This window comes from Ictalurus punctatus, chromosome 10 (assembly GCF_001660625.3).
Source record: "Ictalurus punctatus breed USDA103 chromosome 10, Coco_2.0, whole genome shotgun sequence".
NCBI classification, from domain to species: Eukaryota; Metazoa; Chordata; class Actinopteri; order Siluriformes; family Ictaluridae; genus Ictalurus; species Ictalurus punctatus.
Genome location: NC_030425.2, coordinates 5,350,340 through 5,494,518, shown reverse-complemented (window position 1 = coordinate 5,494,518; position 144,179 = coordinate 5,350,340). Strand labels below are relative to the sequence as shown.

At 40.4% G+C, this 144,179-nt stretch overlaps 7 protein-coding genes across 17 annotated transcripts in view; 4 read left to right on the top strand and 3 right to left on the bottom strand.

The window, feature by feature from the left end:
- Nucleotides 1-747: 747 nt before the first annotated feature.
- Nucleotides 748-16,475, top strand: mknk1 (MAPK interacting serine/threonine kinase 1). Of its 3 annotated transcripts, none has more exons than XM_017477714.3 (14): nt 748-846; nt 4,081-4,143; nt 5,838-5,925; nt 6,042-6,143; nt 6,338-6,435; nt 6,583-6,662; nt 6,779-6,852; nt 6,974-7,078; nt 9,291-9,346; nt 11,446-11,541; nt 11,636-11,830; nt 14,288-14,452; nt 14,592-14,635; nt 15,310-16,475. In XM_017477714.3, exons 2-14 carry the CDS (start codon nt 4,090-4,092, stop codon nt 15,527-15,529), a joined length of 1,377 nt encoding a protein of 458 aa, XP_017333203.1. In that variant the 5' UTR covers nt 748-846; nt 4,081-4,089; the 3' UTR covers nt 15,530-16,475. The 3 variants fall into 3 exon arrangements, with proteins under 3 accessions (XP_017333203.1, XP_017333201.1, XP_017333202.1); XM_017477712.3 differs by having other exon boundaries at nt 6,039-6,143; XM_017477713.2 differs by having other exon boundaries at nt 801-846; nt 4,049-4,143; nt 6,039-6,143.
- Nucleotides 16,476-26,823: 10,348 nt separating this feature from the next.
- atp5f1b (ATP synthase F1 subunit beta) lies at nt 26,824-31,608 on the top strand. The gene is made up of 10 exons (XM_017477702.3): nt 26,824-26,982; nt 27,654-27,827; nt 29,310-29,484; nt 29,570-29,691; nt 29,928-30,112; nt 30,209-30,367; nt 30,443-30,565; nt 30,664-30,876; nt 31,022-31,223; nt 31,334-31,608. Exons 1-10 carry the CDS (start codon nt 26,877-26,879, stop codon nt 31,429-31,431), a joined length of 1,557 nt encoding a protein of 518 aa, XP_017333191.1. The 5' UTR covers nt 26,824-26,876; the 3' UTR covers nt 31,432-31,608.
- Nucleotides 31,609-38,254: 6,646 nt separating this feature from the next.
- On the bottom strand, nt 38,255-43,569 carry LOC108270822 (retinol dehydrogenase 7). The gene is made up of 5 exons (XM_017477771.2): nt 43,482-43,569; nt 41,486-41,800; nt 40,461-40,719; nt 40,151-40,314; nt 38,255-38,641 (listed from the first exon to the last, which is right to left on the bottom strand). Exons 2-5 carry the CDS (start codon nt 41,796-41,798, stop codon nt 38,418-38,420), a joined length of 960 nt encoding a protein of 319 aa, XP_017333260.1. The 5' UTR covers nt 41,799-41,800; nt 43,482-43,569; the 3' UTR covers nt 38,255-38,417.
- A 571-nt stretch (nt 43,570-44,140) lies between these two features.
- rsph3 (radial spoke head 3) lies at nt 44,141-58,136 on the top strand. Its single transcript, XM_017477769.3, has 8 exons — nt 44,141-44,358; nt 44,546-44,633; nt 46,750-46,879; nt 49,116-49,261; nt 50,518-50,721; nt 56,170-56,332; nt 57,414-57,500; nt 57,984-58,136. Exons 1-8 carry the CDS (start codon nt 44,246-44,248, stop codon nt 58,037-58,039), a joined length of 987 nt encoding a protein of 328 aa, XP_017333258.1. The 5' UTR covers nt 44,141-44,245; the 3' UTR covers nt 58,040-58,136.
- Nucleotides 58,137-65,179: 7,043 nt separating this feature from the next.
- abcb11b (ATP-binding cassette, sub-family B (MDR/TAP), member 11b) lies at nt 65,180-86,087 on the top strand. 2 transcript variants are annotated; one of them, XM_017477615.3, is made up of 28 exons: nt 65,181-65,462; nt 65,598-65,616; nt 66,607-66,636; nt 66,725-66,782; nt 67,802-68,046; nt 68,151-68,238; nt 68,604-68,737; nt 68,826-68,997; nt 71,473-71,597; nt 72,685-72,859; nt 72,995-73,108; nt 73,578-73,688; nt 75,141-75,266; nt 75,445-75,648; nt 76,624-76,794; nt 76,937-77,138; nt 77,245-77,323; nt 78,891-79,017; nt 79,251-79,418; nt 79,528-79,632; nt 80,273-80,434; nt 80,544-80,747; nt 81,635-81,876; nt 82,050-82,206; nt 82,336-82,533; nt 82,714-82,920; nt 85,350-85,496; nt 85,595-86,087. In XM_017477615.3, exons 1-28 carry the CDS (start codon nt 65,387-65,389, stop codon nt 85,793-85,795), a joined length of 4,047 nt encoding a protein of 1,348 aa, XP_017333104.1. In that variant the 5' UTR covers nt 65,181-65,386; the 3' UTR covers nt 85,796-86,087. The 2 variants fall into 2 exon arrangements, with proteins under 2 accessions (XP_053539236.1, XP_017333104.1); XM_053683261.1 differs by lacking the exons at nt 82,050-82,206; nt 82,336-82,533; nt 82,714-82,920; nt 85,350-85,496; nt 85,595-86,087 and having other exon boundaries at nt 65,180-65,462; nt 81,614-81,751.
- A 14,031-nt stretch (nt 86,088-100,118) lies between these two features.
- On the bottom strand, nt 100,119-111,325 carry LOC108270745 (uncharacterized). Of its 3 annotated transcripts, XM_047158215.2 has the most exons (13): nt 107,555-111,324; nt 107,272-107,458; nt 106,488-106,553; nt 106,173-106,296; nt 105,929-106,059; nt 104,675-104,801; nt 104,434-104,564; nt 103,698-103,815; nt 102,803-103,588; nt 102,103-102,636; nt 101,427-101,894; nt 100,646-101,218; nt 100,119-100,420 (listed from the first exon to the last, which is right to left on the bottom strand). In XM_047158215.2, the coding sequence occupies exons 3-13, from the start codon at nt 106,518-106,520 to the stop codon at nt 100,329-100,331; spliced, it is 3,117 nt and encodes a 1,038-aa protein (XP_047014171.2). In that variant the 5' UTR covers nt 106,521-106,553; nt 107,272-107,458; nt 107,555-111,324; the 3' UTR covers nt 100,119-100,328. The 3 variants fall into 3 exon arrangements, with proteins under 3 accessions (XP_047014171.2, XP_047014175.2, XP_053539049.1); XM_047158219.2 differs by having other exon boundaries at nt 105,956-106,059; nt 107,272-111,325; XM_053683074.1 differs by having other exon boundaries at nt 104,461-104,564; nt 107,272-111,321.
- Nucleotides 111,326-137,542: 26,217 nt separating this feature from the next.
- The window catches only part of mast3b (microtubule associated serine/threonine kinase 3b), a 35,727-nt gene continuing 29,090 nt past the window's right edge, over nt 137,543-144,179 (bottom strand). For all 6 annotated transcript variants that reach the window (XM_017477610.3, XM_017477611.3, XM_017477612.3 and 3 more), the window contains 5 exons: nt 143,971-144,179; nt 142,996-143,118; nt 142,511-142,647; nt 141,842-142,023; nt 137,543-140,919 (listed from right to left, as the gene is read on the bottom strand). The exon at nt 143,971-144,179 is cut by the window's right edge and continues 18 nt beyond it. In XM_017477610.3, coding sequence (XP_017333099.1) covers nt 139,925-140,919; nt 141,842-142,023; nt 142,511-142,647; nt 142,996-143,118; nt 143,971-144,179 — 1,646 coding nt within the window. In that variant the 3' untranslated portion in view covers nt 137,543-139,924. The remainder of the gene's footprint in view (nt 140,920-141,841; nt 142,024-142,510; nt 142,648-142,995; nt 143,119-143,970) is intronic.

The window sequence follows — 144,179 nt, the reverse complement described above, 5'->3', positions numbered from 1 at the left end:
TAACTGAGAGGGATCTGAGTTACCTTTGCCTGTCAGTAATAAATGGGTCAATCCATTGCTACGATTGTTACATGATAGGGACGAGATGAGTATTATATAAAAGAAAAAAAGAAAAAAAAATTATCCAAGTCTGTCAGAGAGAAGGATCTATTGCCTTTATGATCCGCCAAAAGCGGTGATACCTGATGTTTGCATAGCCATTAGTGCCCGGTTGGGTGCCTCAGGAAGAGAATATCAACCTGATTTTTTTTTTTATCACAACATAATTCCCATAGTTCCATTTGTGTTATGGCAAAATAATAAAAATTAAGAATGTGTGCCTAAACTTTTGTAGTGTATGTAGCGTATACTTGTATTGTTTTGTTTGTTTGTTTGTTTTCCACTCTCTATTTCATCCACAGCCAAATGATGGCATCATGTAAAACAGCCATTTTGGATGACTTTTTTTTCTTTCTCAGTGTTATACAGGGTTTGAAATATGAAAAACACCTCCTCAAGAGCTCATAAACTGGTAACATGTCCACAAACAGAACTGAGTCCACTTCACAGTCTGAGGTCATTTGCACCTACTTCCCTTTTCGGGTCCATGACTTAAAGTGGTTCATTTCAAAATAAATCGATCAATAAATCAACCAGTAAATAAAAGAACTGAGTCACTGGGTGAAACTTCCGCCCGTTTGCGTCATCACGCTCCTACCGCAATAGACCAATGGGAGGCAGGCTAAAAAACCGTGTGGTGGGCGTGGCCTGGCAGTGTTGTCTTTCCTCCTTGTCTTCCCTCCTCTCGCGCGCATACCGGAGAGACACAGCGAGGCGTAGATAGACATATTTGGGCGCAGTTTCCAGGTTTGAATGATGCTCTGTTTAATAGATTTTATCCTCTTTATTATACTCAGTATGTTAAATGTACATCCTTTTTAACTGCTCGATAGTTTTCCATTTGTTGCGTGTATTTTGTAACAGTATTTGCTAATAACTATCTGCAGCAGCCTGTGTTACATAAGCAGACATTCAGCTTTACATGAACTGTTTATTTTTCATTTAGCAATGAGAAATGACAGATAATCTTCACAGTTTAAAGGTATGGGGTGGTGTAGTTCATTATATTGCCCTGTTTTTATGTCCAAGTGAGACTGTAATGTTAGCTCCTTTGTAAGTAACAGGCGGCTGTTGTATTAGAAGATGCTGTGTTAGAATATAACAGTGCTGCTGATGTGTTTCTTTAGGAGAATAAATAACCAGGTATCCACGTGCGGTTCGGGTGTGTTTATAATGAAAGAGTTTACAGTATCATTACTAACACGGGTTTATTTTAGCTTCCAAGCCCCCGTGACAGAAAGATAACACTTGTGTGAACCCTGCCCTAATTCATTTACGTTGTATAATCACCAATGATGTGGCAGGAGTTTCCCTCGCCAAGGTAAATCAGCTGGGTGAAATGTTCAAGTATGCTCTTTAAGCAAGTAATGCTTCCTGGTCGCGAGCGCGTTATTAACTGCCAATCACCGCGGCCCTGAAGCCGGTTTATTCTGGTCAAGGCCAGAAAATGGAGGGAAGAGCATTTCAGACATTTTACTACAATATATACCCCCTAAATACCCCCTCCATAACTTTGCTAGAAATATCATTCAGTGGACTGACAAAGAAAACACATTCAAAGCTATTTAAGAAAAAAAAGAAAGTATTTCTAGTTGAATTATAAGTTGTTGTTATATTTACAGACTGGCCAAGCTTCATGCATATCCATGTTTTAAAAGGAATCCCGACTATGAAGACTTGTATGGTTTATTAGGTTAACGCTGACGTCCGCTATACAAAAACACTCCAGACGTCGGTTTTAAAAAATAAAATAAAAATCCTTGCACTCGTAGGTCGCCATTGCTGTTTACGTCGCAATACGTTCTGGGTAGTGACGTCAAATGGTTGCACCCATCTTGACTCTCCAGCGTACTTACAGTGGTTTAAACATGCCTCCAGCCTTTTGTATTTGAACCCCGAGCGTAACATAAGCGAGGAGGCTAATATAGAAGAAATGGCACAAAATGCACATCTAAATGAAGACGAGCAGAGAGGTGAGGAGGCGAGAGCAGGGCAAAATCCATGGTGTCTGTGTAGCAACTGCACGTCTATGCCAACCCGAGAGTGTTTGTTGTTCAAGGTAAGAATAGGGACTATCGTTTTATGATTAAACGTATTCTAATATCAATCGTTTTTAGAGATTATCAGCCATCTCGCCGTCGTATACGTTATCCTGTTAAAATGCCACCATCGTCATTTTACGAGCAAATCTATGCTATCTACACAGCTGCTGTGTGTATGAAGGTACTTGTATCTTTGGAAAGCTAAGATTCTTGTGATTCGATTGATCTATACCGTTTTGAGATACAATCTCAACAGCAGCTACAATCAATGCCTCTGTCAGACCACCGACATACAAACAAACATTTACGAAACTGAGGCAACTCACCTACGAAGCCTCATAATAGTCCACTGATCCATAACATCCTGACAAAAACAGTCTTGTTACACTGGCAACGGTTCAATCAATCCAATTATGTAAAAATATTTAGTCCACATTTAAAAAGCGACCAAACCCATGCATGTACTCCAAATGATTCAAGAACAGCTTTAATTTCACATTGGGTATGCCTTGGATAGGCGTCTTAAGCTAATTTTACAGGAGCTTTACGTTATGAGAATACACAGAAAAAGGCGCTAACAACATGCTTATGGGTTCGATTATATTTTCAGATATCCCCTGTATCACAGCACATAAGAACTAGAAAACTACAGCCAAAAGCAGCACTGTGGCACTGCGTTGCGCATGTCACGTAATGGTATCCTCCGTACGTTAAAATGTGTGTTAAATATTAAGGACTTTTAAAGTAATTAACCTATTTCATGTGTTTCTAACAGCGTATTTTAGTAGGAGAGGGCAATTACTGCATGTTAAGGCCAACAAGTCGTCATAGTCGGGATTCCTTTTAACATTGGAGTACGCTGTTCATCGACATGTGGACGTGTGGTGACTGGCCGTTTGGGTCCAATTGGTCCGTTACGGCTTTTGAGTTCGTTCATTTGAAACAAACTCTGTCGATGTACCAAAAAGTATGGCCAAAAGTAATAGGACACCCGACCGCCACACCAATATGAGCTTGTTGGACATCCCATTTCAAAGCCATGGGCATTAATATGGACTTTCGTTATTAATATAATTTTCGCCATATAATGTATGTTTGACTTCGCTATATTAGACAAGTAGGAACGCCCCTGAAATTTCCTAAACATATATACCTAAAAAAATTCTGCTGTAATCATAAAACCCTGATGCTGGTACTGACCATCCTTTCGACACACTCGCTACTATTTGACTGTATAGTATGCTGTTGTGTAAAGATTAGTGATTTATAATCCCGTTGTCCGGTGTCACCCGGAAGAGGATCGATTCCCTTTTGAGTGTAGTTCCTCTTAAGGTTTCTACCTATTGTTGTCTCAGGGAGTTTTTCCTTGCCAGTATCAGTTCTGACTTGCTCATTATGACTCTAAATATATACCTGGATTTCTATAAAGCAGCTTTGTGACAGTGTCTACAGTGTATGTAAAAACTTTTCTCGTGTCTGCCGCTTGACTGAAAGATACGGGGCAGCTTTATTTTCCCATTAAGCGTCTGGTGCTTACCATTTAAACCTCATCTGGATGCACACTACAGTTTCTACCTTAGACAAGAGATTTGTTAAAGTATGACGATCATTTCAATGACTTAAGGCGACTGAATGATGAAACGTTTCTTACATAGACCGATGCAGATCAATCCGCGAATGCGTGTACTTTCTGCTATATTAAATAGGCGAGCAGATTAAAAACGACAACCGGTTAATTATTTAGCGTTTATGGTTTTCCGATGCACTGCATCGTTCAGTGCTCCATGCTTGCGAGTACCTATTTGTTGAGGCTTGTGCTGTCTTTTACAGAACCACAGTTGCATATATAACTAATACTGTACGCTAATTGAAACTGTGCATGAATTTTCCTGTTCTAATTAATACAGTGATGTGAGGAAGCCACTATTTTTCCTTCCAGTTCGCAGACATGGTGAGGAAGAGCGAGCGCTCGGATCTGCAGACGCTTCACTGCACGCGCCAGGTGATTTGACAGCACTGCAGTGACAAAAAAAACAAACAAACCATGATGCAGCTCTTTGTAAATTTAAATGCCTCAATGTTGCTTTACCAGAGTCCTCTAAGTCAAATGCTGTTCTTCTTTAAGAAATATTTAAAACGCAGTACAACTCAAAAAGCATATCCTGCAATTGGAAATTATCGAGAGCCCTTCACTTGCTCAATCTGTGCCTCTAAAATTGACAAAATGAATGTTATTTTATTAATCTCATTGCTCCATAATGTGAAAGCATTAAAAGTTGATCAGACAGCTGGGAAACTGAAATACCACATCTGCGTTAGTATTCGGACCCCTTGCTATTACACTTGAGCTGAGCTCAGTCTGATCCCATTTACAGTGATTTATCCTTGAAATATTCCAGTTTGTAATTTAAGTGCAATTACAAAACTTTGTGCACTTTTTTTTTTTATGGATGTTGAGCCAAATTTCTCTCAGAAATCTCATAGAATCCATTTTGGAGTAAGGCTGTAATGTAAAAAAAAAAAAATAAGGGAAAAATATTAAGGGTCAGTCTGAATGCTTTCTTCATGCACCTTATGGGTGAATATGTACTGTATGATCGCTATAATTTAGTCTTTTTTTATTTGGTTATTCGGGCCTCCCTGACAGTGAGAAGTTTCATAATGTCGAGAGTGATCTTATATTTAATGATTTAGATACGGTCATGATTTCAGTTATATACTTGTTCCATTTCTGAGAAGAGGTCCGGTTTAAAGTTATTTATAGATGCTATTTATACTCCTATTGATTGCTGAAGCGTCACGACTGTTTTCAGTTGGCCATAATTATTATTATTATTATTATTATTTTTGGATGTAGTAAGATACGTTCCAGTCATTCTAGGTCGCAGTTTGGGTTTCCTGTAAATGTCATTCACCCTGTGTCCTCTTTTCACTTACCTGGCAAGCTGCCTTTGTGGACACGCACATAAAGGAGACTCTGTAATTACACAACCCTCTCTCTATATTTATCCCCAAGTCAGAACGATGCCAAACTCTCATCTGGAACATAAGAGATTGGTCAGGACTGTCACAACATTCAGTGGTAAACAACCGCAGGGGTGGACAATCACAAAGTCATTAACTTGCCCACCAGGCAAGTGAAGGTTTCCGTGTGGTTGCCCAGTCTCATGCTTTGGTTGCCTAGAAATCTAACGTAACCCCAAAGTATGACGCTGTGTAACCATAGTCCTTTTATTCTACTGAGTAGAAGAAAACTAGTGACACGTGAAAGTCGGCCGTTGCATCATCATGAAATCTATTAACCAAATGGAGCATACTGGGTTTAAACGAATATGAAAAAGAACTCTTTGCAAAAGTTAATCAAGGGTTTTTGTGTCTGGTTGTGCCTGCGTATAATGTAATGCATTTATATTTGTAGATTTTGTTTAGTAGATGTTATATCTTAATATATGTCCAGTATTTGTCAGTGGAGCTGCCATAAGAGTTTCAATGCCCAGTTTTCCATGCGTCATCTGTGCAAATGACAAAAGTCTTTGACTATAATTACTGGGAAGGTTAGTACCCTGATGATAACTGCCAAAAGATGTGTTGTGCAATACAAACCAGACCATAGCTGGCTCCTAGTTCAATTGGAACATTACTGTCGTTATTGCAAGGCTTTTCACTCTGATTTATGTGTGATTTTCTGTTTCTCAGGTGACCAGTAACTCTTTGGTGTCTGGACCATCAGCTAGTGATGTGGCGCCTCCTGCTCCTTCCTGCTGTGCTGCCCAGAACCCTTCAGGTACAGGGATCCAAATTCACTTCAATTTCCAAGATTAGGCTCAGTTGTATAAACAGCGAACGACAAAGAAATGCCAGCACATCTGTGTTTTAACTGCATTCTTCGGGCTTTAGTAGTGACGGAGAGCAGTCAGCCAGTGGACATTAATGACTCAGGCATGCGAAGGAAGAAGAAACGCAGGACTCGGGCAGTAGACAGCTCCATGGGAACATTCAAAGGTAATTCCTCTTAACCAGAGGAGAAATCGAGACCATCCGTTTTGAATTTGCCACCATGTTACCTTCATTTACTACCATCAGAGAATCTATTAGACCAGATAGCATGGAAGAATTACTCTTGTTATTTTAAAAATGTTGTATTGTATATTTTGTATCAGATCGGGAGGTTAAACTGAATGATTCCTGTATTGCAGATCTGTACAGGCTGACTGACGAGGTGCTGGGGCAGGGGGCTTACGCTAAAGTTCAAGGATGTGTGAGCCTGCAAAATGGCAAGGAGTACGCTGTAAAGGTGAGAGGTCACATAACACATAATTAAAAAAACATCCATGTTTAATGCTTGAGATGAACTGATGTGCCATGTCATAGACACATAATAATAATAGTAATAATAATAATAATAATAATAATAAAATACTGTTACTGTGTATGAACTCAGATTATTGAGAAGATTGCCGGCCACAGTCGGAGCAGGGTATTTAGAGAGGTGGAGACATTATATCAATGCCAAGGGAATAAGTAAGCATTTAACTATTATCCTATGTTCCTCGCAGTTATAGCTAATCTACTAAACATTTCAGGGTTGTGTTAAGGAACTGACACGCTTGGTAAAGCCTCTTTGTATTTCACAACAGGAACATTCTCGAGCTCATTGAGTTTTTTGAGGATGACAGCTGCTTTTATTTGGTGTTTGAGAAGCTCTGTGGAGGTACAGATCTCTAATCCAGACTACAACCAGATCAATTTTAAAACCTGCTGAAAGAACTGATTCAGTAATCATTACTCGTTTTATATTTCTCCTTTCCATCTGTACCTGCTTGCCTTTTTAGGCTCCATTCTAACACACATCCAAAGGAGGAAGCACTTTGATGAAAGGGAAGCCAGTCGCGTTGTGAAGGATATTGCTCAAGCTCTGCACTTCTTACACACTAAAGGTAGCGTTTCCTCATTTGGCTGACTTCAATAATAACGAACCTGTACTGAAACCATATACTGTACACTGGGGCTGTGAGATTCCTCTAAAACTGAGTTTGGTTGTAATAATTGAGAAAATGTAGTATTCAAATAAGTGGAATATTCATTAAACCTGTAAATTCGGATGGTCTAAAATCGGCTAAAATTAGCAGTGCACTACACTATGGCTGCGTCCAAAATCACGTACTGTGACAGTACCTACGGCCATTGAAACAGTACATACAGTGGGGCAAATAAGTATTGGACGCGTCAACAATTTTCTCAGTAAATATATTACCAATGAGGATATTCACATGAAATTTTCACCAGACTTTGGTATTAACTCAAGAAATCCGGAAATATAAAGAATTCACAACAAATAAAGTTGTGTAGTAAAGAGGAATGACGCAATGTTTTTAGGGTGATGTGCAGTGCCATTTCCTTCTCCAAACATTGAGTGCAAACACTCAATAGAGTGGAGCGCGTTGCCTATTGTTTTCTCTGTGACGATGGCACCTGCTGCCTCCAAGTGTTTCTGGCGCACTTTCCGAGTGGTCCTTGGCTCTTGGGCTACTCTTCTGAATGTTCTTCTGACTTCCTGGTCAGAAATCTTGCGAGGAGCTCCTGCGCGTGGCCGGTTGATGACGGAGTGATGTTGCTTCCACTTGCGGATAATGACCCTAATGGTGCTTACTTGAGGATTCAGAAGTTTTGAAATATGCCTGTATCTGATTCCATCGATATGTTTCTCAACGATAAGGTTGTGAAGGTCTTGGGAGAGCTCTTTGCTTTTACCCATCATGAGATGGTTCTTGTGTGACACCTTTTGATTGTGTGATTTCTTGAGTTAATACCAAGGTCTTGTGAAAATTTCATGTGACTAGCCTCATTGGAAATATATTTTCTGAAAAAAATATACTTACGCGTTCAATACTTATTTCCCCCACTGTACTAATCAGTATATGTGTGTAGTATGAATACAATCCCGGACATACTACATCCGCCAGGTTGGCATTGTCATGTGACCTTTAACGTCATCATAAACACACAAATCTTAAAGGGACCGCCAGGTTAAAGCAACCCCACTAACGGCAAAATGCACATCAGGAAAGTTAGCTGAATTAGCAGTTTAATGTGGGCGGGGTTAACAGGCTATGGTAAATTCGTTAACGTTAGCTTGGCCGCCTAAGGCATGATGGAGAGCACAAAAAAGGTTTCAAATGCTGTGACAACCATTTTCTTGTTTAAACCTTCAACGAGTTAACAATTTATTCAGGTACTGTTGAACAAGTCCTGTTCAACCAAGGGTTAATACGTAAAAAGAGACGTCACGCTGTCTTCCCATTGCATTATGGGATTTTTGACTCACGTAGTGTCCATCGGCCGTGCACTGCAAAATCTCGCCGGAAGCAGTATGACATAAGGGTATTTCTCGCCTGCTGAGAATTCGGACATACTACCCCTCTGGCGTACTTCTTCTCACCCACTGTGTAGTAGGGTAGTACGCCATTTCGGACGCAGCCTACGTGTCTTTATTGTGTAAACCATGAAAAGTGAAAATCGAACCGAGTTTTCTTATAAGCAAACAAAATGTTTTAGTGTTTTAAATATGTTTAATAATTTATTTATTTTTATCCACAATTATGATTTTTTTTTTCTTTTTCTTTTTTTTGGTTGCTGATATTTATCTACATTGTACGCTTCTCATGATAGCAGGGATATAACAAAGTTAGCTAAATCCCAAATGGATTATTACAGAATATACTTATTTCAATAATATAGTACCTATCTAATGCACTATTTTTGAGATTTCGCCCCAGAAATGGTGTGACTCACTCAATATCACTTTTAGGATGCACACTTTTGTTCATATATATTGTTGTTCTATTTAATTGATACAAGTTTGAAAAAGTCAAAAAATAAATAAAAATACAATAAATGCTCCTTTCCCCTACAAATAACACAGGGCTCATTTGGTCAAAAATAATTATGAAAGGTTTAGGGTTGTGTTAGGTATGTAAAAGTAGAGCAAAGGCTTATAATTGGTAAGATATATATATATATATATATATATATATATATATATATATATATATATATATATATATATATATATATATATATATTCGCCTTTTAACTACATGAAAATTCAGAGTTCTAATATTATGAATCTTACTCTGTTCTGTCTTATAGGAATTGCTCACCGGGATCTGAAACCTGAAAATATCCTGTGCGAATATGTTGACACGGTATTTAATTTTCCTACTGGTTCCTCACACTAGTAATGGATGTTTTGATGTACAACCCCAATTCTGAAAAAGTTGGGACAGTGTGGAAAATACTAATAAAAACTAAGAGGAGTGATTTGTAAATGTATTTTGACTTGTATTTAAACAAAAAACGTATAAAGATGAGGTATTTGATGTTTTTATCTAATCAACTGTTTTTTTTTTTTTTGTTTTGTTTTTTTTTTTTTTTTTTTTTGAAGATAAACGTTTATTTTGCGATTGATGCATGCAACAGGTTCCAAAAAAGTATGGACGGGGCAATTTAGGACCAATAGCGATGTGACGAGTTGAAATAAGAAGGTGATGTGAAAGAGGTGAGGCAGTCGTCTAATCGTAGTATATAAGGAGCCTCCAAAAAAGGCCTAGTCCTTCAAGAGCAAGGATGGGTTGAGACTCGCCAATCTGCCAACAGATGCATCAGGGAATAATCCAACACTTTGAGAACGACATTCCCCAAAGACAAATCGGTAGGATTTTAGTCATTTCACCTTCTACAGTGCACAATATCATTAAAGATTCAAGGAATCCGGTCAAATCTCTGTGCGTAAAGGGCAAGGCTGAAAACCACTTCTGAATGCGCGTGATCTCCGATCCCTCAGACGTCACTGTCTTTAAAAACCGTCATGAATCTATAATGGATATCCTGACATGGGCTCGGGAATACTTTGGTAAACCTGTTAGTCAGCACCATTCGCCGCTGCATCTACAGATGCAAGTTAAGGCTTTACTGTGCAGAGCAGAATCCGTACATCAACACTGTCCAGGAGCTCCGCCCACTTCTCTGGGCTCGGTCTCATCTGAGATGGACAGTAGCACAGTGGAATCGTGTTTTTTGGTCCGATGAGTCGACATTTCAAATAGTTTTTGGATAAAACAGCCGTCGTGTTCTCCGGGCCAAAGAGGAAAAAAACCATCCGAGCTGTTATCAGCGTCAGGTCCAAAGGCCATCGTCTGTCATGGTATGGGTAACTTGGACATCTGTGAGGACATGATTAATGCAGAAAGATACGTGCACAATTTGGAGCAACATATGCTGCCATCCAGAGCAGGACAACGCCAAACCACGTTCTGCCCGGATTACAAGCGCATGGTTGCGTAAGCAGAGAGTGCGGGTGTTAGCATGGCCTGCTGCAGTCCTGACCTGTCTCCCATTGAGAATGTGTGGCGCATTATGAAGCGCAAAATAAGGCAACGAAGGCCCTGTACAGTTGCACAGCTGAAGAAATGCATAATGGATGAATGGGGGACAATTCCGCATGCTAAACTTAACCGACTGGTGTCTTCACTTAGTGTGCGCTTAATAAGTGTTATTAAAGAAAAGGTGATGTTACACAGGGGTAAACAGTCGAAAGTCCCAATGGGACCATCCCATTGTAGTGTGTTGCAGTCATCAGATTTGAATTGAGTGTATGTTTTCAAAAATATATTAAATTCACAAAGTAAAACATCAAATAATGTGTTAAAAATGTGTTTTCAATATAGCACAGAGTGAACTGAATTTTCAAATGACTCTTTTTGTTTGTTTTTTGCATTTCCCAACTTTTTAGGAATTGGGGTTGTAATTGATACCAAGAAAGAAAAAGAAAAAACCCCAAACTGTTAACATTTGTATTTACAGTGTAAAATATAGAGGGGTTCTTGCTAAGAGACTAATCTTACCCTGCATATGAGTCACCGGAAGAGCTTTCGCACCTTTGTATTTAAATGTTTTTAACATATCGCACTAATACCAGCGCGTCGTAGTCACTGATTGTTTGCTTTTGACGGCAATAACAATAATAACGAACCCTCTTTCAACTTTTACACTTTTTAAATTTGTCACCCAATTCAATATTTTGAGAATTTTGTTTTCTGTAGATTCCTTACTTACAATTCCAGTTAAATCATTTTCACTTCCAGGTAGTAACAATATTTGGGAAAGTACAGGGGTGGGGTTGGGTGGGGTGACTGCCTCCCCAAGCTAATATTTTCATCATGACCGGTTTAAAAACATCAGTATTTCTATTGTACTCAAGGACATATTGTGTCAGTAATATCTGTACATGTGTTTGTGTTTGCAGGTGTCTCCTGTGAAGATCTGTGATTTTGACTTGGGAAGTGGTGTGAAGTTGAACAGTGCCTGTACCCCCATAACTACACCTGAGCTTACTACACCGGTAAACACACATTTTAAAAACGTCCTTTAACACGAAAGTGATGAAAGTCATTTAAATTCTGCATTTCAAACATGACCGTGTTTGTTCGCTTTAGTGCGGTTCAGCTGAGTACATGGCTCCAGAGGTGGTGGAAGTATTTACAGATGAAGCATCATTCTACGATAAGCGCTGTGATCTTTGGAGCCTAGGGGTGATCCTGTACATCCTGCTTTGTGGGAGTCCACCTTTTACTGGCCACTGTGGAGCTAACTGTGGCTGGGAACAAGGTGAAACCTGCCGTGCCTGCCAGGTAAGAGCCAGTATGTAAGTGTATCTACACACAACATTAATCATATAACTACATGCATATGCCAATAAGTAGAGATGGACCAATAGTGGATTTTACCGATAGCTAAGCTGGGTGGTACCTGCCGATAACCGATTAAAGTTTTCAAAATTGATACTGAATGAAAACATCACACTCAAAGTAAAATATTGCTGAAATTTATTGCAAAAATAAACAGCACTGACTGCACCATGAAAATACTGCACATTAAATAAATATGAAATATATATATATATATATATTAACTATTAACAAATATTAAAGTAAATAAGATATACATCCACAATGAACCAAAAAGTAACACTCCAAATAACAAATAAAAAATAGTGACATTTCAAAATGAATGAAAACACTTCAAATAACACAACATAACTTGTTGGTGATAGTTTTTATTTCGCCTCTAGAGGCCGCTCTCGTACTGTGTAAAGACAGCGGACCCTTCTTAGCCGCTCCCCCAACTGACCCAACAGCAGCTCATTTGCGTTTAAAGAGACGCACACGAAAACAGCGTTTTTGCTTCCACCCAACAGGGGCATTTACAGCATGGTATAATAAATAAACGATCCATGGGGTATTTTGAGCTGAAACTTCAGACACGTTCTGGGGACACCCGAGACTTATATTGCATCTTGTTTAAAAAATGGGGGGGGGGGGGGGGTCATAATAGGTCTCCTTTAAATTCTGCACATTGGCACTCCTTTTTGGTCAAAAAATGTGGTCAGTGTCCTGATGAGACAGATGCATGTGTAGTTTTAAGTTATATTTTGTGCATAAATTAAGACATTTCAGCTGTTTTATAGTCAAATAAGGAAAAGAAAGCACCTGCAGGGATGAACATGACAACGAGGCTAGCCACCTTGAGAAAATCCGCAATCCATCGTACTAGAATAACGTTACCACAATGGTGAAAGACCAAGTAGACTTTTGTTCTTGAAACTAATGTTTTTCGCCTGTATCACTGTATAATTATAATTACATATAATCCAATAGACCTCATACTCTGGATATAAGATAAACTGGGAGAATGATCTTCCTCCAAATGAACTGGCTATAAGGATTTCTTTGTCTGAACTCATACCCTTGCAACGGCATTTGTCAGAATTTGTAGGTTTATGGGTGAATGTATTACTCTTCGCTTCTCACAGCTCTGCTACAAAAATGCCATATATCAAGCGCAAGAATAATCTGCAGTCAGATCGGTAGGGCTGGTCATCTTTTAAAGCGGTCACTACAAGGTAGAATATAGCAGTAATTAAAATGAATGTTCGGAGCCATCTTTGTTGTTGTTGCTTCCTATTTCTTCCCTAAAATATGACTTCAGGGAACGTCAAGACAATAATCTCTCAATTTAATTGGAACGATAAGAATCCATGCATCTTAATTTTAAGATATCTTAAGTAAAAGGTGGATAAATCGTTGGAAATTGTGCGAGCATGAAACCTTCCAACGTCACACTGTGGGTGTATGATGATAATCTAATCATTATGATGACGACACTGTGTTGAACTGCGTACACTCAGCTGTTCTAGGTAGCGAACAGAGCATACTATATTGGATATCGCAACCGTAGGCTTAACCACACCTCTTAATAATGTACGTATTTCAACTCGAGCCCTTTTTACAAGCACACCGCTCTGTCCCATGTTACCTCCTGCGGCATTGAGCTCGAATATACTGATAACGCACAAAGCTGGAATCTCGGGCCTTGTTTTTGCATCATGCTCACATCAATAGAGCCTGTAGTACTTAAATACTTTTAAATATTAAGGAGTGTATAATTTTACACTGCTACGGAGCTACAGGAGTTTGTTTAAGCTTTGATACTTGATAGCGCAATGATGCGTTTCTTAGGTGACCCAAGATTAATGTAAATATCTACCATCTTCAAGAATCAAGCGGAGAAACACACTCCGATTGCTTTGTATTGAATACATGCTGTATGATCACTGCATAGAGTATGACATCACAGCGCACTGTATGTCTAGTAGTATTCCAGAGATTCAGAAAACCTGATGCCAGTTTGTGACTCGTGGAAATTACAACTAATAACTTTTAGGGTATGTACAGTGGGGGAAATGAGTATTGAACGCATCAACATTTTTTTTCAGTAAATGTATTTCCAATGAGGCTATGATCAGTATTAACTCAAGAAATTCAGACATATAAAAAAAAAATCACAACATTAAAGTTCATAAATAAAGTTATGTGTAATAAAGAGGAATGAGACGGGAAAAAAGTACTGAACACACTAACTGAAATGTATTTAATACTTAATGGAGAAGCCTTTGTTTGTAATGACGCTTCAACACACTTCCTGTATGAAGAAATTAATGTTCACACAGTAAAATTGATTGTGACGGTCATGTTGCCTTTATGCTTGTCCTTGTGGGACTGAAAGTGCTCGCGTGTCCCTGTGTGCAGAACAGCCTATTTGAGCGGATCCAAGAGGGGAAATACGAGTTTGGGGATCGGGACTGGTCTCACATCTCAGATGGAGCCAAAGACTTGATCTCCCGGCTGCTGGTGCGAGACGCCACACTGAGGCTGAGTGCGGCTCAGGTCTTACAACACCCTTGGGTCCAGGGGGTACGGCTGCTTCTCCTCCTTTTTCTCCATCTTACTTTTAAGACAAGACGACGCTTTGTTGATCCCGTGGGGATATTAGAGAAATGTATTTCTTACCATGGCGTTCATGTTTTAAACGTTTGTGCATTCTTCTTTACAGAACGCTCCTGAAAGAGGTCTTCCAACTCCACATGTCTTACAAAGGTATTCAGGTTCATTCTGGTTTGTAGGCTTGTTATGGATTAATGGGAAAATTTGTCATAAAGTAGGTCTCTGGTTTCCTATAGGGTGGGGTAATATATTATTTGCAAAAGAGCAGTTTGACAAAGCAGTCCATCCAGGAATTTTGTAATTTGTAGCAATTAACGCAAAATCAAGCGAACGCTGTACTATCTGGAGGAGCTTGCAATTTTTCCAAATTACTGCAGATTCGGGCCAAGACGCGTCATGTGATGTCATCACGATGCGCCGTGTGACATTGTCACAGCACACATTCGCCCTCTTTGATTCACGTGCGTAGAACATGAGTACAACAGAGAGGTCTAATTAACTAACAAACATCACTGCGGAAGACAATTTTGTGAAATTGCGGTTTTGCCAATTCAAATAATTTTCCACAAAAATCTCAGCAAGCTGCATCGCGAATTTTGGAAAAAAAGCTGCAGCACAATCGAGCGTTTTTGGCCGCAATAATAAAAAAAATTTTTTAAAGCTCCACGAAATCCTGTATGGACTGACAAATTACACATGGATTGTGAGAATCTCAGTGGTTCCAGATATGCTCCTAAATATAATCTGTCTGCTGTTTTGTCCAGATAGTGTCTGGACTTGCTTTCATTATTGTCTAGCTTGTAACTTGTCATCTGTCTTGCTTCCAGGAAGTGCAGCACTAAGGACCTGACCCAGTTTGCGGCGGAGGCTATAGCCTTTAACAGGCAGCTGTCGCAGCAGGATGAAGAGCAGGACGATGACAGCACCATCATGTGCTCCATGAGACTCTCGCCCCCTTCCAACTCCAGACTGGCGAGACGCAGAGCACAGGCTCACGCCCTCCGCAGCACCAGCCAATACCTGAACACTACTCAGGTTCCAGAGTGACTCGCACACCACCACGCGTAGCAAGTCGGACATTTTTGTGCCTGAGCTATGCTCTGTACCACTTATGATCACACAGCAGTGAACATCATGTTAAGACGTGTAAACACACGTTACACTTACAGTATTGTATACTATAACGGCATTAAGGGATTATGCTTTGCAGCAGAGCTACAAGAGGTACACTTTCTGAAATATGCATCCTTAGGTGGGTGTCCTAATCCCATCATGGACCACATATCCAATGTTTAGCATGCTAAAAGTATGAAGCTGTGAGAGATTTCTGAATATTTACATATTTATGGCTGATATTTTTTTTTCCCCCCTCCAAATTAAGGGTGCTTAAAAATAAGGTGGGAGCGTTTACTAACGGTTCACACCTTGCTTGTATTGTTTTTGTTTTTGTTGTTTGTTTTTTTTTTTTAAATCACCCTATCTTGTGTATTTGAGGAGATTATTCTACTTTATGCACTTGGCATTTTTTACATATTTGTAATTTTTGTGTGTGTGATTTTTGCAGTGAATGGTTTTGTGAAGGCATTTGAAATTTTATGCCATTTTTATTTAAATTTTTATAGAAAAACTGTTCAGAAGTGATCGATAGGCATCTAATTATATGCGTTATTGAATTCACAATATGTTTTTACCTCAGACCCAATTTGCACATTTTATCAGGCGTAGGGCTCTGCAATTTTACAGGTCATGCCAGCAGGTAGCGTGCACTTTGGCACTTTGTACAGTACTGGAAGACTAAAAGTGAAGTGTTATCCCCCCAGATCCACTCGTACTGTATGTCTATTATGTCATAGATTTTTCTCTCCCTCTCTCATCATTGTCAGCATGTGGTGTTCTACATCTGGCTCTTTCCCTGTTTTTATGTTACAATATATTATTTTTAATTTGTATTTTTACAAATATTCTGTAATACTGAATTAATTTCTTAATGAAAGGAATTCTCTTTGTCCTTATTCTAAAAATACTGTGCAGCAGGTAACATAACCGCCTCACAGCTCCAGGTTACTGGGTTTGATTCTGACCTCAGGTTACTCTCCGAGTTTCCTCAGGGTTCTCCGGTTTCCTCTGGCCGGTGTTCCTGCACATAGACATGGTTACATAAGTAACCTTCTGTTCTACGTCTTGTGTTTTGGACCATCATCTGCATGTCAAAACCGTCATGTAGATTTATAACAGGCTGATTCGTGCACCCTTCAGATGATGATGATGGACAGACGTGAGTGAAAACTGTCCACTCTCTTGAAAATACTTGTCCTTATGCACACCTCTGTCGCAAATACACTATAGCCGCGTTTCCACCGCAGGAACTTTCTCCAGGAACTAGGGACTTGTGGAGGTACTTGGTATGTTTCCATCACAGGGACCAGGGTCTAAATTAAGTTCCGGGTGAAATATTTCCTGATCAGAAAGTACCCTTTTCAGGAACTTTGCGGGGGGGTTTGGGTGCTGAACATGCCGATTGGTTGAGTGCATGTAGCATTTTATTTCAGCCACTGTCTGTTGTGGTGTGTCTAGATTCGAATCAACACAATGGAGTTTCTTAAAAAATACGACCTATGATGAGGTTCAGGACTTAAGTATTTAGGCCAAGGACAAAATTCAGTGGGAACTGGAAACGGTGACCTGCAATGAAAAAGTATACTTAAAAATATGAGGTCGGTTAAACGAGCTGGGCTTTGTTTACACAGGAGATCAGTGCAAAGAGAAGCTTAAGAAATTAAAACAGGACTAGAAGAAAGTTAAGGCTCACAGTAACAGGAGTCACCAGACTAATTTGCCTAATCATCGCGGTTTAAAAGTACCGTGAAGGAAACGCAGACAACAAAGGTATGGAGGAACCAAATGGTCCCTTGAAAAAAGTTCCTGGGACTCACTGTTCCGGAAATGCAGCTTGTGTGGCCAAAAGTATGTGGACACATGGCCGTGACACCCAGATGTGCTTGTTGAACCTCCTATTCTAAAGGCATGACATGAATATACTATAACAGCCTCCACTCCTTTGGGAAGTCTTTCCACTAGATTTTGTAAAGTTGCTTGGTGATTTATGCCTTGCGGTCGGTGTTCCAGTTCATCCCAAAGGTCTTCAGTGGGGTTGAGGTCAGGGCTCTGTGCAGGAAACTCGAGTTCTTCCACTCCAACCTTCTCAAACCATGTCTTCATGGACCTCACTTTGTACACAGGAACATGGTCATGCTGGAACATGGTTTGGGCCTCTTAGTTCCAGCTAAGGGAAATTGTAATGCTACAGCAAAGAAAGACGTTCTAGACAAACATGTGCCTCCAACTTTGTGGCAAAAGTTTGGGAAGAGCCACATATGAGAGTCATGGTTAGGCATCCACAGACTTTTTGCTATATAGTGTATCCAAAAATGGCACACCTCTGTTGAATGGCGTTTACAAAAGAAGGCGCCTGTACAATCACCATTAGATCACCCTCACGCTTCAGGTTAACAGGCTAACCTGTCTTGAGACAGCAGAACCCCTTTGTGCCACAGTGACCAGTCACAGGACTGGTCTGATGAGTAGTAAGCATGAACATTAACAACTGGTGGAAGAATGGTTTGTTCACACAGAATGGAGCCATTAACAACAGTGGTTACATTGAATCATCCATAGTAGGTGCTATTACCAATCCTCCTGCCAGGTTCACACACATCACCATTGATCATTTCTGAAATACAGAATGGTGACAAATAAGAACGTGTCTATTGGGCCACCAATGCCATTGTAACAAACTCCATGGCATAGATTCTACATGTATCTGGAATCGTACTGTACACCATTCTTCCAAAAGATATTCCCTCAGTTGGTGTTTTGTTAATGGTGGTGGAGAGCGTTGTCTAATACATTGGTCCAAAATCTCCTATATGTGTTCAATTGGGTTGAAATTTGGAGGCTGAAGGCCATGGAATCTGATTTATATCATTCTCATACTCATCAATCATTTAGTAAGCCCTCGTGCCTTGTAGATGTGGACATTTCCAGAGAACACTACAATACAATACAATACAAGCAGTGCTACAATACAAGATCTTTCTAGAAGTTCTAGAGAAGCAAAGTGCACAGAGTAGATGTGTAAGTTTAGCCAGTGTAGATGAGGTTGGAAGTTCATTCCACCACTGAGGGATGGTTAGTGTGCAGGTTCTGGAAAGGATCCTCGAGCCACACTGAGTAGGCACATTAATTCCAGACAAGGTCTTGTACGTGAGCAGGGTTTTGAATTTGTTGCAGGCGGCTACAGGAAGCCAGTGGAGGGAGATGAAGAGGGGTGTGACATGGGTTCTTTTGGGCCGGTTGAAGACAAGGTGTGCTGCTGCATTCTCAATCATCTGAAGGGGTTTGATGGAGCTGGCTGGAGACCTGATAGTAGTGCATTGCAGTAGTCCAGTTTTGATATGACGAGATCCTGGACTAGTATCTGTGTAGCCTGTTCAGTCAGATAGGGTCTGATTTTCTTGATGTTGTACAGAATGAACCTACAGGACCGTGTAGTTGTTGAGATGTGGTCTATAAAGGTCAAGCTGTGACTCTTCTCTCTAAGGGGACGAGATGACCCGAACGGCTGCAGCATTTTATTAAATAGACTACAGCTCAGTTTTCCTGTCATATATGGCTATTTTAATTAGAGAGATCCACCATTGTTGACACTCAGTTCCCAGTGTACCTGGTCCACCTTATACCATCTGTTGCTACATGCAATTTGTCGACCCTGCTCTACCTCAGATAATCCAAAAGATGCTTGGAGAAAGGCCGTGAGAAACAAAGATCCAATAATAAAAAAAAGATACATTTTTAACATTAACATACAATACTTGACACTTTTTTTTTCTTCTTTTGAAATGTTGTTACGCTCCTTATGAAACGTAATAAATGAAATGTGTTCAAATTTCTTTGTCTCTGTCATTTTGTCCTAACGCTTCGCAGACCTTTTGTACACAACTGTAGAATTGCATTCAACACATACTTTTTCACAGATAATATAAATATGAAAACCACAACAGAGAGTATTAAAGTCCACACGATATAATGGAAAAGGGCATGGCACCTCTTTATTCTGGAGTGCAGATGGTGGTGGGCGTGGAATGAGGTGTTCTCAGCTGGATCTTTCTCTATAAATCAGCCTGAAGAGAACTCGGTGCTCACATGGCTGGAGCACAGCTGGACGACTCTCTGGTTAAACCCAGTGGCGCTTTCAGATTTCAGAGCAACTCAATGCGCTTTCACGCATGAGAACATATTACGCATACACACAGAGGATCTGCTTTCTAAAGCTGGAAATGTAAAGCTTGTAACTCTTTGGTAAGTCTGAAATCTATTCCAGACTTAAGATTATATATAATCTCATATATAGTATAAACAATATGCTGTTAAATGTAATAGTCTAATGGACATGTGATTTTGTTTGTAAGTTGGCATAAAGTTGCAAAGAAATGTGTGTGGACTTTTTTTTTTTTAATGCAACAAAAGTTGCAATAACACAAAAACATGCGATGATGTATATCCTTATTATATCAGACTTTGAAGTTTGAAGTTATTTGAATCTTGTGTTGAGTTTTCTTATTCTTCTACAGATCCATTTTCATTATCCAAGACAGTTGTTTCACGTTCTGTTATTTTTTTATTTCTCCTTGGTATGTTTTACTAACAGTATCGGAAGCCAGACGTTCTGATTTTGCCTATTTCCTTTCCTCGGGCAGTGTGCGCACTGTGAAATAAACGCATGTCCATAGAGAAATGCATGGCGTACTCCTGGTTAATGTCTCACACAGACATTTACAGCACCAAAGCCTGTCCAAAAGACCTTTTCACAGACATACCAATAATAAAGTTATATGGCGCAGTAATTTGAGCCATTTACACAGCTTCTCATCACTGCAGTCATCTGGACTTGGCTGCACTAATTGAATTGCCCCTCCCAAGAGTTCCCTCTGAAATGACACACAGCCGGACGGATATTAGCACGACAGCAAATGTTATTCTGCTCCCCTGCTGCATTCATTAATCATCACTGTCTTTTTCCCCCATCCCTTTCTCTGTCTTACCAGATACCTTGAACAGGAAGTGCTGAGAAAGTGAGGATAGTCCACAGGGAGGATGATTTGCTCTGAACAAGACCCACATCCTGCTGCAGTGAAGAAGAAGCGACCCATGCGTCCAGGCAGCTACCCATCCCCAGCTCTGTGCTGCATCTGTGGGCTTTGCATCATGCTTGCTGGGCTCAACATCACTCTTGTGGGTGCTTTCGGCTTTGCTAATATGATGCCCGCAAACAACCCGCCCATCATCATCGGGCCCCTCCTCCTGCTGGTGGCGCTGTTGTCTTTTGGACTGTGTTGCATGTTTAGTCGCAGGCCTTCCACCCAGTCTTCTCATGCCAACACAAGACCGGACCACTGGGGATTAATGAGGATGAGTGGAACCGCATTTGAGATAGAGAGCAGCGAGCACACACTGCAGGACACCACAGTCATTCAGATCAGCCCGACTAACTCTCTATGCTCTTCCCACCACTCTAGTCCCACCCACCTACCTGCTGTCATGCTCCACCTATCAGAGATTGGCAACCTTCCAAATGGAAGTCATTCATCCTATCAATTGTCACCAAGAGAAGACGATATGATTCCGCTTAGCTTATATGATGAGAGAGATACATAACCTTGGCTCATTTATGTGATATTGAATCATCTAGTCTGCACGAAGCGACGCTTTTTGCACCATCCTTCAAAAGTCTTGACAGCTTAACGCTCTACACACAGAGACCTGCTTCGACCGGGCATGTCAGATCGGTGTCACTGTGGACATTACTGCAATGACAGAAGCTCATGCGTTCATCTGACACTGTGGAAAGGAAGACAAGACTTCTACCTCATCCTGCTGATTCTCAGACATTTGTCGTCTACAGACGTAAATAAGTGTTCCTATTCAGACATGCCAAATAATCATCTTCTCTCTGTTTATCACTCTCTTTGTTTCTTTCATCCAAAGGGGTCTGTCCTAACTGAAAATAAGTTTTGTAGACATAAATAGCTCTTAGGAGTCTGAATAATAGAGGTTACATTGTAGAGAAAATTGGAGACATTATTTCATCTGTTTTAACACAGGCCTTATCAGTGTTTAATCCTAAACCAGTGCAATATTCAATCGAGATATCCAAAATTTGGCTCTGCATACTGTAACAAGACAACAATCCAAAATGATATCACTTTTGGGTCATTATCTTGCTGCATGATGAAGTTCCTCCCAATTAGATCGGGATGCATTTCTCTATAAATTGGCAGACCAAAGTGCTGTAGACTTCTGAATTCATTCTGCTGCTACCATCATGAGTTACATCATCAGCAAAGATTAGTGATCCTGTTCCAGAAGCAGTCATGCAAGCCCAAGCCATGACACTACCTCCATCATGTTTCACAGATGAGCTTGTATGTTTTGGATCATTTGGGTCACTTTGGCCTTTCCATCACTTTGGTTCATCTTGGTTCCAGAACTTTTGTGGCTCATCTCTGTATTTCTTTGTGAATTCCAATCTGGCTTTCTGATTGTTACTGCTGATGAGTGGTTTGCTTGTTGTGGTATGGCCTCTACATTTCTCTTATTCCTTCATTTGCTCTAAAAGTTATAGTTTGAAAATCCTACTGCATTGCTGGGTTTCGCCAATGTCCCACCCCTTTTTTCCATCACTCCATCCATATCAGCGTAGCTCATTCATTTATGACCGTGAAAAATAGCATTAACTAATTAGCAAATGAAACTTGCGAAAATAGAGCCCGAAATATCTTGTTAGGTAAATTACCATTTGTTTAACTCCTTTAGTTATAGTATATTCAAAATTTCATATTGTGTGCTACAGGTTATAAACATATGCTAAATATAAATACATTTTAGACACGGATAAAAGATTATGTACTAGTATTTTATACTTTATTCTACATTAACTAATGCCTATGGGGAAAATAAACTGCATCTAAAACAAAGTAAGCACACCATATTTGAAAAGACATTAGAGATAAGGTGGTTATCAGTAGAACTAAACCCTTATTATGCAAAATGAAAAATCCTGTCTTATCATGCAGGTGCCAGTGCATCCAGGACAAACATCCAAACACAGCAGCTAATGTTGTTAACTCTGCAGTCATGTTTGCACATGGTCACAGCAGCAGCACCATCTGTGCATTACAGCTCATTTACAGCTGCTTCAAAGCAGAGCAAATCAGCCTCTAATGTCTGAAAACACATCAGGACTGGCAAACAACATTCCCTCTAATCATTAAAATATTAAATTATTAATGTAATTGTTATATGAAAAGTGAAACACGCTGTTCTGGGCTTCTGGACAATGCTCTTAAAAATTTATCCAGTAAAGAAAGGTGTGTAAAGGTTCTATAGAGGGCTAGTGCTTAAAAATAAATAAATAAAATAACTTTAATCCAGTAGTTAATTTGTTTTGGGACTTCCAGACCCTTCCAAAAAACTACAGAGGGCTAATTTCCAATTATGTAACTGTAATAGTTGATCATAGTTGTAGTGTAATATTGTAATTTATCAAATACACATTGTACTGCATATGGTCTTGTGTCAGTTGTGTTAGCTAACACAGAGTTTTTTTTTTTTTTTTTTTTTTTTAATTTATCATGATTTGCTGTAGAAGCATGCAGGGAAGTACACAAGAAATGTGAGTACACAAGAAATTCGTATCAACTGAGACATGTATGATATTTTCATATTCATACAGCATGTCTGGTCCTGCTAAACTGTTCTACTGACAAAATCCATTCCCTTTCCTTAGTGTAATTACTGTAAAATACAATCATGTTTGTAGTTACACTCAGTCTCCATGAGAGACTAATGTTGATTGAGCTTGCCCTGTTGGAAGCTTTGAGTTGAGTATCAGACAATTGGAAAGGAAAATAGGATGCACAACTGTGATACCTTTGTATGTTGAAGTGCTTTCAAGCATAGATGTTTTTATCTACAAGCCCATTTAACTGAGAAACTGAGAATGTAGTGAGGATATAGATTAATTTAAAAGTCTACATTGATATAAATCCCTATGTAAACAGTCAGTCATATAAATAGCCCTTAAAGTGCACCTATTATGCTTTTTCAGACATTACCTTTCATGTAGTAAGTTATCGAGCTGTTTGTGAATGTAAAAAGTCTGCAAAGTTTCAAAAATCAAAGCGCACGACAAACGGCGTTATCGACTCCCAAAAGAAGGAATCGATTCTGAACAGCTGAAACGAGTCGTTAGTGATTCCAGACTCACTTCCTGTACTAACCTACATAGGTTTGTAAAAAAAAAAAAAGCCCCGCCTCTGGTCTTCATCGGCCGCTCGCTGACAGCGATAGACCGATCACAACAAACTGGGACATCTGACCAATCAGAGCAGAGTATGCGCTCTGAAAGGAGGAGTTTAGAGTGAATCATTTAGAACGGATCATTTAACGAGTTGTTTTAGACACTGGGGCGATAAGGTAATGCTGCAGTTTAAATTATGAGCACATTAAAGTGTTTTTCTAACCTTGGATGCGTGTAAATCTATTGTATGATAGATTGATGACCTTTAAAACAAAATTAGGCACATTTCAAAACCATGATAGGTGCGCTTTAAAACAGTCAGCAACAGTATTCTATTCAATTCTGTTCTGTGTGTTTATTGTCCTGTTTATTGCCATATCATGGCCGACCCTGCGCTCTGACCGCAACCTCCTAACATGCTAGGTATGCAAAGAAAGGGATTTCACTGCGCTGTAATGTACATGTGACCAGTAAAGAGTCATTATCATTATTTATTGTGCATTTTTGCCTTCATGTCACACTATCATGTATTTACACTTTATGTATTTTTGTGTACTGTGATACTGCATTATTATGTGTTGTACCATGGCTCTGAAGAAACAACATTTCATTCCAGTATACACAAGTTAATATAGAGGAATGACAATTAAAACCCACCTGACTTGAACTTGAAAATAGAACTCGAATAGTTAATACTTCTAGCTTAACAGGGACTTGCTGTTTATGTTCACGGGCTTGTCTGTAATAAAGTAAAGTGTTGGAATAACATACCAAGGGTCTAATGTGTTTTTTCATACTTCTGAAATCATTGTTCTCGATGAGACAATAAGGCACATGTCACTGCAGGTGAATGGAGTCACTGACACATGTACAAAGCCTATTTTAAAATATTTTTGATCTGGGTTCTGCATGTACTAGACTTTAGATATGCGTTTCATCCAAGTCACCTGGACTTTAATCTTCAGCATATCAATGAAAAATCATGTAAGGGCTCAGACATCAGGTATAAAAACAAAAAAGCCAAACAAATAATTTATTCTTCTTTAGTAACCTCTTTATGTTGGTCAGGGTTGCAGTGGACCCAGAGCCTATCCCTGTAACCGTGGGCATGAGAGGAAATAAACTCCATACCCTAGGCCACTATGAACACACATTCATACACTCATTAACACCTAGGAGAAAATCAGAGTAGACTATTCACTGGAATGTTTTGGGAGGTAGGAGGAAACCAGAGATCGTGGAGGAAATCCACATGGACACGTGGAGCCATACGAAGCTGTAATTCAGAATAAGTTAACTCTAACTGATGAAGCAATGGTACAACCCTACTGACAAGTTAGATACAGCTGGTTATAGAACTAATTGATACAGTACAAGTCACTTAACTTGGTTTACTTCTCAACTATGCTATAAATGTATTATGATCATGTTATTATTATGCAATTTTGTCCATTGTAAAATCAGTGCAAACTTTTCTTGTACAGTTTGTAGACAACTCCAAGTCAGATGTGTGTTCTAGTGGGTTAGATAATTACACACTTTTTTTTTTTTTTAAACAATTCTCTTATTGTCTTGGGAGTAGATTCATATTTTAAGAACCACAGAAATAGGGGTGGTAATTAGGGTGACAAACGCTGTTCTCTGCCACCTGGTAAATTACAAGTTACATTCACAGAGAAATCACAAACCAGAACAATGTTGTTAACCAGGCAGTAGTCACAGTACTAGTATCATGTCAGAGGAAAATCTGAACCTTGCTAACACAGGGAACTTACATAGAGCCAGAAACCAATAAGGGAAATAAGAAACACATGAGTATGGATACACAGAAAATAAAGGGAGACAACAGAGGAAGAAGTTCTACACAGGGAACATTGGTGCCCTCTAGTGGTCTAAGATGCAACTACCCCTGGGAGACCATGACGAGTAGACGTTCTCTAAAGATTTCATTTAACAGTAACCTTTCTGGCCCATTAAAGAACTATTGATGGCTCAACATCACAAAACATTTACTTATATGGTTAAAAGTACAGCAGTGAGCAGGCAAATAAGCCACAAGTACATTAAAAGAAATAAAAACGTCAGAACAAAGTCAGATAAAAACATTACAAATACCGAACATGAAATTAAAAAGTTATTCATGTTATTTTTGACCTCCTAGCATACATCTTATAGACGGTAATATTACGGTCACAAACATATACTGGCTTAATTTATTGTCAATTAGTAGACGTAGATGCCTAGGATCTGTGCTGTATCCGCTTACATTAGTATCATTTTTTTCCACAAAGTCTTGTTATGTAGGGATGAAAGGATGTATGGATGGACTGATTAATTGATGAATAATGAATCGATCAATACATGGTTGAAACTTTCCTTACTGTTGTATTATTATCTTTAAAATAACTTGTCTATTATGGATCATTCATCTTCAGTAACCGCTTTATCCTGGTCGCAGTGGATCAAGTCAAGGCCTTTACCCGGGAATAATCATTGACACGTAGGGGCAATTTAGCATAGACAGTGCATCTACAAGCATGTTTTTGGGAAGTAGGAGAAACTGGAAAACCGTGAGAAAATCCACACAAACATGGAAGAACATGCGTATCAGACTGATGGACAATTGCCATTCATACTTTCATACTTCAATAACTATCATCCCCATGCTTTATGACATCTCTGTTCAAGGGAATCAGAGTATTAGGAGATACGTCTTCTTTCCATACTGTTTATACAGATAGAGAGTCTAAAAGTCGGTGAGGATTACACCCTGTATCTCTAGTTAAATGTTTCCCGGTGATATGCCAGACTAATTGTACATGAAGCCACAAAGAAGTCAAGAGCATTGAGATTAAAATAGACACCAAGAATACATGTTTCCCCATTGACTCTTGTCTGCCATTGCTGTCCTTCAGAAAAGGACGCATGCGCATTGGGGACACCGCCATGCTCCGCGCATGCGCAGTCTGGACACACCCCAGTTGTATATAAGCTGATCCGAGGCGCCGTCCCGTTCCACCTTCAGCCATTTTGAAGATGTTGGGAGCTGTGGGACGCTGCTGTACCGGGGCTTTGCAGGCTCTGAAGCCCGGGGTTACCCCCCTAAAGGCTTTCACCGGAGCTCCAGCGGCGCTGTTTTCTCGTAAGCTATGCGTTCATTTGACACCTTTTGAGAATTTTATGTTGCTTTGCTTTCTTTCTTTTTTTGCACGGTCTTCTTAAATCAATGACTCCGCCATAACGAGGCCGACCAGACGGCAGCATGCGGGCAGGCCGCAAACTCTTACCGCCGACGTTTTATATTAGAGTTGTGTAATATAAACGATATAGTAGTTCATTGGGCAAAAATGACGCGGCGTCTTATCACGAAACAAACTGGAAAATAGCAGTAATGGTGGTTGACTTGAAACCGTAATGACCTTTGTGTGTCATGGTGGAAGTGACATGAAGGCTAAGTCAGCTTAGCTAGTTCACGCGCTAGATGCTAATGTGGCGAGTTAAGCGTCGTGCACTAAAGACCGAGGTGTTTTTTTTATTTATTATTGTTTTTTTGTGTAGTTTAAGGCTTGTCTGCGTGTTTATTTGACCTCAACGGTAGTCGTTCACAATCTGTAAACTAACCTGTGTAATGTGCTAACTAGCACCGGTAGCTAATGTTTTGACCTCGAGCCGCAGACAACGCAGGACGGAAGTCGCGTCATAAACGCTTTAAGAAAAATACCTTTTTCTGCTTTTATACCTGCTGCAGGAAGTGGTGATGAATGTATTTTCATTGACGGTGTGTGTGTTTTGTTTCCTCTCTGTGTACCACAGGCAGGGATTATGTGGCCCCCGCTGCTGCAGCCGCCACCGCCAGCGGTCGTATCGTGGCAGTCATCGGCGCCGTCGTGGACGTGCAGTTTGACGAAGGTCTGCCACCCATCCTGAACGCCCTGGAGGTGGCCGGTCGTGATACCAGACTCGTCTTGGAGGTGGCACAGCACCTGGGTAAATGTTCCGGAGAGTCTACTTAACCAGCAGTGTTTGTTCGGAGGTGGTATTTGATTAGCATTTAAATGGTGACAAATGATGCCGGATGAAGTTGAACGTCAGTCAGTACGTTTACATGATCAACAATAATCTGATATTAACCCGGTTAAGAAACTAGCATGTAAACAGCTAGTTTATTATTATTATTATTATTATTATTATTATTATTAAGTAAACACAAATCATATTGAGACGTGTGGAATATTCCTGTTTTAGTCGCATTACAGACATGTACACATCTTACACACTATTAAAGTCGTGTGGGAGTTTTCACCGCATTGTCTGACAGGACACGTACGTTCACACACACACACGGCAGTGCTCAACCATTTGACGGCAAACAAGAGCATGGCTGCATCTGAACCATGTACTTAATACACATATATCTCGGCTACTATACAGTAGGTAAGTATGTGGACGCAGCCCATGGTTTCAATCAGTTGTCTATTTGCACGTACAGCATGACAAATAATTAACTGTGCTTGAAACACCCAAAATTGTAAACAGTACCATAACAAAGACTGACTGTATGTAGATATGGGAAATTCTGGCAGAACGGCGTGGCTTGGGGACGTAATGACGTGTGCCGTTAATTGATCCATGTTCTCTAACATGTAAAACATGAAAGGAGTATTCTAAAAGTGACTCATGTAAACGCCTTAATCAGAATAATTTCAATATTTAGATTATTGCTGTCCATGTAAACGTAGTCAGTGACCGAGATTCAATGAATGGAGTTTGTGTGAAGACAGAATCTGCAGATGAATGCTTCTTATAGTAGGGTTGTTTGACCAGATTAGTGATGTTGAAGCAAACATGATTTTGTGCCTGTACAACCCACAAAGAAATGCTTGCATGTGTTTGTTGCACAACTGAACAAATTGAGGTTATTTGGAGTATTTAGACAGGACCTTGGTTACGTTGGACTGTCCAGAAAATGTTCTGTTCATCTTGGTGTTCAACACGTACAGTAAATCTAGTTAGAGATGTAGTTGTGAGATGGTCTGAACCCATTGGTGAGTCCAGGGGTTGAGTAGTTAAGCCCTACCAATAGGTGGGCAAAATGCTTGACCGTTATTTACAGTTGGTAAAATGTAAAGCCCACGTAGTTAATCATCCCAATTAGTTCACTGTCCACTCATATGCCATTAAGGTAAAAGTTTACTGTTGTAAGAGTAAAGTACTCACTGTTAACATAACTCTTAACAAATAGAATTGAAGTTATGTATGCTTTAATATACTGAAATCCTTATGCCAGTAGTTGTGTAGATGGGTGAAGGAGACGAATCATAATGACTTCATTCACTAGAGATGAAGTGGATGTACTGTGCCTTGGGGAGACAGGGTTGGGTGTTTGTCAATGTCAAAGTTGGGGATTTGGTTGAGTATTGCATGTAAAAATAAATAAAATGGATCAAAAAAAATTTTCTTTCCCAACAGGGGAGAGCACTGTACGCACCATCGCTATGGACGGTACTGAGGGTCTGGTCCGTGGTCAGAAGGTTTTGGATACTGGTGCACCTATCAGAATCCCTGTGGGACCTGAGACGCTGGGCAGGATCATGAATGTCATTGGCGAGCCCATTGACGAGCGAGGACCAATCACCACAAAAGCGTAAGACAACTTGTTTATAGCGCAGCATTTCATGGAATTTTGTCCCACAGTGTTATTGGTAGGCATTAAAGTGTTTTGTCTTTAGGACTGCTCCCATCCATGCTGAGGCCCCAGAGTTTACAGACATGAGTGTGGAACAGGAGATTCTGGTCACAGGAATCAAGGTGGTCGACCTTCTGGCCCCCTATGCCAAGGGTGGAAAGATCGGTATGATTCAGACTCTTCCAGAACTTGATCTTTACATGTTGGTTGATCTTCCAGCTCCTGCAGTGCATTCACATGTTTTTCCTGCAACTAGTTCCTTTTGGGAGGAGTGTGTTAAGAGATGTACAGCTCAGTAGTTTAGTAAAATTAAGCCATTATTCCATGTTTGTATAAACTGAGTTTCACATTTGTAAGTTGAAATTTTCTTCTTCTCCCCCCTCTATTCAACACTTGTGTAGGTTTGTTTGGTGGTGCTGGTGTCGGAAAGACTGTGTTAATTATGGAGCTGATCAACAATGTGGCTAAAGCCCATGGTGGTTATTCGGTGTTTGCTGGTGTCGGGGAGAGGACCCGTGAAGGAAACGATCTGTACCATGAGATGATTGAGTCTGGTGTCATCAACCTGAAGGATACCACCTCCAAGGTAATTCAGGATTATTCCGTCTTTGAGTTTATTTCAGGGCAGCTGCTGCCTTAGAGCAGAAATTGACCTGACATGAACATGTTTTCTGCCCTGCAGGTCGCGCTGGTGTACGGACAGATGAACGAGCCCCCAGGCGCCCGTGCCCGTGTGGCTCTGACTGGTCTTACCGTTGCTGAATATTTCCGTGATCAGGAGGGACAGGACGTGCTGCTTTTCATTGACAACATTTTCCGCTTCACCCAGGCTGGATCAGAGGTCATTACTGATGCATGTCTGACTCTTCATAATGCATAATGTTAGCAGCCAGATTCACATCTTGTTCTTTTTCAGGTGTCTGCCCTGCTGGGTCGTATCCCCTCTGCTGTGGGGTATCAGCCAACCCTGGCTACTGACATGGGTACCATGCAAGAGAGAATCACCACCACAAAGAAAGGCTCAATCACATCTGTACAGGTTTGTACTTGGATTTAAAAATGACTTATTTAATTTTGAATACTTTCTTTTTTTTTTTTTAATTGGATTTTAAAACTTTACTTTTTGATGTTCTTCAGGCCATCTATGTGCCTGCTGATGACTTGACTGACCCTGCCCCTGCCACCACCTTTGCCCACTTGGACGCCACCACTGTGCTGTCCCGTGCCATTGCTGAGTTGGGTATCTACCCTGCTGTGGACCCTCTGGACTCCACCTCCCGTATCATGGACCCCAACATTGTGGGAGCTGAGCACTACGATGTGGCCCGTGGTGTACAGAAGATCCTTCAGGTATGTGGCATGTAGTACAACTCCAGGCAGCTTGAATGTTTGTGCTAGCTAACTCTTCAGTGTTCTTAGATGGAATCCACTTCACATTAGAATCCTAATAATGTAATGGTTAATGTTACATTCGTGATCATGTACGTCTCTGCAGGACTACAAGTCTCTGCAGGATATTATTGCTATCCTGGGTATGGATGAATTGTCTGAGGAGGATAAGCTGACTGTAGCTCGTGCCCGTAAGATCCAGAGATTCCTGTCCCAGCCCTTCCAGGTGGCTGAGGTCTTCACTGGCCACTTGGGCAAGTTGGTGCCCCTTAAGGAAACCATCAAAGGATTCCAGAGCATTCTTGCAGGTATGCATCTTCCCCTCTAGTTCCATTTAATTTTAACAGGTAATCTGAGCCCATTTAAATATAAAGGGCCTCTAGTGCAATCTTACTGAAGCACCTTTTATCTCGAACAGGAGAGTATGATGCATTGCCTGAGCAGGCATTCTACATGGTGGGTCCCATCGAGGAGGTTGTCCAGAAGGCAGAGAAACTGGCCGAAGAACATTCGTAGAGGGGGAAAAAAAAAAAAAAGTATTTGGGTGGGATTTAAAAGAAAAATTGCAGTGGATGAGAGGAGCACTTGGTTTGTAAAGTCACATTCAACAATTGTACTTGTACTGTCAGGCATTCTGAAGTTATATTTAATGTTTCCAATAACAAAGATGGAAATAAATCTGTCTTACCATGATCTGTCCAGTTTCTTTTGTACCTGGAAATGTGCTTTTGGTTAACTAAAAGCTTAGTGTTCTCATTGTGTCACTCTGCAGTGATGTACAGGTAGCACTGATCTTGCTAGTGCAGAACAATATTGACTAAAATGCAATGTGATTGTTGGACATTATGATGCGGAATCCAATAAATTAAGAGAATGTCTTGACTGGATGGAAAGGAAAAATGCAGAACTTTTTTTTTTTTTTTTCCCCCCCTTCCAGTTTATTGGATGGAATGGTTGCTTTTCTCTCCCAAACAATTTAATATAAATGTTCATATTCAGACTTGAACAATAAGTGTAGAGCTGCAACAACTAATCGATAATAGATTATGAAAATCCTTGTCAACGAATGTCATTATCGATTAGTTCTGCGCGCGGTACATTTGCTCATTACGTTACTCCTATTCCGAAAATACGCTTCGGAGAGTAAGGAAGTTGTCCCAAATGACGTACAATACACTTCCACAATGCACTCCGCAGTGTTTCTGCGCACCCCTAGTGGTCAGTGGTGTAATTGCAGGGTCCGTAGGAAAGTTTTAAAAAGTTTAAATTATATAAGTATGTACATGTTAAATGTATCAAACTATAATCAAGTGAGCTGTTTTAAAATGAACCAATTTGATTATTTGCATGCAATCACAATCATTCATTAATGGATTTATTTTACATTTATTTACAAATGAAATAATTTGCAAAAACCTATGAATGGTGGACAAGTTCAAATGTCGCATTGATGGATAAAATAAAAGATCATTCAGAGAATCAAACTTAAATGTCACACCAACAATAAAATGTAATTTCTCTGGTATTTGAACCAATGCCTGGGGAGTGACAGGTTCTACCAATCAACCAGGGATTGCTAGGACTGTAGAATTCAGTGCTTTTTGTGCATCCATAAAAAGTAATGCATAAACACACGTGTGTGTGTGTGTGTATTACTTTTTATAGATGCAAACAAAAGTACAGAATTGAACTACAGTCCTAAATGAATTTTATATATATGTTTTTTTTTATTTCCCAGTCTTATATAATTGGACAAATAGTTGTGTAAAGTTTTAGTCTTAAGTTAATATTTGTAACACTCAGTGTGTGGATTTTATTTTAAATTTAAAAAATGGTACTAGAAGTTTGCCCCACCCATCTGATTAATCAAAAAAAAATAATCAGCGAACTAATTAATTATGAAAATGGTTAGTTGCAGCCCTTAATATAAGTGATTAACCTTACATTAAAGTTGCGCTGTGTTAGTATTGAGGTGTTCGTTCTGCTACGAGGCAATTAGTACTTGGTAATATGAACACTTGAATATTAATGCACATCAGTTTTGTATTGCAAAGTTAATCCATTTATTGTTCAGGTCTGAACATGAACTATAAACGTTGTATTTAATCTGGTTTCTCAAACATATTAGGCCCAGGAGACTGTATTTTGAAGATAATTTTGTAAAATCCAAAGAAGCTTTACAGATCTTTATTGGAAAGAGTTTAAATGATGTTTTTCATGCTTGTTCAGTGAACTATAAACAATTATTGCAAATGCACCTGTCAAACAGACCTTAAAACACTAATAGTTTACAGGTGCTAGGCAATTATGGTCAGTTTCAATAACTTAGGACACTAAAGATACCTTTCTACTGACTCTGAAAAACACCATAAGAAAGACGTCCAGGGTTCCTGCTCACCTGCGTGAACATGCAATAGACCTGCTGCAGGGAGGCGTGAGGACTGCAGGTGTGTTCAGAGCAATAAACTGCAATGTCTGTAATGTAAGACGTCTAAGACAGTGGTACAGGGAGACAGGAAGGACAGCTGACCATCCTTGCAGTGGAAAATTACACGTAACCATGTGTCCCCAAAGGACATGATCGAGAACTTGTAAATGCCTTGGTGGAAGAGTGGAGGAACATCTCACAGCAAGAACTGACCAATCTGGTGCAGTCCATGAGGATGAGATGCACTGTCGTACTTAAAGCAGCTGGAGGCCACCACATACTGACTGTTACTTTTAATATTGACCCCCCCTTTGTTCAAGGACTCATTATTCAATTTCTGTTCCTCAAACGTGTGTGAAAATTGTCCAGTTTATGTCTCAGTTGTTGAATGTTTTGATGTTAAAACACATATTTACACATGTTAAGAAATGTGCTGGAAACAAAAGCAGTGGAATGTGAGAGGAAGTTTCTTTTTTCACTGAGTATATTAGTAATCAAGTGAACAGCTAGTTCACGAAGTTGATGCAAGAAAAATCGGCAAGTGTAAGAATCTGAGTAACTTTGATACGGACCAAATTATGATTGCTAGATGACTGGGTCTTGTGGGGAGCTACTGGCATGCAGTGGTTAGTTCCTACCATAAGTGGTCCAAGGAAGGACAACCTGTGATGGGGTCTCGGGTGCTCAAGGTTCATTGATGTGTGTAACTGTACCACATATGTTGCCTTGGTTATGTAATTTACAGTAATAATGTAGATTGTTGTTTTGATTGAGAATCAAACAACAAATTATCATTTTACAATGAACATTTTAATAGGCCTTTAAAAATACATGGACAGTGGTGAATTTTCCATTGTTTCTTGAGATTTCGTAATAATTCCACTCTGGTGATGACATGAGTGCTAAAGTTTAACGTCAACATGTGTTTTATGTCCTCACATGTTTTACGCCATCAAATTTTGATCGATTCATGAGATCTGCCAAATTTAGAGACTATCGATCGAGTCATAGAATGTGATTATTGGCCGATGCACATTGGCAGCATCCCTATTTTGTCACATTACAACCTGGAACTGAAAAGGAATTATATAGCCCATAATATTGAAGTGTGTGGGGAAACAAGCACATAAGTTGTAATGGTATACATATTCACTCCTGTTGCTGTGAAAGCCCTAAATTAGTTGTGATGCAAACAGTTGACATCAGACGTAACATAATTAGTTGAATGGCAATCTAAATAATATAAATACACCTGTTCCTGTAAAGCCCAAGAGATTGGTGGAGAACATAATAATGATAATGAGTCTTTAGTGATCACATATACAATATAGCACAATTAAATTCTTTTCTTTGCATACCCCAGCATGTCAGGAAGTTGGGGTCAGCCATGATACAGCACCCCTGGAGCAGAGAGGGTTAAGGGCCTTGCTCAAGGGCCCAACAGTGACACCTTGACAGTGCTGGGGCTTGACCCAGTAACCCAGAGCTTTAACCAAGCCAAGCCACCACTGCCCCTTACATACCTGAATAAACATCATGTAGATTAGGCCCTACTCCTGACAAGTTCTAAAAAATTTCAGTCAGGGTTTGGCTGTAAATACATCTCAAACTTTGGACATCCTGTGGAGAAAACATAAACAACCACAAGCCTGTGTAAAGGAAGCCATCCAGCAAAACTCAGTGGCAGGGTAAGTGATTGATTAATCTGATTATGAATCTGTGGCACGATCTTAAAATCACTGTTCACCAGTGGTCTTTATCCAATCTGACAGAACGTGAGCAATTATGCCAAATTGGGCAAAAATATCAGGATTACAGATATGCAATGCTGATCGAGACACATCCCAGAAGATCTGCAGCTAAATGTGGCTGTAGCAGGTGTTGGCGGGGGGTGAATGCTTATCCAACTAGCAAATGTCTGCTTGTTGTTTAATTAACCTTTTTTTTCACCTTCAAACCTTAAGCTATTGTTTAAATCAAATGGTAATCAAGTCCAGGTTGTAATGCTACAAAATGTGGAAATATTTAAGGGGTGAATATTTATGCAAACATGTTATGTTTGTCCACAAAGTGGCGCTCTTCTCTCGAGAATCTATGGTAGGCATGTTGATGACCTGGTTCCTCTCCTCTGCCTGTATAGCAATACCTGGTTAGTTTATGCAATATATATTTTGGTAGGATGCCAGCAGTAGAGATTTCAAAATGCTCTGTAGAACACAATGTTAGATACTGGGTGATTTATTTATTTATTTATTACAGAACATTCTGAGAGCAGAACCTGCTTTTTTTTTTTGTTTTTTTTTGTGGTATTCCAGTGGAGAGAAAATTTGGGTCTTATAATATAGTAGGGCTGTATTTATAAACCCCTCATAACAAAGACGAATGCATTTAAGCATTTGAGGTCAGACGAATTCATACAATGACGGTATTCTGACCGTTCACCTTTATCCTATGATGAAACTTTTCTGTCGTGATGGGAGAGGCCTCTTCCTGGATAACATTAAAAGGACACAAGGGTTCACTGAATGTTTTGATGGATGTGAAAATTATAAATTGCATGTTATGGCGTTCACAGTTGACAGATTTAATTGAACACATGGAAGGTTCTGGACCAATTGAGGGAATATCTTTTGGAAGAATGGTGTTTCATTTCTCCAATACAGTTCTAGAGACATTTAGAATCTGTGAAACCGTTTTGGCTGCACGTTAGCCCAACACTTCACATAACACTTTTTTTCCCCCACATATGGATATTATATACATCTACCATTGTTATTGGTTTTCTGACTGTATTCTTCATATAGAGTCAAGAGTTTATGGGGAAACTACCACATTCTCCTTTACATTCTTGACTCAAGACTGTAAAGGAGAATGTGGTAGTTTCCCCAGATTCAGAAAGCATTTAAATGGTCATAAATTGTGCTATTATCATTTTTTTTTATTATCTGTGCCTACATCGCTGTAGATCTTAGTTCCAAAGTCAAAGCGAGCAATATTACACAATCTGTTAAAAAAAAAAAACACAACAGTAAAACTACATTCTAACAATCCCTAATAAACGTCCTTCTCTTTTAGATAAGGGTTAAAAATGCTGTGCCTTACAAGAACTTTCATATCAACAAGTCAAGGCCATTCGTGACTGAAACGTGATCTTGCTGGATAATCCAACCCATGATGTTTTGAATGACTAAACTAAATGTAACCAAAAACATCGCTTATGGGACGATATTATTGTGCTGAAAGGATGATCGATTATATTTCTACTCTTGTGTGATTATGGAATATACTTAATAGATTTGAAATGCAATCCACTAGTAGGCTTCATGACCGGAAACACCAAATGCATGTAAAAGGAATGTTAAGTTCTGTGAAAAAGGCTTATAGGCAGATGAAATCTAGAGAGCATTTACTAGATCAAAATCCCAGCACTCAACCTCCTCTGTGAAACATGGTCACGTGGGCAGTCCTGCCAGGTCCAGGGGCCAGATTCATGAACATTATTTAAGATAAATTCTTAAAAAGTTCACAAATATTTTCTTAGAAACATCTGATTTTTTTTCTTCTTAAAATAAAATCATTAGTATAATAGCTACAACAAATTCAATGCTGCCAAATGTTAAATGTATCAATTCATTATCCTGGTTTAAAATAAATAAATAAATAAATAAATAAAAATCACCTCCTGATCATTTATTCAAATTTAAAGGGCATGAGATGTTTTTTTTAAACAACATTAACCCACATTAAAAGTCATAGGAGATGGTTTACTTGCTGGAAAGTGGAAACCAGTAAGTCAAGTATATGTTAGATTATGTACATAAAACATTGTAGTAGCTATACAGTATTTATTATATGTTGCAAGTTTTATATTTGCAATGTTTAATATTTGAAACTCCTCAATAAATTCATTAAAAATCTTACCCTTTGCACATCTATTACAAGTCGGCAGTTATCCTAACATTAAGAGGTTATTTACGATGATTAAGAGCATTTCATTTGAATTTTTCTCTTTTTTTTTCCCCTTTTCATTTTGACTTAGGAATAATCTTAAGGGGGGAAACAAAGAACACTAGTTTTCATTTCAAGAAGAATTATTAGGCATAAAAAAAAATATATTCTTAACTTTTTTTCTTAAAAGTTAGAAAATGTCAGTTAAGAATTTGATTCTTAAGAATGTTTAATGAATCCGGCCCTGAACACGAATCCTTGTGTTTATTGATGATATAACAGCAAACAGCACAAATGATCATTTCTGTAATATATACACAAGCATATCATTTAGTATAAAGTGGAATATATATATCAGGGAGGACATCAAACACTGTGCAGGCTGTAGTTTGCTTAAGAAAGCAGTCAGTCAATCATAACTATAGAAATCTATAGTTCAGTTTTATTTAAGATGGTCATGTGTGATATATTATGTCCATGTTCCCTGAAATAGTGGAACTACATATAAAATAACTGATTCCTACAGGTAGGGGTGGATAAATAATTTCATACCCAGAAACCAGACTAGGTATAAACATAACATAAAACATATGGTGAGCTAGTTAGCAACTGTAGCACATTAATCGAAGTTAGTTTTTAAATTATATATATATATATATATCCATATATCCACATTATTTTTTTTATGCTCCCCTAACAAAGTTAATAGTCTAGCTAGCATCTTTATTTCCTCTCCATGTTTTAACTATGTGAATACAGGTTGTGCTGGCAGGAGAGGTACATGACCGCTTCGAACTGGACTTTTTCCCCTGCTCAGGTTCACCAGGGTTGCAGTCACCTAGTGAAAATCAGATCATTGGTCATGTTGTGCAACAGGCAGTAAGTTTCAGTACTGAGGTATGTTGCATTGCATCACTGCAAACATATCAACAGATCAAATGAAAACTCAATAGGAAGAAGGAATTGTTTTCACTAGGAAGTATGTTTATTTATCTTATTCTGGTTGTTAAACACACTTGCCCCCCCAGATAATGACAAAAAAAAAATAAATAAAAAAAAACAAAACTAAGTGATAAAGAAATATAGATTTTTCCAAACATCAGACTGTACAGTTCACTGCATCTGTCTAATCCACCATTTTGGCAGGTTTGATGATGTCTTTAAGTAGCAAGTAGTCAGAAATACAGGTTGGGGCATAAGAAAGTGGCAGCCAGAAAAATTTTGCATCCCAGCCTGGGGAGTAACGGGTGCGAGGGTGCACGGCTGAGATGGCATGCTCCATACAGCTCACAACCTTCATCAAGTCACCGTCGGACATCTTGCTCAACTTCTTATTCAACATTGTTTCCACTGGACAGCACAGAAAAACAAACAAACAAACAAACAAACAAGCAAACAAAACACAGTTAAAAGTAGAAACATGTTTAATTACACATGGTTTAAAATGGTCTCCTAGCAACAGAGGATATAAAAAGTCTACATATCCCTGCTAAAATGGCAGGTTTTTGTAATGTAATTTTTTTTTACCTAAATAAATCATAGCAGAACTTTTGCCACCTTCAATGTGAAGTTACAATGTATAAAATTAAGTGAAAAAACATAAAAGAGAAAACGTTACAATAACCTGGTTGCATAAATGTGCACACCCTTTTATAATTGGAGATGTGGCTGTATTCAGAATGAACCAATCACATTCAATCTCATGTTCAACCGTAATTATCATACAGCTATCAGCAATGAAATTATTCTGATTAACCCCAAATAAAGACCAGACCATCTGTTTCTGTAGGATTTTCTTTACATCTTCTTGGTTTCATCTGACCGCTGAAGCCATGGTCCACAAAGAGCTTACAAATCATGAATTGTCTCGCTTGTTGAAAAGTATAGATCAGGAGAAGGGTATAAAAGAATTTCCAAAACATTAGATGCACCATGGAACATTAGATGCACCCCCCCCCCCACACCCCCACACACACACACACACACACAAAACAACCCAGGGAGGCTGCCAAGAGATCTAAATGCATCTACAATGGGGTAGGGTGGTTCGACGGAAGCACTTTCTCACACCAAAATAAATTAAAAAAAATAAAAAATAAAAAAAAATATCCAAGCCCAACTAAATCACCCCAAATGTTATGGTCTGAGGAGATCAATTCCAAAAGTTTTGTTTGGTACAAAAAAAAAAAAAAAAAAAAAAAAAAAAAAAAAAAGGAGGACATCACTAAAAGAACACCATACCCACGGTGAAGAACTTGGGCTTTTACCAAGGTGGAGGGAATCATGAACAGCTACAAATCCCAGCTGTTTTTTAGTGCAAAACATTCAGGTGTCTGCTAATAAGCTGAAGATGAAAAGGAATTTCACCTTTCAGCATGACAATGACCCAAAGCATACATCCAAATCAGAAGAATGAATTTTCCAAAAGAAGATCAAAGTTTCAGAATGATTTAGCCAGAGCACAGACCTGAATCCAACTGTGGATCTGTGGAGTGTCCTGAAGAGGGCTGTACGCAGGACATGCGCTTACAATTTGAGGGAGGAATGTTTTTGCAAGAAAGAGTGGGAAAATATTGCCAAGTCAAGATAGACCCAAAAAGACCCAAAAAGACTGAGTGGTGTAATAAAATCAAAAAGGTGCTTTTTACCCCGCCCCCCCCAAAAAGTTACTGTTTCCCCCTTAATTTTTAATATGTTGTAATAACGAAATTACGAGGTGGAAAAAGTTCTGAAGATTTATCTTTGTTAAATTTTTTTACATCACAAAAACCTGCCATTTTAACAGGGGTGTATAGATTATTATTATTTTTTTAAAATATCCATCGTATTTAATACTGAACTTGTCATATTCAAATATACCTTTGCTTAAGTAATCATCTCCATAGTCGTCTTTTGTCTCCTTCGGCAATCTTTCCCAAAGCATTTTAATATTTCGGAGTATCAAATCGGTGTCCGTCACACCGGTCTTAAAGAAACCTGGCTCAATACACAGGACTTTTACTCCGAATGGGTGCATAGATATCCTGAATCACAGAAAAATGATTTGCTTTCAGGAAAGAGGTCAGGGTATCTCTTTATAATAAATGTTATTCAAAGCTCGTTGTAACAAGAACTATTTTTCATACATTTGAAAAGGCTGAGAAAATTACCAATGTCACACTGTCACTACCTGAGGCTGTCATTAAATGATTCCACACCATGTTTGGACACACAATAGGGTCCTCCAACTGGACTGATCCTGCCAAACACACTGGCGACGTTAACCACACGTCCCCTGGCTTTCTTAATGAGAGGAATGACACTCAGGGTCACACCGATGACTCCATCCAGGTTGACAGTCAGCATGGACTTGTAGTCTTCCAGGGACAACCAGTCACAGGGAGCCGAGGGAAGGGAGACCCCCGCGTTATTGACCACAGCCCATAGACCTGCCAAACACGGGAAAAGTTTTAGTATAGGCTTGCTGCGATAGTAGGTGTTGCACGGTGTACGGCCGCACACTGATTACATCACTTGCCCACCGCGGCACCACGCCACTGTCGTTTTAGTGGCAGTGATTCTACAAGTCTCTGGAACTGTACTGGAAGGATGAACACCATTCTGATAATCCCCTATAGGTGTTCAATTGGTTTTAGATCTGGATGAGTATGAAAAGAATAAAGTACGTGTCATCGCACTCACATGCAACAAACCATTCACGAACAATGTTCACATCTGACTTCAAAACGGGGTGAAAACTTTTTTTTTTAAAAACTATTCGTGTAAACGCTAGTGTGTGAAAATCAGAAGTTTCTGAAATACTTAAACCAGCCCATCTGGCACCTACAACCATTTTATAGCTAAAGTCACAGATCAAACTTTCTTCATTCTGATGTTTGATGTGTACATAAACTGAAGCTCTTGACCAATATCTGCATGATTTTATGCATCATGCTGCTGCCACATGATTGGCTGATTGAATAACTGCATAAATGCACAGGTGTTCCCATTAAAGTGGACAGAGTGTACATTGCGTGACAAAAGCTTTTTTGGTTTGAGTTAAATAGGTATAAGTGAACTGAGGAAAATGTAGGTCTTACTGGAAAACTGGAATAAATAAAAAAACAAAAAAAAAAACATCACTTAAGTACATAAAAATAGTACAAAGTTTTATGCAAAGATAACGTCTCCATAGGTTGTGTGTTGTTTCCCCACCTTTCTGCCCCACTAGCTCCTTGATAAAGGCTGTAGCCTTGTCAATGCTTTCCTGCTTTCTGACATCCAGATGGATTGTAGACATTCTGCTTGAGCAGGATTTTCTCAGCTCCTCTTCCCCCTTCTCTGTAAAACATGCTGCCACCACACAGAATCCACACTTGTCCAGATGGCGCGCTAGAAGGTTCCCGAAGCCGGAGTCGCAGCCAGTGATGTACACGTACTTACTCCCTCTGTCTTGAACCCTCTCCAGCTCACGAAACCAGCGCACCACATAGTACAGGACCACCAAAGCCAATACGTACATCCACATGGCTGCACAGAACAGAGCAGTTAACACAGTTGTGTTATAAGTGACCACACAACATCCTGATAAGAGTTTCATAACACTGTGTGCAACTCTGTATGACCGTTACCTCCCAGCATTGTCCTACAGATCCTCAAGCACATTGTGTTCACAAGATTTGTATGCGACTCATCACAAATAAATCTGTCATGATCATGAAATTTTGGCTTACGACCAATTCGGAATTGAATTTGTCCTCACATACACAGCCAATAGTGAACATGAAACAGATACAGGTATGTTAATTATGTTTCTCTTTGCATTTTTGACTGTACAAACACCAACCTGAAAGAAATCTACACAGAGGTTACAAATCAATAATATGCTTCATGTATCTAACGTAATGAATAGTAAAACCAGGCCAGAGCACTGTCCTCTACAAGTTTAATCAATTGCGCTTAAGTTTCAAATAAATATACTGATAAAATATACTTCAAATTATAAATGTATTTGACTGACACTAGTCACTGAAATATATAGTCATAGCAGTAACTGAATTTCATTATGATGTTGAACTTACCAAGAGTACAGTGTGTATTAAGATAAGACTTCATTAAATCACCAGATGGAGATGGAAAATAAGGGAAAGTGTTGGCCAAAGTGTTCTGCTTGACTACATGTTTTATGACTGTGAAATCAAACTATTTAATCATAAATCATCACAAATTAGGACAATACATAGTCACCATGACCGGCATAATCACTAAATGCATATGAGATTGTAAATGTTTAGCTCATTACAAGCAAATTATGTGGAAAATGATTATTTGTTTTGCCGGTTCATAGCAGTCTGAACGATAAGTGACTGAACTACATTAGATCAAGTTGAGCACGCACACACGCCCAGGGCCCAAAGCTCAACAGATGTGAACTCTTGAACCTTGGTTTAGAAACAAAAAAAACAAACAACCCCCCCCAAAAGGTACATTTAAAACCAGTGCCGGGGGGACCACATAACTTGGCTAGATGTCAAATGTAAACTTATTTTCATCTGCTGTTGTTTATTCTGAAGGTGTATTTCATTGAGATGCTTGTTCTGTACTGCACTTTTCAACATTATTAAAAAGGAACATCCAGATTGATTGAGTTTGTTAGTTTTAACAGCAGGTCAGCAACCAGGCTATTCACAAGGCAAACAAATATCAAGAAATAAATAAATAAGGAACATCCAGAAAACAGATGTAAGCTGACACCATGGGGTCCTCTTAAAAAGCAGGCCAAAGAGCAGAAAACTCCAGCAGGTAAAGGCCAATATACAGGAACTTATCTGGGTGTGGACATTACAGGGCACGGTACAAAGTCTCTTGCTTTAGAAACTACAGAGAGCACTTTCAGGGAAGAAAAAAAAAAAGCGTTTTACACTGAAACTCTCGTTCGTGCATCTTGATTATGAGGATTATATGGATGGAGATGATCCACACAAAAACTAAGGGGTGAAGAAATACACCCATGACGCATTCCAACCTCATGCTGAACTAGTATAAATGCATCTTTCTATCATGGCAAAAACAACAACAACAACAGATCATTACAGAAGCAGCCAACTTTTCTGTGCGTGACTTTAGTCACGTTCCGGCTCACACAGTGCTGATTAAAATAATATTAAACTCAATACAATAATAATAATAATAATACAACTCAATCACGTACCTGCTTTATCTTCAGACACAAGTGAAACCTTCCCTTTCACAGTGGGATATACATTCAAGTAGAGGAAGAGTTTGTCTGAACAGTAGGCGGAGTCGAATATCACACAGCCAATCAGCCTGGAGCTACTTGACACGTGATAGGGTGGTCGGCTAGTTTATATCAGCTGATTTATATTACCGATAAAATAAGCTATGCATGAGAGCTAATTATATTTGTATAAATTAGTATGGGTCTCTCATTGAGTTCCTTCAACAATACAGCTGTAATAGTTTAATAAAAACATTACACTTCTCTCTCTCTCTCTCTCTCTCTCTCTCTCTCTCTCTCTCTCTCTCTCTCTCTCTCTCTCTCTCTATATATATATATATATATATATATATATATATATATATATATATGCTTAAGTAAGACTAATGGATTGGAATGTAAACTTAAAGAATAAGGATAAAGTTGGTTTGCAATGTTAAACCTTTTGTTTATGAATAAAAATGTAGCATATAAATAATAAAAAATAATAACAACATATTCTAGGCGCTGATTGCCATCATTATTATAATTTTAGAGTATATCTTTGAGATGGAAGGGTTAGTTAAGTCGCGCGAGCGTGCCGCACGGAAACGTCATAGTTACGTCATACGTCATGCTTAGTTACTGTTGCTAGGGCAACGTTCATAAACAGTAACAGAGGTTACTCACGTTTTAGCACGCGGCAGCTTCTCGGTTTTACAGCATAGTTTAAATTTTTTTTTAAAAATAAAATTATAATGTCTTCGGCGTTACAGTCTAAAAGAGGGCCTTCGAATGGATCTTATACATTTTCCAGTCGTCCACATGTCGCTTCCAACCGCCTCAGATACACGGATCCTGAGATGATGGAGTAAGCCCACCTGAGTTATCTATAGCTACATGTACTAAGTGTTTGTGTATGTCATTTGGCGCATCTGTATAGAGCTGTATAGCACGAACTGAGTTCGAATGCACATTTCTAAGTGATAGAGCATATTGTCTAATTGATGTATGTTTGTTTAAACTCATGGCTAGTGTTTATTTTTCACGTGATACAGAAACGATGGACGACCGGTCTATGGAAACATTATGTATGATCGACGTGTCGTTAGAGGAAACACCTATGCACAACACATCCTGCCAGTCGTGAGTATTTATACACACAGCAAGCGTACATAACACAAGTGCAAGAAATGTTACTATAGAACCACATTACTGCCATGCAAGAAAATAAATCCCCATCAGCATCTCCTTATCATGAGAAAAGCATCTTGTTACTCAGTGTTGTGGACTTGAGTCACATGACTTGGACTCAACTTGGACTTGGGTTACATGACTTGGATTTGGGTCACATGTCATGGACTTGACTTGGATTTGGGACACATGACATGGACTCGACTTGAATTTGGTTCACATGACTTGGACATGGGTCACATAACATGGACTCAACTTGAATTTTGGTCACATGACCCATCTTGTTACTCAGTGTTGTGGACTTGAGTCACATGACATGGACTCGACTTGGATTTGGGTTACATGACTTGGATTTGGGTCACATGAATTGGATTCTGTTTGGGTTTGGGTCACATGACATGGACTCGACTTGGATTTGGGTCACATGACTTGGATTTGGTCACATGACATGGACTTGATGGATATGGGTCAAATAACATGGACTCAACTTGGATTTGGGTCACATGACCTATCTTATTACTCAGTGTTGTGGACTTGAGTCACATGACTTGGACTCAACTTGGACTTGGGTTACATGACTTGGATTTGGGTCACATGACATGGACTTGATTTGGATTTGGGTCACATGACTTGTAATCGCTTGAACTTGGGTCACAAATTTGATGACTTTCGACTTGACTCGACATAATCCAAGAAGACTTTGACTTTGACATCAGTGACTTGTGACTTCACCCAGACTCGGGCCCTTTGATTGGAAGGACTTGATACAGTACATTATTAAAACCAAAGATTAAAAAAATCAACTGTTCTTTTCCCCCAACAAACAATTACTTTTCAACCAATCAGCTTCAATCTTCATTTCCAAGGTCAACATTCAACCAGTTAGACAGCCAATCACCTTGCACTAGACAATGACAAAGTTCAAAGAGCACTCATTCCCAGACAGCAGATGCACTTTGCGGTAGCCATGCTCACAAAGATAATAGCCTTCACCTACAAAGATTGTGTTGTTTTGCAACAACAATAGTGCTGAAACATGTCGGACCTCTTGTTCAAGAATATCAGTGGCAAAATCAACAACTTCAAATTTTGTTCGGCATTTGAAGTTACATGAAGCAAATCCCAAAGCAAAGCCAAAGTGAACTGAGATAGGATACTAAGGGTATCCAAGTAAAAACAGTCCACACCTCATCTCATGTGAAATTGAACCGAAATATTCAGTTTTTATAGTCATAGTTGGGGGCATGGTGGCCTAGCGTGTTTGCCTCACACAAGTATTTCTCTTTCCCCACTACCCTACTAAGTTTAAATGTTATAATTGTATTGTGGCAGTCATATACAGTGTTTTACTATAGCTTCAGTTGTGCTCTCTATTTATTTTTGCACCCATGTTATTGTGGAGAGGTGTGAATTGTTTGCCCCTAGCAGGGGGCTCACACCCCTCTCCCTTTCCCATCGCCCTGCTCACTAGCAGCTAAACCCACGATACGCTACACACAGAAACCCACAAGTGTCCTGAAAAATTTTATAACAGACTTAAATGAATTCATTTGTTTACACTGATTGAAAATGTCCACCGGTGGAATGGGACGACAGTGTACTGTGAGAAAGGGTTAAATGATTTCAGTCTGGGTATGTCGTTCTGAAAAATACTGTCAGGCTTTTATTTTAAAATGTTGGACTCGTGAAGTTGAGCTGAGACAGAGGAATCACTCTTGACACAGGATGTACTTTATTACATATGTGGCTCTAGCAATCGTAATCAACAAAAAAGGTGTCTGACCTTTTTTTTAGCATTTGTATGAATGCTGGGATTTGGGAATACATCCTTTATTTATGTTGTGTTTTTAATATCTTATTTATCTCACAATAAGGACGTTTTCTAATAAAGATAAATATAGATAAATAAAGATGTTTTCTTGTAGCACCAAGATGTTTCTCATAATAATGCGATGCTGATGGGTTTTTTGTTCTTGCATGGTAGCAATATGCTTCTGTAGTTTCCAGTCCGATGACAGCAGTTAACATGGTACTTACTATAATGCATTGTGCTGTATGTGATTAACAGACATCTCAGCCTGACCCAGTCGAGATCCAACAGCAGGAACAAGCAATGCGACGAGCCACAGCAAGAAAGAGGGCAAAAGACAGAAGTCCAGGCACACTTGAGAACAGAAAGCACGTAGATGTTCAGACAGGTAGCTATTCATGAATAATTTTAGAAACCTTTCCAATGGTTTTATGCTTGTAAATATTAATTTTAATCAAAGTATGTCAATCTAACACAGTGATAGTACGTTAATGCTGCTTTATAATCATTCAGTCTCTTCATCACCACTGTCTCTTGTCTTCTCCTTTGCACTAATTCCTTTCTGGATGCTTTCTTTATCACTGTACACTACATTCCCTGTTTGGCATTGTAAGCAATGATGGAAACAAACTTCTGGTTCATTGGAAGCCCTCTCTGCCATTGCTTCCACGAGCTAAAGCAATAAATCCACTGTAGTCTTAAGAGTTTCTCTTATTCCTTCAAGCTAGAACTCAATGGTCTCAAACATTTTGCACTACGATGACCAGTCAATTAAGCTAATAGCTATAAAAACCTCACTAAAAATATCAACTTAATATAATAGTGGGGTGTGATTTCCACCACTGTAACAAAATGAAAACATGCAGAACGCCTAGCTATTCTTTATGAACCCCACACCGTGTGCTTCTGTGTGTGATTCTGTAAAACATAATATGTTTATGTCAGACATGCTTGTATTGTGCATCCAATTAGGAATGACACCTGTATTCACAAGACATATCTGTTTACACAGTGATTCATGCAGTTTTTAATTCTGTTCATCTACTGTGTACTTGGAGTTTAAATTTGGCAGCCTCATAGGTTTGCCCCTAGGATGTTGGACATGGATATAAGTGTAATTTGAGATGCAAATAATAATATGAAGTCTTTATTTGAATGAAAATGACAGAACGTTAAAATGGCAGTGTTTTGTAATTTAGCGTGATTGGGAGCCGTTGTCTGAAGGATGTAGTTGTATTGTAGCGTGCGCTGTAGTTTTTCATCTATAGATTCTGTTCATTATATTCTTGTCACTTGTGTCAAGTAGTGAGAGTAAATTCAGGGACAGTTTTACGATATACAGGAAAGTCTTAACAGAATCGTCCCGATCGTTTTCAGTAGCAGGCTTATCTTATGCAGGAAGTGACAGCATTAGTGAAAGCTATTTTATTGTGAAGTTGATTGAAACTTTTACACTAGCCAAAGTATAAATAGTGTATTATGCATGTGACGTCTAGAGAGAAATACTATACATTACAACATTCATGATAAATTGCGCAGTGTAGGTCAATAAACTAAACAGTACACACTTGCAGCGATGCACATTCATACATTGTTAAAACCATGGATCGTGGCAGCGAAAATCTTGTTAGATTAACAAACTTTATTGACTCATGTTCAGTGGTAATGTACAGTCCTCATTCAAGGAATTCAAGCCAACAAATATGGCAGAATGATAAAATCTGGACCAAGTGCTTAACAGCGTCTATTGTGACTTTATTCTGGATTTTTGTTTTTCAAAGATCCACTGCAAAAACTAATATTTTACTATTATTAAAAAAACAAGTTTTTTTCAATAACATTTCAATAGCAATAATTTTGTTTAGGTCCACAGGCAACTCAAAAACAAACTAATATACAACAAACAATATATGCAGCTCTTTCACTTTGAGTTTTCACCTGAGCAGCATGAAACCTCTTCAACATCCAAGATTCAAGTAGCTTTATTGGCATGGTAAAAGGCTTTACATTGCCAAAGCATTGGTAACATTAAATTACAGACATACATGTTTACGCACATTCACGTGCACTTGGCGAGCCACATGCTTTTTGTCAAAGAGCCAATGTATAGCTGATCCAGATTACACTCCATGGTTTGTAGCGCATATGTGGGTTCGCAAGGAGTTAGGGCTGAACAAAATAAACCTTTAATATGTGTTGGTCAAAAATCAGAAAAAGTTGATTTGTTGAGCGGACATGGGGTCACATGGGGTGACCTTTAAGGTATGTTTGCCAAAATGTAGAGAAATTCTGAAATAAAGCAAACATTTCTGAAGATTCTGAATTCTAGTAGCTGCCGTAAATGTCTCATTTTAGGCTGCTTATACAACAATACAACAGAAGCTAATCAATCCTCTGGACAGTATTTTGAAACTGTAGGGAGAACTACTCTTATATCCATGTTTCTGAGCAAATATTGAAAATATATTAAGTTTGACATGGCTAAGTTCCAGCCACATTTGTCAGTCAGTAGGCATAAATTGTAGGTTAGCATACTCAGGGATCAAACCAGTTTCTTAGCTCAGGTGTTTTTCAATAAGCATATGGTAATCCATGCACAAGGCTAAGTATGTTTTGTATCCTAGAATTATACTTGGAGGAGCTGAGTGATCATATTGAGGATTCCAGTGTGGAATGCCAGACAGATGCATTTCTAGACAAGCCAGCCACACCTCTCTTTATCCCTGCCAAATCTGGCAAAGATGCAACAACACAGATAGAAGAAGGAGAGGTAACTTTTTTATTCATCAGCATGGTTTATGGTTTTCAGCTTAATAGTTATGGCAACTTTTAAACAGTTTTGTGTATCGCCACATTCATTCTAAGAAGAGAATTAAAAGCTGTGCTGTTATCTACAAAGACTCATTACCAGGGTCTGATTATGAGCGGGTGGATGTGGATATGGTAGTCAAGCAGACCTTAAATTCTGAATAAGACAGCATATACAGTGTGGAAGTATTTTACAGTAGTTACAGTGCTGCTTGAAATTTTGTGAACCCTTCAGAAGTTTCTATATTCCTGCATAAATATGACTTAAAACATCATCAGATTTTCACACAAATCCTAAAAGTAGTTAAAGAGAAGCCAATTAAACATGCGAGACAAAAATATTACACTTGGCCATTTATTTATTGAGGAAAATAATCCAATATTACACATGTGTGAGTGGCAAAAGTATGTGAATGTTTGCTTTCGGTATCTGGTGTGACCCCCTTCTGTAGTAATAACTGCAACTAAACGTTTGGGGTAAGTGTTGATCAGTCCTGCACATCGGCTTGGAAGAATTTTAGCCCATTCCTCAGTACAGAACAGCTTCAACTCTGGGATGTTGGTGGGTTTCCTCACATGAACTGCTTGCTTCAGGTCCTTCCACAACATTTCTATTGGAGTAAGGTCAGGACTTTGGCTTGGCCATTCCAGAACATTAACTTTATTCTTCTGCTCATATTCTTGAGAAAATCTGATGATATTTTAGGTCATATTTATGCAGAAAATATTAAATGATATGAACTATATATACACAAAACAATTAACATTATAATTAATACATTCTTAGTTGTGTATGTCTAAATGTGACACACCTAATACTGGACAAGGCTTTGAGTGCAACATGAGTGAAAAACAAATAAAAAGTGCAGGGTAACTTACAAAAATGCTTCAGAAATGCATATGGTTTGAATTGTCCTTAACACTCATAGGAAAATCTGTTCCTAGTCATTTGTCCACCACAGGGAAGTCTTCAGGACAGACGACTTTGTACTTTGTGATTTCTTAGATAGATACTCAATAGATACAATTAAATGTAAAAAAAACAACACCACAAAATACAGTCATTACAAGTGTCCCTGCAACATGTAGGTATTTCCATTCAAATTGTGAGAATATCAGTCTAATTGTGGACCGTTTTAAGCCCATTTTTGTAGTGATTCACAACAAATTCAACTTAATTATTGTTAGTCTAATAAAGTTTTTCTTTTTTGGTTACAGCTGTTTAACTTTGATCTGGAGGTGCAACCAGTGTTGCAGGTGTTGGTGGGAAAGACAATGGAGCAAGCTTTGCTAGAAGTACTGGAGGAGGAAGAGCTGGCTGGGTTGATGGCTCAGCAATGTGCTTTCCAGGAGTTGCGTAATGCTGAATTGGTGGAAGTTCAACGACTGGAGGAGGAGGAGAGACGCCACCGTGAAGAGAAGGTATTGCGTCATGTTCAGCTACAATTCTCATTTTGTCCATTTCCTGTTCCTAGAAATTATACGATTGATCTTCAGTAGTTTTAGATAGGTAATAATTAATGATCTGAATTTACATCAATTAATTTATCTAGTACCCTCCATTGGCTCATACACTCCATTGGATCATAACCTTGTAATGGTGGAAGGGCTTGTGTGATCCTGTGAACCTTGGAGCTAGCTGTTGTCTGGAGGCTAGTACTCCTGGAAGGGTTTCCCTTGGCAAAACAGTCTGAGGCAAGGATCCAGACGATTAATGATCCACCTAAAGACCCCCATAATCTTCACTATTAAGACCAAGAGAACCTCGCTTGTAACAGGGATACCCAGACCCACCCCTGGAGCCAGACCATGGGGGTGGTGTTCGTCTGCAAGCACCTGGTGGCCAGGAGACCTATGTAACCCGGTCGGGCTCAGCCTGAAATGGCTGCATAGAACCGCCTTGTGGGCCCAAGGTGAAGGGTGTGGGTCGGGTGCGATGCCAGATTGGCAGCGGAAGGGATAGAACTAGACGGACTGGACCTTGGTGATGGAGACCGGCTTGTGGGACGTGGAATGTTACATCACTGGTGGGGAAAGAGTCGGAGCTTGTGGAGGAGGTGGAAAGGTACCGACTAGAGATAGTCGGTCTCACCTCCACTCATAGCATTGGCTCTGGAACCAAACTTCTTGATCAGGAGTGGTCTCTCTCCTACTCCAGAGTGGAACTATGTGAGTGGCCCCAGGCAAGTGTGGGGATACTCACAAGTCCCAAGCTGGGTGCCGCACAGTTGGAGTTTGTCCCTGTAGACGAGAGGGTCACCTCAATGAGGCTTCATGTCTCAGAGATTGTTATCTGTGCGTATGTGCCGAACAGAAGTTCAGAGTATCTGGCCTTCATGGAGAAGATGGGTATGGTGCTCGATAGGGTGCAGCCTACCGACTCTGTAGTCTTATTAGGAGACTTCAACATGCACGTAGGGAACGATGGAGATACTTGGAGGGGGTAATTGGGAGGAACAGCCTCTCTGATGTGAACCTGAGTGTTATTGGACTTCTGTGCTAGTCATGGATTGTCCATAATAAACACCATGTTCAAGCATAAGGATGCTCATAAGTGTACTTGGTTCCAGAGCACCTTGGGCCAAAGGTCGATTGTTGACTTTATAGCTGTATCATTGGACCTAAGGCCGTATGTTTTGGACACTCGAGTGAAGAGGGGGGCAGACCTGTCAACTGATCACCACTTGTTGAGCTGGTGAGTTGGACCAGACGAATGGGACACCGGCCAGATAGACCCGGGAGACGCAAACGAGCATTGAAGGTCTGCTGGGAACGTCTAATGACGCTGAGAGGACTAACTCCCACCTCTGGACTAATTTATCCTGTATCCCGAGTGAGGCCAAGGACATTGAGTCTGAATGGACCTTGTTCAAGACCTCAATTGTGGAGGCAGCCTCAACAAGCTGTGGCATGAAGGTGGTTGGTGCCTGTCAAGGTGGCAACCCCAGGACCCATTGATGGACACCGGTGGTGAAGGAAGCTGTCAAGTCTAAGAAGGTGCCTTCCGAGCAATGCTCACGTATAGGTCTCTGGAGTCGATTGAAGGGTACTGGCTGGACAAGAGGGTGCAGCATGGGAAGTCACCAAAGCAAAAGCTCGGGTATGGGAGGAGTTTAGAGGGGCCATGTAGAATTACTATTGGATGGCTTCAAATTTGTTCTGGCAAACCATTTGGTGCCTTAGGAGGGGACAGCAGGACGGCACTCAAGATGTTTTCAGCAAGGGCGGGGAAACACTGTCCACTACTGGGGAGATTGTTAAGAGGTGGAAGGAACACTTTGAGGAACTCCTCAATCCAGTGGACACATGCCCTCCGTGCAGGAGGCAGTGCTGGATAGCTCTGGCGAGATTGGATCTATAGCTGTAGCGTGTGCTGCGGACACAGGAAATACAGGACCAGTAGGGGGCAGTCATGTTTCATTTGAATAGACACGGCTTGCTAGAAGATACAATAGTTCTGCCTGGACATATACTGTATACACATACATTCTTTTACCAACCAAATGGTGCTGTTTCTTGTACTGAAGTCCATGATCTGCTTGTGCTTGGCCTGTGGATCTGTGAACCTCTCTCAGAACTGTTTTGCAACAAGCAGCAGAACACATTAAATGTTGTCGAGCCTCAAAAAAATGGAATGTGTGGTTGGTTAGATTTAAGAAAAATTATTACGTGTGGTTACATAGTATAGGTAAATATATTAATGTATGTATTAAGGTATGTGTGTTTGTGTAGCATAGTGCTAACATGGAGGTTTAGCATACCTGAGATTGGGGTTCGAGTCACAGCTCAGTGTTTTTAAATGAGTGGGGGTTTTTTCACTGTAGAAAGTTCCTGAAGGTAACGCTGAATGAATTCCATCTTCTCCTTTATAGTCAATGGAAACTTTTGTTCTTTTATAGATGAAAAGTTATTTAAAAGCTTGTTTAAAGTGAACACAGAAGTCCACAAGCTGAAAAAAAAGCTCATCGGTTCCACATGATTGAATTAACTTGTACTGTACTGTGTGAATCGATCAAAATTAAACCAAATATTCAAACATTTTATGTATTAATTTAAACACATGGCATCATTTATCAAATGTTTTGTTACAGAAAGAGCATATTCACAAGGTGATTTACACATCCTGATTATTACAGATACTCAGAGGTGGCTAGTAATATACTTCATTACATTTACTTCAGTAACTTTTATAAAAATAATAAAAAAGACATTTAATAGTTAACTGGCCATACTTATACTCTTACTCAAGTTCATTTTAAAATGTAAATAAAAAGATAAAGGCAATAAAAAAAAAATATATATATAAATAATAATACATGACCACTTAGGGCATTCTTTGTTTTTGAAGAGGATGGGATTCTTCAACTTTTTCACCACTTACTTATTGTCGTTTGGACTCCCCCCCAAACTATTATCACCTCTCAGCAGTGCTTCTCTTTGAATTAAATTTTCCTCCACTGTGATGTCATAGACTGCAAATACGTACAAATTACTTGACCTGGATAGAATTTCTATTAAATGAAAATTATTTAAAGAAGTTTTATGCTTCTGCTCCTCCCCTTCAATTTGATGAGCCAAAAGATAAGACGATAATTGCTTATTAATCACCCAGTACATTTGCATGTATGCATATAAATGTTGTGTCCATACTTAATTTGTGTACAACTTTTAAAAAAAGAAGAAAAAAAAAGCACACATATTTTGCATAATTATTGTTTAGTATTTGTACATATTTTTACTGATTTGTACTTTCATATTTCTTTGCTTAAAGACTTCTAAGGCCTCTGTGGCTTCTCCAGTTTGCTCCCACCTCTTGAAAACATGCCACTCAATAGTTTAACTAAAAGTCTGACTTCTGAGACGACCCTGATCCTGACCAGGACAAATGTGTAAATGATTGAATGACTTGTTTCAGTATGATTCTGATGCTCAAATTGACATATAAGGAACAGTAAACATTTAAGGTTTGACAAATGATCCTAACCAATAACTAGTTTTTGGATGAAACCCTTGGAACAGAAACATAAATAATTGAAATAATTTTAATCACATTCCCATGATATCAGTGTGAAGATATGCAGTTATTAGAACATGCAGTTAACAGTACTGTTCCCCACGTTCTTGGCAGCCATGAGAGAAGTAGAGCTTCCCCCTGTCCTAAATATTACTTTTGCCCCTGAGACTTACAGATGTAGATCAAATGTTTTGAAATAAAAACCTACTGGATTTTATGAGTATATTTATTTTGCAAACTTATTTTTAAGTATGTATATTCAAATTTTGGCATGCATACTTAAAATTCTAGTATGCATACTAGAATTTAATATATTTAAATAAATATACGTCTCAGCAGCACTTCTCTGTGAGTAAAATGCTTTTGCCTCTACTACGATGTCATAGACTGTAAATACATACAAATTACTTGACCTGGATAGAATTTATATGACTCTCAAAGTTTAATGCTTCTGCTCATCCCCTTCAATTTGATGAGCCAAAATATAAGATGATGATTGCTTATTAATTGTCCAGTACATTAGCATGTGAAGCCAAAGCTATTGAAGCTACAGCATATGCATTTTACTCCCTGCATTGCCCAATTAAATAAACGCCATTCCTTTTCTTAAAAAAGCTTTTAAAAAGTTAGTGGTACTTTCACAAATTAAAAAAAAAAAATTCTTGGTCACAGCTGTAACTGGTGGGACAGTGAAACAGGTCAGTAAGAAACGATCAGGTGCTCAATAAGACTCATTATAAAATTGCAAACAATATAGAAACATATTTTTCCGCAAGCATGAACAATATTCATTCAAAAGCAGAATAGGCATTGTATTGTCATGTCATTGTAATGTATGTGTCATTGTAAAATAATGTTACAAAGCATACCTTTATTTTTTGATCTACGGTTAAAAAGAAGTTAAACTGGAAAATGAAATGGTAGGCTATAAAAATGCACCTATTTCTGGACATTGCTTGATATTCTACATAACGAATAAAAATCACAAACATGACAGTTGTGAATAAAACAATTTTATGTATTAAATTAAAAAATATATATAATATAGTTGTCTTGAATATCTCTGCAGCTCATAAAAAATATAAATGGGGCGTCCATCAACTGAAAGCACGCTGTCGGAGTTAGCGTCAGTGTTGTTCACGTGGAATTCATTCAGTGTTACCTCGATGAACTTTCTACAGTGATAAACCCCGCTCATTTAAAAAACAATTAGAAGAGCTGAGGCTCAAACCCTGGTCACTGGTATAGTAAATCTACATGTTACCACTGCACTGTCCTAGCACACATATAAAACCTCCTTAACCTAAATACTATAGTTAATGTACCTGTAGTACGAGACTCGATCACGCAAGAGGCAGAAATGAGGTTTCTCCACAGGGTTGCTGAACTCACCCTTAGGGATAGGGTGAGGAGTTCAATAATCCGGGAAAGCCTCGGAGTAGAGTCGTTACTTCTCCAGATCGAGAGGAGCCAGTTGAGGTGGTTCGAGCATCTAGTAAGGATGCCTACCAAGCTCTACCAGGCATGCCCCACTGGGCGGAGACCCTGAGGCCGACCCAGGATACGCTGGAGGGACTATATCTCCTGGGTGGCCTGGGAATGCCGTGGAGTCCCCCAGGAGGTGTTGAACTCAGTTGCTGCAGAAAGGGAGGTCTGGTCTGCCCTACTTAGTATGCTGCCACCGTGACCCTCACCAGGACAAGCGGTGTACAAAATGGATGGATGGAAAAAATATGGATGGATAATTTATCTAGTATATCTGACCAATTTTCAGCATGTTTAGATAGATAGATAGGTATACTGTATGTCGTTCAGAACAAGGTTGATATAACAGCTGACCTGTATTCCAAATGCAGGACCAGAGGATTAAGCAGCAACGGTTGGTCTTGAAGAAGGAAAGAGAAACAGCAGAGAAAATCGCTGCTAGAACATTCACTCAACATTATCTTGCTGACCTGCTTCCCTCAGTCTATGCAAATCTGAGAGACCATGGATATTTCTATGACCCAGTGGAGAGAGGTATGTTTTTAGTTCATTGTAATGCAAGTATTTAAAGGGTTTTAATTAAGACTGTATTAAATCTGTGATGAATCAGCATCTGCAGCAAAATGCTTTGTTTTGTACCCAATATATAAAACCTCTTGTCTTCAGATCAATCAGCAGAGATAGACAAGATGTGAGCCACTTTGTTCTCGCAATTTCTCAGTATATATTATATAGATAATATTTATAAGTATATATTATATAAATATATAAATAAATAATAACAAATAAATCATACAGTATCTTCCATAAAACGACATATTGCCTATCTATACTGCAAAGTTCATGAGAAGAAATCGGCAATCTAACATAGCATATTTATTAATGTAAGCCTAGTACAATATAAGTATGCTACTTCACCAAACCTTTAAATAGATATAAACGATTTAATGGTTTAATTTAATAACAAATTAAACTAACAAATTAAATGTGGCTACTAAATGCGAATCAGATAGTTAATATGTCCAAATATAGTGCCATAATGAGGAACCAGCCAATATGAACACTATGTCCTAGGGTGCTTATACATTTGACTGAAATGTGCACAAGGAAACAGAAAACTAGTTATACAAAAAATATGTAAAATATCAGTACAAAATAAATGTGTCAGAGAAGACAGAAAACACATTTGTTTTGTCAGTTATTCAACTATTTCTACCACTAAAATATTGACATCTGTAAATGAACTCTGATCATGCTGTGCTAAGATGCACACTTGGTCTAGGGATTCAGAGGTGCCCATTTGATTGGCTATCACCAATCTACACCTTTTAATAATATGTTCATTCACACACACACACACACACACACACACACACACACACACACAAAAAAAAAAAAATAAAAAAAAAAATATATATATATATATATATATATATATATATATATATATATATATATATATATATATATATATATATATATATATATATTCTAACCAAAATACAATACAAAAAATATTGTGCCAGTGCTGCCATCTCATGAGTCATGCATCTCATTTTCCATCTAGAAACTGTGTTTTCTTTAATGTGATCTATACTAATTTTCAATACAACAGATATAGAGACTGGATTCCTTCCCTGGCTGATGGCAGAAGTCAACAATGCTTTGGAAAACCAGCATGTTGCACGAACAGTGCTTGACAGTGAGTATGCATTTACCATTGTAGTCTACTCTACATCAAATGTGAGGTTTCCTTTAGATAGGTTACTGCGTTTCTCTAAAACGGATTGGATTTTTTTTTCTTATCGATCTGCAAAAAAATCTCCATAAACATTCATTTAATTAATATGAAAACAAAAACAAAAACACCCAATCACATTTACACAAATCAGACTCTTCAGATCATTTGGTGTGACAGTTGAACTTGAGTTTAGGTAAAGCCAGTTTCTTCAGACTTTAGGTATTGGTATTACCTAAACATTACTTTGCTATTTTTTCTATACTTGTATGATGGTTGAAGATGTTGCTTTGAATGGTTTCTACGTACTTGTGCTTTAAAAGTTCCAATCTAAATGACCTTACTTTAATATATCCTGGGTATTGGTCAGAATGTAACTAAGCAACAGTGTGTGAACTTTTGCCAAATACGTGTTGTCACATCCCACTCTTTTCTTTTCTTTTATAGCACTCATCCAAGAAGTGTCCAATCGCAGACAGGAAGACTTTCAGATGTTCAGCTGATGTTTTTTTGTCTCTTGGTAAAATCTCATTGTACTCATAGTTTCCTAAATATGATAATATTTAAGGTTAAAATAAAAGTCCCACTATATTAAACAGGTATTTTATCACTTTTTTGAGTCTTTATTGTTACACCTAATGAAAGTAAATGCACAAATCTCTAAAAAAAAAAAAAAAATTATAATATAATTTTTTTTTGTGGGGGAAAAATATTAGTAGAAACACATTATGTGGTTCTACACATGTAGTGGTACTTATCCCAGAAAACATTGGTCCTCACACTTTAATAAGATAAAGTTGTGATACAACCACATGGTTCTGTGGAAAGAAATACTGGTGTGTGTGTGTGTGTGTGTGTGTGTGTGTGTGTGTGTGTGTGTGTGTGTGTGTGTGTATATATATATATATAGTGATTATAGTGTCTATGTACAAGATTGGTTTCTTGTACATATCTCATATCTTCATGACCGGTGGCATGGATAAAGAGCAGGACAAAGTGTAGAGAAAAGACTGACAGATTTATATGTCAGAGTTTAGAAAGAACCAATTGACAGAATTTATACCTAATATATTTTCTGATCTCTATGTCACTAGATTTTATGTCGATAGTTTAGATGTAGTGTAATAAACATGCAGACTTGAATACACGAGTGTTCCAACAGTCCTAAATCCACAATTATGTAACACGTGAGGAGGAGTTATATATACAGATATCAGACTAATGTACAGATTGAATGCATTAAATTGAAAATGTGCAGAGGGGTCAAAGATGAATATAGGCAGAATGACACAGAGTTCATTTTCCCCTCCGCATAGATTCCCACTACTGTATAAACACTATAAAATGTAATATCCTGCTGAACTGTACAATCTAGACCTGCAACATTATATAAACAATACGAATGTTCTTGAGTCATTATATATTAAATAGACCTAAACATAAAGCATTGTAAGGGGGTCATGAGAGAAGAAGTGAAAGTACACATAAAGTGAAAATTTGACCGAGAATGCTATGAGTATGCTATGAGGTTCCCCGTGACCCTGAAGAGGATAAGCAGTATAGAAGATGGATGGATGGATGCTATGAGTAATAGCGCTGATATTCTAAATATTATGTAAATAAGTTGACTTTTTCAAAGGGTTATTTTATGTTAAAAAGTGAAAATAGAAAAAGTAATAAAAGTAAAAAGGAGATTTGGATTTTTATTGTTTATTTTAAATAGTCTCTTGCATCATACTACATTGGACAGAAAAAAGCTATTTCCGTCATCAGGGGATAAAAGGAAACGGAAACAGCCTTCTGTTCACAGAAAATCTGAAAAACTACGACTTAGGAGGTGTAAACAAATTAGCTTTCCAGTGTAACTTTCCCACGTAAAGATTGACGTAACTTTTGGACTTAAGCTGTCAGTACTGCCGTTAGTACTACACCTGAACTGAAAAATGTAAAAAAAAAATAAAAAAAATGCAACATGTAATGTAACAGTTAAGAACTCTTAACTCGCCTTTTAAATTACTATTAAGTGCTTGTCCAGTTTTGAATTTCAACAAAAACTTCAACATTTAAAAAAAACAAACAAACAAACAAACAAACAACAACAAAAAAACTACCTCAAACTCAAAACATCTTACTGTGTTTAAAAAAAAAAAACATTACTTAACTTTTTAAAACTCAGAATGTCTGGACATGATCTCTACTAAAAAGCTTTATGGCTGCAATAAATAGGCAAAATATTGTTTCTGGTAGGACTGGAGAACATGGAGGAAACCGTTTGCAGACACAGGGAGAACATATGTAACTCAGCGAGCATAGGCAGACAGGGTTTTGAACCCGGACTCTGGAGTTTTAAAACATTAAGAACCCTTTGAGTGTGTGTATACCAAGCATAATATAATGGTATAATTTATTCTTGATGATGGCAGTAATAATTTAGTTGCATTTCATGTGTTTTTATGCCTAATACGTTTTGTTTCTCTGAACATCTGCCAGTGTTTGTCACATACAACCTATTCTCTGTATTTCAAAAACAAGAAATAACATCAATGCAGTTAATCATTCATTCATTCATGCATTCAAAATACATGAATCTACTGCAGTCTATCTATCTATCCATCTAAAAGTGTTTCACACTAAGCTGACTTTCATATAGTTACGTCTTCAAGGGCACATTGTTTAACTCCAACCAAGAATAAACTCCACCAATCCAGCCTGACATTGTGTCCATGTGCAGGGCTCTACGGTAACAATTTCTTTTAGGAGTTGTGCTCCTAATTACAAAAATTTAGGAGTACAGTCAAAAATTTTGGAGCACGGTTGAAGTTTAGGTTGTTTTTTATTCATTTTAGTTTTTTAGTGATGGTAACATCTCTGTGCCACAATATGACACACAAGTAGGCATGAGAAAACTTGAGCTTGTCAATTATGACAGAATTTAGGAACATTGTGTGAGCCATGACACATGAATTTACCTTCTGATAAACTAAATTTAATATTTTCAGTTAATATTACAGACTGTATGCAAAAAACAAACAACAAAAACTACACAACTGTGAACCTGTTCCACCTTCTAAACAAATACAATCAACCCCAATGTTCAGTGTTTGAAGTCTGCTCCTCTTAAATATATTTAAAGCTACACTATTAGACATTTCTCCACTGTCATGGTTCTGGGCTGGAGTCGGTTCTCTAACCGCTCTGTGTATATTGTGTATATATCTGAATAATCTCATATAGGTTGTGATTGGGTGAGTTAATTTACCCGAGCTTTAGTTTAATGGTGTTCATTACGGACGCTCCGATCAGGATTTTTACAGCCGATACCGATCCAGATACCAATCTTTTTTGTTTAAGCTTTAATCAGGAGGTCTGTCATAAACAGTTAAATGTAAGCTCTCTGCTCATGGTCACTGTTAATTGAATTAAAATAATAGCAATGAGAAATACTGTTGGTTAATTGATAAATAAACAAGCATAAAATATTTAATTTTAAATATCTTAAACAATAAAGAGTCCTAATTAAAAGTAGATTAACACAAGCATGATCCATATTAGGAAAAAGGCTAATAGCCTTCTGAGGAGATAGCCTACTAAGCTTAATGTCAAATTGATATTAAATGCAACCCATAGTAATTACACATTATTTCATTTCTCATTTTATTTATATTGTATGACGTTATTATACTATCTATTTTTATATTACATGATTAATTTTCTTAAATAAATCCTTTATTTTCATATTTTTATTTTAAAAGGTGTGCATCATGACACCTAGATGAACACTGTACAGTCAGTTGTGGGACTGTAAGTCATTCCTTTCAAATGCTATTGAGCTTTAAATTATGGTATATTTTGTGTATGAGCCCATGCAGTAATAGAATACATGGCAATTTTTATATATGATTTAATAGTTTATTTTATTAAATATCAAACATCTAATAGGTGTGCGTTATAGCCGACACTTTAAAGTTGGCTATATGACTGTAAGTCATTCCCTTCAAATTCTATTGAAGTTAGAATCATGTATAACAATGTCGTATGTAACTTTAGAGACGGTCCCTTAATTTCCGCATATCTGCGAATATCGAACGTCCAACCAACTTTATGACAGTGCAGGACATTTTGCGGGATCAATAAAAGATGGCGGTTATGAGATCGACAAGTTGAAGCAGATGATGTAGAGTTACTCTTGTCATCATAATGGCTTCTTTGCAGTATTTGCACACTTGTTTGGTTGACTGAGGAGATGAAAAGCAGTGTGAAAGTAATTGTTGCACAGTGTAGATGCATTTTGGAGTTTCAGTTTTTATTCTGATTGTATTATACAACTCCGAACAGGTCACTCGCACCGGTGCAAATAAATATTCAACACAGTCGCACAAAGAACTTTTCAGTCGCAAATGCGAGTGAAATGGTCGCACTGTAAAGCCCTGATGTGGTGTAAGCCTACACTATACTTATGGCCTTGCCTGTGTTATCTGAAAAGGAATTTGGTCTGATATAAGTTACTATAGACCACACACATTATAGTATCTAATGTTAATCTACACAACCTACACAGACTAAAGACAAGAACCCTAGTCTCCAAACATGTAAAATCTCAGCAGATCAAGTGTTTTCACAGCAAATGATTCGGATCTGACATGGAGAGAGTGTCAAAATCCGATTGGGAACATTTACTACAGGAGTGATGCTAGGGTCAGTGGACATCAGGGGCTTAAACTCTGTCCCCATGGGCTGCCCATGCTCAAAAAGTTACCCTTTAAAGAGGACTTTGCTGTCTAGTTACACACACTGTCACGTCACAGTAAACAAGCTACTCGTTGCATTTCAGCTTTTCTTTATTCCTTTCTTTATCCCTTATATAATATTTATATAATATAATTTAATGTACCGTTCCCTTGATTTATTTTTCCACATTTCATTTACACCACCGTAAAACACATTACACTTGTCCACCATGTTTGCAGGTTGAATTCGGTGACGCGCAAGCAGTTATGGGCAATATTAGCTGAAAAAATGTCCACGGATCCACACTTGAAAATCTACCGGAAATAGTAGACCATCAGGGTAGCTTTGTGAAACTCATTTTCAACATACTATGATTTGGGACACACTCATTCTGATCTCAGCTACTATTTAGGATGGATAGTGTGCCAATTGGGACATAGCAACTGTGTGGGGTAATGAATAAATGAACACATCTGACCACTCAGAGGTTAAGTGGAGTGGGAGCTTAGTGGAACGTGAACTATGGTATTATAATTTGGTGGAAATATAATATAAATCATAACATAACATGGCATAATGGTGATAATATTGATGTAATATAGTTTCACACTGTTTTGTAGAGAAATACGTTCACTGTAAAATGTACAAATGTTCAAATTTGTAAAAAAAAAAAAAATTTTCAGGGTTTATACATTCGATCATTCAAGCTGGTTGATTTTGTTACATTAAAGGCTTTACTTTATTATGTACCATTTAGAACGGACTCATATTTTGGCATCATTTGCAAAAACAGCCAAAAAGAGGAAAATTGAAAACATTAGGTCTTGCCAGCTTTCAAAACCTATCAAACCTACAAAAATACACTTAAAGTGAGACTCATAGTTCTTTCAGTAATTGTAGCGTGCGTCAATGTATGACACGATCAGAAAAAGTTGGATTCATTATAAAACTTGCCTCGGGTGTTGTTACTGTTTGTAGGATGACCAGACCGATCAAATATCAAATTTTTCTAACTAGACTAGTTTGGTGTCGCTAGCTAAGAGGAGGCAGAGCTAAGCTATCACTGTATAGGTTTAGCTGCTACAGTCCATGCAAAATACATTATCCTTCCTTATGCTCTGCTCATACCATATTCACATAAACTGGAACTCATATAGACATTTACACACCTTGTTTTTCTGCTCAGAATGAGAGGATGTTACTGTTTCAGTTTCAACCCCTTTACTGGTTTAAATAAATAAATAAATAAATCGGCGTATATCCATTTTCCCTGACATTGACTGTGTGAGCTAGCATTTGGCAGAATTGAGAGGCGTCAGCCAATAAGACACGAGTGTTTCCACGTTTTTTTCCTGTAAACTTGTCTGATTGGTCTCGTCTCAATTCACCGAAGATATAAAATACAACACCGCCTCTTCTTTTTTCTGATGTTCAGTTATGTAGACGAACCGCTCCAAGTGGAGAATTATTCAGGGCTGAAGAAAAATTCTTCGTGGCTACGGCCCCCAGTGCCCAGGCCAGGTTACGCCCCTGGCAGTCGCGCAAGATGTGATTTTTTTACTTAATATTGTTTTCTTAACAATAAACTTGTAACGCAAGTAATGTCATTTTATTGACATCAGTAACTATAATCAAATTACATCAATTTAAAATGTAACGTGTTACATTACTGTGTTATCAGAATAGAGTAATTAGAATACAGTAACTCGTTACACTAAATTCTGCATATAATAAATTACATATGAACATTTTTGGAAGGCATTTTGCTAAAAAGTGTTAATTCCCTCCTATGTATAGAGACTTTTGGTATACTCAACTAGAGAGACTGACAGGACACACCATAGTAGTTACTCATATTGTCTTTATTTATTTTTGAATTGGTCATAAATGCACAATAATGATTGAACGTGTTTTTTTATTTACTTATTAACATTAAAGTATGTTGCATATTTAGGCTCCTTGCTTAGGAAAATGGCACTCAGTGTAGTAATCACACTCAGAGAGCCCGGAACTGTGAGCAGACAATTCTCTTTGTTGCACCTCCATAAAATCAGACTTTAATCTTTTTTGGCTTTAATTCACTGTAAGAGTGAAGCGTGTTACTCACATTTAATGCTGGATTACAAATCTTTTATGTTCTGTGAAAATAGTCATGCTACGTGAGAATAACGTGCTTATTTTCAAGGTCCCCTGACAGGTCAATGCACTGGACACCCTACCTCATATGATTCACATTTCCCTGGAAAGATTTTGTTCGTTAAGACACCTTAGTCCCTTGGAATAAACCCCAGCTTGCCTCACATTAGTATTACCCTGCATAAAGTATAAGACAGCAGAGCAGGGCAGTATTTTACATAAAAGCACCCTGGGCTGTGTGTTTGTGAGGCCAGAAACATAGGGTGGTGCAATGACCTAATGAACATTCACCTTCACTTTAAAGTACAATGTGTCAGGGCAGCAGTTCTCTGAACTTTATCAGGATGTGAACAGACATACCAGCCCAAGTAAAGTGTTATAACGTGGGTAGAATCTAGTATAAAAATATTTTTATATTGAAAAATCAAATTACAGTGCGATAGGGATTGGGTAAATTGATGCACAGGCTGTCAGTGATAATTGTCACAGATTCTGATAATTGTAAAAAATAAATAATAATAATTAAAAAAAAAAATTCTCAAAAAGGATTCATTATGTGTGACTCACAAATATTATCTGTATGCAATATATGCAGAGCATATCTTTTTCCAGTTAGTAATATTATTATATTTCTGACAGATAACTGACAGATTTAATCATGTGAATATACCCCTGAAAATGCCTATTGTGAAACTGATTTCCTGATACTTTCCTTCGCACTATTTACCTATGATGGTCATTCACCCCTTTAAAGCACAACCTGCTGGACACTTACCTTAGTGTAGTACAGCCAATGACATGCTCAAACACCACACATATACAATACACCTTCCACGTTAATCTGCCTTGTGTCACTCTGACATCAGTAAACCGATTTCATCAAACGCTCAAGAGATGATTAAACCATAGGCACATCTTCGGGAAATTGGAACTGATATCTGAAGTCTTCTCCAGTTTTCTGAAAACAAGCTGGAATAGGAAGCACAATGCCAGGATCTGTAAAGCTGCGCAGCATTAAAAGGTTTGGACAGGAGAACGATGGCTATGAGTTTTCCGCAGAAGGTGAGGAGTGTGGTATGTTACATTTTAAGTATACAGTAGTACTCAAACTCATATACAGAGTATACAGTAGTACTCATATTATTCCGTCTGCATGGTCAATCTGTAATGATATGAACATGTTGATTCCAATTTTAGAGCGAGATGCAGAATACATGTAAGTACATGTTTTTAGCTGACCTTTTTTGGCCGGTGGGGATCTATTAGACATGAAGTTAAGCAGTCAATGATCAATTATTCATCAGACCCTGAATTTGTATTGCAAATCAGACTTAAAGTCCAATTAGAATGGAATCTTAATGAGACTTTTGGGCACCGATGAAACATTCCTGAGATAGCATTTAAACATTTAAGAGGACTTGCAGTATGCTGTGGCAGGTTCTCTAAAATATGTTTGTTCTATCTGCCATTGCACAAGGACGACCCAAGACAAAGTTCCACTGCGGTGGACAATAACAATAAATAATTAAATATAATCTAAATTAACTGCACACTGATTGATAAATCTTGAGGTCATCACTATATATATATATATATATATATATATATATATATATATATATATATATATATATATATATATATATACCCACACACATTTTAATAATAATAATAGTATAATAGTAAAGTCATCGGAGGTTTGGAAGAACACAGATGTATCTATGGGAATTATGTTGTGATTAAAAAAAAAATCAAAATAAATACAATAATTTTGCATTTTAGCATCTTCAACATAGAGGCCCTTTTTGACTAGAAATTTCCAGAAATGTATTCTTGGTGTTTTCTATACTGATTCCTTGAGGAATTTCCCTGAGATGCTTTTAAACAGTATTAAAGGAGTTCACAACTACGCTGGACACTTATCAGCTGCTTTTCGGAATATTTCGCTCCGAGTCGTCCGTTTAAAAAATTGTAAATAAAATGTTAGTTTTCTAAATTAAAGAAATGAATACGTCGGCACAATGATATTTTTGTCTACAACACCGATATCAAACATTTACTCATAAACCTTCAGATCAAAAAGTTTTTAAGATCATGAAAATCATTTCAGTCGTGTGTCCACAAACTTTTGACCTAGCAGTGTATATATGTACACGTGTGTGTATATATGACTTTTGATTATATATGACTTTTGATTCCATCACAGGACAATGGCGACTTCGAAGAACCATAAAAAGTTAGTTTTAAATGTCCTATTTCATTTATTTATTTGGCTGAAATAGCACGTCAGTTTGTTTTTGATAGGAAATTTTTCCTCTTCACAGGTTCAAACCAGGCCAGAAGAAGGAAGAAGCAGCCATCCGCGTTGGGTTCTTTCAACTGGTAATGTTAACCATTTCAAGATGAATGGTTTTGAATATAGTTACAGTTCACAGTTACAGTGTGATATCCGTGCAAACCTATATCACTGCATTTTTTTTGGTATGACATTATATTTAATATTTTTTTCATATAAAATGTTTGCATTAGTTATATATTAAAATGATCATGTGCTTAAACTTTATTAACAAATATGAATTTCCCTGATTTTAATTGTTAAGTTATCTGTAGTGGCATACCGTATACACTTTATAGCCAAAGCATCACATTCCAAAGTTGGTCCCACTTTACTGTTATAATAACCCCTACTCTTCTGGGAAGGCTTTCCACTACATTTTGTATCTTGGCTGTGGGAATTTGTGCTCATTCAGCCATATGAGCATTAGTGAGGTCAGGTACTGATGTCAGGTGAGGATGTCTGGGGCGCAGTTGCCATTCCAATTCATCCCAAAGGTGTCCAGTGGGGTCGAGACCCTGATGGCTCTGTACAGGACACTCAAGTTCTTCTGCTACAACCTTCTCAAACCGTGTCTTCATGGATCTCACATTGTGCACAGGGAGTATTGTAATGCTGGAACATGTTTGGACCTCTTGATTCCAGTGCTGTGAAATGCTATTGTACATAAAATATGGCTCTGATAGTCAGGTGTCCACATGCACTATATGGCCAAAAATATGTGGACGCCTGACCATCACACCCATATTTTGTCTGTCTAGAATGTTGTTGTATTTTGTAGAATTAAGATGTTCCTTCACTAGAACTAAGGGGTCTAGCCCATGGGATGGGATGTGCAAAAAGCACATATGGCTGTGATTAGTCATATACTTTTGGTCTTTAGTTTACCCATATCTGGTATATTGCCACACAGTGAGATTAACAGCTGGTCGATTTGCTAAAATGTGGTCTGTTCTAATGATGTTTGTGAGGACAAATATAAAACAAAACCCATGACATGAAATAAATGTAATTATTAATTCAAGTAACTAAAGCCTCGTTGTCTGTAATGTTTTCTTCATCCCAGTTCCGCTTTTCCACATGCCATGAAATCCTGATGATGATTTTTGGGAGTTTGTGCGCTATAATACACGGCGCTGCCCAGCCACTCATGCTGCTCGTGTTTGGGTTGCTGACTGACACATTCATTGACTATGACATTGAGCTGAACGAGCTGCGAGATCCAGCCAAACACTGTCTCAATAACACCATTCAGTGGCGGAACCTCACAGCTGAGGAAAACTTGGAGCTCAATATGACCAGAGCCTGCGGGTGAGAAATCACATTGTTTTCGAAAACTTTGAAAACGAATACTCACAATATCTATCACTGATATACACACTCTTCATTAATAATGACCTCTCTATCTCCGTTAGGCTATTAGATATAGAGTATGAGATGACTAACTTTGCTTACTACTACGTTGGTATTGGGTGTTCTGTCTTCGTGCTCGGATACGTACAAGTAAGTCATGTTTGCAGTAATAGAGAATGATCCCAGTGAGCAATGAATGACCCGAGACACTCTACTGTCCTAGTCTTCCTGGATGTAACCCCTATAAATCTTTTTTTGGGGTCCATATTGACACTGTGTATATTTCCAAGATGGTCTTTGTTATATCTTCAAAAAGAAGTCTGACTGTCAGACTATTAACTATTAACTATTAACATTAATGGCTAGCCATGCCATTAATGTTTGACTTTTCTTTGGATTACACTGGGATCATATGCAATTTTTACTTTAATGGCCAGACCACTCTGATAAACACAATGTGGAAATCAAAAGTCAAATGATAATAAACAAAAGAGCTGGAATTTTGCTACATCCAGATCTCTCTATGGGTGACAAGCGCTGCCCGACAGATCAAGATCATCCGGAAGCTCTACTTCAGCAAAATCATGAGAATGGAAATCGGCTGGTTCGACTGCAACTCTGCGGGTGAACTTAACACACGCATGTCTGAGTAAGACAAACAAATGTGCTCACACGTACATATGTGTCAGTGTGTTGATGTTCTATTATAGTTCTGTGTGATCTATTCATTTTGACAGTGATATCAATAAGATAAACGACGCCATTGGGGATCAGGTGGGAATCTTTATTCAGCGCTTCACCACCTTTGTCTGTGGCTTCCTCATGGGATTTGTAAGGGGCTGGAAGTTGACACTGGTCATCATCTCTGTGTCTCCACTCATTGGACTGGGAGCTGGTTTTATGGCTTTGGTGAGGATCGTTTTAGAGCACGAGCTGTCAAACTGTCTGTCAAACCTTACAGTCAAACATTACAGTTACACTATACTATAAGGTCTACAATTAAGCATACAGTATATTGATACTTTATTAATGTTTTCATCATTAATTAATTAATAAATACCAGTGGTGGGACCAAATCATTGTTTTGTCATAACTCATACATAATAAGTCTCAAATCTTGGCACTGAAGTCATAAGTCAATTCAGAATGTGCTCTTTACAAAATTTAAAGGCAGAGTAATAATTACTACGGTAAATTTGCACAAATCATGCAGACTCTTTAAAAATTGGTGTTCATCACTTTCTAGACAAAACTTTATACCCAAAATACAGCATATATGTATTTGAAAAATGCATAACTTTGACTTCACTAGGGTACCCATCTATCTCAGTTCACTTTGACTTTGCTTTGGGATTTACTTTGTTCAACTTCAAATGTCAAACAAAATTTGTCTGATATTCTTGAACCACAAGTTCAACATGCTTCAGCCCTTTTGTTGTTGCAAAACAACATAATCTTTGTACGTGAAAGCTACTATCTTTGTGAGCATTGCTACTGCAAAGTGCCTCTGTTGTCTGGTAAAGAGCGCTCTTTCAACTTTGTTATTGTCTAGTGCAAGGTGATTGGTTGACTGACTGGTTGAACGTTCACCTCGGAAATGAAGATTGAAGCTGAAAATTAATTGTTTGTTGGGAAAAAGAAGTGTCATGGCCCCCAGGGCAATTCCACCCTGGCTGTCCTTGTAGAACTTCTTCCTCTGTGGTTTCCTTCCATTTCCTGTCTCAACCACACTCATGTGATATTCATTTTCCCTGATTGATTAGTGCCCTATATAAGTTGCCTGGTTTTCTTTCTTAGTTGTTGGAGCATTACTGCAAGTCAGGTCATGGTTGTGGTGCTTGTTTATGCACTCTGTTTTAATAATAATTTAGTACTCCCATCAGGAAATTTGGTGGGATTGCACATCAGATGATTAACAAGCAATCTTGAGGTGAGCACTGACCATGGATCGGTACAAACACTATGGAATCATTTCAGTTTTATAAACCTACATCATAAAACTACGGTGGCCAAGAAGTGCAAAACAAAACACAAATATGAAAACAATACAACAAATCCGAAAACACGTTAACAAATCCGAAAACAAAACAACAAATCCGAAAACAGCATTTATACAATACAATTTCTAACTTGTATAACCTGTATATCTTGATTGATAGATGTGTTGGCCAATCAGAGATAAGGAATCTATTTGCAAAATGTACCTACCTTTTCCGTTTTGTTGGATTTGTTAATTTGTTTTTAGACTTGTTATTTTGTTTTCATATTTGTGTTTTGTTAGGCATTTCTCGACCACCGTATAAAACTGACCGGAGAACAGTTCAAATGATATATTAAACACTGGTTCATTGGTCCACCTGGAGATAAATGCCCCCTATTTGCGAACCATCAACATTTAGAAACAGTAATGACGTACGAAGACTCGTTTGCTGAAATCACGTGACTTGCCCATGTGCCGAATCACTGATTCGAAACAAAAGATTTGCAAAGGTTTCGAAGCTTCATGAAGCAGTGTTTTGAAAGCATCATCAATAGTTCCTAGTGTGTCTTTGATAGTGCTTGTTTCCCTGAGCCTGTTCTCCTGAGCCTGTATCCCTGAGCCTGTATCCCTACGCCTGTATCCCTGAGCTTGTTTCCCTGAGCCTGTATCCCTGAGCCTGTTTCCCTCAGCCTGGTCCCCTGAGCCTGTATCCCTCAGCCTGTTTCCCTGAGCCTGTATCCCTACGCCTGTATCCCCGAGCCTGTATCCCTGAGCCTGTATTCCCTGAGCCTGTTTCCCTGAACATGTTTCCCTGAGCCTGTATCCCTGAGCCTGTATCCCTGAGCCTGTATCCCTCAGTCTTTTCCCCTGAGCCTGTATCCCTGAGCCTGTTTCCCTGAGCCTGTATCCCCGAGCCTGTATCCCCGAGCCTGTATCTCTGTGGCTGTCCGCACTAAAAGAAGTTTTGCATTTGTATCTGCCCCCATGGACTCACATCATGACAAGAACAGTTGATTCACTGCACACTTTTAAATGTATAATTTTTTATCTTTGGTTTTGAGAATGTATTAAGTCTTTCCAAATCAAAAGGTTCGAGACAGAGCTAAGTCACAAGTCAATGATGGCAAAGTAAAAAAAAAAGTCTAGTCAAAAGTCAAGTCAAGTCATGTGACTTGAGTCCACAACACTGATTAATATAATGCATTGATTCCTGGTGTGCTCAGGATTCGTCCAGGTGTTTATTCATCATCATGAAAGAACTAGTTAAGTATTAATATATTCTTATTTGTGGGCCTTACAGTAAGTAAGCAAGTTGTTTTCTTTACAAGTAGCCTGCTAGAAAATGTATTCAAATATGTTAAAAAAAAAAAAAAGTTATAGTGTTGGTTGTGCTTGATTTCCAGTTTGTGGCAAAGCTAACTGGTTGGGAGCTGCAGGCCTATGCTAAAGCAGGTGCTGTGGCAGACGAGGTCCTGTCCTCCATCCGTACCGTGGCAGCATTCGGTGGAGAGAAGAAAGAAGTGGAAAGGTTAGCTTTAAATCCTCTTTAGAGCTGTTTCTCCACAAATTGGATACTCATCCAACCAACGTAATAACAGAAACATTTACATTTTGAACATACTTTAAGTAATTGTACCTTGTTACTATATATTGTCAGGAAAGATTTGGTGGTTTGATGGTTTTTACTTGGTACCATCTCTTAGATATTTACATTATTCAGACGACCTTTAAAGGCTCTCCAGAGGGATCTAGAACACTTACTTTTTCTCCAATCGAGTATTAGTAATTTACCTTTAAACTCTTACCCAATTACATTTCACTGAAAAAAAACAAACATAATTTTAACTTGCATTTTAATTTCAGAGATCCCAAATGTCATGAACCAAATAGTTTCTGTACATTTTAACATTTATAATAAATTACATTTTAAAATATCCTATAAAATCCACATCAATTTGTATGGATACCAGTCTTTTTTGTTTAATTTAATTTTTTTTTTAAATAAAGATTACTGATTATTTTTACTTTCTTTTCTTCTGTCAAAAATATGTACAAATTAAAAAAAAAAAAAATTGGTTGGATTGGGGATTTTGTGTGATATCATATGAACACTAACACTAACTGTCGTTTTTTTCTTTATACAAATTCTTCATTAACTAATATCATTTATTTTTAAATTAAATACATATATATATTTTTTTATTTTAACTAAACATACTTAACATTCAGACATATGGACACTTTTCATTTTTAATAAACTATTTTACTAATTAATTTGAAACTAATTTTAATGAGGCACATCCACTTATAATTTAATACGATTCTGACACAATACTGTACTTTTTAAACCTGATCTAATCAATAGTAAATAATAAATGTGAAAAACTAAATAAGTGAAAAAAGTGGTGGTAAAAAATAAAAGCATGAGAGGGAAAACATAAACACATTAATATTAGATATTTTTTTTTATATATATATATATTTTTTCTCTCTTTAAGAGAGAATTGTATTTTGCTATGGAGTTAAACAGTTACAATGCATCCATATTATAATCTCTTTTCTTCGTTCCCTCCCACTTGTTTTCCTTACTTTCCTTCTGCTCACCTTTCTTTAAGGTATGATCGTAACCTTGTCTCAGCTCAGCGCTGGGGCATTAGAAAAGGCCTGATCATGGGATTCTTCACTGGCTACATGTGGTTCATTATATTCCTTTGTTATGCGCTGGCATTTTGGTATGGCTCCAGTTTAGTGGTGGACACACAAGAATACAGCCCTGGAACCCTACTTCAGGTTTCACACACATACACACACACACACACACACACACACACACACACACACACACACACACACACACACACACACAGAGCCACTTCTTTATAAATGCCACTACAACCACCCCTGCTGTGTATGTCCTAATTGCAGGTGTTTTTTGGGGTGCTTATTGCCGCATTGAACCTGGGACAAGCATCTCCTTGTCTGGAGGCATTTGCTGCGGGCAGAGGAGCTGCTACTATCATCTTTGAGACTATTGACCGTGTGAGAACCTCTTTCATAGGAGTGCTTAAGTGCTTAGTTCTTAAGTATTTGAAGAGTTACACTAAAGACCTACCTCTTCCTGAAGTGCTTAAATAAGCAATTTAATATGAAAAAAATTGTGTTGTCTGTGTGCTTTTCTTAGTATATTACCTCATCAACAGAGTCTTTTAGTCTGAAAGTATACTTAGTCCAATCAACCTTGTGAACTAGTATCAGGGTGTATTTATTGATAGAGACTTCAAAGCACTTCTGGATAAGGGCATCTGCCAAAAGCAAGAAATGTAAATATAAATGTAAATCTTTTTTCTATAGCATTTAATTTGAAGTGAAACATTGAGGTTACCATAACAAATGCATCACAAATTTATGTTATATATATGAACAACTATGAACATTTAGTATTTAACATAGTAAACATGCAAAGAGAGTTGTTCAATACCATCTGAAGAAAGATGTGTCTTATTTCCAGGAGCCAGAGATCGACTGCCTGTCTGAAGCTGGCTACAAGCTGGACAAGGTGAAAGGAGATCTGGAATTTCACAATGTGACCTTCTACTATCCTTCGAGACCAGAAGTGAAGGTGAAAATCTAAAAAGATTGCCAGTAGTTGTAGTTATTGAATTGGCTCATGTTAGTATGTTATGCAAACTGGATGTGTAATACAATTTTGACATTTTGCCACTCGTCCAACAGGCTTATTAGGTCTACTCTGAAGTGGGAACTGCAATAACATTCAAATGTATTTATAAATGATTAGTTTTGCTTTGTAATGCCATCCTTCCCAGCCAGAGGTTAGGGGCAATTATGCTGTCTTGGACAGAATTTAAACTTCAGACACTCAATGAGAAGACCCCTGCTTAGCTAAACTCAAAATTCAAACAAATTCATTGACTCTGTATTCTAGATTCTGGTCCATGTTGACATCACATGCCTGTAGATTTTTCAGGTGCACATATATGCTGCAAACCACATCTCAAAGGTGATCTACTGGATTCAGATCTGGTGACTTGGAAGGTCACTCACTGAAGAACACTGAACTCATTGTCATGTTCATGGAACCAGTTTGAGATGACTTTTGCTTTGTGACATGGTGCATTATCATGCTGGAAATAGCCTTTAGAAGATGATTTTTGCCATGAAGGGAAGCACATGGTCAGCAACAATACTCAAATAGTATATTCTGTGGAATTCAAGCGATGATTGATTGGTATTAATGGTTCAAAGTGGGCCAAAGAAACATTCCCCACACCATTACACCACCTTCACCAGCCTGGAATGTTGACACAAGGCAGATTGGGTTCATGGATTCATGCTGTTGGTGGTAAATTCTGACCCTACCATCTGTGTGACAGCAGAAATTAAGATTCATCAGACCAGTCTTCAACTGTCCAGTTTTGGTGATCCCTTGCCCACTGCAGCCTCAGCTTTCTGTTCTTGGCTGACAGGAGTGGAACCTGACGTGGCCTTCTTCTGTTGTAGCTCATCCATCTCAAGGTTTGATGTGCTGAGCATTCTGAGATGTACAATTGTACAGAGTGGGTATCTGAGTTACTGTAGCTTTTCTGTCAGCTCAAATCAGTCTGGCCGTTCTCCTTTGACCTCATCAAGGTGTTTCCATCCACAGAACAGAAAAAAATGGTTGTTTTTCTTTATTGCACCATTCTGAGTAAACTCTAGACACTGTTGACAATCCTAGTGAAAATACCAGGAGATCAGCAGTTATAGAAATATTCAACCATTTGACCATGCTAGGGTCAAATCACAGAGGTCACATATTCCCCCCCATTCTGATGGTTGATGTGAAAATTACCTAATGCTGGCTCATTGGATAACTGCATGAATACGTAGGTGTACAGGTGTTCCTAATAAAGTGATCAGGGAGTGTATATTTAAACTACAAGATCACACAAGCTGACAATTGGAGTCAGGGTACCTGAGTGTCCTCATCAAATCTCTGTCTCTACAGTGAGGTCAAATGCTATGACTTAAGCCTTATGAAGGTTTTCTGAGTTATGAATGTTTCCTAACACAGATCCTGGATAAGATGAATCTACAGGTGAAGTCTGGGGAGACTACAGCTTTTGTGGGGCCAAGTGGGGCAGGAAAAAGCACAACTGTACAGCTCATCCAGCGCTTTTATGACCCCAAAGAGGGCATGGTAAGAATCTTTACGTAGATCAATTTTGAGTTTTCTAGGAAAGCCATATGCAATGTTTCCACTGCCTGGTGTGTTAAAAAAAACTCTTTCTGAACTACTGAAAAGATTAAATTTTTGTCATTCTTTAATTATTTGGTGTTTAAAAAAAAAACATATCTCTCCGTGTTTTTGTTTCCAGGTCACTCTGGACGGTCATGATATTCGTGGTCTGAATATCCAGTGGCTCCGCTCACTCATCGGCATTGTAGAGCAGGAGCCAGTTTTATTCGCCACTACCATTGCTGAGAATATTCGCTACGGAAAACCTGGTGTATCTGACAGCGACATCATCAAAGCTGCCAAAGATGCAAACGCCTACAACTTTATAATGGACTTACCACAGGTTGACTATTCTATGATTCAGTTATAAATCCTAACCCTCAGCATTGTCAAACACCATCAGAAGCTTACAGATTTTCCCATTAATTCTACACCAACAAGGCACTACAAAAAGTGTTTTTTGGGCAGATAGAACATTATATTTCAAAACAAAGTTGTGAAACGTTGCTAATGTCTCCAAACGTGAGAAAGTTTCTGCAATCATCCTCTAAATGATTACCTTTAGCTATAGCCATGCAGATCATAGACACTCTTAAGATGGCTCTGGATGTTCTTTCAGCAATTGCTAAGAACACTCAAGTTTCACATCACTGAACAGTTAATACAAGAAACCTAGTTAAAAATCGAATGATGCTTATACACAAGTTCCTTTTGACATGATTAGCACTGCTTGACTTTATACTATACAGTTATAGAAGAGAAATGATTTATAATTACACTATCCTGTGTCACCCAGATGAGATTGGGTTCCCTTGGTTCCTCTCATAGTGTCTTCCTCTTGTCCTCTCAGGAAGTTTTCCCTTGTTACCATTGCATCTGGCTTGCTAATTAGGGATAAATTATAATCAAAAACGTGTATCCGGTTTTCTGTGAAACCACTTTGTGACAATGTCCATTATTTAAAGTGTTATGTAAATACACTTTGAATTGAATATATTGCACTAATTATTGGCTTTTGAACCCTTCAAATCAGGAGCTATTTCGGATTAACCACAGTAGCTACAGGACCTTTAAACATTTTCATCCGATGATATGCTGCACCCATGTCACTGTCCATTATTACATCTACACTAAAAATAATAATCTCTTGAGGTGAACGTCATCACTTTTTATCATAGATTTTAAGGTTGACTTAAAACTAGGAAATTTCACAGTCCTGTTTGCACATCTGATAATAAAATATTAGACAAATGTGCACATAATTGTGGATGAACGTAAGTCCATTCGTAATGAGATTTCTATCTTGACTTTGTTTCAGAAATTTGACACGCTGGTTGGTGAGGGTGGTGGACAGATGAGTGGTGGCCAGAAACAGCGAATTGCAATCGCTCGAGCCCTGGTGCGAAATCCCAGAATCCTTCTGCTGGACATGGCAACTTCTGCACTTGACAATGAGAGCGAAGCTATTGTACAGGAAGCTCTTGACAAGGTCAGCAACACCTTTAGCACATATACACAACAAAACATGCAAAAACGATTAATAAATGAATAATATACTGGAGATCCTCAAAAATGTTTTGTTGCTTTCCTGTTTATCTATCTCTTGCTCTCTGTGTGTGTGTCTGTTCAAGGTCCAAATTGGTCGTACCACCATTTCCATTGCCCACCGTTTATCGACAATAAAGAATGCTGATGTGATTGTGGGGTTCGAGCATGGGCGAGCTGTAGAGAGAGGCAAACATGATGAGTTGATGGACAGAAAGGGTGTTTACTTCACTCTAGTCACTCTACAGACCCAGGGAGACAAAGCTCTCAACCAGAAAGCCAAACAGAGTAGGTCTCGCTCACATGTTTACATATAAAAAATACACAAATGCTTGCCTATGCACCAGTTAATATTGAAAACAAATAATATTCATCGCATTTTTATCCTCTTTAGTGGAAGCGGAGGCTGCTGGAGAGCCTGAAGCAGAGAGCATAAATCTTTCTCGGGCAGGAAGTTATCGGACAAGCCTAAGGTGCGCTAGCTGTATGTGTGAAACAGATCAGTCTGATTGCCAAAACATGACGAGTAGATTTGGAAGAAGTTTCACTACTCACCTGAGAGGCTTCATTAGATCTCTTTCTGGAAGAGTGACAAAACATCTTTAAGATTATAACACTAGTCCACAGACTTATTACTGCTAGACATTGAAAATGACCTGGAGGACTGAAAGTCTGACCGTTGAGCATTCATGTATGTAAAGTATCTGACTGCAGCAGGGACAGGAAAGCTACTTATGTATTAAATAATGGTGTTGTAAAGTGTGAATTTGACAACAATCTCTATTATGCATTAAAGAAAACTCTGTAAATTGTAATTCTCTGTAGGTAGCTGCTGAGGTGTAGCTGGGGAGGTGTCCCTTGAAATATTTTATGAGAGTTTCAAATGATTATTTGACTGATTTATATCCAAATAAGGTGCCAAATAACATGGTTTTCCCCAGTAAGTGAGTTATACCAATGTTCAAAAATGGTCAATGAAGTCATCACTATGATTACTCCATATTTAACAGCCCTAGACATCACACGAATGCGTCCCTAATCACATCGTATTGGCTACTGTGGGGAGATCAATCAGGATCATGCATCTTCCTATGTCTGTTTAAAAGCTAATAACCAGCTAGCTAAACTAGTAAAGTACCTAAGGTTTACTACAGGTGGAGAATTAATGGGGTAGATCTGGTGTTATGCCATTTTCATCCTATTAGCATGTTATTTTAATAATTTTCTGTGTTAGTTACATTTGTATAGTTACAGTTACATTATGCAGCGCTTTTCTAGACATTCAAAGTGCTTTACACAGTATGGTGGGGTGGGGTGGATCTCCTGAACTACCACTAGTGTGCAGCTTCCACCTGGATGATGCAACGACAGCCATAGTGCGCCAGAACACCACACACTAGCTATTAGTGGAGAGGAGAGTGATTTAGCCAATTCAGAGATGGAGATTATTAGGAGGCCGTGATAGAGAAGGGCCAATGAGGGAATTTCGCCAGGACACCGGGGTTACACCCCTAATCTTTTACGAGAAGTGTCCTGGGATTTTTAATGAGCACAGAGAGTCAGGACCTCGGTTTAACGTCTCATCTGTAAGGCAGTACTGTTTTTACAGCATAGTGTCCCCTCACTATACTGGGGCATTAGAACCCACACAGACCATATGGTGAGCTCCCCCTTCTGGCTTCACTAATACCACTTCCAGCACCAACCTTAATTTCCCCCAGGAGGTGTCCCATCCAGGTACAGGCCAGCTCAACTTCAGTGGGAAACCAGGTGAGAACTGCAGGGCAATATGGTTCTGACAAACTGTAGCAAGTTCCTACACCTATTAATGTTGTTAATCTGGCAAGGGTGCCTTAAATGACGCACTCTGACTACGCTTCTTCCACTGTCTGGCATCCACCCAAAGAAAATAATTTGCTGGCTACACCACTGGGTAGCTGATTGGAGTTAAAATGATTATTTGGTATTGGAGTTTATTTATGAATATTTGTTCTCTTTAGTTGGTTATCCATTGTAACATCTCTGTTTGTGTCTCTGCAGGGCCTCCATTCGTCGCGGGACTAAATCCCGTTTGTCCAACATCATTCCAGAATCCTCAGTAGCAATTGCTGGGGAACTCGGTCCACAGTCCTACTCTGAATCCTATGTTTCCCAGTTCAGTAAAAAGGTATCACAAAAAAAGTTTGTGCATAAAAGGAATGTTTTCCCCCCTTATCTTTTAAAATGCATGTAAGGGTCTCTCAGGGGTTATTTGGGTAAATCTGCTCCTACAGTGGGCCCATAACTGAAAGGAATCCCCATAAGAATGCTAAGAATGTATTTTAAGAGTGTTTCAGTGGTGCAGTTGGATAAGACTGAAGTTTCCTTTCCTGTATGCGAATGTGTTTGTGGTGTGTATAGGGTGTCATTCCTGAAGATGATGAAGAGGAAGTAGAACCAGCTCCTGTGACTCGAATTCTGAAGTACAACGCCCCAGAATGGCCTTACATGGTTTTTGGAACTTTTGGAGCCGCTGTGAATGGAGGAGTCAATCCAGTGTACTCGCTGCTTTTCAGCCAGATCCTGGCGGTAAGGGTTCACTAAATCACTGGCTCCTGTCAGGCTGGAAATTTGTATTTTCTACGCAGATATTAGTGTGGGATTTTGAATAATGTCGCTTGTGTCTTCTTCCACACAGACATTCTCAATGCCTGACCCTGCTGCCCAGAGAAGAGAGATTGACGGAATCTGTTTGTTCTTCGTGTTAGTCGGTGTGACCACCTTTTTCACACAAATGCTGCAGGTAAGCACTAATACCTGAACTATACTACAAAAGTAACCTACATTACACAAGTCAATTACATTTACATTGCAATTCTAAGCTAGATAGATCTTTCAGGACAACTTTTTGTCTAGATTAGTACTTTCACTTTTCACTGTGAATGGATATGTACAGTATAACGAGGTAGTCAAGCATGAGTCAATAGACCAGTGTAGTGGTGTTTGAAAGTGCTCATGTTTTTCTGACATGATGGGAAAGCATTCTTTAATCTTACTTATTAAAATTGTGGCATCATTTTTAAGGACCGCCTCTCCCAACCATTATTTAGGAAGCCACTCTCATCTTCCTTTAGTGTGTATGCAGCCAAGTTTTCAGACTTTCAGACTTTTGAGAAGCTCATTAATCCTCAACTATCACTGAATGTTCATGTTTAGTCTAGCATCTGGCCACAGCTGGCATAAGGTGCAGACTGAACTCTGTTTCCGTCTAGGGCTTATTTGTTGTAGAGTTTCAGATAGACACGGAAACACAAGTAAAAGTATGTATAGAAGGTAGATTATTACAACTCACAATTACTAATAATTATTGAAGAGTTATTCAGCTTTATAATTTGAGTTTGATCTGTATTTAAATCACTCTTCCATGCTCCTTTATCTCTCAGGGTTATGCGTTTTCTAAATCTGGGGAGTTGCTGACACGTCGATTGAGGCGCCTGGGTTTCCACGCCATGTTAGGCCAAGAGATCGGCTGGTTTGATGACCACAGGAATAGCCCGGGTGCTTTGACCACTAGACTGGCCACAGATGCTTCACAAGTCCAAGGAGTAAGTGTAAAGGACCTAACCTATACACCAACCATTAAAACCTGACTCCCCTCCAAGGTTAATTTAACTGCTTCTCCCATCGAGGTTAACTTGCAGTTATTTCTCGCAGGCCACTGGCGCACAGATCGGAATGATTTTGAACTCTCTGACCAACATTGGCGTAGCCATCATTATCTCCTTCTACTTCAGCTGGAAGCTCAGCTTGGTCATCATGTGCTTTCTGCCTTTCCTCGCACTTTCCGGAGGCTTCCAGGCCAAGATGCTTACTGGTTTCGCAAAGCAGGACAAGGAAGCAATGGAAGCAGCTGGTCAGGTATTCTAAACATGCAATTTAACCTCCATACTCTGTTCACTTCACTCTTGGAAAAAGGGTTCCTTAAGACTTCCTTGGATGGTTAATGGTTCTAGCTTACTAAAATGGTATTGTTTCTGAAAAGGAAACCCTTTGTTGTATGGTTTTGCATAAAACACTAAGCAGTAAGGAATCTCCCCTGATGGACAAGCTGAAGAACCTCTGAAGTGTACTTAACAATGGATGCCACATTGTCCAAGGCATTTATATATATATATATATATATATATATATATATATATATATATATATATATATATATATATATATATATGTGTGTGTGTGTGTGTGTTCATATTTACAAAGATTTCCAATTTCAACACATTTATTATACTATCTTGTCAAAACAACAGCAACAATATCTATAATATCTGTAATCTATAATAACACTGTTTATGTCCAGATTAATAAATAATAATAAGAATAGAAAGTTTTGTTTTGGAAAAATAACCCCATGTTTTTTTGATACTTTAATACAAAATGTTAACTGAGTACATAGTTTATGAGATTATGTTTCTAATACCTTATTCATACTGAAATAAGTAATAGATTAATACTAAACTAATGCTTTCATAATGACAAATTTATAGATCCATAATTTACACAGAATTTATAAGACCTTTACTATTGTTGTTTTCCCTAGTATAAATAGCCTAGTATGGGTTAACCTACAGTATATTATGTACATAAAGATAATTAATAACGTTAGATGTGCTAAGGATTAGTGCATCCTTTAATTCATCATTATGAAAGCATTATTGTCCTTAGTTGTGGACTATACAGTAAAAATAATAACCAAAAAATATTTTTTCAAACGACTGATGCAGGTGCCCTCGATCTTTCTCTAGATATCTGGTGAGGCGCTGAACAATATCCGCACCATCGCTGGTCTCGGTAAAGAGCGTAGTTTTGTGGAAGTGTACGAAGCTCAGCTTGAGGCACCATACCAGGCTGCACTGAAGAAGGCTAATGTATATGGTGCATGCTATGGATTTGCCCAGTGTGTCGTCTTCCTGGCAAACTCAGCATCTTATCGTTTTGGTGGATACTTGGTGCGCCATGAGGACCTTCATTTCAGTTTGGTTTTTAGGTGAGAGTTCCTGCGAGCTCGATGTTGAAAATGCACAGTAATAGAGTTTGAGCATATATGATTGGCAAATGTCTGAATTTGGGTATCTATTAATGGTTTGGCAATGGTAATACCTACATATTGTAATAACACAGTAATGTAGTGACAGTAGAGACTCCTGTCTCTCATGGTAGGGTCATCTCTGCCATCGTAACCAGTGGAACAGCTTTGGGCAGAGCCTCCTCATACACACCTGATTATGCCAAAGCGAAGATTTCTGCAGCTCGCTTCTTCCAGCTGCTTGACCGTCATCCTAAAATCAGTGTCTACAGTGACAAAGGCGACAAATGGGTGATTAAACTAAAACATTAAAAAAAAAACCTCAATCAATACATGGAAAACATCAAAAGAAAATGAAATATTATGCTCAGTAGCATACAACTGTTCAATATTCTAAAATCTGTATTTCTCTGAATTTAGGCTGATTTCAGAGGGGATATCGAGTTTATAGATTGTAAGTTCACCTACCCGACCCGGCCAGATATCCAGGTTTTGAACGGCCTTACTGTAAGTGTGAAGCCTGGTCAGACTCTTGCTTTTGTGGGCAGCAGTGGCTGTGGCAAGAGCACTAGCGTCCAGCTGCTTGAGAGATTTTACGACCCAGACTTAGGACGAGTGGTGAGAATGCTTTAACATACAGTAAACACACACTAATTACTTACTGAACTATATGAGTTATAACAAAGAAGAGCCTTTACGTACTGTCCTTAGTTTGTTATTGCATTCCTGTTCTTGTTTGACACTTGAGAAGGAATTGATGCGAAATGACACACATCTGGGTTTTCTACTGTTGTCCAGCTAATCGACGGACATGATTCCACTCGAATCAATGTCCCGTTCCTGCGCTCTAAGATTGGGATCGTTTCCCAGGAGCCGATTCTGTTCGACTGCAGCATTGAGGAGAACATTCGCTATGGGGATAACCAGAGGGGGCTCAGCATGGATGATGTCATCTCTGCAGCCAAGAAGGCCCAGCTCCATGATTTTGTCATGTCACTTCCTGAGGTAATAAAAATAATAATAATAATAATTTAAAAAATGGTTTCCTTTATAAGTCACTAAGTCCTGCTCTTAGAATTAATAAGCCACTAACAATAGAGATGTGAAAACGTTTAACGCTTAGTTCCTGAACGCATTCATAATTGCTAAATGTATGTGCGAGTTTAAGTGTTAAACAGCGCCTAGTGTTCTGTCCTACTAACCAGAATGTTGTGAGTTTCCCGGACTATCTGGATTACAATTGGGGCTTTTAACAAGGCTCTAAGCCCTCAATTGCTCAGCTATGTGCTTGGAAAGTATTCTGCCTCACTAATACAAGGAGTGTTATGTTTGTAACAAAATAGGCTGAAAAGAGAATCGAATGGGGCTTCTGGATGGCAACAGAAAAGAGTTCATTCTATCATATGGAAGTTCCAATCCCAATGATACCACAACCATTTGTCACTGGGAACAATGGGAGCAAAACTGGCCATGATCTCTGGGTGGTAGGGATGGCATACAATCTCTCCCCTGTTAATCACAGCAACACTAGCCAATCATGCGCCTCTGTGAGATAATGTACACAGAAAAGTACACATAGCACGTTCCTTTTCTCCAAGTGTATTACGCCGCCCTGCGATGCAGCACGAATAGCAGGTTGAAAAGATGTGGTGGCTGGCTTCTTGTGTCTCAGAGAGGTCATGAAATTGGAGACAGATGCAAGTACATGCTCTTCTTTATTAAAGAAAAACAAGCAAAGTTAAGACAAGGGTCCAAAAGTAAGCTAAACCAAAACACGGCAGGAAGAATTCAACAAACAACAGTCTAGCAAATCCAACAGATGCTAAGTAACTAAAGGGAGAATAAAAAGTCATAGTGAGACTAAGCACGAGGAACACAAAACATGAAGTGAGTGGAACCACAGAAGAAGTAGTTTAAAATAGGTGGGAGGGTGCCCTCTGGTGGCTTGGCAGTTAATTGTCTTTGGTTGTACCTTAGACATCATCATAGCTAGTACAATCCCAATGTCTGATCCTTCTATTCGAAGTCCAAAATGATGACTACTCTTGCCAGATGCATTGTAGTTTTGGCAAAATAACATCATACAACACATATTTTAATGAATCTATATTAAAACTACACATTTTCCCTTAATAGTTCTTTCACCACGGTCCTTGGATGTCAAATTATTCCAGGTATTGTTATAAATAACCCGCAAGAATAAACTAGTAGGTCACTGATGCACAGTAAGCACATTCAAACAGTACAAGTAGCCTATTTGTGTTTTATATGTATTTACTTGACCTTATTTCTATTGATGCACTATTTGACCTGTTAATGGCCTACTTTTTAATTATAACCACAACCCACATTTACGCATAATGGTTTTATGTTTTTGGGAAGTGAGAGGAAACCAGAGAACCCAGAAGAGAGAACATGCAAAACTCGACACGGACAGTAACCCAAGTTCAGGATCAAACTGGGGCTCTGGCGCAGTGAGGCAGCAACATGACCCACTGCACTGCTGTGCCACCCTCATGCAAAAGGTGTTTTATAATTAAATAGTTTTAGAGTTGCAATTCTCTGACATCCTGATCCATTACAATACTCCCCACATTATGTTTTTGGAAGTGCTTTAAACAAATCATAAGCCTGACTTTATAATGCACAGTACACACCTGGACAGATGAGGACAGGAAAAACGTAGCCTGGTCTGATGAATCTCAATTTCTGCTGAGGCATGCAAATGGTAGGGTCAGAATTTGGCACCAACAGGATAAATACATGAACCCAATCTGCCTTGTGTCAACGGTTGAGGCTGGTGGAGGTGGTGCAATGCTGTGGGGAATGTTTTCTTGAAATTTTGGCCCAGTTAAAACCAATCAATCATCGCTTGAATAACACAGCCTATTTGAGTATTGTTGTTGACCATGTGCATCCCTTCATGCCCACAATTTTACCATCTTCTAATGGCTACTTCCGGCATGATAATGCACCATGTCACAAAGCAAAAGTCATCTCAAACTGGTTTCATAAACATGACAATGAGTTCAGTGTTCTTCAGTGGCCTTCCCAGTCACCGGATCTGAATCCAGTAGATCACCTTTGGCATGGATTTGCGGGATGAAAGATGCACCTGAAAAATCTGCAGTAATTGCTTGATGCAAAATCATGTCAACATGAACCAGAATCTCAAAGCAATGTTTCCAACATCTTGTGGAATCCATGCCACGAAGAACTGAGGCTGTTTAGAGATCAAAGGGAGGTCCTACCCAGTATTAGTATAGTGTTCCTAATAAAGTGTTCAGGGAGTGTAATTTGCAAAAAAAAAAAAAAAACTAAGCAGGTTACATCTTTAAATTTGATACAGTTAGATTGTGCTCTCTACTGCTCTAGGTATAATACTATTTATTCATGATAGTAACCAGTCTCTTCTCTTGTTCTGGTCCCTATAGAAATATGACACTAATGTGGGCTCCCAAGGGTCACAGCTCTCACGTGGTCAAAAGCAGCGCATTGCCATCGCCAGGGCAATCATACGAGATCCGAAAATCCTCCTGCTGGATGAGGCTACATCAGCCTTAGACACAGAGAGTGAGAAGGTGGGAAAAAAAGGACAAGACAGACAGAAGAGTTATATGGTACAGCTACCTTCTCCAAAATAATCATGCGTTGTTTTTATCTTTTTCTTATCAAACAGACAGTACAAGAGGCTTTGGATAAAGCGCGAGAGGGCCGCACGTGCATCGTCATCGCCCATCGTCTCTCCACCATCCAGAACTCTGACATCATAGCAGTGATGTCACGTGGGTTTGTGATCGAGTGCGGTACGCACGATCAGCTCATGTCCTTAAATGGAGCTTATTACAAGCTGGTCACGACTGGAGCACCAATCAGCTAGTTGTTTGCTATGGTGCCAACTCATGTTAAATGATTCCCAAATAGTTATGCTAATGTATAAATAAAGTGTATTATTTATATTCGTGAGATTGAGGAAATAGAGTCATGGCTTTATGACCTGTTCTTTCACAAAGATTTCACTGATCCAAAGACTAAGTCAAAGATTTGAAAGAAATTCATGTCTAATTTGATATAAAACCATGAATGATGAATGATGAATGACGAATGTGCCTTATTGACTCATTGTTGTTGCTCTGTTGTTGTTTGTACAGAATTAAAGAATTGTAACATTCGATTGCACTCAAGTATTACTAACTAACAATAGGTGTTAACTAATAACTAATTAATTATTACATTCATTATATTCACTTATATATAATGTATATACAGTGAGGGAAGTAAGTATCGGACATGTCAGCATTTTTTTCAGTAAATATATTTCCAATGAGACTATTCACATGAAATTTTCATCAGACATCAGTATTAACTCAAGAAATCCACACATATAAAGAATTCACAACATTAAAGTCCATAAATGAAGTTATGTGTAATAAAGTGGAATGACCCGGGAAAAAAGTACTGAACACACTAACTGAAATGTATTTAATACTCAGTGGAGAAGTCTTTCTTTGTAATGACGGCTTCAACACACTTCCTGTATGAAGAAATTAATGGGCCGCAGTATTCAGTTATGATTTTGGTCCATTCTTCTAAACATATTGTCTTTAAATCTTGTTCAGTTGGATTGGAGTCAGGTGATTGACTGGACCATCCTAACACCTTGATTTTTTTTTCTCTGAAACCAATTGAGTTTCCTTTGCTGTATGCTTTGGATCGTTGTCCTGCTGGAAGGTCCACCCACGTCTCATCATCATCATCCTGGTGGATGGCAACAGATTCTTCTCAAGAATCTCAAGGTAAAGGGCTCCATTCATCGTTCCTTCAATTATGTAAAGTCTGCCAGTACCATGTGATGAAAAACAGCCCCACACCATGATGCTTCCACCTCCACACTTCCCTGTTGGTGTAGTGTTTTTAGGGGGATGTGCAGTGCCATTTCTTCTCCAGACATGGTGTGTAGTATGACAGCCAAAAAATTCAATTTTGCTCTCGTCTGACCAGACTACACTCTCCCAGTATTTCATAGGCTTGTCCCAATGAGTTGTAGCAAACTTTAAACGAGCTTCGACATGCCTTTTCTTTAGTAATGGAGTCTTGCGGGTGAGCGTGAGCAGTGGAGCGCATTGCCTATTGTTTTCTCTGTGACGATGGCACCTGCTGCCTCCAAGTGTTTCTGGAGCTCTTTCCGAGTGGTCCTTGGCTCTTGCGCTACTCTTCTGACTATTCTTCTGACTCCCTGGTCAGAAATAGGAATTGGAAATATATTTACTGAAAAAAAAAATGTTGACGTGTCCAATACTTATTTCCCCCCACTGTATACATATAAGATCTGTAGAAGTCTTAACATTGTGACAACAATAATCACTTTACCGGGCTATTGCTTTTAAAGCTAAAGTTCTAAGAGCAAAATGTTCAGCTGCTTTTGTTTAGAAATCCTTTAACAGTTATTTCACTTCACTGGGTTAACCTTATTTAAGCAAATATTTATTAATAAAGGCCAAAAAGAGTGTGAAACTGAAAGGTCTGAAGTAAATATTATTGCATCATGCCAATCATTATATGATCATATGAATCCGATTTAAGGGATCAGTGGAGGGTGAAGATACTACATTTATGAGCCTATGGTTATATTTAGTATCCTGCAGAGATTTTCCTCTTAAACCATCAATGCGAAACAAAATAAAGTGTGACTTAGACAATTGTGATTTTATAATTGTTAACAGAAAGGCAAGGTAATGTATGAAATCTGAGCAAACAGAATGCAGTTTGACACGTAGGAGAGAACATCGTCCTATTCGGATAACACTGGTAAAACTGCAGTATTGCTAGGATTACATAGGATTAAACATTTAAAGGAAAGGATCTAGAGAACTTGTACACTGTCAATAGAAGGACGAGCAGCTTTGCTGCTGCTTATGTATAATTTTTCATAATATAATTGTCTACTGGAACATAATAAAAAAAAGCTGGGACAATGTGTTCATTTGATTATGTTTATTAATGTTTATTAGTACATTTGCCCATTGTCCCATTTAGATGCCCATGGGACAATGTGGTCATTTGATTATGTTTATTATGTTTATTAGTACTAGTAATTTTAGATGCCCATTGACTCATCATGTCCACTGCAACCTTGCGACAGCTTCCCAATCCAGCCATGATCCGGTCCCCCCCCCCTATAAGACTTTTTGGGGCACCCTGTATTACAGAGAGACTTGTATCCAAATGGTAGAAATGATTTCCATTCCATTTATGTAAAATAGCTCACATTTCCAGTGGGTAGTTCAAAGTGTTCCTCCTGTTCGATCAGCTTGTCTATGTTTCTACCTGCTATCTCAAAAAAGGTTTCGGTTGCTCTAATATTTTGGACTTTTAGGATTCGCGATACAATTGCACTGATGATGCCTTGTGACTGGCAGGGGCTGTGGACCACCCGGTGCCTGACTTTTCTGTTCGGTTCTGTGATTAAAAAGCCGGCTTTTAAAGGAGGGTCCTGGGTAGGGCCCCTCTCCTTCACATTACGTCGTAAGTATGTGGCATAAAGATGGACAAGTCGCCCCAGTCCTGTTCTGTAGGAGAGCCGGAGAGATTCAGCGGATCCTCTGGGAACTGATAACAAACGAATCCCGTGGATCCTCATGTGCAGGTGAATGGCTGCTCCGTTAATCCACTGTTTAACTGCAGCTGTGCTCATGCGGTGCTCAACAGTCATGCTCTCATAGAGTTTTATAAGTGCATGCTTCAGCTTCTGGTCATAGATATCAGTAATTTCTGCCATCATGTCACTATTATTTACCATCCAAGGAACTAGCGTCAGATACTCACGCGTAATGCTCGAGATCTCTGAAGAGTTATCAGGTCCAAAAATCCTCAGATATGGGTCCATCAAGTCCCCATCAGTTTGTCCAAGCACATTAGCAACAAGACTTTCCAAGAGGAAAGACATAGCAAGAGCCACAACCCCAACACCTCCATAAGACACCTTGGTCCTCTTGCTGAAAATGGAGGTCAGGTTGTTATCCAGTACAGCAAGCTGGTCCTTTGAAAGGCGCTCCAGGATGGAGCCATATTGAAGGTTGAGGGCAAAGCTGGAATTCAGAGAGAGGTAATTAGACACCTCCCTATCAAGGGTAATGTCGGGAATGATTCCGCCAGCCTGGCCAACCAAGAAAATGCCATCAATGATTTCAGGAGATGGACTGCAAGCATTGTTCCCCATGCTGAGGATGCTAAACAACATTCACCTCAGTCTCACTAGCGTGCATCAACCATTTACTTCAGTTGGGACAAGCTCGTTATGTGATTCAACTTGAGGTTTAAAAACTGTACACTGGACACAAGTCTGGCTTGTTTGAGCTGTGTCAAAGTACACGTCTCAACCCATCCAAAAACAAATAACAGCCCAAAGTTCATGTTAAATATTAGCCTTTATTAAAGTGACGCTGCTTGGAAAAGTTGGGAAATCGATCACTCATTTTTTTGTAAGATAGAAGAGATACAGGCCTTGGATTCTTAGAAATTATGAAAACAAACAAAAAACAAATTACCTACAAATGTTTTCTAATGTACTGTTTGTAATTTTTTATCAAATAACCCTATATTCTGGCATTCGAAAAGGAATGTTTTTACTATTTCAAAAGTACGTTCATATAGAATTATGTAGGTAAGTATTACAAGTAATCACTGGCAAATACTTTGCACTGGATACTATATCTATATCTATCTATCTATCTATCTCTAATATATATATATATATATATATATATATATATATATATATATATATATATATATATATATATATATATATATATATATATAACAATGTTACTTACTTAATCATTAACATTAACTTAGGTGTTAATAAAGTACTACTCATTCATTCCTGCTTAGTCCCTAGAGAGTTTTGACTACGAGTTATTGAACAGTATTGTAAAGTGTTACAGAAAAATTAAACATTTACTCAGCAGTTTAGACAAGCGTTTTGGAAGTTAAAAAATAACATCCCAGCTGGCAAAGACGGCCTACCAGCTTGATCAGCTCAGCCTGTGTAGCTGGTCAACCCAGTTTCTCAACAGAGTCATGGATGATTCATATAGAGAGATTTAGTTGTGCATTTGCCACCTGCCTCTCATTAAAATTGTCACTTTGTGTAAAGGTCATGTGCATAAGGTAGTGAATGACAACAGTGCATCTGCCCATATGACATCATTTTGACCACGTGGACCCTCAAGATGCATAAAAAAACCATGGCAGAACGTGCTGTGCTGACTGAATGGACCTCCAACTTGTTAGAATATAAAATTGACCATTAAGGTCTGAATAACTGCACTATAACACCAAGTACTGCCAGATATACCTTGTAGCACGTACTCTACTTTCATTTCCAACTTGCAAGGAATGTACTAGACATTCAATATTTACCCATTATACCCCACGTTGTTACTGGTCTATAAAATACAATGCCACCAAAAAGTGTCAGCTTTTGAATCTTCTTCTGGATAATATTTTTCAGTTCTAAATATACAGATATCTAGTGAGGATGAACATTCTCGTCCACTCTATTTATCTCATTGACAAATATTTATCTAATCAATCAGGCAATCATGTGGCAGCAGCGCAATGCAAAACATCATGCAGATACAGGTGAAGAGCTTCAGGTAATTTTCACAGAATGAAGTGTCACAGGATGTTTTTTTTTGTTTGTTTGTTTTTCCACATCATTCAGTGTAAACCCTAGACGGTTGTCTGTGAAAAGCCCAGGAGATCTGCAGTTCCTGAAATAGTCAGATCTGGCAATAATACCAGTGCCATGGTTAAAGTCCAGACCATGCTCAAACGGTGAAAGTTACTATTAATGTTCAGGTTCCACTTATTAACTTTATTCAATAACATGATGATCTTTCTCTATCTGAATCAGGCAGAGAAACCTCTCCACAAAGCTACTGATCTCATATAACTTTCTTTAAAAGAAAGAAAGAAACAGGATTTAAAAAAGCAGAAGAAACAGGATTTCAGCTCAAATCAGCATTAAATCATTATTAGGAGTAAATTAAACATACGGGTTAATTACTGGTTTGAATGAGTGGGTTTGGTTACATTTCTAAATGCATATTATTGATCAACCTGGCCAACAGTTAATAATAAAAAATTTGTGCTGTGATTTTCAGTGTTTAGTTTTGTGTAGGCCAGGGGTGCAAAACATCACTGCCTGATGATTCCATGCCGAGTAACGGAAATGTAAAGCAGTAATGTAACGGAAATGTAAAGGAATAATGTAATGGAAATGTAAAGCAGTAATGTAACTGAAATGTACAGTGGTAATGTAATGGAAATGTAAAGAATTATCCACATGCAGATGCAGTTACTTGTATATATCCACTAGAGGTCCTCTTGTCTGAGTCCTTATGGGCTATACCTCCCTAATGTTGCTAATGGCTAAATTGTAATCTTTAGATATTTCGAAACTGAATACGTGGGTACGTGAAAAATGTCTCGGAAGGTGGATTTTAAATTCCAAGAAAAATGGACAGCAGAATTTTATTTCTGGGAAATAAATGAAAAAAAAACAAACATTTTTTTTATTTGCTCCCAGAAATTGGTGGTCCTCAAAGAATTTAATATTTGACAGCATTACGATACAAATCATCTGTACTATCATGAAGAAGTACAGTATTTTGGCCAGGCATGGACAGACACGGTAAATGAGCTGGTTGCAGCACTTAAAAAGCAACAGTCAGTTTTTACTCATACGCAGGAGATTAACGATGCTGCTGTGAAAGCCATTATGTGCGATGAGGTGAAATGATAGGTCTGGTCTTGTTTTATCCTTCATGTTGTGTGTTGACCTAATCCTGCCTATCATGACTGTTATATGAACATTTACCTCAGAATTCCATTTTGGGTGATAAATAAGTGTCAAGTTCAATTTTAACTGTTTTGATTGTACTTAGCCCGCCTAAGGTGATAATTTAGCCAATGTAGCCCCATAACCCAAATGAATTCCCCACCACTGGTGTAGGCAAATTATCTGTAGCAAACACAAAGTCTGATAGTGAAGGTGGGGCAAGGAGAGGTGCTAAATATAAGCAGTTGGTTAGGCAAGATTATCCTAATATAAATGAATAATAACCTATTAATAAGTTCATTTATATTAATCAATTAAAGAGGAAAACCTGACCAATACACTAGTCATTTATTTCTGTAAGATTGTTTTTTTTTTTTTTTTTAAATAGTTAAAGGTCATAATAATTTGTGGTTCTTTTTGCCAAATCATTGTGTTTAATTAATTAAGCAGTGCAACATGACAGCGGACTTACTGTACCACTTACAGGTTGTTCAGTATGACTAGTTTATGTGCTTCATGTTTGGAGAAAATCCCCCAAAACTATAAATGTCTAATCCATAAAATAGATAATATGAACTCAACATGTACATGTACTTGTCACCTCAATGAAAATAGGCCTAAATAAGTTTTAATTTTTTAAAATTATTACATTCACATACTCCGTGTACAATGTTGTAACAGTTCTGGTAAATCTGTCTAATCCTTTTTAAACTACCAAACAAACAAATAAAAAATCATTTCCTTTCTCTGTGTGTGTGTTTTTGTATTCTTTCCACTTTTTAAAATGGAGTCTTTCAAAATGATTTTATTCATAACTTGTAATGTATATTGATATTTTAAAGTTGTGCAAACTTTTCGTCTCGAGTAGATTGTGAAGTTTTATGAAGTTGTTACATAATTTGCCCACTAGATGGTAGTCAAAGACCACAAGAGTCTATCAGCTAAACTAGCATTTGCTAAACTGGTTTGTATCCACTGATGCTGTTGCCATTTCAGGCTACATGGATGATGCAGAATACAAGCAGATTGTTGATGAGAACCTGCTCCAGTCATCCAGACATCCCGCAGGACAATGAGTCAAAGCAAAGGGCAAAAACGACAAAGAAATGGCTTGTAAAATAAGGTTTGTGTTTTGGAATGGGCAAGTTAAACCCTACACTTAAATCCATTTGAAAATTTGTGGCATGACTTGAAAATTGCTGTTCACCAACATTTTCATTCTCTAATTTTTCAGCTTTGGAGAAAATTTGCATTGAGGAATAGAAGAAAATGACAAAATAATAATAAAAATATGTAATCAAAATTTCATGAAGACACATCCGATACAACTCAAATCTGTAATCGCTGCAACAGGACAATTCAACCAGGGGGTGAATACTGTTCATTCAGGCAGTGTTCAGATTTTCAAATATATCTGAGGGCATCTAAATAGTTCCATAAATCCATAAATACCACTTATCCTTTTCAGGGTTTTATCCCATCTGCAGGTGAGATCGTGACAGAACTCCTTTCCAAAGAACACTCCCCTCCAATGGTGGTCCTGGTCCCCTAGACAACCTGTCCTTTGTTGAACCAGGAAACTGAGCGGCCTCCGCGGTAAAGCAGACAGCGACGTCCTCGGCGGGGCTGGAGCTCGGAGCAACATCATCGGTGGGGCTGGAGCACGGGGCGACATCCTTGGCGGGGGCGTTGTCCTTGGTGGGACAGGACAGTGGGGCAGCCTCCTTGGTGGCACAGGACAGCGGGACAGCTTCCTCGGTGGGACAGGACAGCGGGATAGCTTCCTCAGCGGGACAGGACAGCGGGATAGCTTCCTCAGTGGGACAGAACAGCGGGACAGCTTTCTCCATGGGACAGGACAGCGGGACAGCTTTCTCCACAGGACAGGACAGCAGGGCGGCCTCGTCAGCAGGACAGGGCTGCAGGACGGCTTCCTCAGCAGGCCAGGGCAGCGGGGCGGCCTCCTCTATGACCTGGAACATGAATCTGACTTGGGAGATCATCTCATTGACCTCAGGTTGGGGTTGTGAGGACGCCTCATTGACCTCAGGTTGGGGCCCTGTGGTCGCCTCATTGACCTTGGGCTGGGGTCCCAAAGTCGCCACGTTGACCTCGGGCTGGGGCCCCGAGGTCGCCTCGTTGACCTCGGGCGGGGGCTCCGGAGCTGAGACCTCCCCGTGGGTCTACAGCTGGAGCTCTGTGATTGCCACATTGACCTTGGGCTGGGGCCGTGAGGACGCCTCGTTGACCTCGGGCTAGGGCCCCGTGGTCACCTTGTTGACCTCGGGCTGGGGTCCCGAGGTCGCCATGTTGACCTTGGGCTGGAGCTCCAGAGCTGAGACCTTCCTGTGGGTCTCCAGCTGGAGCTCTATGATCGCCACATTGACCTTGGGCTGGGGCCGTGAGGACGCCTCGTTGACCGCGGGCTAGGGCCCCGTGGTCACCTTGTTGACCTCGGGCTGGGGTCCCGAGGTCGCCATGTTGACCTTGGGCTGGAGCCCTGAGGTCACCTCGTTGACCTCGGGCGGGGGCTCCGGAGCTGAGACCTCCCCGTGGGTCTCCAGCCAGAGTTCTGAGGTTGCTATGTTGACCACAGGCAGGAGCTCCAAGGTCGCCACGTTGACCTTGGACTGGAGCTCCAGAGCTGAGACCTCCCCGTGGGTCTCCAGCTGGAGCTCTGAGGTTGCCACGTTGACCTCAGGTGGGAGCTCCAGAGCTGCGGACTCTACCCTGTCCACCCACTCATAATACAGGTGGAATATCAGGTCAGCCTGGGGCATCCCATTGACTCTCCACCCTAGTAAATCCAGGCCAGGAGCGTGGGGACACTGAGAAAATCATTAGAGCACTGCGTGAGTTGTATGGGTGCACATTGTCGTATGTGGCCTTGCAGGAAGCTTTCTTCTCCCGGAGGCAACAAGAGGGGAAAATGCTCCTGGAGAAGGTTAAGCAACAGACGCCAAATGTTATGGTGAATGCTGAACCATGCTTTGTGATCAATTTGTTGAATACGTGAATGATAGTACTTTGAAAGGAGAGCTTAAATAGCTGGTGCACCGACAGCCTAATTCCACTTTACTAGAGTTATGGGGTGAAGGCCTTCAATGGGAGCTTGAAGGCAGGCCAGGGGGTGCGAGGGCTCGAAGTTTATTTGTCCCGTTGGCACATGGGATTCAGTGTGGTGTTCATGGGGATTCGTGGGCAGGGGCTCGTAGTCCATCTCAAATGTCCGAATTGAGTGAATTGAGGAAAATGTTAAAGGTACAGCAAGAGCAGTTAAATCAGCTCACGCAAAGCTTCACCTGATTGCAAGGACCAAAAGTGCGTAGTCTAGTTCCTCGTAATGGGCCCATAATTTGCAGACGGTGTCAAAAGCCAGGCCATTTTACCCGAGAGTGTGATTGGGAGCGGGTTCCCCAGCGCACCCTACATTCCCTCGCACCTTTTGCTGGGGGTAAGCAGTCTTCCACTTCGGTACAACCAGAAAACTAGTGCCCACCGGGTCTCAGGGCTACAGCTCAGTTGGGGTTTTTATCCGCTCGATATTGTAAAAAGGTTCTGTTTCCACATCTCATTTGACGTCTTAATGTCCTCATCTTCTTATGTCTATTGGTGGAGTGCCTCATTCCTTTACCCTCATTCCACTCTTGGCACGTTAAGTAATGTTTATGTGGTGAGTTTGCCTACAGGTGTTGCTGAGGTTCAGCCAGTTGTGGCTGTTGTTGGGGCTCAGAAGGCAGAAGTGGGACCCACCGTGCAGGAGCAGGTTGAGGCAGTGGACCTCTCGAGTTTATCAGAGGCAGAACAGAGTCAGGTAAGGACTTTGCTCTACAAGTTTCAGTCAGTGTTCTCTACTCAGGAGGGTGACTTGGGTTGTACTAATTTAATTTCCCATGATATTCCCTTGCTGGATGAGACTTCAATTCAGCAGCATTTCCAACGGATACCGCCATCAGAGTATGAGGTAGAAAAGGCCCATATAAATCAGTTGTTGCAAGCTGAGATCATTCAAGAAAGCTGCAGTCCATATGCTTCGCCAATTGTGTTGGTCAAAAATAAAGACGGCAGTCTGTGTATGTGCGTAGACTACCGTCAACTTAATGCTAGAACTAGGAAAGACGCATTTCCTTTGCCTCGAATTGATGAGTCCCTGGACTCCCTGGGTGGTGCCTGTTGGTTTTTGACTTTAGATCTGGCCAGCAGGTGTAATCAGAGAAAGATAGGTTTAAGACAGCTTTCTGTACACCTTTTGGACTCTGAGTTGAAGCGTATGCCCTTCAGCCTGTGTAATTCCCCAGGCACCTTTCAGAGGTTAATGGAGAGGTTATTTGAGGACCAATAGTGCCAATCCTTGCTTTTATACCTGGATGAAGTGATTGTATTTTCTGCCTCTCTGGAGCTCAACACTTGGAATGCTTGGAGGTAGTCCTGAGGCAGTTAGCAAGTTGAAGGACTGAAGGTCAAGTTAAGTAATTGTGCGTTCTTCCAAAGGGAAGTGAAGTATTTGGGACATATATCGGCTGAAGGGGTAGCAACTGATCCTGCAAAGATTGAAGCTGTGGCTGAATGGCGATGCCATCTAATGTGTCAGAGTTATGGTCATTTCTACTTTTTGCCAGCTATTATTGCCTTATGCAGGGCCCCTGCATAAGCTGGTTACAGCATTTGCTGGGTCGGGACCCCGAAAGTGAAGCAACCAGAGGTTTTCGGAGGCTTAGACAGAGCAGCGTTAGGGGAGTTTTGAGGGACTGAAGAACAGGCTTTCTACCACCCCAGTGTTGGCATATGCTGACTTCTTCCAGCCCTTTATCCTGGAGGTGGATGCTAGCCATAGTGGGCTTGGTGCAGTCCTCTCACAGGAGCAAGGAGGTAAGGTGCGCCCTATTGCTTATGCCAGCCGCAGTCTTGGGCCCACTGAGCGCAATATGACCAACTATAGTTCCATGAAATTGGAGTTTGTGGCGCTCAAGTGGGCCATGACTGAGAAGTTAAGAGAGTACCTGCTGGGCCAGAAGTACATTGTCTATACAGATAATAATCCCCTTAGCCACCTGGCATCTGCTAAACTGGGAGCTACTGAACAACGTTGGGCTGCTCAGTTGGCCTCCTTTGACTTTGAGGTTCGGTATCGTTCTGGGAGGAGCAACCGCAATGCTGATGCTCTCTCGACAGAATCAGTTTTGTCAGGAGACACGGGAGAGTTTCATACCGGGGTCTGTTATTCCAGTGGTGGTGAGGCAGGCAGTGGAGGCAGAACCGGTAGTACAGGTTGATCAGGCAGTGATCACAGCATTGCCCAGCTTTTCCTGTGAGGACCTGAGTTTGCTACAGGAGGTGGATCCTGATATTCAGAGGGTTTTGGCGTTTTGGGAGCAGGGGTCATTTCCCAGCTTTGCAGAGTGCCAACAGCTCCCCAAATCTGTGTTGACTTTGCTTCGGCAATGGGATCATCTCTTGAAAAAGGAAGGAGTCCTTTATCACCATGTGTCACGCTCTGATGGGGGTGAGGAGGTGCTACAGTTGATTTTGCCTGTGGCTCTAAAATGTGACGTATTGACCCAGTTGCATCAACACCATGGACATCAGGGTGTTGAGCATACTACTGAACTAATACGTCAACAGTGTTATTGGCCAGGGATGTCGGCAGAAGTGGCACAGTGGTGTTGGGAATGCGAGTCTGTCAGTTGGCTGTCTAAGGACACCCAACCGCTTGCCTGGGGCTTTATGGGTTATGTCTTGGCTTCTAAGCCTAATGAGATCTTGGCTATTAATTTTACGATGCTTCAGCCTTCTCGTTCTGGGCATGAGAATGTTTTAATTTTAACAGATGTGTTCAGTAAATATATGCTGGCTGTCCCAAATAGGGACCAGCGGGCTGAGATGGTAGTACAAGCGTTGGTTACGGAGTTGTTTTTTAGATTCAGGGTCCCAGGTCGTATCCACTCTGACCAGGGCCGGAATTGTGAGTCCGACCATATGAAACAACTCTGTAGGTTTTATGGGATTGAAAAATCTCGGACAACACCTTATCATCCAGCAGGTAAAGGCCAATCTGAACAGTTCAACAGAACCCTTGATAACCTTTTGCACATTCTGCCTGCTTCCAGGAAGCGTGATTGGGCATCTTGTCTCCCGCAGATTTTGTTCTGCTATAATACCACTCCTCACTAGACCACAGGTGAGTCTCCATATCTCATGATGTTTGGTCAGGAACATAGATTCCCTGTTGACTTCCTGTTAGGTAAGGTTCAGGAACCTGGTGAGGGGGGACGGGAATGTTTGAAGGTTGCTGCTGAACGTCTTAAGAAGCAGCATGACCAACACGTGATCCACCACAGAGGGAGGGTCAACTGGTTTACCTCCTGGATCACAACAGCCGAGGTCGTCATAGAATCCAGGACCTGTGGAGCTCAGTGGTGTATGAGATTGTGAGGGCACCAAAAGATGGAGGGTGTGTGTATGCCGTTGTACCTGTGGATGATCTGGGTAAGATTAAGCATGTCCATCGTTCTATGATGAAGACTTGAATACATCGAGGTTCCCCAGTTGTTGTCCCTCCTGAAAGCCCCCCAGTTAGACATTTGTCTTCATCAGAGGACTCTCAGAAACTGGACCTTTGCATGGCCATTCCAGACGCTTCTCAGGTCGGCTCAGGTTGAACTGTGGTTCCAGAAGCACCAGTGCCACCTCCTCTAGAAGTAGTAGGGCCCTCTGACGTGGTGTCTCTGTAAACAATGAGTCAGTGTGCGATGTTGAGGTTGAGTCGGGTCCCACGGGTACATCTGTTTTTCTCCCCCTAGGCCAGCCTAGGGATGGTGTTGGAGCTGGGCGAAGAACGAGACGAGCCACAGCAGGACAACATTCTAATGTTCAACACCTTCCACAAGCAGTGGAGAATGTAAGGGATGTGGTATTTGTTCCAGGGTCTTTATCTAGCATTAATTCTGGGTTGTTTAGGCCTTAGGACTAATGCCAGTGCTTTGTAACCCATCGTCGGGGCAGCGATACAAAAGTAGGGGGTAGAATGTAGTGAGGTGTGTGCTGTGATTAAAACGTCACCCTTATTAACTATGTGACCAATGAGTTATCTTCCAACCACAGTATATAAGTGGTTGTTTATGCCTCACGGAATGAGTCATGTTTGAAAAGCCGCCCCTTCCTTTCGTTGCTATGGAATACAGAGTGTGACGTTGGGCTACCAAGACTGTGTGCAGGTGTGGTGTTCTGCTCACTCTTAGTGCAGTGTGCTGTCAAGGCCCCCATCTGTGTAGCTTGGTAGTTTAACATAGCCCCGGTTGCAGCGCCAGTTGTTGCCGTCACAACTATTAAAGACGCTATCATGATTTTTGTATGTGCCATCGTGAGTACTAGGTCACCGGATCATGGGTCCTTGATTTTGCATGCGTTAAGGCGGGCTGAGTGAGATGTGATAGTTTTGGTACAGCTCCTCCCCCTCACTCGCAGAGCCAGTCTTGTTTGGCTTTGCTGCTTTGGTTTGCTTTGATTTTACTTTGTGTTTGCTTGATTCTGTTTGGTTTTGCTGCTTGGGCTACATTATTGTGTTTATTTGTTTGTTACTGTCAGAGATCTTTTTTTTTTTTATTCAACTGTTGTAACAGTCTTTATCAATTATGCTGATACCACTATGTAGTAGTAGTGGTTTTGGTCAGTCTTGGTAAACTTGCTACCTGTAATCAGTTTGAGCTTGGGGTTATCTCTGTGTTTTTGTTACAGTAAGTTTGTCTTTGCTTTGTTTTATTCTTTTGTTTGTTTGCTTTGAGCATATTGTAATTGATTTTGTGTTTTTGTTTTCTCCTTATAGGAGCTGAGTGCTTCCTAAGGCTGGGGCGAGCTCTTTGCTGCATCTTAGGCTTTACCTAACTAAGGGTCGTTATTGCTGAGTTTATTTGCAGTGAATTTGGTGGGTATGATAATGATCGGTGGAGTTCTTTTCCCTTTTGTATAGCTGTTGCTGTCACACTAGCCTGCCCTTCATACAGGAAGCCTCAGTCCTCCTATGATTGTTAATTTCTTCTTTTGACTGTTTTATTGACCAATGCCTGACTGTGTTTGTCGCTTTTTTAACTTCTTCTTGTTCTTTTTAACTTCAAAATAAAATTTATTTTTGTATGGAAACCCATGCCTCTTGCCTGTTCTAAGTGGAACGTATTTGTGTATCTTTATTTGGGTTATTTTCCCCGTTTTCTCTGGGTGCCGTAGTTCCGACGAATCGAGCCACATTGCTACATTAGGGTTTTAATATCTTTTCATAAGTTTTTTGTTAGGCTGGAAAGATTATTTCCCACGACAATCCTCTTGAGGAGGCTACAATTTGGATACAAGAAAGAACAGTGTAAAAAGAAAATGAATGGATGGTTCATTTATTTGCAATGATTTAATACGTCAGAATAATTTCAACATAGTACTGCTTTGTGTCCAGTTGATTGTGCAGTAGCTTCTTCAATGTCAGTTGTTTCAGATGAACTGAGGCTCATTAAGGCCACTTCTGCTTTCTCAGAACCCATTTCCTTGCCAGTCAGAGAAAGTCAAAGCTTGCCATCACTCTCTACCTTTTGGTCAAAGATGTCATCTTCCTTATCAGAGAATATCTTTGCCAAAAAGGACGTGCCCTTCTCCTGGCAGATCCTCTTGGGGAGACTACAATTTGGATACAAGAGAGAACAGTGTGAAAAGATAATGAATCGATGGTTGATTATTTGCCATGATTTAATACTGCAAAATAATTTCAAAATATATAGAGGTATATATGTTGAAATCAACAGGTATAGCAACACAAAATATTTCTGAGTGACGAATTAATAATGTTTAAAAGGTTATAAAAATGTAAAATCTTAGCTATGTATCCTATGAAGATTCCCTTACCTGGCTTATCACCAGAAGGTGGTGAAGGGACAGGGCTAGCACATTCCTTTTGTCCAATCAGCTGAAGGTTTTGGGAAGTAATGTCAGAAGGAGTGTTTTCCTCAGAAGGAGCAGCCATGATTTGCTCAAGCTCAACATCTGATTTAGCAACAAGTCCTTCTTCTGCTACTTCATCAAATCTTGACATGTGGTCAACACTTTCTGTTGCAGAAGTAGCAGCCATGATTTGCTCAAGCTCAACATCTGATTTAGCAGCAAGTCCTTCTTCTGCTACTTCATCAGATCTCGACATGTGGTCAACATTTTCTATTGCAGAAGTAGCAGTGAGCTCAAGAACACTTGTATCCAAATCAAAGGCAGATTTGACTCTTGAAGTCAGAGGCTCATCAAGGCCGCTTCTGCTATCAGAAGAACCCATTTCCATGCCAGTCAGAGAAAGTCTACACTTGCCATCACTCTCTACCTTTTGGTGAGACTGGTCAAAGATGCCATCTTCTTTATCAGAGAATATGTTTGCCAAAGAGCTGGGTTTTATAGGACATGCCCTTCTCCTGGCAGATCCTCTTTGGGAGGCTACAATTTGGATACAAGAGAGAACAGTGTGAAAAGATAATGAATGGATGGCTGATTATTTGCCATGATTTAATACCGCCAAATAATTTCAACATAAATATAACAGAGACATAGCAACACAAAATATTTCTGAGTGACGAATTAATAATGTTTAAAAGGTTATAATAATGTAAAATCTTAGCTATGTATCCTAAGAAAATTCCCTTACCTGGCTTATCACCAGAAGGTGATGAAGGGATAGGGCTAGCACATTCCTGGTGTCCAATCAGCTGAAGGCTTTGGGAAGTAATGTCAGAAGGAGTGTTTTCCACAGAAGGAGCAGCCATGATTTGCTCAAGCTCAACATCTGATTTAGCAACAAGTCCTTCTTCTGCTACTTCATCAGAACTTGACATGTGGTCAACATTTTCTGTTGCAGAAGTAGCAGTGAGCTCAAGAACGCTTGTATCCAAATCGGAGTCAGATTTGACTCTTGAAGTCAGAGGCTCATCAGGACCACTTCTGCTTCCAGAAGAACCCATTTCCATGCCAGTGAGAGAAAGTCTACGCTTGCCATCACTCTCTAGTTTTTGGTGAGACTGCTCAAAGATGCCATCTTCTTTATCAGAGAATATGTTTGGCAAAGAGCTGGCTTTCATAGGACGTACACTTCTCCTGGCAGATCCTCTTGGGGAGGCTACAATTTGGACACAAGAGAGAACAGTGTGAAAAGATAATTAATGGATGGTTGATTATTTGTCATGATTTAATACCTCAAAATAATTTCAACATAAATATAACAGAGACATAGCAACACAAAATATTTCTGAGTGACGAATTAATAATGTTTAAAAGGTTATAAAAATGTAAAATCTTAGCTATGTATCCTATGAAGATTCCCTTACCTGGCTTATCACCAGAAGGTGGTGAAGGGACAGGGCTAGCACATTCCTGGTGTCCAATCAGCTGAAGGCTTTGGGAAGTAATGTCAGAAGGAGTGTTTTCCTCAGAAGGAGCAGCCATGATTTGCTCAAGCTCAACATCTGATTTAGCCACAAGTCCTTCTTCTGCTACTTCATCAAATCTTGACATGTGGTCAACATTTTCTGTTGCAGAAGTAGCAGCCATGATTTGCTCAAGCTCAACATCTGATTTAGCCACAAGTCCTTCTTCTGCTACTTCATCAGATCTTGACATGTGGTCAACATTTTCTGTTGCAGAAGTAGCAGTGAGCTCAAGAACGCTTGTATCCAAATCGGAGTCAGATTTGACTCTTGAAGTCAGAGGGCCATCAAGGTGGCTCATGCTTCCAGAAGCAGCCAAGATGCCCTCAACCTCATCTTTGGCCTTAACTTCAGGTCCAGAAGACTGGTCAAATACTGTGGAGAACGGGACTTTGGTAGATCTTCTTGGGGAGTCAGCTCTCTCTTTCACAATGTCTGCAATTTGGGCAAAAAATTTTTTTTAGCTGTGGTTAATGTGATTTGCATTCATCACAATGGTAGTACAGCGCAATGCTTTCTATAAGAAATAATACGTCATTCTTTTAAAAAATCTTATCTCACTATGAATATATGGGTATGTAACATAAGAAGATTCATTTACCGAATGTCTCAATGTCCTGAGCTGTGACTCTAGACTCATCAGCACTTCCTCTTGGCTCATGGACTGGACTCTGGTTGAAATCTGAGTCAGTGCTGGGAAGGATACTATCAGACACGGTATCAAACTCATGACTATGAAGAGAAGCAATCATGCTAGGATCCCTTTCAGTGCAAACATCTGGTTTCAGTTGAGGAATCAAGGAATCAAGCATGCCTTCAAAGACACTGTCCACTATTTCTGTTACAGAATCACATGCCGTTGGTGACGCTGTCTGAAATTTGTATGACTGGCTTCTAAAAGTTTTTTTCATGTCTTCTCTAACTTCTATCAGTGCATAACCAATCACAGATGCCACAGAATCACTGACGCCAAGCATGAAAACATTGTTGCTCGATTGTTGTTCCCGGGAGATGTTGTTTATCTTACCTCCTGCTGTACCAAATCTCACAGCATGCTGTTGCTCATGAACTTGGGACACGGCTTTTGCTAGTATATCATCAATCTCACCCACAATGCGCTGAGTGAGCTGATTCTTGAACAATGTAGAGGTTATGCAATCCAGGACTGCATCAGTAATCGTGGTTCTTAATTGAGGTTCTACCTCAATTGTAGCCTCAAGAGACTTACTCTTTACCTCTGTAGTACCTGTAAGTACCTGAGGATTGCCGGATGTTTTGCTTAACTTATCCCTGCGCATCAGTGCTCTGGATGGGGGAAGACCAATCGGATCCATTCTGGGCGTTCTGGGAAGATGTTGTGGCTTCCCAGGGCTCTTTGCTGCAGGTCCTTTCAATTACACATACATGCAATTAGATTTGTGTGTATTCTTGAACATTAAGATCAGTTGGTTTATAAGTCATTTTGCTCTGATGAAAGGTAATATTTCATATCTTACCATCACCTGCTTGTCCAAATACTTCTATGGTCTCGATTGATTTCTTTCTGGTTGTGTTAATGACAGGTGAGTTGATGTTCTGCTTTGCCGTAGCACACATGCTATTTTCCCCATGTGCCTGAAATGAACAATTTAACTAATTTTAGCCTTGTCAAAAAATCTCAGCCTGTAGAGAATATACAAATCTTTTACCATTTGTAAAATTACTAAAATTCCAATATCTTTGGCTTTATCCTATAAAGAAAAAGTTTAAGTCTGTAGTTATATCTGACGTCTGCAATCACTATATTAAATCCTCAGTACACACTTAACTGAACTCTGTAAATGACCCCTGATGTCAGGCAACGTTTCTTAAATTCACAACGCAAAGAAATAGCTTAGGATAATGCAGATAATCAAAGATTATATCCATTATGAATTCTGTATAAATGCATTATAAATTCATTAAATTATATTAATCTCTTTCGCATATTTTCACTGAATCTACTTTAAACTATTGATGATAAAAGTTAATGATCTGTTTCACACAGTGGCTAAGATCTGAAGTGCTGTTTTTCACGTACAATAATGATGAATTAACACATTCTAAAATATATCCCGTTTCAATTACATTTTCTGTGTACGTATTTTTACATCTATGTTGAAAGCTCGTAGTCTGGAAACAAGTCCTACACATAATGTAGTCAAATTTGATCACATACATACACATTTACTTAAAGGAACCCAGAGTAAGTACCTGAGGATTGCCAGATGTTTCACGTACCTTTTCCCTGCGCATCAGTGCTCTGGATGGGGGAAGACCAATCGGATCCATTCTGGGCATCCTGGGAAGAAGTTTTGGTTTCCCAGGGCTCTTTGCTGGAGGTCCTTTCAATTACACATACATGCAATTAGCCTTGTGTGTATTCTTTGAACATTAATATCGGTTGGTTTATAAGTCATTTTGCTCTGATGAAAGGTAATATTTCATATCTTACCATCACCTGCTGGTCCAAATACTTCTATGGTCTTTATGGGATCGATTGATTTCTTTCTGGTTGTGTTAATGACAGGTGAGCGGATGTTCTGCTTTGCCGTAGTGCACATGCTATTTTCCCCATGTGCCTGAAATGAACAATTTAACTAATTTTAGCCTTGTCAAAAAATCTCAGCCTGTAGAGAATATACAAATCTATTACCATTTGTAAAATTACTAAAATTCCAATATCTTTGGCTTTATCCTATAAAGAAAAAGTTTAAGTCTGTAGTTATATCTGACGTCTGCAATCACTATATTAAATCCTCACTACACACTTAACTGAACTCTGTAAATGACCCCTGATGTCAGGCGACGTTTCTTAAATTCACAACGCAAAGAAATAGCTTAGGATAATGCAGATAATCAAAGATTATATCCATTATGAATTCTGTATAAATGCATTATAAATTCATTAAATTATATTAATCTCTTTTGCATATTTTCACTGAATCTACTTGAACCCTTTCTATCAGTACACTGGCATTCCATTCTACCAGCGGAATGGAAATTGACTTATCAGAAATTTTCAATCAGTGTAAACAAATAATTCATTTATCACCGCAAGTCTGTTATAAGATTAATCAGGACTCTGTTAGGTTTCTGTATGTAGAATACATTGTATCACAACGGGAAACGAGACGGGTGTGAGCCCCCTGCTGGGCAAACAATTCCCAACTCTCCACAATAAAAATTTCTACAAACTTAAAACCAACAGCACAGCTAAAGCTTCTTTTTTTATAGTTAAAACTGTATGCATCTGTCCAAATAAAATGATAACATTTAAATCTAGTAAAGTAGGTAAAAATAAAACCCCTGCAAAGTCTTAAAACATTGCGTTTTCATATGAGCCATTAACCACTAGTGTGACACAGTGTGTAGTGTGACATAAAAAAAAATCAACACTGAACAGGGACACCTCCTAAAACAGTCAGAAATTTCTTTTTTTTGTTCTATGGTAAAAGGAGTTAAACTATTGATGATAAAAGTTAATGATCTGTTTCACACAGTGGTTAAGATCTGAAGTGCTGTTTTTCACGTACAATAATGATGAATTAACACATTCTAAAATATATCCCGTTTCAAATACATTTTCTGTGTACGTATTTTTACATCTATGTTGAAAGCTCGTAGTCTGGAAACAAGTCCTACTCATAACGTAGTCAAATTTGATCACATACATACACATTTACTTAAAGGAACCCAGAGTAAGTACCTGAGGATTGCCAGATGTTTCGCGTACCTTTTCCTTGCGCATCAGTGTTCTGGATGGGGTAAGACCAATCGGATCCATTCTGGGCATTCTGGGAAGAAGTTTTGGTTTCCCAGGGCTCTTTGCTGGAGGCCCTTTCAATTACACACAACACATGCAATTAGCCTTGTGTGTATTCTTTGAACATTAAGATTGGTTGGTTTATAAGTCATTTTGCTCTGATAAAAGACAATATTTCATATCTTACCAGCACCTGCTCGTTCACCTTCTAAGATCTTTACGGGGTAGACTAATGTATTTCTGGTTGTGTTAATGACAGGTGAGCGGATGTTCTGCTTTACCATAGCATGCATGCTATTTTTCCCATATGCCTAAAATGAAAAGATTGAACAAATTTTAGTCTTGTCAAAAAAAAAAAAAAAAACTCAGTCTGTAGAGAATATACAAGAGAATATAAGGAAAAAACATGAACAAATTATATTTTAACACTGATTGCTATACAGTCATGCATTTCAAATACTAAAAGTGTATGGATGGTTAAAAAAAAAAAAAACTTCCTCACAGCTTGAAGTGTCTCTTTGTGATTCCTCCTCATTTTTGAAAATCGTTCCGTCGTGCAGAAACAAATCTGTGAGTACAATCACATCACACCAATGTAAAACAAAATAAACGGACTTAAACAAATTCAGTTGCTATTTAAAGGCATGTAAGAGTTTTTGTTTGAATTTCAGTTAATCATGCAAGTAGATGAGCATCGTTATCTAACCGTTGTTTTAGAGGTTCTTGTTTTCCTACAAATGTCTTTACTGCTTCAGCTTTATTACAGACGCACACTAACTCGTGGAATATTAACTTTAGTAATTAAAAATATAGCCATGTTCCCAGTGAGTGAAACAGCTGACATTACCATATAATAAAATTAATTTGTGGATCAAATTTCACTGCAATGGATCAGTACACTCAGTTATGAGCATACCGCCAAAAAGAAGCAGAAAAAAAATTGGAAATCTGTAGTATCAGGTCTTCTGCATTTATCCTGTCTTTTATCTGTGGTTTTGTCTTTTAATGTTTTTATTTCTTCTTTTTACATTATTTAAATTTTCTACATTAACATTAATTTCATTTTTTATTGCATTTTATTTGTCTGTCACTGTTTAGATTTAGCCAAGATGATGTAGAGTACTTTGGTTGACACTCATTCTCTTTTAAATCTGAGATATATACAGTATTTAAATAAATTTGACTACTAATTTATCAAAATATAGATTTAAAAATATATTTTTTTGCATTATTACAGAAAGACAGGTGTACAAGAAACTTAGTTAAAGATATTAGTAGAGCCATACCTCTCAGTGATCTGTCTGTAGAAACTAAAGACCACATCAGCTGAGCAGAATGTTTTATTGACATCATGATGTCACAGTGATGTCAAGGTTACAGTGGACACAGAATTAGAATGAACCGATTGATGTGAAAATTCTTGTCTGAGGTGTGTGTAGGGACGAAACCGTGTTCATAAAGCTCACTCAAAATCTGGAGACGGAAAAAGTGGAACAAATTTTCCTAAATCCTACAAATCACCTGAGCATGAAGAATACAGAGAAATGATGACGTAATTATAGATCATACCGTGATCCTGATGGGTTAATCTTGTTTCCCACCATGACCAATAACTTGTAGAGGATTTCCAAGTGAACTTAAAGCCCAGACCATGCCCAAGTTACTATTAATGTTCAGGTTCCACTTATTAACTTTATTCAATAACGTGATGATCTTTCTCTATCTGAATCGTATTTGTGTCTTTATTTTGGTTATTTTCCCCATTTTCTCGGGGTGGCACAGTTTCTACGAAATGAGCCACACTTGCTACACGTGGCGTAGTTGGCAGGATTTCTACAGAATATTTGGCAGAGGCGGGGACCATATATTTTTGGTTATTCATGTGTGTTGTGGTCTGTCTTTTCTCTTTCTTTTTTTCTTTTATAGGATCCAAGCAGCAGTGTGTGTTCTGGTAGATGTATTCCATCATAAATGGAGGGAGAATTACAGGAACGTAAAAAGCTGGTGGCTCAACTTGGGGCTGACAATGAGAGATTGCAACAGCATAGGGTATCTGAATCACCAGGGTCTAGTGTTGCTGGACCAAGTGTCTCTGTTACAGTCGATGTCCCCATATTGCCACCAGTGACTGGCACTGCTACTCCAGTAACTGATAGGTTTGTGTTCGTGCCTAGAGATAGGAGGTGCCCAAGGAGGCATGAGAGGAGATACGATATCATTCAGCTGAGGAGCGTGGGGACCCTGAGAAAATCATTAGAGCACTGAGTGAGTTGTATGGGTGCACATTGTCGTATGTGGCCTTGCAGGAAGCTTTCTTCTCCCGGAGGCAACAAGAGGGGGAAACAATCTTGGAGTTTTTCCTCTCCTTGATGAGCCTCCTGGAGAAGGTTCGTGATCAATTTGTTGAATACGTGAATGATAGTACTTTGAGATGAAAGCTTAAACAGCCGGTGAGCCGACAGCCTAATTCCACTTTACTAGAGGTACAGGGCGAAGCCCTTTGACGGGAGCTGGAAGGCAGGCCAGGGGGTGCGAGGGCTCGAAGTTTATAGTCCTGTTGGCACATGGGATTCAGTATGGTGTTCATGGGGATTCGTGGGCGGGGGCTCGTACTTCGTCTAAAATGTCCGAACTGAGTGAATTGAGGAAAATGTTAAAGGTACAGCAAGAGCAGTTAAATCAGCTCACATAAAGCTTCGCCCAATTGCAAGGTCCAAAAGTGCGTAGTCGAGTTCCTCGTAATGGGCCCATAATTTGTAGACGGTGTCAAAAGCCAGGCCATTTTGCCCAAGAGTGCGATGGGGAGCGGGTTCCCCAGCGCACTCTACATTCCCTTGCACCTTTTGCTGGGGTAAACAGTCTTCCACTTCAGCACAAACGGAAAACTAGTGCCCACTGGGTCTCAGAGCCACAGGTTCGTTGGGGGTTTTATCGGCTCCATATTGTCAAAAGTTTCTGTTTCCACGTCTCGTTTGATGTCTTCCTGTCCTCATCTTCTTGCGTCTATGGGTGGAGTGCCGGTGTCCTGTTTGGTTGATACAGGCTCGATGGTTTCCACCATTACGGAAAGTTGTTTTCTGCAGCATTTTGAACCATGGGGTTAGGAGCGACTTGGGTCATGTCAGTGGCTACAGCTTCGTGCTGCCAATGGTCTTTCCATTCCTTATCTTGGTTACATGGAGCTGGACATTGAACTCTGTGGCCAAGTCATTACAAATTGCGGGGTGCTTGTTGTCAAAGACCCTCCTGATGGCTTGTGTGACTGGGTTCTGGGGGTTCTCAGCATGAATGTTCTGAATCGGTGTTACCAGGAGCTCTTTGGTCAACATGGCCCCGCTCTCTTTGAGTAGCCTGATGTGTTAACAGCTCCACACTTTGTATCGCAGGCTCTACAACACTGTTGTGACATTGCTACTGTAACTAATGTAACTCGTATTGGTAAGGTACGAGTGCAGGGTCGTAGGCCTTGTCACGTTCCAGGGGGCATGTTTAAGTTTGTCCCAGCCACGTGCACCGATGAATATTGTAATGGAGCTGTATTTTTTGAGCCTCGTGGGTCCAGGTTGCCTGCTGGGTTACTGGTTCCTCTGGCGGTAATGCAGGTAAGCCAAGGGACCGCGTATATACCTGTGCTTAATGTTGGCATGACTGATGTCATGCTTTACCCTTGTTCCACGCTTGGCACGTTAAGTAATGTTTATGTGGTGAGTTTGCCTACAGGTGTTGCTGAGGTTCAGCCAGTTGTGGCTGTTGTTGGGGCTCAGAAAGCAGAAGTGGGACCCACCGTGCAGGAGCAGGTTGAGGCAGTGGACCTCTCGAGTTTATCAGAGGCAGAACAGAGTCAGGTAAGGACTTTGCTCTACAAGTTTCAGTCAGTGTTCTCTACTCAGGAGGGTGACTTGGGTTGTACTACTTTAATTTCCCATGATATTCCCTTGTTGGATGAGACTTCAATTCGGCAGCATTTCCAACGGATACCCCATCAGAGTATGAGGTAGTAAAGGCCCATATAAATCAGTTGTTGCAAGCTGAGATCATTCAAGAAAGCTGCAGTCCATATGCTTCGCCGATTGAAGAAAGACAGCAGTCTGCATATGTGCGTAGACTACCATCAACTTAATGCTAGAACTAGGAAGGACGCAATTCCTTTGCCTCGAATTGATGAGTCCCTGGACTCCCTGGGTGGTGCCTGTTGGTTTTTGACTCTAGATCTGGGTATAATCATAGAAAGATCGATTTAAGACAGCTTTCTGTACACCTTTTGGACTCTTTGAGTGGAACCGTATGCCCATTGGCCTGTGTAATTCCCCACGCACCTTTCAGAGGTTAATGGAGAGGTTATTTGGGGACCAATAGTGTCAATCCTTTCTTTTATACCTGGAGTGATGTGATCGTATTTTCTGGCTCTGTAGCTCAACACCAGGAGTTCTTGGAGGTAGTCCTGAGTCGGTTAGCAAGTTGAAGGACTGAAGGTCAGGTTAAGTAAGTGTGCGTTCTTCCAAAGGGAAGTGAAGTATTTGGGCCATGTTATATCGGCTGAAGGGGTAGCAACTGATCCTGCAAAGATTGAGGCTGTGGCTGAATGGCGATGCCCATCTAATGTGTCGGTGCTACGGTCATTTCTAGGTTTTGTCAGCTGTTATCGCCTTATGCAGGGCCCCTGTATAAGCTGGTTGCAGCAAGTGTTGGATCGGGACCCCGAAAGCGAACCAACCAGGGGTTTTCAGAGGCTTAGACAGAGCAGTGTCAGGTGAGTTTTGAGGGACTGAAGAACAGGCTTTCTACCGCCCCGGTGTTGCTGACTTCTCCCAGCCCTTTATCCTCAAGGTGGATTCTAGCCAATGTGAGCTTGGTGCAGTCCTCTCACAGGAGCAAGGAGGTACGGTGTGCCCTATTGCTTATGCCAGCCGCAGTCTTAGGCCCACTGAGCGCAATATGACCAACTATAGTTCCATGAAACTGGAGTTTGTGGCGCTCAAGTGGGCCATAATTGAGAAGTTTAGAGAGTACCTGCTGGGCCAGAAGTGCATTGTCTATACAGATAATAATCCCCTTAGCCACCTGGCATCTGCTAAACTGGGAGCTACTGAACAACGTTGGGTTGCTCAGTTGGCCTCCTTTGACTTTAAGGTTCAGTATCGTTCTGGGAGGAGCAACTGCAACACTGATGCTCTCTCTGGACAGAACCAGTTTTGTCAGGAGACGGGAGAGTTTCTTACTGGGGACTGTTATTCCAGCAGTGGTGAGGCAGGCAGTGGAGGCAGAACCAGTAGTACAGTTTGATCAGGCAGAGATCACAGAATTGCCCAGCTTTTCCTGTGAGGACCTGAGTTTGCTACAGGAGGTGGATCCTGATATTCAGAGGGGTTTGGCGTTTTGGGAGCAGGGGTCATTTCCCAGCTTTGCAGAAACAGCTCCCCAAGTCTCTGTTGACTTTGCTGGGATTGTCTCTTGAAAAAGGATGTAGTCCTTTATCGCCGTGTGTCACACTCTGATGCGGGTGAGGAGGTGCTACAGTTGATTTTGCCTGTGGCTCTAAAATGTGATGTATTGACCCAGTTGCATCAACACCATGGACATCAGGGTGTTGAGCATACTACTGAACTAATACGTCAGAGGTGTTATTGGCCAGGGATGTCGGCAGAAGTGGCACAGTGGTGTCGGGAATGCGAGCGATGTCAGCTGGCTAAGGACACCCAACCAACAAATGCTTGCCTGGGGCTTTATGGGTCATGTCTTGGCTTCTAAGCCTAATGAGATCTTGGCTATTGATTTTACGATGCTTGAGCCTTCTCGTTCTGGGCATGAGAATGTTTTAATTTTAACAGATGTGTTCAGTAAATATACGCTGGCTGTCTCGACTAGGGACCAGCGGGCGGAGACGGTAGTACAAGCATTGGTTACGGAGTGGTTTTTTAGGTTTGGGGTCCCAGGTCATATCCACTCTGACCAGGTCCAAAATTTTGAGTCCGCCCTTATGAAACAACTCTGTGGGTTTTATGGGATTGCACACGCACGCACACACACACGACAAAACTTATTTAAATCTACTCAAAAACTATCAGAAACAAAATATAAGTGCGTCTCAATATGTCAGCAAGTTAACATGGATAAAACAGTTGAGTTAAACATGCACAACATACCTATATAGAGGAGAAATAAGTCACAAGCATGACGGTTGGTGTTACTTCCAAGAGAGCTTTAGCCGAATGGAAAATTACTGCTTTTCCTCCAGGTATGTGTACGGAGAATAAAGCAATCGATCCCAGAGTGCAGGATTCAGACCATCCTAATAGATGACTGATCAGCGTTATACTTACTTGAATCAATGTGTTAACACATTAAAATGGAACAACAGCGAAAAATAAACACTTGTTTAACTCTCTCTCTCTTTTTTTTTTTTTTTAAACATTTGACTATTTAACGTGTTACATGAAAACCCCCCAGTTAGACATTTGTCTTCATCAGGGGATTCTGAGGAACTGGACCTTTAAAATAAACTTCAAAATTAAATTTATTTTTGTATGGAAAACCATGCCTCTTCCCTGTTCTAAGTGGAATGTATTTGTGTGTCTTTATTTGGGTTATTTTCCCATTTTCTCGGGGTGCCATAGTTGCTACGAATTGAGCCATATTGCTACATTAGGTTTTAAGTTTTTTGTTAGGCTGGAAAGATTATTTCCCATGACAATCCTCTTGAGGAGGCTACAATTTGGATAAAAGAAAGAACAGTGTAAAAAGATAATGAATGGATGGTTCATTTATTTGCAATGATTTAATACGTCAGAATAATTTCAACATAGTACTGCTTTGTATCCATCTGAATTTGCTGCAGCTTCTTCAACAGTTTCAGATGATCTGAGGCTCATTAAGGCCACTTCTGCTTCCAGAAGAACCCATTACCATGCCAGTCAGAGAATATCTACGCTAACAATCACGCTCTACTTTTTGGTCAAAGATGTCATCTTCCTTATCAGAGAATATTTTTGCCAAAAAGGACGTGCACTTCTCCTGGCAGATCCTCTTGGTGAGGCTACAATTTGGATACAAGAGAGAACAGTGTGAAAAGATAGTGAACGGATGGTTGATTATTTGCCATGATTTAATACTTCAAAATAATTTCAACATAAATATAACAGAGACATAGCAACACAAAATATTTGAGTGATGAATTAATAATGTTTAAAAGGTTATAAAAATGTAAAATCTTAGCTATGTATCCTATGAAGATTCCCTTACCTGGCTTGTCACTAGAAGGTGATGAAGGGATAGGGCTAGCACATTCCTGGTGTCCAATCAATTCAAAGCTTTGGGAAGTAATGTCAGAAGGAGTGTGTTCCTCAGAAGGAGCAGCCATGATTTGCTCAAGCTCAACATCTGATTTAGCAACAAGTCCTTCTTCTGCTACTTCATCAGATCTTGACATGTGGTCAACATTTTCTGTTGCAGAAGTAGCAGCCATGATTTGCTCAAGCTCAACATCTGATTTAGCAAAAAGTCGTTCTCCTGCTACTTCATCAGATCTTGACATGTGGTCAACATTTTCTGTTGCAGAAGTAGCAGTGAGCTCAAGAATGTTTGTATCCAAATCAAAGTCAGATTTGACTCTTGAAGTCAGAGGCTCATCAAGGCCACTTCTGCTATCAGAAGAACCCATTTCCAAGCCAGTCTGAGAAAGTCTACACTTGCCATCACTCTCTACCGTTTGGTGAGACTGGTCAAAGATGCCATCTTCTTTATCAGAGAATATGTTTGGCAAAGAGCTGGCTTTTATAGGACGTGCACTTCTCCTGGCAGATCCTCTTGGGGAGGCTACAATTTGGATACAAGAGAGAACAGTGTGAAAAGATAATGAATGGATGGTTGATTATTTGCCATGATTTAATACTTCAAAATTATTTCAACATAAATATAACAGAGACATAGCAACACAAAATATTTCTGAGTGATGAATTAATAATGTTTAAAAGGTTATAAAAATGTAAAATCTTAGCTATGTATCCTATGAAGATTCCCTTACCTGGCTTATCACTAGAAGGTGATGAAGGGACAGGGCTAGCACATTCCTGGTGTCCAATCAGCTGAAGGCGTTGGGAAGTAATGTCAGAAGGAGTGTTTTCCTCAGAAGGTGCAGCCATGATTTGCTCAAGCTCAACATCTAATTTATCAACAAGTCCTTCTTCTGCTACTTCATCAGAACTTGACATGTGGTCAATATTTTCTGTTGCAGAAGTAGCAGTGAGCTCAAGAATGCTTGTATCCAAATCGGAGTCAGATTTGACTCTTGAAGTCAGAGGCTCATCAGGACCACTTCTGCTTCCAGAAGAACCCATTTCCATGCCAGTCAGAGAAAGTCTACGCTTGACATCACTCTCTAGTTTTTGGTGAGACTGCTCAAAGATGCCATCTTCTTTATCAGAGAATATGTTTGGCAAAGAGCTGGCTTTCATAGGACGTACACTTCTCCTGGCAGATCCTGTTGGGGAGGCTACAATTTGGATACAAGAGAGAACAGTGTGAAAAGATGATGAACGGATGGTTGATTATTTATCATGATTTAATACCTCAAAATAATTTCAACATAAATATAACAGAGACATAGCAACACAAAATATTTCTGAGTGATGAATTAATTATGTTTAAAAGGTTATAAAAATGCAAAATCTTAGCTATGTATCCTATGAAAATTCCCTTACCTGGCTTATCACTAGAAGGTGATGAAGGGACAGGGCTAGCACATTCCTGGTGTCCAATCAGCTGAAGGCTTTGGGAAGTAATGTCAGAAGGAGTGTTTTCCTCAGAAGGAGCAGCCATGATTTGCTCAAGCTCAACATCTGATTTAGCCACAAGTCCTTCTTCTGCTACTTCATCAGAACTTGACATGTGGTCAACATTTTCTGTTGCAGAAGTAGCAGTGAGCTCAAGAACGCTTGTATCCAAATCGGAGTCAGATTTGACTCTTGAAGTCAGAGGCTCATCAAGGTGGCTCATGCTTCCAGAAGCAGCCAAGATGCCCTCAACCTCATCTTTGGCCTTAACTTCAGGTCCAGAAGACTGGTCAAATACTGTGGAGAATGGGACTTTGGTAGATCTCCTTGGGGAGTCAGCTCTCTCTTTCACAATGTCTGCAATTTGGGCAAAAAATTTTTTTTAGCTGTGGTTAATGTGATTTGCATTCATCACAATGGTAGTACAACGCAATGCTTTCTATAAGAAATAATAAGTCATTCTTTTAAAAAATCTTATCTCACTATGAATATATGGGTATGTAACATAAGAAGATTCATTTACCAAATGTCTCAATGTCCTGAGCTGTGACGCTAGACTCATCAGCACTTCCTCTTAGCTCATGGACTGGACTCTGGTTGAAATCTGAGTCAGTGCTGGGAAGGATACTATCAGACACAGTATCAAACTCATGACTATGAAGAGAAGCAATCATGCTAGGATCCCTTTCAGTGCAAACATCTGGTTTCAGTTGAGGAATCAAGGAATCAAGCATGCCTTCAAAGACACTGTCCACTATTTCTGTTACAGAATCACATGCCGTTGGTGACGCTGTCTGAAATTTGTATGACTGGCTTCTAAAAGTTTTTTTCACGTCTTCTCTAACTTCTATCAGTGCATAACCAATCACAGATGCCACAGAATCACTGAAGCCAAGAATGAAAACATTGTTGCTCGATTGTTGTTCCCGGGAGATGTTGTTTATCTTACCTCCTGCTGTACCGAATCTCACGGCATGCTGTTGCTCATGAACTTGGGACACGGCTTTTGCTAGTATATCATCAATCTCACCCACAATGCGCTGAGTGAGCTGATTCTTGAACAATGTAGAGGTTATGCAATCCAGGACTGCATCAGTAATCGTGGTTCTTAATTGAGGTTCTACCTCAATTGTAGCCTCAAGAGACTTACTCTTTACCTCTGTAGTACCTGTAAGTACCTGAGGATTGCCGGATGTTTTGCTTAACTTATCCCTGCGCATCAGTGCTCTGGATGGGGGAAGACCAATCGGATCCATTCTGGGCGTTCTGGGAAGAAGTTTTGGTTTCCCAGGGCTCTTTGCTGCAGGTCCTTTCAATTACACATACATGCAATTAGCCTTGTGTGTATTCTTTGAACATTAATATCGGTTGGTTTATAAGTCATTTTGCTCTGATGAAAGGTAATATTTCATATCTTACCATCACCTGCTTGTCCAAATACTTTTATGGTCTTTATGGGATCGATTGATTTCTTTCTGGTTGTGTTAATGAAAGGGGAGCGGATGTTCTGCTTTGCCGTAGTGCACATGCTATTTTCTCCATGTGCCTGAAATGAACAATTTAACTAATTTTAGCCTTGTCAAAAAATCTCAGCCTGTAGAGAATATACAAATCTATTACCATTTGTAAAATTACTAAAATTCCAATATCTTTGGCTTTATGCTATAAAGAAAAAGTTTAGGTCTGTAGTTATATCTGACGTCTGCAATCACTATATTAAATCCTCACTACACACTTAACTGAACTCTGTAAATGACCCCTGATGTCAGGCAACGTTTCTTAAATTCACAACGCAAAGAAATAGCTTAGGATAATGCAGATAATCAAAGATTATATCCATTATGAATTCTGTATAAATGCATTATAAATTCATTAAATTATATTAATCTCTTTTGCATATTTTCACTGAATCTACTTGAACCCTTTCAATCAGTACACTGGCATTCCATTCTACCAGCGGAATGGAATTGACTTATCAGAAATTTTCAATCAGTGTAAACAAATAATTCATTTATCACCGCAAGTCTGTTATAAGATTAATCAGGACTCTGTTAGGTTTCTGTATGTAGAATACATTGTATCACAACGGGAAACGAGATGGGTGTGAGCCCCCTGCTGGGCAAACAATTCCCAACTCTCCACAATAAAAATTTCTACAAACTTAAAACCAACAGCACAGCTAAAGCTTCTTTTTTTATAGTTAAAACTGTATGCATCTGTCCAAATAAAATGATAACATTTAAATCTAGTAAAGTAGGTAAAAACAAAACCCCTGCAAATTCTTAAAACATTGCGTTTTCATATGAGCCATTAACCACTAGTGTGACAGTGTGTGTAGTGTGACATAAAAAAAAAAATCAACACTGAACAGGGACACCTCCTAAAACAGTCAGAAATTTCTTTTTTTTGTTCTATGGTAAAAGGAGTTAAACTGTTGATGATAAAAGTTAATGATCTGTTTCACACAGTGGCTAAGATCTGAAGTGCTGTTTTTCACGTACAATAATGATGAATTAACACATTCTAAAATATATCCCGTTTCAAATACATTTTCTGTGTACGTATTTTTACATCTATGTTGAAAGCTCGTAGACTGGAAACAAGTCCTACTCATAATGTAATCAAATTTGATCACATACATACACATTTACTTAAAGGAACCCAGAGTAAGTACCTGAGGATTGCCAGATGTTTCGCGTACCTTTTCCCTGCGCATCAGTGCTCTGGATGGGGGAAGACCAATCGGATCCATTCTGGGCGTTCTGGGAATAAGTTTTGGTTTCCCAGGGCTCTTTGCTGGAGGTCCTTTCCATTACACATACATGCAATTAGCCTTGTGTGTATTCTTTGAACATTAATATCGGTTGGTTTATAAGTCATTTTGCTCTGATGAAAGGTAATATTTCATATCTTACCATCACCTGCTGGTCCAAATCCTTCTATGGTCTTTATGGGATCGATTGATTTCTTTCTGGTTGTGTTAATGACAGGTGAGCGGATGTTCTGCTTTGCCGTAGTGCCCATGCTATTTTCCCCATGTGCCTGAAATGAACAATTTAACTAATTTTAGCCTTGTCAAAAAACTTCAGTCTGTAGAGAATATACAAGAGAATATAAAGAAAAACATGAACAAATTATATTTTAACACTGATTGCTATACAGTCATGCATTTCAAATACTAAAAGTGTATGGATGGTTAAAAAAAAACTTCCTCACAGCTTGAGGTGTCTCTTTGTGATTCCTCCTCATTTTTGAAAATCGTTCCGTCGTGCAGAAACAAATCTGTGAGTAGAATCACATCACACCAATGTAAAACAAAATAAACGGACTTAAACAAATTCAGTTGCTATTTAAAGGCATGTAAGTTTTGTATGCATTATTGCATACATGTAAGGTTTTTTTTTTTTGCATTATTACAGAAAGACAGGTGTACAAGAAGCTTAGTTAAAGTGAAGATATTAGTAGAGCCATACCTCTCAGTGATCTGTCTGTAGAAACTAAAGACCACATCAGCTGAGCAGAACGTTTTATTGACATCATGATGTCACAGTGATGTCAAGGTTACAGTGGACACAGAATTAGAATGAACCGATTGATGTGAAAATTCTTGTCTGAGGTGTGTGCAGGGACGAAACCGTGTTCGTAAAACTCACTCAAAATCTGGAGACGGAAAAAGTGAAACAAATTTTCCTAAATCCTACAAATCACCTGAGCATGAAGAATACAGAGAAATGATGACGTAATTATAGATCATACCGTGATCCTGATGGGTTAATCTTGTTTCCCACCATGACCAATAACTTGTAGAGGATTTCCAAGTGAACTTAAAGCCCAGACCATGCCCAAGTTACTATTAATGTTCAGGTTCCACTTATTAACTTTATTCAATAACGTGATGATCTTTCTCTATCTGAATCAGGCAGAGAAACCTCTCCACAAAGCTACTGAACTCATATAACTTTCATTCATTTAGCTATCTCCCTGTTCATAACGTGGCCAGATATTAATCTTGCGACTCGGTGATTACACCCAGCCCATGAAATGAGCTAAACCTGTCTGACAGCACAAACACGGCTTCTATTATAGTATGGAAAGCTAAAAATATACACTCTTTGCCATAACGCATTGATTCAAGTCAAGTCAAGTTCACTTATTGAGTAAAAAGTCAGTGTACATTTTAACTGTTTGTTTCTTGCATTAAATTGAAACTTATGTTACAACCCGCTATCTTTGGGATGGGAAGTGTTTTTTGGTGTGCTGTGCCATATTTTGTGTGCAGGTCTGAACTACCTCCCAGAGTTTCCAGCCTGCCCTAGCCTACCTCGCTCCTGCCTCCCAGGATGACATCTCTAAACGGCGGCCATATTTAAAGAGGAAGAGGAGTGAGAATGGTGTGGGATGTTGGAGAGGGTTACATGAGTTGGTGGTTAGAGAGTGTGTTTGGTTGTGCTGCTTGTATGCTATTTTCTGACTGCTGTTCCGGTTTTTGACTTTTGCCTGGATTTTTGGCTTTGAGTTTGGTTGTCCCTGTACCTGTTATATATATAAAATATAGTTTGTGTATTATGTAACTTTACTTTTGACAGGTCTAGGTCAAAGGTCATACTCATCATAATTAAATATAATGATGATGACAGGTCAAAGGGTCATGATAATCACTTATAATTATGTTAAATCCGGTTCTGATGTATTCCAGACACACGCACACACAAGTTGTTTCCTTTCCCATAGATTGTGATACGCTCATGAGTTAGGCCTAGGTCAAAAAGGTCAATGATAATTATCGCTGCATGTTCATTTCTATAGCTTTTCCTATAGCTCCGAAGCAATTCCGCACACACACACACAAAAACGCTCACACATACATAAGGATGATGAAAAATAAGTAAATGATTAATAATGAATTTCCATACACATCCAACCAAAAATATAACGCGCGCGCACACACACACACACACACACACACACACACACACACACACATAACCTGTCCAATCAGAACAAAATAAAATAAAATTGCTCCATCCGGTAGGTGACGTTATAAGCACCATAAGTTTATATAAGAAGACGGCCTCACCCAACCTCTAGGTTTAAAAATACTCTGTACTTCGAGGATCGTGTGTGAGCTTACAACATGTCTGCTGCTTGTCCTGATGCACCGAAATCTTCCTCTTTTTTAGGAAGATTACAAAAAAATTTAGAGCATGAAAAGATTCAATATTGGGTAATGTCAAACGGATGTACAGACGGATTTTTTTTCAATGCAGAAAAAGGAACCGTTGTGCTTTTCTAGTTCTCGTTCCCAGGTCACATCCACTAGAGCTGCGCTACTGAGAGCGTAACTTTTAATGAGTGTGACTGGAAAAAGTTCCTAAAATGGTGCAAGGATTTTGACTACATTATTAGAATGGACTTCTTTTCCCCGGATGCGTACAGGCGTAAATGGAGCAGTACATCTCTGCAATGCAAATACCGCATCAGAGCAACAAATTTCTGCAAGAGCCAGGTTTCGCTGCACTGTGTTTCAGTATTAACCGGTGATGACACACCCGATCACAAAGAGATCATAATTATTGCTGCATGTTCTTTATCATATAGCTTTCCCATGAATACCAACCCAACCCACTATCCCTCCACCCCCCCCATCAGGTTGTTGGTTGTTTTCCCTGAGTCAGGCCTAGGTCAAAAATGTCTATGATAATTATTGGCACACACACACACGAAACTGTCTATAAAAGCGAACACTTCATTAGTTAGAAAAATCAGCAAAGAGTCGAATAGTTCGAAGGGATCGAAAGAATTTCCAGACTCTATCCTTCAAAACTTCCAGACACCATGGATTTCTCAGCAGGTAAAAAGATGTATTTTAAACAATTGAAATAGTTAATTATAAATTGAAATACAATGTTTATGTAATTATCCATTTGATACTGATATAAATTTAAAACTATTCTTTCTGAATACAACAATCATCATCCTTATCTGGTCATTATGTAAACGGGTACGCTACTATATCTAAATTTAGTGTTCAATACACTTATATTACAGAGCAAGACCGAACTAACACTGATTCTAGTGTATAGGATAACGTATCAAACGAATGCGAGTCTACTAGGTAATAAAATTTTGTCTCTTAGATCTGTGTAGCGAGCTAGAAAGGGAACTGTTAAGGTACTAAAAGTATGTTTTATTTGCTTTACTGTTTGTAGATAACAGCGTCGTCATAATTTCTGACGATGAAATTTCCGAGACATCTGATCGAAGCCTTTTGAATCCGAGCTCTACACGTAAGTCATAACATAAAATCATGAATGTTTCACGCTGTAAAGTCTTTCATACATAATTATAACTTTTTGTTTGTGTCATATTCAGAAGATGAGGACGTCGTGATATTTCAGGTGAGATGACGTATATTTTACCTTCTATTTACCCAGCTAAAAATAAAAACAAAAATAAAAACTCTTTCACTTGTTCTGTGACTTATAGATACGAGTGATGTCGAAAATTTTGATGCAGTAGAAGATCGAGAGGAAATCAACTCGGAAGCCGACATTCAACCCGATCTCGAATTGCAGGAGATCTGTACAGCGTGGCGTGAATTCTTCCAAGCAAAGACTGCTTTATTGGAAAACTTTGGGCAGCTTGATAATACATTTGAATCTGGTCGTGGTACGGATTTTGTCCCTTTACTGTACAACAGACTTGGAAATTTGAATAGTTGTCTCACAGGGAACATAAATTTGATCAGAAAATTGTACGAGAGATATGGCGCAGAAACGACCGAAATGCAGTTCGGATACAGTGACTAAAAAAACGAGAACCGAAAATAATCCATCACCGCATGATTTCTGTTGTGATGGAAACCAGAGTTCTTCAAATGGTCTGTTACATCGTGATCCGTACACAACCCTGAACCCATATTTAACTGAAGCGATCAACCGGCTGAATGAAAGTTTAATTCCGTCACACCAGGTTGTTAGTGAGAGACCTAATCAGAGTCCAAATTACAGCGTAACAAACACAGCGGTGACGCCGTACGGTATATTTTCTGAATTAAATCAATGTTTGTTAGAGTAATAACTTAATAACCTAAATGAACACGGTCATTCAGTACAAATAAACCCTGATCTAATCGATGCAGTCAATCAGTTGAATGAAAATTTAAGATCGTCAGAACAGAGCAATACTCAAAATGAAAACCCCAGCCGAAAATTCCAGTCAAACTGTATCAAGCACGCCGGTGGCGTTGCACGACATATTTTTCGAATTTAATCAATGTCTTTTAGACTTACAAAATAACCTAAACGAACAAAGACAAGCTATGCAGATAAATCCATGTTTAATAGAAGCGGTGAATCAACTCAATGAAAATATGTCATTATCTCCCGAGCAGAATACCGTCTCAACTCCGGAAAACGCTCAGGAACCTAGACGGTCATCTTCTCGGGATATGATATACGAACTTAAAGTCTTATGAGGATAAATGACAGTCTGGTTAACTTAATCGAAAACCCTGTCAATATAACACAAAATTCGGAAAACGATAATGAGTACAACTATCCTTTGGAAAACATGCATTCCCCCGATATTCAAAATTCTCAAACGGAAAACATGCAATCGCCCGATATCCCAAAATTCTCAAACGGAAAACATGTAATCGCCCGATATCCGAGTTGAGCAAGATGGCGATGGGTTAGATCCTAATATTAGGATAATTAATCGTGAGATTAGGCGAAGAGTGAATTTTTCTTCAATTGCTAATGTTGACAGCTTTGCAGATTTTTATAATTACGTTTTAGAGATTTTAAACAGTGTGATTGAAATTGCTAATAGTTTAATTTCTGCTGAGGATGCCGTCACCATTGAAATCAGAGGTGATACGGTCAATGTTTCATCACGCGTTCAATTAGACAACGGTGTCATCGATTTACATTCTTTTCTGACCATGCTCGAAAATGTAATTCAGAGTAAACGCAACATTTTTACGGATGATACCCTTGAATTAGTTGTCCAGATCGTCCGACCACCTCGGGGCGGTGGAATTAGAAGGAAAATAGGCCATATATTCAATTCAGAAACCATGCGGAAGAAAATGAAGCATCTATACGTTTTTCACAACAGAGACAATATGTGTTTCGCCTTGTGTGCCACCCAACTTTTGAATCGTGAAAAAAAAACATTTTGAAACCGAACAAATCGCTAGACAATTACAACACGATGTGGGATCATCCGTAAACACCGCAGTCAGCTTCGCTGACGTATCGAGATTTGAAAGTCATTTGAATTGTAGAATCGTAATCTTACATTGTTCTGTCAGCAAAGCTGTTTACTCTTTCTTTCAAACTAGCAAGACTCCACACGAAAAAACAATTCACTTGTTTTTGCATGACAACCACTATTATGGAGTAAAAAGTATCACCGGACTTTTAGGAACGAGTCATGTATGTCATTTCTGTCACTCAGGGTTTGACGTTTTTTGGAAATATAAATGCGAATATAGCTGCAACGTTTGTCACGACCCCGAATGTTACAAACGCCCAAAGAATGTAACTAAATGCCCAGAGTGTCAGAGATTGTGTAGCTCCCAATACTGTTTCAAGAGACATAAAGCGACGATTCAGTCGAGCAAAGGAGAATATTCTATGCGTGAAACGGGGTTCTGCTGCAGTAAATGTAAACGTGTGATAAGGGATAAACCTTCTAATCATGAGAAACATGAGTGCACACATCCGAAATGCATGCTCTGTGGTCAAAAACTCGACGAGGATATCGAGCATAAATGTTTTATACAGCGGGCTAGGAATGAACGCGAAAATACGGATGATGTATTTTACGATTTCGAGACTAGGCAGGAAACAGGAACTCATGTAGCCAATTTCATATGCTGTATTGATTTTATGGGAGAGGAGTGGGTGGCTGAAGGGGATGATTGCGTCAGTGCCTTCTTTAAAAAGTTTCGGTGTAATACATACCACGGTTACACGTTTATCGCGCATAACGCTAGAGGGTTCGAGTCATACTGTTTGTTAAACCATTTAGTGAAAGAAAGAATCACACCCGAAATCATAGCGCAAGGTGGTGAAATTTTGTGCTCCATCGATACCGCGTTTCACCAGTCCTACATTGATAGTCTATCGTTCTTACCCATGAAGTTGAGCAGCATCCCCAAAGCCATGGGTGTTTCGGAAAGCAAGAAAGGTTATTTTCCCCATTTCTGGAACACCGTAGAACATCAGGATTACGTAGGACCGTATCCGGTTGTGTATGTTCCTAAGAAGAAGAAAAAAAAAAAACTTTAAAGTAAAGTATCGACAACAAATGTCTAATCGATTGAAAAAAAAACGTCCCGCTACTGAATTCATTACACAGGTCTCCACCCCAAAGGAGAAAGGGTATATTACGTGATGCGCCCACAGATCTCATACTGAGCATATGTGAACTAGCTTTAAACGTACTCGGGGAAACATACCGCTGACGACAAAACAGTACCGGGTTTTAAAAAAACAAAACAAAAAAAACGGATCAAACTATTTGCGTATAAAAGAGCATCCGTAGAAAGAAAAAGGAAAGTTATTAATCAATCCGGAGGATTTCTTCTGCCTTTGTTCAGTGTAGCCATTCCTTTTATAAGCAGCTTAATCGCATCCCGCAACAATTAACATGGAGGCTGCAGAGAAAATGTATTTAGTCCCTCAACATCAGGTCGATAAACTTAGAAACATCACAGCAGAGAAGGAAAGCTTAAGAAAGACTGTCGAAAACAACTTGGATGATGCAATACGAGGTATTTTATAGAGGACTGATCTGAACGATTACGATAAGGCGAAACTCTACGCATCGGTGCTGCAAAATTTTTTAAACTTGGTTAAAGTAGGAGAGCAGGAAACTGCTCAATTGACCTCATCCCTGCCTAAAATACCGGAAAGCAAAATGGAAGCAGCGGTGACCGAACCACCCAAAGACGAGATTCTCCTGTGTTTTCGTCATTAAGGCATAAAGCTAGCCAGTGTTCGCCCGGCATGTGTCTCGGATGTGTGTTTACGATGAACAAAGCGGGAAACTTTCTCAGCGTACTCGTAGGTAGCTCGTCACAGGCCATCACACAGTGAAATATTTTTTCTATTCCAGGACAACTTCTCATAACCTTGGTTCTCTGGTATCCATGCGTCACTGGTAATCGATGAGCACGTTTCTTCGATTTTTTAATTTCTAGAATACTGTCGAAACTGGCGTACACGATTAGATTCACTGTGCTCGGAAGCGGTTGTCGAAATCTGAGTTCCAATCGCATATTTCCCGACTTTATTAATGACAAATGTTGCCCACAATCGTCGTCAGGATTCAGGTTGAATGCGAATAAAGTATATCCGTTCAGGTACTCTTCTCTGTTTATTGACAAAGCCTGATCTTTCAGCTGCTTTCCTGAGGCTAAAATTAAAGAATGGAATTCACGGACGGCGTTACCGGACTGAAAAACAGGCTGAAAAGGTTTTGCAGGATATTGAGTACCGTCTACATAGAGAGCGATAAACTCTGGATCGTAATGTTTAAAATTAAATGGGTTTTTATTGTACGACCCGCTGAAGGCATCGTTGTCTACCATCCCAAAGATAATGGTTTTAGGTAAGGGGCCGAGGAAGAGGTTCTCTTGTGAACAAATGCGGCTCCCTGCAGCTAGACTGAAGGCTTCAAACAGACTCTTTCGATCGGGTACTTGGCTGTGGCACTGAGAAGAGCTTGCCCGTGAGCGATTTTTACAGACGGTGAGACGGTTACTTTCTTCACAAAAAGAGAAGCGTTGAGTATTTTCAGAAGGAAATTTTTCATTTCCTTCCTTCATCAAGCAGAATTCAGCTTTGCTGTGAACCATTTTAATCCTCAAATCGATTCCGTTCAGTAAAAGTTTATCCTGAAAAAATATATCCGAGTGAATGTGTCCAGTCAGGTCGAAGGTGTTGCTTTCAGCAGTGAAACTGGCCCTTTTTTTGAGACCTTCGTTTCGACCGTCCGGGTCTGTGGCGTCCATATGCCCAGCTGTGTCTTTGTAGAATAGCCCGGTGCAAAATTGTGTTTCCAGGGTATGTTTTCCGTAGTTGAGAAGACTTTCAAAGGTAGCTCGATATGGGTATGTACTGCTAGACTGAGAAATAAGACGATCCCCGAGCATGACATCCACTTGTGAAAAAAAGTGAGGCTACGAGTAGTTAACGACCCCAACCTTTGCATCATTAGCTATATTGGAACAGTCAGGATTCACGATTTTACAGGACAGATGTAAAAAAGTGTTGTTCAAGTCAAGGTAATCCTCCCCATTTCCAGCCACGTAGAACTCCAGGGGCCCGTTGTCCCTAAGTGCGGAAAGTGGAGGTACATAAGTTACATAATATACAAACTATATTATATATCCTGTTTATGTGCATTGTATCCAACATTGTATATATTGTAGGGAATTAGCCCGGGGGAACGGCGGAGCACAGACCTACAAGAGACAGGTTGCGGTCAAAATGGGTGTTTTATTTGTTCGAGTGTGAGCTGTCTGTCGTGAGGAGGTGAGGGTGTGAGAGTGTGTGGGGTTTCGTGGGGGTGTGGCTGGCGTTGTGACCTTCTCGAGGGCATGTCGGGGTTCCCGAGGCGTGGGCGTGGGTCTCCCGTGCCGTCATCCACCGTTGAATGCGATCTCGCCACCCGGCGGTCTCGTCTGCACTCACACCTTCGGGGAGAGAAGGAGAGAGAGAGAGAGAGAGAGAGAGAGAGAGAGAGAGAGAGAGAGAGAGAGAGAGATTAGCGATTGGAGAGAGTATACCGTCGTGCTCAATGTTGGCGTGCCTATATGCCGCTGAAGAGCACGCACGGAGTCTGTCTCTTAGCCGCCTCTTTTCCTCCTGTACGGCCAGAAGCGCGTCCTTTTATCCTCCTCCGCCGTCGCCTGAGTGGTGGAATTTTCCCGACGGACTCCCCAATCGCCGGCCGGTGTAGCGTCAACGGTCCCGCCCCACCGTGACGGTGCTTCCGGCTGATGGTGTGTTTGGCACGAGGCTGTCCGCTTCATTGGGGAAGGAGCGACTTTCTTATTATGTGCGCTGGCTGTCGGTCCGTTGCGACAGTACCCCCCCTCAGCTCCGAGCCTACTGCCGCTCGGTGGTGGGCCCAGAGTGCGTCTCGTCGCGAGAGCCCATCTGCGTTACCATGTTGGGCCCCCACCCGGTGTTTAACCTGAAACGAGAAATCTTGTAAGGCGAGAAACCAGCGTGTTACCCGGGCGTTTGTGTCTTTGGCTTTGCCCATCCACTGTAGGGGGCCGTGGTCCCTTACGAGGACAAAGTGCCGGCCAGCCAGGTAGTACCGCAGCTCCTCGATGGCCCACTTTATTGCCAGGGCCTCTCGCTCGACGGCTGCGTATTTCCTCTCAGCGGGGGACAACTTCCGGCTGATATAGAGGACTGGGTGTTCTTCTCCGTTGAAGGCTTGCGAGAGGACGGCGCCAAGCCCGGTCTCGGACGCATCAGTGTGCACGGTGAATGGGATTTCAAAGTCCGGGTTGCGCAGTACCGGCGCGCTGGTGAGGGCACCTTTCAGGGCTTGGAAGGCCCTCTCTGCATCGGCTGACCACCTGACCCGGTCTGGCTGGCCCTTCTTTGTGAGATCTGAGAGGGGGGAAGCTACAGCAGAGAAGTTAGGCACGAACCTCCGGTAGTACCCCGCCAACCCCAAGAAGGCACGTACCTGTGTCTTCGATGTTGGTCGAGGGTAGTCCTTTACGGCCTCGATTTTCTTTGTCTGTGGCTTCAGCATTCCCCGGCCAATGCGGTATCCCAGGTACTGGGCCTCAGTCAGCCCTAGGTGGCACTTCTTGGGGTTGGCCGTAAGGCCGGCCTCCCGGAGCACCTTCAGGACCTCCCTTAGATGAAACAGGTGGTCGGCCCATGTGGAGGAGTGGATGACTATGTCGTCCAGGTAGGCAGCTGCAAACGTGCGGTGGGGCCGCAGGAGGATGTCCATCAACCTCTGGAACGTGGCAGGTGCCCCGTGTAGCCCAAAGTGGAGAACCCGGTACTAATTTCTTCCTCGATGGCTTTGCGTCGGGCCTCTGGGACACGGTAGGGCCTTTGTCTCACCACTACCCCGGAGGAGTTTTGATCTCGTGGTAGACCAGCTGGGTCATCCCTGGGGAGGCCGAAAACACATCAGAGAATTGGTCTATCAACTCAGTGAGCTCCTGTCTCTGGGCGGGGATAAGGTCCTCCCACAAACCGACCAAGGTACGCTTGCCATGGTCCGTGTCCCGGGCCGCGTACGCTGACACTACTGGGGCCGGTTCTACCCACTTCTTTAGCAGGTTCACGTGGTAGAGCTTCTCCTCCGCGCGCTTACTGGGCTGTTGCAGGCGGTAGTTGACCGGGCCCCGGAGCTCGAGGACTGTATATGGGCCTTGCCACCGGGCCAGGAACTTACAGGCACTGCTGGGCACTAACAGGAGGACCCGATCCCCCAGCTGGAATTCTCAGGGCTGTGCTGGGCGGTTGTATACCTTTCTCTGCTCCTCCTGCGCGGCGTGCATGTGCTCCCGGACTATTGGAGCTACCCGGTCGATCCTCGCTTGCATCTCCTGCACATATTCAATGACTGAGCGGAAGGGGGACGGTTGCTCCTCCCAGGCTTCGCGAGCCACGTCCAACAGTCCCCGCGGGCGCCACCCGAACAGGAGCTCAAACAGGGTGAAGCCCGTGGACGCCTGGGGGCACTCTCGGACGGCGAAAAGCACGTAGGGGAGGAGGAGGTCCCAGTTCCTCCCCTCCTCGTCCACCACCCGGCGCAGCATCCATTTGAGCGTCTGGTTAAACCTCTCGACCAGCCCGTCGGTTTGCGGGTGGTAGACCGACGTCTTAAGGTGTTTCACCTGTAACAGTCGCCCACACAAAAACACAAAATCGGCCATTAATTTAGACACAAAAGGCGTACCTTGGTCGGTCAGCACGTCCTTTGGAATCACCACCCGACTGAACAGGAGTACCAGCTCTCTTGGCGATGTTCTGGGAAGTGGCTTTGCGCAGCGGCACCGCCTTGGGGTACCGGGTGGCGTAGTCAACAATGACCAAGATGTACTCATGGCCCCGGGCAGACTTGGGTAGGGGGCCCACGAGGTCCATGCCCACTTGCTCGAACAGGACGCTGATAATGGGCAGAGGGATAAGGGGCGCCGGTGGGGGCCTCCGTGGGGCAGTACACTGGCACCGCGGGCATTGCTGGCAGAAGGCCCGGACCTCCGCTTCCATCCCGGGCCACACAAAGCGATCCCTCAGCTTCTCCAGGGTGTTTCGTGGCCCCAGGTGGCCGCCGAGTGGATGGGTATGAGCCAGATGCATTACGGTTGGCGTCTTTGGTTTGGGCACAACCAGTAGGTCCACCTGCTCCCCGCGGCGGCAGGCCCGCTGATAGAAGAGACCGTTCCGGACGAGAAAGTACGAAGTAGGGAGTCTCAGGTCCGGGTTCTGGTCGACCCCCTCTATCACTCGCACCTGGGCCCAGCAGTGCTTCAGGCGGTCGTCCTCCTTCTGCTCCCGTCCGAACTTCCCCTCCCGGTTCACCTGGTGGAAGACAAACCACAGAGGGTTAGTGGGATGGGGGGCCTTACCTTCCGTGGAGGGGTCTCCGTCGTCCTGGGCCAGGTAGGCCTGCCAGGCACGGATCCTCTTCGTGCGTCGCCGCGGCCTGTGGGGCTCCGCTGTCGGTCCCATTGGGAATCCTGGCCAGTCCCGTCCAAGGAGCAGGGGCACCGGGAGCTCGGGGATCAGGCCCACCTGGAGGGGCCAGGCCCACCTGGAGGGGCCAGGCCCCGGCTTCGCCCCGGATCTGGACCTCGGCTGCGGGAACTTCCCGGGTGTCCCCATGGATGCAGGTTACAGTGAGAACCCCCCCCCCCCTCCCCGGGCAACGCCCCTTGGGTAGAATGGAGGGCCGGGCGAGGGTCACCGTGCTCCCGGTGTCCAGCAGGGCAGTTACCGGGTTCCCCTCGACCCACACCGTCAGGGAGGGGGCCTCCAGCGGCTGTTGTAGATGGAGGGCGCAGCCCGCTAACCATGGCTTCAGAAGCGGCCGGGCAGGTTCCATCTCCGGGTCTGTAGGCATGGGCTCGTCCACGGGGGTTACACGAACGGGCGACCTCTGGCGAGTCCTCCAGGTGCCGGGACGGGGCCGACGGTCAGACCGGGGGCCAGGGGCACCAAAGGGCCGGTCGGGGAGCCGCTGCTCACCTTGGCTGAGCTCAAGGGTGGCCATGGGTCGGTCCAGGGCGGATAGGAGCTCCTGGGGCGTTGTCGGTGCTTGCGCCCCTACGGCCTGGCATTCTGTGCGGGGTAATGCCCTCAGGAACCGGTCTGCAGCCACTTTTTCCGCCACCTCCGCGGCGGTATGCTGATCCGGCCGGAGCCACCTTTTAGTTATCCGAATGTTCAACTGTCCGCGTGGTCGGGCCCCCGGTCGATAAGCGCTGGGCGTGATGGAACTCTGTCGCTGCCTGGTAGGGGGTTCACCCACACCATGCCAGGACTCCCTCCTTCATTGCTGCGTAGTCGGCAGCCTCCTCCGGCTCGAGGGCATAGTAGGCCGTCCGCGCCTCTCCCGTGAGCAGCGGGCCGAGGGCGCGAGGCCAGTCGTCACGGTCCCACCCCTCCCGGCGGGCAATACCCTCGAAGGCCTCGAAGTACGTCTCAAGATCTTCTTCGGGGGCGAGGGGGGGAAGCAGGCGGCGGATCTCGCGTCCCGGGTCGGGGAGGGGTATGGAGGCGGCGGGGGTCTCAGTCCTCAGGCCAATCAGCGTCTGGGTTGCAACCTGAAGGCTTTCGGCGAGCTGCTGTGTGATGGCTTGCTGCTGGATGCTAGCCTAGAGCAGGTGTTTCAGTGTGGGGTCCATGGTTTTATTTATTTATTTATTTATTTAAAAATTTATTTATTTATTTTTTCTCTCTCTCTCTCTCTCAGGGTTTTTTTTTTCTTTTCGGTGCTTGTTTGTAGGCGAGTCTGTACTCTATGCCTGCATCCTCCACCAGTGTAGGGAATTAGCCCGGGGGAAGGGTGGAGCACAGACCCACAAGAGACAGGTTGCAGTCAAAATGGGTGTTTTATTTGTTCGAGTGTGAGCTGTCTGTCGTGAGGAGGTGAGGGTGTGAGAGTGCGTATGGTTTCGGCTGGCGTTGTGACCTTCTCGAGGGCGTGTCGGGGTTCCCGAGGTGTGGGCGTGGGTCTCCCGTGCCGTCATCCACCGTTGAATGCCATCTCACCACCCAGCGGTCTCGTCCGCACTCGCACCTTCGGGGAGAGAAGGAGAGAGAGAGAGAGAGAGAGAGAGAGAGAGAGAGAGAGAGAGAGAGAGAGAGAGAGAGGGATTAGCGATTGGAGAGAGTATACCGTCATGCTCAATGTTGGCGTGCCTATATGCCGCTGAAGAGCACGCACGGAGTCTATCTCTTAGCCGCCTCTTTTCCTCCTGTACGGCCGGAAGCGCGTCCTTTTATCCTCCTCCGCCGTCGCCTGAGTGGTGGAATTTTCCCGACGGACTCCCCAATCGCCGGCCGGTGTAGCGTCAACGGTTCCGCCCCACTGTGACGGTCCTTCCGGCTGTTGGTGTGTTTGGCACGAGGCTGTCCGCTTTGTGCTGGTGCGGCAGTTGGGGAAGGAGCGACTTTCTTATTATGTGCGCTGGCTGTCGGTCCGTCGCGACAATATGTTCACTTGGTTCACTGGCAGTAAGGGTGCGGCTGCCATTTCTTTTGGGAGAGGGTCCTTTTGTCTCTGTTTTTTGGCTTAGCTAGTTAGGGGAATACTTGTATTTTCTTTATTTTCCTTTTAGGTAAGCTAGCTACCTAAACAATAGAACTATTTTGTCTATTATTTTGGCCTTGGCCCACCCTGAAGTTATGCCCGGTTTGGTTCCTTGTACAGTTACATGTATATAATTCTGTGTTTTATTTATAATTCTCACTGCATGTCACTGATATTGTAGTACAGTTTGTACACTTATTACATAGCAAGCTAAACAGCATGATGACATTAACATAACAAATGACACCAGTTACACAAACAGAATATTCAGTTTATCAAATTAAAATGATCATCTAAGTCAGTCATTGCTCTTCTGGGAAATGGTACCTGGTCACAATGCAGGCAGCACAGCATTGCTTGAAAGCATCCTTGGGGAAATTGTATTTACAACATACATAGTGTTGAATTTAGATTCATAGGTAGCCATCCTTTCTGAGATTGTTTAAAAGTCGTGATTGCGTGTCTAAATGTTAGCGTGTGGGGTTTGCCTGCACACATCTTAGCTCGCCTCTAATTAGTGTCGTAGGTTTCATGGTAGGTTATGGAGCAGAGAATACATCTGCCCTCAGGATGTCCACAGCACCCTACAATTTCACCATGCTGTGGAAGCTTCTATCACTCAGAAATCATGTGAATTCAAACGGTAACTGTAAACCTAAAACTATGTTCTAAATATTTTTTCAGTATTTTCAGAATGCAAGACACTGAACCCCAAGTTGCTCCCGATTTCAAGCTAGCGCCTTGCATGGCAGCTACCATGGGTGTGTGTGTGTGTGTGTGTGTGTGTGTGTGTGTGTGTGTGTGTGTGTGTGTGTGTGTATGAGTGAAAAATCCCATTCTCTCCAACCAAAGATTATTAATTGTCCCCAAGTCTAGATTGAAACTGAGAGGTTACCATGGTTTTGCTGTAGCTGCACACGAGCTTTGGAACGGTCTTCCTGATTTTATTTTTTTTATTGCAAATAATATTGCAATGCATATTGCTCTCTCTAGACAGAATCAGATTTGTCAGGAGACACGGGAGAGTTTCTTACCGGGGACTGTTATTCCAGTAGTGGTTAGGCAGGCAGTGGAGGCAGAACCAGTAGTACAGGTTGATCAGGCAGTGATCACTGCCTTGCCCAGCTTTTCCTGTGAGGACCTGAGTTTGCTACAGGGGGTGGATCCTGATATTCAGAGGGTTTTGGCGTTTTGGGAGCAGGGGTCATTTCCCAGCTTTGCAGAGCGCCAACAGCTCCCCAAGTCTGTGTTGACGTTGCTTCGGCAATGGGATTGTCTCTTGAAAAAGGATGTAGTCCTTTATCGCCGTGCGTCACGCTCTGATGCGGGTGAGGAGGTGCTACAGTTGATTTTGCCTGTGGCTCTAAAATGTGATGTATTGACCCAGTTGCATCAACACCATGGACATCAGGGTGTTGAGCGTACTACTGAACTAATACGTCAGCGATGTTATTGGCCAGGGATGTCGGCAGAAGTGGCACAGTGGTGTCGGGAATGCGAGTGATGTCAGCTGTCTAAGGACACCCAACCGCTTGCCTGGGGCTTTATGGGTCATGTCTTGACTTCTAAGACTAATGAGATCTTGGCTATCGATTTTACGATGCTTGAGCCTTCTCGTTCTGGGCATGAGAATATTTTAGTTTGATGTGTTCAGTAAATAGACGCTGGCTGTCCTGACTAGGGACCAGTGGGCGGAGACGGTAGTACAAGCGTTGGTTACGGAGTGTTTTTTTAGGTTCGGGGTCCCAGGTCGTGTCCATTCCGACCAGGGCCGGAATTTTGAGTCCACCCCTATGAAACAACTCTGTAGGTTTTATGGGATTGAAAAATCTCAGACAACGCCCTATCAACCGGCTGGTAACGGCCAATGCGAACGGTTCAACCGAACCCTTCATAACCTTTTGTGCACTCTGCCTGCTTCCAGGAAGTGTGATTGGGCATCTTGTCTCCCGCAGATTTTGTTCTGCTATAATACCATTTCTCACCAGGCCACAGGCGAGTCTCCATATTTCCTGATGTTTGGTCAAGAACCTAGACTCCCTGTTGACTTCCTGTTGGGTAGGGTTCAGGAACCTGGTGAGGGAGGAGTTCATGAGTGGATTGTGGAGCATCAAGCAAGGATGCAAGTGGCATGTGAGGGGGCACAGGAACGTTTGAAGGTTGCTGCTGAACGTCACACTTACGTGATCCACCACTGAGGGAGGGTCAACTGGTTTACAGCTGGGATCATAGCATAAGAGGTCGTCATAAAATCCAGGACCTGTGGAGGTCAGTGGTGTACAAGATTGGGAGGGCACCAAAAGATGGAGGGTGTGTGTATGCTGTTGCACCTGTGGACAATCTGGGTAAGATTAAGCATGTCCAGCGTTCTACGATGACGACTTGAATACATCAAGGTTCCCCAATTGTTGTCCCTCCTGAAAGCCCCCCAGTTATACATTTGTCTTCATCAAGGGACTCTGAGGAACTGGACCTTTGCGTGGCCATTCCAGATGCCTCTCAGGTCGGGTCAGGTCGAACTGTGGTTCCAGACGCACCAGTGCCACCTCCTCTAGAAGTAATAGGGCCCTCTGCCGTGGTGAGTCTGCCCTCTGTAAACAATGAGTAAGTGTGAGATGTTGAGGTTGATTTGGGTCCCACGGGTACATGTTTTTCTCCCCCTGGGCCAGCCTAGGGATGGTGTTGGAGCTGTGCGAAGAACGAGACAAGCCACAGAAGGACAACATTCTAATGTTCAACACCTTCCACGAGCAGTGGAGAATGCAAGGTATGTGGTATTTGTTCCAGGGTCTTTATCTAGCATTAGTTCTGGGTTGTTTAGGCCTTGGGACTAATGCCAGTGCTTTGTAACCCATCGTTGGGGCGACGATACAAAAGTAGGGGGTAGAATGTAGTGAGTTGTGTGCCGTGATTAAAACGTCACCCTTATTAACTAGGTGGCCAATGAGCTATCTTCCTACCACAGTATGTAAACGGTTGTTTATGCCTCACGGAACGCGTCATGGTCGAAAACCCACCCTTAGTTTCCTTAGTTTGGGGTGCTTTGCTGCTTTGGGCTGCTTTATTTTGTTTATTTGTTTGTTACTGTCACAGAGATCAGTTTTTATTGAATTCAACTGTTGTAACAGTCTTTATCAATTATGCTGATACCACTATGTGGTAGTAGTGGTTTTGGTCAGTCTTGGTAAACTTGCTACCTGTAATCAGTTTGAGCTCTGGGTTATCTCTGTGTTTTTGTGACAGTAAGTTTGTCTTTGTTTTGTTCGTTTGCTTTGAGCATATTGTAATTGATTTTGTGTTTTTGTTTTCTCCTTATAGGAGCTGAGTGCTTCCTAAGGCTGGGGGGAGCTCTTTGCTGCATCTTAGGCTTTACCTAACTAAGGGTCGTTATTGCTGAGTTTATTTGCAGTGAATTTGGTGGGTATGATAATGATCGGTGGAGTTCTTTTCCCTTTTGTATAGCTGGTGCTGTCACACTAGCCTGCCCTTCATACAGCAAGCCTCAGTCCTCCTATGATTGTTAATTTCTTCTTGTGACTGTGTTGGTTGCTTTTTTAAAAATAATTCTTGGCCAGTCTTTTTAACTTCAAAATAAAATTTATTTTTGTATGGAAACCCATGCCTCTTGCCTGTTCTAAGTGGAACGTATTTGTGTGTCTTTATTTGGGTTATCGTAGTTGCTACGAATCGAGCCACATTGCTACATAAGGTTTTAAGTTTTTTGTTAGGCTGGAAAGATTATTTCCCATGACAGTCCTCTTGGGGAGGCTACAACTTGGATACAAGAGAGAACAGTGTAAAAAGAAAATGAATGGATGGTTGATTATTTGCCATGATTTAATACTTCAAAATAATTTAAACATAAATATAAACAGAGGCATAGCAACACAAAATATTTGAGTGATGAATTAATAATGTTTAAAAGGTTATAAAAATGTAAAATCTTAGCTATGTATCCTAAGAAAATTCCCTTACCTGGCTTATCACGAGAAGGTGATGAAGGGACAGGGCTAGCACATTCCTGGTGTCCAATCAGCTGAAGGCTTTGGGAAGTAATGTCAGAAGGAGTGTTTTCCTCAGAAGTAGCAGCTATGATTTGCTCAAGCTCAACATCTGATTTAGCCACAAGTCCTTCTTCTGCTACTTCATCAGATCTTGACCGAATGTCTCAATGTCCTGAGCTGTGACTCTAGACTCATCAGCACTTCCTCTTGGCTCATGGACTGGACTCTGGTTGAAATCTGAGTCAGTGCTGGGAAGGATACTATCAGACACGGTATCAAACTCATGACTATGAAGAGAAGCAATCATGCTAGGATCCCTTTCAGTGCAAACATCTGGTTTCAGTTGAGGAATCAAGGAATCAAGCATGCCTTCAAAGACACTGTCCACTATTTCTGTTACAGAATCACATGCCGTTGGTGACGCTGTCTGAAATTTGTATGACTGGCTTCTAAAAGTTTTTTTCACGTCTTCTCTAACTTCTATCAGTGCATAACCAATCACAGATGCCACAGAATCACTGAAGCCAAGAATGAAAACATTGTTGCTCGATTGTTGTTCCCGGGAGATGTTGTTTATCTTACCTCCTGCTGTACCGAATCTCACGGCATGCTGTTGCTCATGAACTTGGGACACGGCTTTTGCTAGTATATCATCAATCTCACCCACAATGCGCTGAGTGAGCTGATTCTTGAACGATGTAGAGGTTATGCAATCCAGGACTGCATCAGTAATCGTGGATCTTAATTGAGGTTCTACCTCAATTGTAGCCTCAAGAGACTTACTCTTTACCTCTGTAGTACCTGTAAGTACCTGAGGATTGCCGGATGTTTTGCTTAACTTATCCCTGCGCATCAGTGCTCTGAATGGGGGAAGACCAGTCGGATCCATTCTGGGCGTTCTGGGAAGAAGTTGTGGTTTCCCAAGGCTCTTTGCTGGAGGTCCTTTCAATTACACATACATGCAATTAGCCTTGTGTGTATTCTTTGAACATTAATATCGGTTGGTTTATAAGTAATTTTGCTCTGATGAAAGGTAATATTTCATATCTTACCATCACCTGCTTGTCCAAATACTTCTATGGTCTCGATTGATTTCTTTCTGGTTGTGTTAATGACAGGTGAGCGGATGTTCTGCTTTGCCGTAGTGCACATGCTATTTTCCCCATGTGCCTGAAATGAACAATTTAACTAATTTTAGCCTTGTCAAAAAAACTCAGCCTGTAGAGAATATACAAATCTTTTACCATTTGTAAAATTACTAAAATTCCAATATATTTGGCTTTATCCTATAAAGAAAAAGTTTAAGTCTGTAGTTATATCTGACGTCTGCAATCACTATATTAAATCCTCACTACACACTTAACTGAACTCTGTAAATGACCCCTGATGTCAGGCAACGTTTCTTAAATTCACAACGCAAAGAAATAGCCTTGGATAATGTAGATAATCAAAGATTATATCCATTATAAATTCTGTATAAATGCATTATAAATTCATTAAATTATATTAATCTCTTTTGCATATTTTCACTGAATCTACTTTAAAGTCCCTAAGGTCACATTTTCCCCCACTCTTGAGCTGTATCTGCATAATGTTATGCATTGCTGCCACGATTGGCTGCATGAACATGCAGGTATACATGTGTTCTTAATAAAGTCTCTCTTTTCTCATTCAAGAAAAGAGAGACAAACATTGTGAATTTCACTATCAGGCCCCAAGTATGTGCACTGCCAGACTACCACAGCTGGACTTAAGAGCTTTTCAGTGAACTGTATACATGTAGACCCTGTGCTCAAAAACCACCTGTTTTATGAAGTTTTCCTGCAAACCCGTGTGCAAAATAAATAACACTAGTTTGTAAAGAATACGCTTTATAAACCCACAACATCCGTATGAATTTTACTCAATGTGTGCGTAACACTTGAGAATCTTGATTAACGGTCTAAGAAAGAACAGTCCCCAGTGTGTAGAGCCAACACAGGATGATTTATTACAAAGCATTGACTGGGCTGGCCAACAAGTATAACAACATTACAAAAAATATGATATAAAAGCATTTTTACAAACCAGCACAGACCAATGATCCCAAAAAACAAAACAAAAAAACAAACCCAATGATCTTCACAGATGTGAAGAAATGGAGGAGGAAGAACATCACTATTGCATATAAATATACAAAACTGGATATATAGATTTTTTTTGTGCTGATCATCGGCATAACTTCTAGTTCTTTTTGACCAAACCTGGACAAGATAAAATAAAGCAGAAACAACCGATATTACCACTGGTTAATTAAGGAGGTTCAGGTGCTACACAACTACTTAGGAAAGAACAAATAACTTATAGCCACGATATATAGTGAGCAGAAATATTCAAAAAATTAATAATAGGACTTTCGAACCAAATAGAACCACCGTGAACTTGACAGAAAGTCATAGGGTTGGTCGTACTGAACCAGGAGACACGTTGCACTGAATGCCATGCGAGCATTTGCTGTGTGCTCACTATAAACTACATGCAGCATGCAATTATTTAACGGTCTCAAAAGTAGCCTGTATGAGACATTAACTACCATCAAACATGGAATGCATTACAGATTCATGTAGCACCAAAAGATAGTAGCAGGATGCAATTGTGCACGATAGGAGACTCCAAAGTACCAGGAGAGTTTCTCTTTTAAACAAAAAAAAAAAAAACCAACTAAAAAAAAAAAAAAAAAAAAAAAAAAGATTTGTTCATCTCCCACCTCCAAAAAAAGCTTTCTGATAATTATGTTGAAAATTCATGACCTTCTTCCCCATAAGCAGTTGAAATCATTAACATTCATCAAACTGTAGTACTATACAGAAAAACACCATCATTTGGGGCTTTTTGTATTTTTTGGGGAGAAAATCCTTACATTGTAAGGAGATTTTGTGGAGAGGACATGGTTTAACAGATCAGTGTTAAGAGGAAGCTGCACTTCTATTATTTGCATTTTCACATATTTAGAAAATTCAGTTGCTAAGGGCAAGCTAAGATACACTGATTTGCACAAAAACCCCCCAAACAAACCACCAAATCCTCAAGTCAATATAAACAATGTAAACATTCGCCCTATACAATAGGTAGTTAGATAAACAAGCTACGGAATACATATGGAAAACAACATGGTTTAGAAACCACATTATAATCACATGCATAACAAGCACACCCAGTTCATGTAGGGGAAAATTAAAAAAAAGTGAAGTCCTGTAAAATTGTGATTTTTTTTTTTTAAGTAAATTTGACAGGACGACTTAAATAAGATTGAATAAATATGCATTGCAAGTACATCTGAATGTTTTATACTCACTGAAAGCTGTTTTTTTTTTTTACTAAAAAAAAAAAAAAAAACTTTTAAGAAACGAGATGTCTGCAGGAATAAATCATTGCTTTAGGAAACTGAGAAAAGCTTCGAGAGCCCTACAGGAAGTGCAGTTGAAGCAGGGGACCCATTCAAGTTTGCCTGTGGAAATTCTCCGCAGTTTTCCAGTTAGCATAGTTTCCAGAACGAGTAATATACACAGTAGAAATCAGACTAAAATCAACATAAAACTAGGTCACACGGTTAAAAAGAGTCACTACCATCTATAGGTTAACTTCGAGGCACCACAATATCTAGCAATCAAATCTGTACAAACATTAAAATAATAATAATAAAAAAAACGCTAATAAATTGAACACCTTGCAAACACCGAGTGAACTGTGAAGTTTCTACAGCCAAAAGCCCTGAGCCGAAATACCTTTAGCCTACGTAAAAGTGGGGTTAGATGGTGCCAAATGCAGTGGATCTCACACACAAAAAAACCTACACTGAATTTAATACAGTAAAATTTGTGTACAACTGTGAGAACTGAACTAGACAGAGTTCAATAAGCCAAAAATACTGACAAGTTGAAAACCCAGACCAACCAAATGCTCCTATGTTTAGCTCTCGCTAAAAACACTACCTGATTCTTCTTCTCACACCTAGTCTTCTGTGATAATTCACCAATGTTAGCTACACTTGATATACAAACATTCTTCCTGAAAATACATTTTCATAAAAATGTCGTCATTCCCCGTTTGATGGTTCAAAATCCCAGCTGGTTACCATCAGGTTTCGCCATCGTTAGAATATTCCAACACGCGTTAAAAAACTATAAATATTCCCCTGTAAAAATCTAGCTTACTTCATTTTTTAAATTGAATTTACAAGACACTAAGTGGCATTCCAACCCAATCGCTCTCACTTCTACTCGTTCAGCAGGAGCGCTGTGAGAGGAGTACAGACGCCGTCCTTGTCAACTCAAGTGTGGAATATTAAAGTGACATCAACATTGGCCAAGTCATTTTCCTCGGAGTTTCCCCTTCCTTGGACTCATGCTCGAGGTTTCTTCCGTGTCAGTAACGTGACCTTTGCTCTTAGACGCCACTGACGAGCCATCTGATGAAACGCTGGAAGAACATGCACTCTCTGGTCTTCCCTTGTCTTCTGGATGCGAGTCCAAACTCCCACTTGTGCTTTTCCCCTCGTCTTCCTCATCAGAACATGGCTGCCAGTCCTCCAGCTCCTCACTCTCGGAGCCCTGAACAGCGATCTGGGGGACCAGAGGTACCCTCCTGACCACACACTCCTCCCTGGACTGAGAGTTTGACACCATCCACTCAGCCCTGTGCTTGGGCCGAGTGTCGGCCAGAAAGCTCGGCGTGGCTGGAGTCTGTCCAGCTCTTTCGTCCGGCTCATCGAAACTTACTTCCTGTACGGCTTCTTGCTTCTTGAAGGAGTCGCGGCGTTCGGACAGATTGAGCTTTCGCATGACCACAATCTGGCCAGCGGCAAACGCCCCGAGTCTGCCGTGGTCCGAGCCATATTGAGACTCCACGTCTGCATCCCCAGCCACGTCCAACTCACAGTGAGGAACCTCTAAAGTGTGCCGTCGTGGACCGTGGGCCTTTTTGTCTCCGTGGAAGACACCAGAGAGCTTTTCAGCAGACTGGACTCTCTTCAGCAGCGGGGAGACAGGAATCTCGGTGCTTCGGGGTCGAACCCCATGACGGACAATAGTAGGAGGGGAGAGTGTTTTCCCATGGTACGAATGAAGGGTCTTGGTGATGCTGGGTAAAGGAGAAGAGGAGTGCTGAGGAGACAGGGCCTGGGGGGAGGAGGTGCACGCCAACGGTGATGGGGGGATACTGCTAGTTGACTTGCGCCGGCCGACTTTAGCGTAACGTTGAGCGCCCAGTTTGGATCCCAGGCCATGTAGCGAGCTGGGCCGCATTTGGACAGCTGGAGAACTTGGTGAGCTGGAGCACGGAGAGCCACTTTGGGGAAAGTTTGCATCTAAAAATGGTCACACACAGACAACAATCAACCAAAAGGCTTTCTTTGTGCTATACTTTGGGGATTTAAAAATTTCCCTGAACATTAACTTTAACAGTAAATTTAAACCATGAAGAAGGAGAAGAAAAAAAAACCCTGCTAATAAATTGTTTGGCAAGTTTAATGCCCAGGAAACTAGTAAAAATGGCTTAGGAACAACTCTAATTAACCCTTTCACAACAAAATACATTTCTGAACTATAAAAGCAGTAGTAAAACACTCTTGCTAGGACAAGACGCAGTCACTTCATGGTTAAACATATCAAGAGAGAAGAAAGAGACCAGCCACACACGAATAATATCTTTCACATGCAAAGTAAAACTTTGCCCAACCCCCTTTTGTTGCGTGCAAACATGATATAATTCATGACCATATGCTTGTTAGTGCTTAAATACATAAATTCATTACATTAGCCTGGTGGGCTAGCAAATGAATCGATCGTTTGTCTGTCCAATATGTGCACTCACTGAGCACTTTATTAGGAACACCTGTACACCTATTCATTCATGCAATTCTCTAAATCAGCCAATCACGTGGCAGCAGTGCAATGCAGGAAGTCATCACAGTGCACCTGCAGGAACTGCGTGATGCAAGCATGTCAACATGGACCGGAATCTCAAGGGAGTGTTTCCGATATTTCTCGAAGAACTGGGGCTGATTTGAGAGCAAAGGGAGGCCCACCCAGTATTAGTATAATGTTCCTAATAAAGTTCTCTGTGAATGTATATATAAAATGGAGTCTTAATTGTCTTTCATTTAAATGGAATTCTATCGAAATTCATATCGTTATTGTGATCTCTTTGATTCATAATCTGGTCAATTAACAGCTACTGCAACCAGAGAAAAAGTGAGCTGGGAAACAGTTTAGAGAAGGTGTGTGTACCAGCAGTGTGGTCTGGAACTGGGCTGCGGCATGGTGTGGAAGGTCCAGGGGACAGGCTGTGTGTCGGGGAGCCAGGCAAACTCTCACTGGAGGAAACAGAGTGATGGAGGCCAGAGGAGAAGCTGCGACTGCTGTGCATCACCGTGCTCTGCTTAGACAGCCTCTTCAGGACTGTTCGACGTCTGAGGGCAGAAGACATCACAGCTTTATTACATTTTTATGCTTTGAGTTATAAGTTTTTGAAATTATTAAACTATTTGTTATAGTCCAGTGTGAAGGTTTGCATACACATAGGACAACATGCATGAAAATGTAATAATTTAATGTGTTTCACAAACGAGAACAAGTAACAACATTGTCAGTGTATACTGAAATATTTCAGTATAATTTGCATGTCCTCTGAACACTTCTCGGATCATCCTACTAATAGTCATGCTCTTTTATCATAACTCTGCCATATTACTTAGACAGCGTTTGCCCGTTTTTCTGCCCAGATGTGTTACATGGCATCTGTTATACAGAGAGGGTCATGTCCAAACATCTCATTTTTCAATTGATTTTACTTCTGTCTATCATTTTGGGGGATAAAAGTAGCTATTGTTTTCCCCATTTGAAAACCAGACAGCCCCCCCCAAGATTAATGAGGCATATTAAGTAAAGCCTTCAGACCGGTCCTGGTTGTCCTTTCTCCTGCTCCTCTTGCTGCAACGGGCCATCTTGCCCTTGTAGCTAGTTTTCCGTGCTGGTCCGATTTTGATTGTGGTGTCCTCTAGGGCAACGGTCTGCAAGGCCACCTTGTTACCGCTCTGTAAAACAATACAAGTTGTTGTGTGTAGTTTAAACAAAATCACTCAGACAAGAATGTGCTGGTGGAAGCATCTGCAGAAGAATCGGTCTTTGTACGAGTATCAATCTAGCTACTGTTAGCTGATTACTGGGGGGTTCATTGTGACTCATGGTCACTAGTCGGCTGGGAAATACAGATGCCGAGCATGTTTATGGATAACGTGTAGCTGTGACGGTGGAAACAAGATGAGCAATATAAAATGTTTAAAATGATGACTCTACAACTAAAAACCCACTACGATTACATTTAGCACCAACGACAAAACTGCACTTCTATGGATTATGCCACAGCACAGCATGTGTCTCACCTTAAGAAGCAGCTCCATCATCTCTGTGTGCACCAGTCCCTGCACTGACTCTCCATTCACATGAGTGATCAGATCTCCTGCTCTCAGACCAGCCTCATGAGCAGGACTGCCTTCCTCCACACTCTATAAAAAAAAAAAAAAAAAAAACGCGAGAAACACAATTTATGATGCCTTTATTTATTTATTTATTTTTTAAATCAAACTGTAATTAAATCCAGTGTTTCATTTACTAAAACAAAAGATAAAAACGTATATGCTGCATTAAGGCAGTTAATAGCCAAGTGTTCTAGTGGCTCTCCTATGAGAACAGATACAGCACTGCTATTTTTAGAAAGCTCCGCTGCATGAAAAAGGAAAAAAAAAGAAAAGAAAAAAATCTTTCCTCCTGTATACACCTGTAAGATTATTTGTATCCTAGCTGTATGTGTACCGGTGTCCAATAACAGTCATTAGGTGGTGACTACAATCACAAACAGCAAAATACCACTCAGCAACTTTTCCAAAAGCATTTTTGAGAATAAACTAGGTATATCTGATGTGTGTGTGTGGTGCTGCCGGGGTTTAGTATTGAGCAGGACTTTTACCAAGTATTGACTAGAACGTTTACCCTTAGGAAAAATGCAGACAAGCTCAGAGTGCAGGCATTTTAGACAGACAATGCTAAACTGGAACAAAAACATTTGATCCTGCACAGTGCAACGCAATTTGAGATTTAATCACCAAAAACGGTCCATGATAATGAAAATAGCAGGGGGGGGAAAAAGAAAATGCTGGATCATGGGTAATTTGCTGATCTGAACTGTATAATGCGATGGAAAAGTGCTATGATTTTTACCGCATGTCAATTAGTTTGTAACGCATATGGTGCTTTTTCATTATGAAAATGTGATTTGAGAAAATAAAGGCAGCTCATGTTATTGAACTCGAACCGTTTTATCCTGCAAAGTCAAGCGGCAGTTTCTTTGAGCTGCTCACCGAGACCATGTGATGGATGGTGTACACGTCGCTATTTCCGATGTAGACGCGGATAGTCTGCAGGGTGAAGCCGTACTTCTTGCCCGAGCTATGGATAAAGATGGGAGGCCGCAGACAGCTGAAGCTGAGGGACAAGTCTCGATTTGGGGAGGAATCTCGGGATGAGGGATTGGAAGAAATGGAGTGTGGGGAAATGGGGCTGGCTTGAA

Coding starts and splice junctions, on each gene's coding strand:
- mknk1 (XM_017477712.3), top strand. CDS start 4,090: ATGGTGAGGAAGAGCGAGCGCTCGGATCTGCAGACGCTTCACTGCACG. Junction 6,853..6,973: donor GTTTGAGAAGCTCTGTGGAG/GTACAGATCTCT, acceptor TTGCCTTTTTAG/GCTCCATTCTAACACACATC. Junction 7,079..9,290: donor GCACTTCTTACACACTAAAG/GTAGCGTTTCCT, acceptor TCTGTCTTATAG/GAATTGCTCACCGGGATCTG.
- atp5f1b (XM_017477702.3), top strand. CDS start 26,877: ATGTTGGGAGCTGTGGGACGCTGCTGTACCGGGGCTTTGCAGGCTCTG. Junction 27,828..29,309: donor GGAGGTGGCACAGCACCTGG/GTAAATGTTCCG, acceptor CTTTCCCAACAG/GGGAGAGCACTGTACGCACC. Junction 30,566..30,663: donor GCTCAATCACATCTGTACAG/GTTTGTACTTGG, acceptor GATGTTCTTCAG/GCCATCTATGTGCCTGCTGA.
- LOC108270822 (XM_017477771.2), bottom strand. CDS start 41,798: ATGTGGATGTACGTATTGGCTTTGGTGGTCCTGTACTATGTGGTGCGC. Junction 40,720..41,485: donor GGAGCTAGTGGGGCAGAAAG/GTGGGGAAACAA, acceptor CGTGTTTGGCAG/GTCTATGGGCTGTGGTCAAT. Junction 38,642..40,150: donor AGATGATTACTTAAGCAAAG/GTATATTTGAAT, acceptor TGTGCTGTCCAG/TGGAAACAATGTTGAATAAG.
- rsph3 (XM_017477769.3), top strand. CDS start 44,246: ATGTCTTCGGCGTTACAGTCTAAAAGAGGGCCTTCGAATGGATCTTAT. Junction 44,359..44,545: donor ACGGATCCTGAGATGATGGA/GTAAGCCCACCT, acceptor CACGTGATACAG/AAACGATGGACGACCGGTCT. Junction 50,722..56,169: donor GACGCCACCGTGAAGAGAAG/GTATTGCGTCAT, acceptor TTCCAAATGCAG/GACCAGAGGATTAAGCAGCA.
- abcb11b (XM_017477615.3), top strand. CDS start 65,387: ATGCCAGGATCTGTAAAGCTGCGCAGCATTAAAAGGTTTGGACAGGAG. Junction 66,637..66,724: donor ACTTCGAAGAACCATAAAAA/GTTAGTTTTAAA, acceptor TCCTCTTCACAG/GTTCAAACCAGGCCAGAAGA. Junction 82,534..82,713: donor ACCCAGACTTAGGACGAGTG/GTGAGAATGCTT, acceptor ACTGTTGTCCAG/CTAATCGACGGACATGATTC.
- LOC108270745 (XM_047158215.2), bottom strand. CDS start 106,520: ATGAGGAGGAATCACAAAGAGACACTTCAAGCT. Junction 104,802..105,928: donor AAACATCTGGCAATCCTCAG/GTACTTACTCTG, acceptor TGTTCATTTCAG/GCACATGGGGAAAATAGCAT. Junction 103,816..104,433: donor AAACATCTGGCAATCCTCAG/GTACTTACTCTG, acceptor TGTTCATTTCAG/GCACATGGGGAAAATAGCAT.